Consider the following 132,477-nt stretch of genomic DNA (forward strand, 5'->3'; position numbering starts at 1 on the left):
CTTAAGGCTACAGACTTGACTGCCAGCTTCAGAAGGTTTTGCCATTAGAGGTGAAACATAACCAACAAGAGACTGAAAAAAATATATATATGGTTTTCTTCCTCTTCTTATTTTGGGTTTGTCTGTTGTTTTCTTTTCCCAAGCCATCACGGTTTCTCCTTCCCTTCTTTTGTTTTGTGGCAGTGGCTTCTGCAGTACCAGTCACTGCCTGGCAGGAACTGGGCCCTGGGGTCTGGCCAGGGAAGGACTCCCTCTTTGTTGTAGGCTGGTATAGTGCTGTGGGCACCACACTGCCACTGGGGATTGTAGATCCTGCCAGCATACAAATACTGCGGATGGACAAACCAAGCACACAGTATGGAGGGGTAAATCCCTGACCATGGAGGTGTGTGCAGGGAAGAGGAGGGGTGAAGGGGCTTTTTGAATACCACCAAATCAAACCCCTGCTTCAGCGCGGTTCCCAGGAATGGCAGAGATTATTCTGTGTGCCTGCGATACTTGATCCACCATCCGTCTCGCACTTCCAGGCAGCTCCCTCCCTGCAAGCACTCTTAAAGACTTGGATTTTAAAACAAGCACCAAGTATTCAAACTCACTCTTTCAAAATCTAGGGGAAGAGAGATAGCAAAAATGTGCTGACAATTTTCCCACATTTCCATGTGGGTTTTTTTTAGCTTACTGAAACTTTTTTCCTCCAGTTCTGAGAAGTTAAAAATACTTCTGTTCTTCAAAACAGAAAAAGATTCAGATTTTGAGAGAGAAAATTTGAGAAAATCTTATCAAAAAATTTAGCAAACTTACGGTCCTTTTTATCTCCACGGGTATTTTTAAAATTATCCTTGCCAGATATGTTCTGATGAAGGTGGACATGGTAAACCCCACTTCACAAGCAGGAAAACGGAGTCACATACAGACAAATCCAAGCATTGGGCTCCTGCCCCTCTGGGGCATCTTCTTTTTTATTGCTGAGTCCCATAATTAGCTACCCAGTGTGCTCTGATCTCTTTGTAAAGCTGGGGCTGTAAACGTGCTGTTAATAACCTAACTCTACTTCCACTCCTCTGCTGGCCCACACTCATCACCTTGCTAAAGGAGCCCCCCCCCCCTCCTCGGGTAGTTAGCTTAAAGACCCTTCACTTGCCCTGAAGCACCATGTAGGTGGTGCAGAGCTGTGAACACAGGAGTCACCAGAGACGACAGAGGAGCGTGTCCATCACTGTCACTGAGCAAAGCCCTTGGCTGCATCTGCCTGCTATCATGCTTTCCTCCTGAGCAGCTCAGTCTTGCTTCTCTCCTGAAACCCCATCTGTGAGCATCTCAGACTAAACCAGAAGCCCCAAAGAAGGTCTGGGTTTGACTCCTGTGAAAGCCCAGCAACTCCTTGGAGTTTGCTGGTCTCTTTGTGCTTTCTTATGCCCCAGGGCACCTGGTCATTGCCCATTAGCTCTGTGTGTGCCCACTGCCTTCCTGGCAGCTGCAGCTCAGAAGTCTTGTGGGGCATATGCCCACAGCAATGGTATAGTCTCTTGAATAACACTGCTGTGATTTTGCTCTCCATTCAGGTTTCAGCAACTGCATTGTCCTGGCAGATTGTCCATGGATCTCCATGGAGCTCATTGCCATGGCAGGGCCCATGTGGATAACTGTAAGGACAGTTTCCAGTGCTCACTTCAAGACATCATTGAAGAATCCACTTTCTTTTCGCTCAGGCAGAGCCTGTGCTCTCCTGGGACTGTCTCGTCAGCCAACAGCTCTTCCTTCTCATTGCTCAGGCCCAGGGTTACTTCAACCCTGGTCTCCACGGATCCCCCTCTCCCTTCCCAGAGCAGCAATGAGGTCTGAGGCGGCAGCAGGACTACAGTATGTTTCTCCAGCAGACAATGGGTCAGAGATGCTGAGGGGAGCGGCTTTTCGGGTGTAACTGTGCTGACTGTGTTGCCTTTCCCTCCTCTCTGAACCCAGCCCCGCTGATAGACATTAGTGGGTGGGAGGCTGGCTCACTCCAGAGCGCCTTTGACATAAAGGGAGTTTTCACCCCACCTCTCCATCAATCAAAACTTAAACTTATTTGTGCTTATACGCTACTTCTTAAGTAGAGAAAATAAAAACTGGGTTTAGGAGAGTGCAAATATTTAACAATAAAAAAACCACATTAATTTACCCTTTTTCATTTCTACAGAAGGAACCTTAATGGAGTCACATGACTCTTATTCTAAGTGATAAACCACAGGTCATAAACCACCACTTTATCACTCTGCACAAGCAGTATAAATAACAGCTATTACCCAACCTCACTCCATCTGATAAGCTCAGAGATTTTCTAATATACATTTCTGATTTTTTTAAATAATATTCATGATCATTTCCTCTTGAGCGTTATGAGTCTCTGGCTATGTGGCCCTTGAAACCAGGGCCTGCAAGCCCTTGTACCATCTCCCTGATTTATGGCCATGTTGGTTGGGACTGACGCCCTAATGAAATCTGTGACACTGCATTAATGGGGCTGTTTGTTACCACCGGAGTTCAGCGGCTGGCTGTAGTCTCAGAGCTGTGCTCAGGAAGGCACACGCAGAGTCTATAAAACCCACCCAGTGGGCAGCAAACCTACCCTGTGTGCACACACTGTAGCATCACCCCACGCAGAAGCTGCCTGGCGAGGTCTGTGAAACCCATCGAGGATGTAGATAGTGGGTCATGGCTCTACACCGCACGCCGCAGCTGCACGAACACAAGGAGTACACGACAAACCCAGGGTCTTCCCCGGGACCACAGCTCCACACACAGACACACATCTCTCAAGCGTGTAATTAATACCCATCCCCCTGTGTGCAGTCATTCAGTTGCACAAGCCACAGCAAATGTGCACCATCAGATTACCCACTAACAAGCACGTGCGTACGGAGTGTAACCAACACACATCCCTTCTACGTGCGGGAGCTCTGCAGCCTCAACGTGGTGTGCGGGCAAACAAAGATCGCCCCACACCTTTCCACCGTCCTGCCCAGGGCTGGTTTCCCTCTGGCTCCAGACCAAAGCCACAGGACAGCGTGCAAAACCTGCCTGTGGTGCGTGTGTGCTTCTGCAGCAACATTTTCCGGTGTGATCTACTCCTGTCGGCTGAGACATCTAAGTCAAATAGCCACCCAGTTCTCATCAAAACTAATGGCAGTTTGGAGGACGATTCATGTCCTCAGCTCAGAAAAACTGAGCCAGCATGTACACAGCAAAGATCTCATGTATCCAGCACACAATAAAACATATCTGCAAGACAGTTATTTTAATACCAATATGCCCTGTATAGAGACACATTATTGTGAACTCAATCTTGAAGCTACCATGCTAAGTAGAGAGAACTCCAGCTTTCTGTAAGCAGGGTGGGTTGGTATCTCTCCTTGGGCTAAGTAATCACCCAGAATATTTTAACATACATACATGCTTGAGTATCTGGACCTATTATAGGCTGGTTGAAGCTGTTAGTCCCCTTTTTTGCAATCAGCCACCATCAGCACGCACTTACTCTTGAGTTTTATTTGTTCCTGTTCGTCTTTGTTTCATTTTTCCTTTTTTAAAACAGTTTAGGAAACAAATGCAAAAATTCGTGTTCGTGCAATGCAGGCTCCTATGCAACAGGAAATAAAAACGCCAAAAGTGAATATTTAGCCTTAATTCTGCCCTGGGGTGAAACTCTGTCAGCTGCTATAACCATATATTACCTATCAAATAATGCAACACAGTAGACACTTTCTTCCACCTTAGGTACATACAGGGAAGAATCTTTACTCCTGTGTGCTTCATTTTACAACTTTTAATGCAGGCTGGTTATTCATTGAACTAAAAGCCTCCTTCAGAAACATTTTGGTGTGAAAAGTGGCAATACTAAGGAATATTTTGTTGCGCCTATGAAATTCAGTGCCCTTTTTTCAGGATTGCTTTCGTAGTATTTTCAATAGTCAAAATGGCTTACCAAGAAATCAGGGATTTGACCAATTCACATCTGCTGGAAGTATTAAATAATTACAAATAATAAAGCATTGAGCTTAAAAACGACAATTTAAAATCAGTAGTATTGATATGGCTGAGTTTCATTTATCCTGGAAAGGAAACAGCTTTGACAAGACCATATTTTTTAATAAAATGAGTGTGGTATTTTTCTATCAGGTCTCTTTAATTCTAGACTCATAAAAATGTGGTATATCTTTATTGATAGACTTTAGCTGGCGAATTCTCTTCTCTACAGCATATATATGTTAATGATTTTCTTAGCACTGACATACAATATGTTTAACCAGACGATTTTTCCTTTCACTCAGAGTTACTTCTCTGAGCAGTAATTTAGTGGGCAGTTCTCAAATGACAACTCTGAGAAATACACACACCACGTCTTGTTAAGAATGTATTTTAATGATGGCTTGCTTGACCATGTTTCTTTTTTGTAGAATTGTAAATAATTCCTACTCTTCTTGTGATCTGTAGCTGGAGGGACACAAGACTGGAGGAGACCAACTATGCAATCAAGTCCAGTGCATTTGCAATCATTTTGCAGCAGGTGTTCGGTCTGAAAGAAACCACAATATCCCTCCCTGTGCCACAAACCACAGAAGATTTCCCCAAATCCTGAATCAAGCCTACTTGTGCTCAAAAGACACACAAAAACACCCTTGAAAAAAGTAATAACGCATCACAGGAAAAGAGCAGAAGATACCTGGAGCCAGAGCATCACCCACTGCTGGGAGCTGCATGGGCAAGGGAGTGTGGTAAGTGAATAGTCACAGCTGATCTCAGCGCATTGCAAATGTAACTCTAGTCAGGCAGTAGATGTGCTCTCTTTAATGATATTACTGAACAGATTACATAAATGAGTGAGAATTTATGTACAGAATTTGCATGTGTTTGCAACTGATCTGAAACTTATAAATACGTTTCTGTATTTACACGCACAAGTAAATTAATATTGATTTCTAACCAGCAAGCACCACCAAAATGGCATTCAAGTGCATGTTTCCAGGTGCAAAGTATTTAGCTGGAGAGCAAAGCAAGTGAATTTGCAATGAGAACAGTGAAACTGTGGATGCAGTTCTGGAAAGAATGATTTGCATTGTTTGTGTTGCAGCAGTGCTAGCAGGTTGCAGACACCGTGGGGCTTTCCTGTGCAAGGCACTCCACGATCGTATTGTAAAAGAGCTTCCCCCCAGCATGTGCTAGTGAGACAAGTGCCTCAGCACAACAGCACAGGTCTAATTCCCAAGTGGGTGCTCATTCCCTGCCCAAAGAGCTTTATTATATTGGGTGCACAGCTCAACTAAATGGGTAAGCCATTAAAGATTTACAAGCCATTGACACTAGCTAGCTCAGGGTACATTGTGGCTACTGCAAGTACCAAGCCTGCTCCTGCATTGCTTCATTTTCAAACCCCTGCACTTCATTACCTCCCTGGATAGCTGCCATCTGCACACACTCAGCACCCCTGCTCCCCAGCTTCTCACTCCCCAAGCCTTAACATATCACGCATTCCCAAGAGAGCACCCTCTCCCTGACTACCCACATTCCTGAGCCTGTATCCACTCCTTCCCTCACCTTCCTACGTACCTTCTTACCTTTCCCAGAGCCGGGCTGCTACCCAGGGCACAGACACTGAGGTCCCAAGGCGCCATCCCTCACTGTCCTGCTGCGTCCCCAGTCCGGGAGTAAGCGTTTTGGGACAGGGCTGGAGAGGGCAGGGGGAAGAGGAGCTGTTGGGGCTGTGTGAGTCAAGTCTAAACCCCTCTCCTCTTCACCAGAGAAGGCAATTACTTTACCAAAGCTTTGGTTTTTAACCAAGGTTTTACAATCGCATCTCTCCGTATTTGGTCGTCGTGTCCGTCCCCCCCCCCCCCCCCCCCGAAACTCCTCCTGATGTTTGGATGTTTGGTGCATTTTTCTTGGGTATGCTTTGTTGGTTTTGGGTTGTTTTGTTGTTATTGTTGCTTGCAGCCACTGGGGAGTTCCCCTTTCTCTGGTTAATGGCCCATTAACTAGCTCTCTCCATGCAGGGGTAGGGCCTGGGAATTGCTGAGTTCTGGAAAATCCTTACCATCAAGGAACCTTTTGCCAGCAACAAAATCCTCTTTTCAGAGGGGGCTCTGTGAAGTGGGGCGGCGAGGGGGGACAGCCCCTGGGCGGGAGGGATGGGGACAGAGCCCCCAGGAGCTTGGGGCACAGGCGTCGTTGCTGTTTCTTGAAAAAAGGCGCTGGCTGTGGGGAAGAGGGGGGAGAGGAGACAGGAGCCGGATTGTTAGAGGATTCAATGAGCTGTGCCCAATGTATTCGAAAGGTGCTTAAGACAGCCAAAGCTCCTCACCAAACACACACGCTGCGAAAGAGCACAGCACGCACCCAACCCGCTGCAGAGAGGCAGCCAGCTCCCCCTACCCCACACACGAGCAGCATCCCTTCGGCCCGTGCCCCATGCCAGCGCGGCATGGCCAAGGTGGCAATGCTCCCACCCAGGCGCACCCGGACCTCTGACCACTGCAAAGCATCCCTGGCACGTGCAGATGTGCCTCCCGCACAGGCACCCCACGCCAGGGACAAAGAGGTGGCTAGCTCAGACCCTTCCCCTTCCTCCTATCTCCTCCTTCCCAGCTGCACCTTTCCAGGTAGAAAATGATTCGCAGCTTTACGTTGTCTCATTCAAGCAAAGCCCATGGCCAGGCCAGAGAGGAGATGCAGGGTTTTCCATAGACCTAAAAAAGGGAAGACAAAGCAAGTCTTGGGATCAGCAGGACTAGTGAAACTTGGTTTCTGATGGCTTTGTGTCATGATTCCTTTGCCCTCCTTCCGTCACCACTGCAATAACCGCAGTGGACAACCTCTCCTCCAGTGCCTCCCATTGCCGCAGAGAAACCTTCAGTTTATGAGCTGTCGCTGGCTCCAAGCCATGTGCTGTTTGGCCATTAGGCATGGAGGTGTTGGCTGGCCAGCAGAGAAGACAAGCAGAGTAGTCCGTTGTTGGCACTAATGTGAACCTCTCTTCTTTAACCCATCATTAATTTTGACATGTTTTGCAGGTGCAGAATAGTTTGGTGGGGTCTGTCCTTGTGTCAAGTACGATTGACATTGACAGGTAGGTTAAACATTGTGGTGAGGAAGGGGACAAATGACAGACAGTGCAATTGCCTCAGCTGGGTTACCTGAACCTAAACTTACAAAAAGGTGACGGTTTCAGTTTCATTGGTGTCAAAATGTATCCTCATCTGCATCTGCAGAACCCAGACTCAGGCTCATGACCATAAGCAATCAGCTTGCCACAGTTTAGTCAGGTAGCTCCCATCAGCAAAGCTGATCACTTTTCTTGGGGGTCTTGTGGCCCAGCTCCACTGCAAAGATGAATTGTCTTCACCCATGAGGGCTGGGCCCCTCTGGGCCTTCTGAAATACCATGGGGCAATCAAAAATGAACCCACACCCAGAGTCACTCACTGTGGCTCAGTACACAGGCCTACCAGGTGATGCCACACAGGCTATGTGGAAAACAGCAGTGTCAGCGTACCTCCTGCCAGTTTCCACGCTCAGCCAACCCATCCCAAACGCTGCAAACACATGGAGCCACGGTCACCATTTCTGGTACCATATAGATACCTACCTGTAGCACCTCCCAGCGTAGGAAATATTTACTCTCTCAACACTGCTGTGATAGTCTGGTACTACGCCCTGTGGACCAAGATTAGAAAAAGGAGAGGGACCAGGGCTGAGATAGGTCCTAAGGCCATGTGTAAGAAGTCTGTATCAAAAAAGAGGCATGAAGCCTAAACCTGGATCTCCATATCTTCTGAAGCAATCCTTAGACTGCCTGCACACACCAGAGTACACGCATGTGACACACTGCGGTTGTGCTGGCTCTGGGCGCTGAGAGGTACATAGCTGTGCCCATCTGGAGCACAGAAAAGCCAGGTGCCTGCTGCTGCTTTTACAAGGGATGGTGATATCAAAACTGCAGCCCTTCTTCAGCTGGAACTGGCTACCACTTACAGCCATAGACACACACACCCAGCACCCCCCTAAGGTAGTTCCCATACAGCACAAGGGGTACATGGTGCTGCACAGAAGGCACCCTACAGCAGGACCTGGCGCTACCCACACATGCAAGTTAGACCCACACGTGGGTGTCTGCACAGAGCATGCTGCAGCCGTGTGCAGCTGGTGCAGCATGCCCGTGCCAAGTGAGAGCCACAGCAGAGGTGTCCAGAACTTGATGCCACACGGGCAGTGACCCCGTGGCAACACTTACCACCACTTGCTGCTCCGGGGTCACCTACCCCTGTGGCCATAGTCCCAGCATGGCCAGCCACCTTGCTAAGGGACATTTTGGGCCTGTGTGGTATTCTCTCACCTACAGATTACCACAGCTGATAAAAGCGACAGTTTCTTACCTTCCATTTTTTGTACCTCTTAAAGTTCATCACAAATGAAGCAATCATGATTACCCCCATTTTAAAGGCAGGGAAACTGTGGCACTGTGTGATGGATGACCCAGTGTCTCCCAACCAACTGGTGGCAGGGACCACAGAGACACCCAAGTTCCCTAAATTTCAATCCAGTGTGCAGGGACTGGATTATCATGTGGACAGTATTCACAGTGTGATGCCCACACTGGTTTCGGTGGCGGCTTGTAAGAACAGCTTTAGACCCGGGGTGGTCTAGGACTTGAGGGTGGCAGGGTGGGAAGGAGACATTCCCTGACAAGCTTTTGCCTCAGAGAAAGACCTGAAAAAAAGTTCAGCTCAAGGTCCTGGTGAAAAGGATGGCTGCAGGGCCACCCGCACCGCTCTCTAGTGGCTCCCAAGCAGTGAATTCATCCGACTGAAGTTCTGGGGAAAGTGAAAAAAGAATACATACGTGGAGACAGAAACTAGCCCCACCGACCACTCACAGTGTTTGACATTAAAAAGTGCTGACAGCGGAGAGGGAGGAAAGGAATGGACGAAGGGCCACTTTCATCTCATGACAGTCTCCTGCCAGCCCGAGCCACTGCGTCTCCCTCTCGCCCCCCCTCCTGGCCCCTTGCTTTCCTAGGCATTTTATTAAATAGGGTCACAGCCTGCATTAGAGTCCCTCCCACGGCCCTGGCAAAATGAAAACACTTGCCCATCCCCATGACCCCCACTCTCCCAGATCTCTGGCTCCTTTGCCATTTCCCCTCGCTCCAGAACTGAGATTTTCACCCCACTGCAACCTTGAAGTTTCATAGCCAAACATCAAGGCAAAGGGCTCCAGGGAGGGGGAAGGTCGCCCCCATTTTTTTCCTTTTGCATTAATTATCTCATTTAGTTGAAAGAAAAGTCCAAAAATGGAGCTTTCCCTTGGCAATTTATGATGCTGGAGCAGTAATTTATGGCTCGATACAACTTTATTTTGCTCCTTCTTTACACACACACAGAGATACACACATACATACATACACTTAAGGAGACACTAACCTGAATTTATCACACTAAGTACCTGCCTGCTAAAAGTAAAGGACTGAACATAATTTACAGGGCAGGATGGGGAGGGGTTCATATGTGGGGGGAAACATTTAGAAGAGTTAATGTTTGAAAGTTGGTCTTTGAAGGCAGGAGGCTCCTCTAGATAGAAAGAGAAAACCTAACTAATTAAAACTGATGTATCAGTTTCAGAAGAAGAATGTGCTGGTAATGAAACTGTGCATGGGCAAAGACAACAGGCGGACAGGCTAGCCGCGACAGCTTAGACACTCTCCAGGGAGAAGGTCCTGATTTCAGCATCAGACCAACAGGGTCTGAGATCTAATTCACCCGGGCAGTAGCCAAAACCTCCTGTCAAAGTGGCTGGTCTGATGCAGGACACACAACTTGGGTGCAGAAGCAGATATGGGTCACCAGTAGGGTTTGAATCATGGCCATGGTATGCCAACAATGTGACCCGCTGCCGCTCTGGTTGGAGGAGGAGGGAGGGGATCTTGTGCTGCAGATGTGCCGCTAGTTGTTTCAGTAGCAACCAAGCACTGTGGATGGCCAAAGGAGAGGACTTGCCTGTCCCAAAATGGCAACCAACACAGCAGGCAACAAAAGGGAAAGAACAGAGGGCACAGAGAGAAGTAAGTGACTGGTCCAAGGCCACCCTGCAAGCCAGCTGCAGAGCCACAGTTATGGCCAGCATTCACGCCTCTGCCAGCCAGCGCCAGGAGCCTCCTTTTGTCATGCTGGGGAAGGGTTGTGAGAGAAAACCCAAATCTTGACCTGGCAGGGAATCCCACACATTATCCCACTCCACCAGTGAGACCATCAGCAGAAATAGTTCATCCCAGGCCTGCCATGAGACAAGCAGCTGTGCAAGGCATGGGCAAGCCAGTGGCTTTGCATGGCATGGCTGGGGCACTGGCATTAAGGCTTTCGTTGGGCATCACAAGTCATGTGAAAGAGGGTTTGGGGCACACCTGCCTTGATGATGCCTGCATATGTGAATTGATGGGTGCCCACCTATGAATGAAGGCTCACCTTTCCCATATGCTGCTTTGGCTGAGACCTCCCATGTTGCCACACTTGCATCTTTCAAGGCTGTACCACCTCCAGGGAAAATGAGAAGGGGAGACCAAATGGGACCATCCCGGCTTCATCTCTGCATTTTCCAGTGTACCTTCCTGAAATGTCCTCTTCCCACCTAGGGATATATGTGGGGGCTCTCCTAGTGCCTTCCCCAGCCAGCCCTCTTCTCCAAACCTCTGTGACTGATGTGCAGGGGAGAGGTCCCTCCACACACTGTATCCAGGAAGATGACGGCAGTGAGCAATTAAGTATGCTGAGATGAGAAACATGTGCAAAGCATCTCAACTGCTAGTTGCTTTTCTTCTGCGCACACGAACTTCCCTAACTTCACAAGGCATCTCTATCTTCCAGCTAGGAATCTGAGCCATAGGACTCATCCAGTGACTTGGACGTAGGTCACATAGCAAGAAAATGCCATTAAATCTGTCAGCTGAGTGCCAGGTGAGCCCCGTGCAGCCAGAAAATTCTTCCATTCCAGGGGACCTGCACTTGATTTGGTTGGGCACCGACTTTAACCCCTATTCCACTGCCTTTGTACAGGACCACATACATGGTTTCCTCTGTATCACAGAATTCTATTGCCCTTACAACCCCCAAATCCTTAACACTATTAGGACGGGAGGTAGGTATGAATATGGAGGAAGGAGGCAAGAAATGACCTTTTGTTAAAAAAAAAAAAGGAATCATAAAAGTGATTTGAGAAATGCTCATTACCCAAATGCAGATTCTTTCCAAGATGTGCCTTGCTGAAAACTGTGGTCAAGATGCGAGTGTCTGTTTGAAGCGATGGGGCTCTGCATTGGGCAGAAGTACACCAGACAATAGCCCCTGCTTGTCAATCCACCCAGCAAATTTCTAGAGCCAACCAACAAAAGCCCCAGAAGGTGATTTGTATGTAAACACAGAACACCTGCTTCCTTTGGTAGGGAAGGTGTTCTTTTTCTTACTGCTTTCCCTGTAGACATCAGCTTGTTCACAAATCTTACAGCAACCCACAGCCATGGCATTAAACAGGTGAGGAGAATAAGGTTTTTTTCCTTATTGATTTAGGGACGGTTTCATTTGTAAGCGAAAGGGCAGCTGTCAATAGACTGCATGATCTAAGGCACCAATCCAGAGAAATTTTAAGCACGTGAGCGCTTGGGAGCAAGCATGGAATTCAGCGCTGTTGAATCAGGGCCAGCAGCCTAAACTGGGCTTTATTTCATGTTGCATCATAACTCTATTGTGCAAATGAGAGGGAAGTATTATTACATGGGAGGATGGAAGGGGAAGAAGAAAACATGTCTGTTTCTTGTCCAATACTGTTAGCAATATATTTATAAAAACAAAACAAGACTAATCTTCACTCCTCTGTGGTTCTCAGGGAGCCCTGTCTACATTGTCTGTTTTGTTTAGGTGGCGCACGCTTCATGACAGAGATTATCTGTATTTTGTGTCTTGTAAAGCACTGGGCACTTTTATGTAATAGTAATAATCTATAAAATACACACACACAAAAAAAGGATCAGAGCAAGCAAGTGGTGTTGCAGAATTGTTTCTGCCTGAAAAGAGCAGCAAAAATCTGGTTAAAAATGGCTATGTTTACTTTGATAATAAAATGTGTGTGTGTGTGTGTGAGTGATTGTGCATGCACATGCAGAGATATATATATATATGTGCATACAGTAGGGAAAGAGAGTCAAGGAGGGAATAAGTCCATCAGATCTATAAGTATGTGGCACCTCAGCATCATGCAAAGTACCCTGGGTGCAATCAAAGCCTTCTGATGCTCCGAGTGACTCAGTGGAAGTGTGCAGGATATTAAGAGTGACAAGCCATCAGGACTGCAATATCGGACCAGTAGGGAAGGAAAACTGAAGCGGGGTGTCAGCTCGAATTGTCGTTATCCCCGTTCAGGAAACTGCATCAGGCAGGGCAATGCAAAGTAGTGGCAGGAAGAAAGGAGGTCGGGACATCTGGGGACTAATCCCCCATCCCCCAGGGACGCTGCACCCATTCAGGACTTGGAAGCGACCGACCTCTGCATCACTCCCGGTCCTGCTTTTGTCATCTTGAACATGGGGGTGACCATTTGCCCCTGCTCCCGGGCTGCTCGGAGCAGAGGAGCGAGGGGCACATGTAGCCCCCTGCCCGGGGAAGGGTGTTGGGCAGCGGGAGGAACTGTGCGGTGTGGTGGGAGCGTGCGGCACTGGGCAACGCCAGGGGTGGAGGGGAGAAAGGGAGGGTAGGGAGGGGAAGGCCTATAATCCCCTTGGTAAATCCATGCCTGAACTATAAAAGGATAATCCATGTGCAACCCTGGCCCCACTTATAGGATTTAGCTCTTAGTGTGGAATACTAATATTTGGCTGTTTGTTTACCCCTGTGAACTAATTTGGCAGATTCTTATGATTCTCACAGGGAGAATTTATTTCGATTTTGATATTACTCAAAGCCTTGGGTCCTGGAGTCATAGGATTATATGCAAAGCTCTGAGCAGACTTTTTTAATCCTTTTTCTTAAGAAATAACTGTTTGTTGTGGATGCAGCAAAAAGCTTAAAAGCTGGCCTGCTGTTCCACAACACAATGGCATCAGAAAAGAAGCCACTTGCTAATTCCCTTTTTTTTTTTAACATGGTGATTTTTAAGCCAGTTTTGCAACTGTGAAAGGTGAATGGGGATCAAGCCCATGATTTTTGAAGAGTCGGCACAGTCAAGCCAGGCTCTGCTTGTAGATTCACACCGGCTTGGTGAGCTTCAGTGTCCGGTTGCCTGCTCCTAACCCAATGGCATTGCCTTGGGAGAGCAGTATCACAGGCAGAAATGAGATCATTCCAGCTAAAATAATATGCAGAGTTCAGGGAAAAAGGAGGCACAGGAAGAAAAAGGGCACGTGTTAGGATGCAGAGAATGGCTCGAAAATGTGACACATGCACCCCCTTAAAACAGAAAGCCAGTACAAGAATCCCAACTATGTTATTTTTATAATCTTGCTGGATTGAGGGCTTGCTCTTTGATTTTTGAACAGTTAAAGTTGTTAATACTAAGGAAGAGGTGTCCTTTCTTTAAATGCAAAAAGCAGCTTTTGTTGCAAAGTGTAAAGAAATAGAAGTAAAATGACAGTTCTCTCTAAATGTATTTGTGGTTGTTCCTCTCCCAGTGTCCTGAAAGAAATTAAAGATTGCAAACGTAATCACAACTAGGAGCAGGGCAAGTCGGGATATTTGCTGAAGATTTTACTTTCATTTTAGGAAAATATTTAATTTTAATTCTGTGCCCAAGATAATTTCTTCTGAGATGATTTAAGCACATGCCTAAAGTGGAATAACTGTAGAAGGGCTTCACCAAATCAGGGCCTTGAGGAGAAAGCTGGCAGTAAAATAACAAAATTTATCATGATAAAAAAAATTGTCTCCCTTAGTAAAAATGGAGGCAATGCCTAAAAAAACCAAACCTTCATAAATCAGGCAAACGAGACAGGCAGATGAGAATCATATTGGACAGTGGAAATGAGGCAAAAATAATTTAAATTATTCACACATTTTGAAACTTTACAGGACTGAGAAGAGAGGGTGAAATCTTGGTGAATAAATCAGGGACACAAACAAAATTTGTGCCTAGCAGTTTAAGCTGGAAACACTAGGTACAGATCCTAGGAGTCCAACAGCAGAAAGTTTTTAGAGGATGTGTGTGCATCATTGGTACCTGCTTTATTTTCCTCCTTTTCAGATCCTGCTGTGACTGGCTCTCTTGCACGACTTCAGCTTCTCAGGCTGCCTCATTCCCAGAGCCGACCAGAGAACAAACTCCCATCGGGGCCCATTTGCTTGCTGCCTCAGCCGGGCTCTGCGATGGAGTGCAGAGAGGGGATGCTCGGGCACTCCACAACATGTCCTGTAATTCCCACCAATACGCTGAAAATCTACATGTGCTTAAATACACAGATCTGTTGTCGTTTTTACCCCTCACTCAAATGCTGACAGCCGGTTCCGTCCCTGGTAATCGCTGTTAATAATTAATCTGAAATGATACAGAGATTGGGAAAACATCTTTTAGACGAGTGATATTTTCCCAAATTTGTTCCAAAGACAATGGGAAGGGAAACAATGTATTCATACAGACAAAGGGGAGGGAGGGTTTGGCTGTCTGATTTTCCAGGGGTTTGGACTTATTTCTGTTTCCTCCTCTTTCCGTCTCAGCTTGTTTTCTGGTGACAGGATTGAAGAGCCCCAAACATTACCCAAAACAGGGGGAAAACATACTTCACCAAGGATTTGAAGAGAGCCATTTGTTTAGTTTATTAAAAAGATCAAGAGGTGACTTACTTCCCGCATATAAATTTCTTCCTAGGGAAGAAATACCAGGTACTAAAAAACTCTTTAATCTGCCAGAGAAAGCCGTAACAAGAGCCAGTGGATAAATGCTGAAGCCAGACAAGTCCCAATTAAAAATAAAATACCGGACCTTTTTTATTTTGTTTTACTTCATCTGAGGAAATCAGAGTGATTAACCATTAGAGCAGCCTGTTACGGGAAGCGCTGGAGTCTCTCTCCCTTTCTCAACATCTTCAGCTCAAGACTTGTATTCTTTCAGGAAGAAAGTTATTGTGTTCAATAGAGGGATAACAGGGGGACAATCTCCGGCCCGTGTTACACAGGCAATCCAATAAAATAATTGGAAAATATTTTGTGAGCTTAAACTGAATGAACAACTTTGCATCCCTCAGCTTATTTTAAACAGGGCTTATTTTTAAACAATCAGGAAAGTGAGAATAAAAACCCTTGACAACTGAACAATTATTACAGGAGAAAAAAAGGTGAAAATTTTGTAGCAGCAAGGAGGGTTCGGTAGCAAAAACAATGCCAGGATCCAGGACAGAGTGAGGCAGCAGGCTCGCTGCAGGTCGGGGCCGGCAGGGCTCTCCCCCAGCGCCGCAAGCCTTTGGGGAAGGAGCTGCTCAGGCTCCATGGAGAATCCTGCCTTGCTGATTTCCAGCTGAGCAGCTTTCCACACTCAACGGCCGTCCCTGCTGCTTTCATGCAGGGATGTACTCTAGCTCAGAAGAGAGTGGTTCTGTTTAGATAGCCCCCAATCCTAGCTTTACCTCATCCCTTCCAGCAGAGTCACTGTAATTAAGATTTGTTAAGGTTTGGAAGAAATCTCATTAATCAGATAAGATCTGAACTTTATTTTCTTTTTAAAGACCCAATTTGATCTCTCTTGCTTGTGGTAATTGCTCTCCTCTTCTGACATGGAAATTCATTTTCCAGGCACATAAAACACAATAGATTTCCATTGTCAACAGCCGCAACCCCAGGAGAGTTTAAAATATTCCTCCAAAGGCTAAAAAGAGTGTTGGGAGCAAATCCAGACACAGGCAGGGAGAGGGACCACGAGACAGGGTGCTGTCAGAGAGAGGTGGTGTGGGAGAAAGGGGTTTGTACGGTCCCAAAAAGGAGCAGGGGTGCACCAGGGGAAGGAGGGCAGCAGGACCCCCACCGTGACCCTCAGTACATAGGGTTGAGCTGGCAGGTCCTACCAAGGGACCCTGCACAGAGAGGAGAAAAGTTGTTGCCACTCCTGGTCCCTGACCTAGGGAGGGGGGGGAAGTGTCCTTCTCCTGAGTTTATCAGAAACCAGTACTTCAAAGAGCGATCAGAAAAGCTCCTGGATGGCTGACATTTCACATGAGGCAGCACCAGGATAAATGACACAGTATGAAATACACTCCACCACATCAAATCCTATCCATCAGCAGGATTCCTGGTTTCTAAATGTCAGGTGTGGAACGGGAACTCCTTGGGAACATCTGAATTAGAGGGCGGGTCCCTTCCCCACTGCCTGCTCCTCAGCTCCGCTCAGCCCCCAGCATGCTTCGGTGGGCTCTGCCTCCCCATCCGACCCACCAGCATGGCACCACGCCGAGCCCAGGCAGTCAAGCGCAGGTGCCAGGCCGGGAGATGTGCACAGATAAGGCATGCAGTCCCGGGACAGGACTGGGTGTAGATGTAGCACCTCTCACCCCAAGGACTGCAGTCCCCAGGAGGGACAGGACAGGAGCACGCGGCATCCCCCTGCCTATCCTTCAGCCTCGGCCCATCAGGTCAGCCCAATGAGTGGGCACCAAGCCAGGTGCTGGGCTCACCGTCTTCCCCCTGCCCAGGCCCTGTGCCCTGCCACCCCACTGGCACACAGGTCCCCCCAGCCCGTACCCTGCTCCTTAAACCACCCCATCCCTAATTTTGACCTCAACCAGGAGAGCCTGAGCCCCAGTTGCACCAAGAGGCCAGTGGCTACAAGCAGCCTCCGCTGTCCTGAACTGTCACAGGGAGAATAAAGCTGAGCTGCAGTTTTCCAACACTTCCAGGGGACCACACGATCCTGCGGCGGCGGCAGCTTTCGTCACAGCTCAGCCTGGCCACCTTCCGGAGATGCTGAAACTTCAGGGGAGCAGACAGAGATGGAAACTGCTACTGGGTGCTTTGTGGCCTTGCTGGCCAGCAAGGCTGGCTGTGGGTGACCAGGGTGGCCAAAGCAGTGAGAGTCGCCCGCACCGCCAGCCACAGGGAGGCAGAGACCAGGCACGGCTGGTGCATGCAGAGGTGCTAATAGAGACCTAGGGTGAACTTCCTGGCCCTGCCTGCCTCTCTCCCTCTCTTTGCAGAGAGAATCTGCAAACATATTAATCTCATCTCACACACAAACCCTCCGTCCTGATCCCAGAATCCATATATTAGGAGATTTACATAAATTACCAGCTATCAATAGGGCACATGAGGTGCAGGGGCTGAAAGCCAGCACCCTTGCCAAGAAAACAGTACAAGAGGATTGGAAAGGAAAGGAAGGGAGGGGGCTGCAGAGACGGGCTGGGAGCACAGTGCTGGTGAGCAGAGGTCTGGGATGGTGGTGGCTGGCTGTGCTGTCTGGGTCTTTGAGTCGCTCGCCGCAGCCGCCATACCCTGCTTTGTGGAAGCAAAGGCCGCCTCCTCTGCACACTGTGCTGTGGCACCTTCCCTCCACATCTGTCCCATGAAGGAAGGCCAAGCAGCCCTCCCTGCCCTCCGCTGCTCGCCTCAGTTGGTGCTGGGGAGCACCTGCTGGGCCCAAGCCCATGGCCTGGATGTGGTGGTAGGTACATAACTAGCAGGGAAAAGGGGATGGATTCTTCACAGCACTGCCTTGCTTTATTTGGGGCTTTGTATTTGCAGTCTGGGTCAGAGTTCGTCTTAGCCTCTGGCATCCCCAAGCCTCAGGAGCTCTGGGGAATCAGAGCTGTGTGGCTCCACCGGGGAGTTCAACAGATCCTTGACTCCCTCTCATTTCTCCCCAAGGGGCTTTGCCTCTGCTGGGAGAGGAGAAAGGCACAAGCTAGGCCACCAAGCGCACCGCCTGGCCAGAGGCACGATGCTCTCCATCTTAGGTGCACTGAAAAGGGCATTCAAGCTTCTCTGAGCCATGAGAAACACAGGCGATGCTTGGTGAGGGTTGTGAGAGCCATGCACAGAGCCCTGGCATGCAGATGCAGAGAAAACTACCAAAAGAGACCCCCTTCCAATGTGTTTCCCTGGACAGCCCTGCTCTGCGAGGGGGCTGATGGCCAAGCATAAGGCAGACCCAGAAGTGCTTCAACATGTGCCAGGGCAAGGGCACGCCAGTGTGATGCTAGTCTGCCAGCTCCACCCCCTTGGGATCAGGGCCTGGGGCACAGCCCGATTCCTACCCCCCTGAGTCTCAGACGTGCGAAATAGACCCTGAACAAGCCCGGGGTGAGCCCTGGTCCCAAGCCGGGACGGAGATGGGTCCTTCCCGAGGGAGGCAGTGTGCCTGACCTCTCCGGCAACATCTTCTGAGCCTCCCAGGCAGCAGCCCTGGAACCGCCCCCAGCCTGTGAAAAGCCCCGAGTCGGTGTCCCTTTTGTCACCAGCCCGGGGCCACCTCGGCGACGAGCCCGCTTCTCCCGCAGTGTTTTGCTGCCCTCGTGGGTCCAGCGCGCACATTGCAGCCCCCCGCACCGGCCCCCGCAGCACCCTCGCCCGCACCCTTCCTTGCGGAGAGCCGAGGCACAGGTCGTTCCTTCTCCTGCCAGGAGGAAGGGCAAGGGGAAAAAGGCAGGCAGCTCGCCGGTTTGGGTCTGGACCAGGGGAAGAGGGGCCGGGAGCGCTCAGAGGGGCCTCAGGGAAGACATCGGGCAGGTTCCAGCCCCAGCCCTGCTGGTGGTGGGAAAGAGGGTGAAGAACAAGAACCCCCTGCACTAGAGAGAGTGCTCACAGGGCTAGAGCATCACCTCCGCTTTGGAAGGGGCATCACAGGTCATCTGTCCTTCCTTCTTTCCTCCCGACAGGCAGACATCACAGCTGAGCCCAATGTGTCCACGGGCTGCTGGGGCTGTTCAATGGACAGCTGAGTGCAGTTACATCCTGAAAGCTTCTTCCAAGCTCGAAGTACACCCCAGTTTTATTTCTAGTGCTGGGAAAGATAGAAAAACAGCCAGTGGTGCAAAGTAACAAAGCAATGTGAGCCATAGAAAACAGACCTGGACTTGATTTACCTGCTAGAGAAGCAGATTAAACAGGGGAGAACTTGTCTTTTGTTTTACGGTAGTGGGGGGAAAAAAAACACTTGGGGAAATGTGAGTAGCCAAAGTTAGCTCTCACACACACACAATCTTCTCCCAGCAGTGTGACTAGAGTACACACAGACCTCAGCAGGATTGTGTTGGTATGGGACAACATATGTGGCACAATGAAAATATGACTTGCATTGTACACTTGTGATTGTACAGCACCTAGCATGGCAGTCAGCATTCATCCCGCAATGCCAATATTCAGGTGTAGGTACCTGTTCTCATGTACATCCCCAGCACCTGTATGTATGGTCTAGAATAGGCAAGCCCAATCCAGGTCTAGCATCTGTGTTACAAAGCTGAGGCTGAAACTGTATTCAGGTTCACGCCTGGTGCCTCTGACAGACACATCAGGACTCTGTGCCAGGAGAGAGGATTTTCATGGGAAAGCTGCTTCTGTGAGACCTCAGTTCAGAATTAGGTTTTTGACCCTCCTGATAGCTCAGCTTGAAACCCCTGCGGTGGCTTGGGCACCTCTGCAGGCCGAGAGCATTCCCCCTCCAGGGCTCCCAGCAGCCCCCGCCGCCCGTGGGCAGCCCCGTCCCCCGTGGGCAGCCCCGCGGAGCTCCGCACGGACCGCGGGCTCCACGCTGTGGCCAGACCGCAGCAGCACACGGCAGCCCCGGGACGGGGACTGCCAGCCCCCTCCCTCCCCCGGCGGGTCACCCGCGGCTGTGCCTACACGAACACCGCCCCTATGTCACTGCCACACACCCCGATAGCTGCAGGTGCCGAGCCCTTCTCTTGCCGTCTTTCTTACAAGGGAGGGTGGTGCTTTTGTCTGTCTGTGCCTTCCTCGTAGGAGGGTTTTTTCATTGCTCTCCCCCTCTGCTCACCTCAGACACCTCCACCTTCATCAACACTGGTGTCCCCAAACCTGATCACAGCCCAGACGCTTCAGAACTCAGCCCCTTTGGGTCTGAGCACCATCTTTTGGACCCACGGGGTGGCTCCCCATTTGCTCGCTCACTCACTCTCCGATTATTCGGCTGCCTTTAAGCACTTGAAGAGCAATGCCACGTCCTGAGCTGTCAGATCCTGGGGCTTTCATATCCCACCACATCCACCACCTTTCATTGCAACCCTCATACAGGGCCGTACCATGGGAATTCGCCCACCCAGCCCTGCTCTCTTTCTGTCCTAGTGTGTGTGGGCACTTGCAGACACATCCAGCATCAGGTAGATATGTTTGTCCCAGTGCCTGGAAACTGCTGGGCAGTGATTGTCTGGTTGTGCCCAGGGTGCAAGACCAGTATTTGATAGTGACTTACCAGGGCAATATCTAATAAACCAGCAACAACAGTCCAGCCTCTTGGATGCAGGAGGCAATATCAGCATCAGCAGGTGCTAGCAGCAGCTCTGCCCTGCTCAGGAAGGAGCGAGAGGGTCTGACAGCTGTACAGCAACTGCCAGAGGTGACAGCAATACCTTGGCTGGCTGCACCAGGGCACACAGCTCATCACAACTGCTCCTGAGGAGCACAGTGACCCTTGCAATGCTGGAGACCCACTTTGGGAAAGGCAGGTCATCATTGCAGCACCAGAGGCTGCAGGCAGGGATAAAGGCAGCAGCCAGCCTGATGGCAAATCCTCCCGCGTGGCAGGCCAATCTGAGCAGCAAGGTCTGGCTGCTGTTCAGCAAGGGCATCTGCAGGCCAAATAAATCCAAAAATCAGCACAGCAGGTAGAGTGGCACCCAGAGGTCAAAGGCAACTTGAGTATTGGGGGCCGGGGGAGTGTGCCCATTTTCCACACAGGTTCCTGATGCTGACAGAGAAAGAGAAGAACCTACAGTAAACCCAAACAAATTCCAGTCAAAAGTGAGATCCGGTGATGGGTTTTATATGAAGTAATGGGGGTCTTTCACCTCTGGAGCAAATTCCTCAGAGCAGTGGTAGATTTTCTGTCCCAGTGCCTTCAAACCCTGACAGGAGGCCTTTTGGGAAGGAGGGATTTAGACAAAAGAAACCAGGAGAATTCCCTCAGTTACCCACAAGCTTACACCGAGTGACTGAACAGCTGCTTCTTGACTTAAAATCTCTCCCTGGCTGTGCTTGAGCTGTACAGCTCTTTCAGGTGTGACAGACAGACCTGCCTCCAGTACCATAGCCTCCATGTGGGTGGGGACAATGGGACAGCGACTCAGGTGGCTTCATAATCTGTCACAGGAACAGCCAGCACATGCACTCTATCAACCCTACCATTTCTAGTTTGCCTATCTGAGCGTCAAACCACCTGCTACAGCAAGCAAGAGGAGTGTTTTGCTGTTCTCAACCTGCGTAAAGAGCACCACCAGTTGCCTGTCTCAGAAGAGCACTTGAGCCGCAGGAGCAGTGGAGGTGACCATACTTAATCAAAGAGAGCAGTCTTCTGGTTCACCAGCTATCTACAAAGTCTCTCACACAATTGCTCACGGACTTTCTCCCCTCCTCTGCTCATAAGCCAGAAGGAAGACCCACGTGACATCCTCTGGAGGACCTTCACCAGGGTGACAGCAACTGTACTGTAACCCCTGGGCACAGCAGCAGCTGCCAGTGCAGGTAGGACCTATTTGCACTTCAGGCTCAGGGGCAGATACCAGTTGTCCACAGGGAACCATAAAGTCTCCCCTCTATTAGTCCTCCTCAGAAGTACCTCACCCTTGTGAGCTCAGCAAAGGCTCTCCCAATTAAGCCCACATATTCCCAGCAACTCCCTGAAGAAACTGATATACATAAACTCACGAGTGTAGGGCCCTGCTTCAGACTGTTGTTCGTTCACTCATGCTGAAGGGCAATGCCATGACTGACAACTCATGTAGAAGCCCCCTATGATGCCAGACACACCAGACCTCTAGCTAGACCAATGCATGCCTCAGGCAAACACACCGTAATAAACAGCTCTAAGAAAATTCAGCCATCACACATTTACTTCCATTTGCACTTGAATCCCCTCAACCCCGGACGGCAACTCTGCTCCCCTCACCCAGAGGCTTCCTGCCTACCAGTGATCTGACTCCAGCTCTAAGGCAGGATGGATGAAGTTACCTCTGACATATTTGAAATCCAGGGAACTTGAAGCAGACATAGATCACAGTGGAGAGCCTTGAGTGATCCCTAGGTCCCGAGGATGAATTTTCATGTAGCACCATGCATGCAAGGCTCACAAGAGGACTTATGTGATGGACAAAGAGGGCAGATATTAGCTGGGACTGATGATACCAATGTACCCAGAAAGAGAAAGCCTTATTGTTCTACAGTCCTGCACTTCCCTGTGGAAACTGGGCATTACATCTCCATCCAAATCCCAGCAGACATGATCCTCTCTCTCAGCTGGCAGGAGGTAAGAGCTGGTGTTCTCAGCAGAGAGCTGAGGTAGGTAGGTAAAGACTCTGTTGCTCTGGGCATCATGCATAGATGATCTAGGACACCTCTGACTCCAGATCTATGTGCAGACTGGTGAGATCAAGCAGGCAAAGGGCAGGGATTATTAACCCTTTTTTATGTGAGGAAGGGAGGCTCAAACCCCCTGGGTTTAGTGCTGCAGCAACATGGAAATACCCAGAGAAAAGATGAAGCTGGCAACAAGTTACAGTCCACAAGTAGCAAAGCAGAGATTGGAACAGGCAGGGAGCTAGTTCAAGCAAATGCAGAACCCTTTAGAAGGGGCAAGGTTTGAGAAGAACTTCACATTTGAATTTGACCACAGCAGAATATTTTGTGGGTTTTCTGGGCAGTCCTTTGAGGGCTGGCTTCATGTAAAGTTTATAAAGACAGGGGAATTCTGTAGGTAAATATATCTGTACTCAATAGAGGTAGGCATGCCTCATCAACTTGATTTGCCAGTAGGACAATGACTTCCCTATGGTACTCATGTATCAGCAAGAGCAAGAATGCTTATAGATGTAAACACCGTGAGTGCCTAAACCAGCAGGTGACACAAGGCAAGAAATATAATTTCTTTCTAATATAGCACATTTAAGAAGATAAGATTAAAAGCAGAAATTTCTTAAATGGATAAAAACATGTAATGAAAATAAACATTATTTAATAGCGATTCATTAAAAGCCGTTATTCTCACCAGTTCTATCCAGAGTTGAATACACAAGCGTGGCAGGTACGTTGTCTTACCGAAGTCCAGCCTTAGGCAGTTTGCCAGATGAAGCCAAAGACATCTGTACAGGCCTGCCTGTAATCTCACTGAAGTTACACTTTGCTAATGATCCAGGCACTTGGGTCTCAGTTTCCAGGATCAGATCCAAGAAAAGGCATGTGCTCATGGTTGTGTATGAACTAGCATGAAAATGAAAGGTCCTATGCAGAGAGATGAAGAGAACGTACTGCTCACATCAGCTTAGGGCCCCACTATGTTTCTTACATCGCTGGAAAGCAGTCACAGCCCAGAAACACTGATTTTGTTTATTTTTATTTCATTTGGGCAGTTCTTACTGTCACTGGTTAGTTTGGGAAGACTTCTCCCCAGACATGATTGGAATCAGGCAGGCTTTGCTGGACCAAGCTGCCAATATCCTTGGGTTTTCCCATTTGGTGCCCTCTTCCTTCCTTCTTCAGAAGCTGTTCCCTTACCAACTGCTCAGCAAGTTTGGCCACCAGATCCAGGACCTCAGGGCAGTCAGTAGAGCCACCAAAGCTATATTCCTCCTAGTACTGAAGCTGCTTTCCTGTGTCCCTTGGGAAAGGCACACTGGTGACACTGGCAAGGTGCATTTCTCCTCCCACTCAAAGGTAACCTTCTTCATGTCAGAAAAAGGGAAGTCAGCATAAGGTGAGAGAAGAAAAACACCTTTCTGGTACTTCCATCACTCAGCAAAAACTTTCACTTTCATACGCTGGCCTGACACACCTTTGTCCCCTGTAAGCAGCGGGATCAATGCAACAGGTTTGGAGATGGACAACTAGTTCAGGCAGTGAAGTCCCATGGTATTAGATGTGAAAGATCCAAGTGCAGTTCCAGTAGATGACAGAGCTCCTTGGCAGGGTGCAAAACAGTTGCCCCCAGGAAGGATTTGGACTGCTGTGGGCTCTGCAATAGCTGGGAAGGTGCTATCCTGGGCAGTGTAAGCAGATGGAGCCTGGAGGCACAGGAGGTGAGCAGGACCCAGTTCTCCATTTCTGGGAGGCCAAGCCAGCCGTTAACCTGCAGTGCTTCCACGGCTCCCAACCTGAGCCAGGCCTGATCCACCTAGCCCATCAGTTCTGCCTCATTGACCGCACGCAACCTCTTCCAAATGCTGCTGTAAACAGCAGGCTCTTGGAGGAGGCTGGAAGGTGGCACTGGTAAGGTTCACAGGCCACCTCCTGGCTCTCTCCTCTCCAAGCACAGCCACCTTGCCATGTGAGAGAGACCTTTGGCAGCTGTCTTGTGCTGGGAGACAGGGCTTGTTGAGCTTGGCTGAGTAATCCCAGCCGCTCCCATCACTGCAGCTGCATGCATCCTCGTTCTCCCAACCCAAGGATCGCTGCCTCACTGAATCACCCCATTAAATTGCTAATATCTTATTGTTCTTTAAGATTTCGAAACTTGCTGCGAAACGTTTATAGATAATTTTTTTTTTGCCTGCAGTCACTGTGCCTAATGCCCAGTCATTGAGTGCCATATGTGTTTATATGCACTGCAATTTTCCACTTGATTACATTTTACCACAAACCCTTTCATCCACTCCGCAAAGACAGCAGCAACACATCCATAACGTTCAGAGCAGCCCAGACAGAGCCCAGACACAAATGTCTCCGCTGGCCTCTGCTGGTCACCTCAAAATGTGAGATTCCTAAATCCAACCGACCCAACCTCCAATCCTGAAGTCCTCAAGGGCACAAGCACCTCTGTCACCTAAAGGAACACACAAAGTTAGCTCTATGCTCCAGCTTTCCCATTAAGCACCGGGTGCTGCTCATAAGTCTGGAACAGCTGCACAATGTGGAGATGCTTGACAATAACCAAGGATATTGCAGATTTTCCAGGAGACAGGGGATGACCCAGGCCACTACAAGGGTGCTTAGCACCTAAACCTGAAGCTGTGGAAGTCCATAGGGACAGCAACAGCCCAGCATGCAGCACAGACTAGTTCTGAAATGAGATCCTGCACCCCTGAAAGCAGGAGTGAGTTCTTGTTCAGCCTCCAACTAACTGGGCATAGTCCAGCTTGTCCATAGTGGGCATCACAGCTCCTGATTGCAACACCTGCCCATTTGCAACTTGTCACCTTATCACAGCACATGGCACCCCGGCCAGAAGGTCAGCCCCTGCCTGAGGACACAGGTCCCCTTAGCTCCAGCTGGCTCAGGGCCACAACAGTGCTCAGGCAACCATGCCACAGCCTTCCAGGACAGGACGGATGCATCTACACAGCAACACTGACATCCCCATGCAAGCTCAGCACAGCACTGAGCAGAGGATACAGGCTCAGCTGCAGCGGTAAGACCTCTGCAGTAGTGAGCCAAGCCTCAACACAATGCTGATGTGGCAACACTGCTTTGGTTCTGCAGTCAAACAGCTCTGCCCTTGCCCTGCTATATCCCACCCTCTCCACTGCATGGTATGGACACTCATTGTGGGGAATTGACAAGCATCTGCCATGTGATGATCAAAAACTCTCAATCCATTACCATCTACCCAAGCCTGCTTTACTGACCAGCTCTCTGACAGACATGGTGCAAGTTCAGTGAGGAAGCTCTTCATAACCCTGGAGACCAAAGAAAGTAGCTTACAAAATCCTGCCACAAAGGCTTCTACATCAAAAAATACTTCCCTTATGTTCTGGGTTATCTGGGCCCTATAATTGTTTTATGGGGTGGGATGAAATATAGCACATCAGGTGATGAGATCTCTTGGACAAACCCATAGGATCATAGAACAATCTAGGTTGGAAGAGGCCTCAGGAGATCATCTAGTTCTGCTTAAAGCAGGTACAATTAGATCAGGTTGCTCAGGGCCTTGGCCAGTCAAGTTAATATTTCTAAGGATGGAGGCACCACAACTTCTCTGGGCAAGGAAAGGTGAATTCAACAGAAGAAAGTAATAGCAAGAATACTGCTGCACACTCTCAGGCTCCTCTTTCCATGGTTTGGCCTCGTAAAAAGAGAAGAAAAGACAGACAGCATTGTGTTCTGGTTGCTGCTCATGGCTTAGGAGGGCAAAGGCATGAATTTTGTCACTGCAGTGCTACATGATTCAAAGCCTTGAGTGCACACTACAGGCAGGAACCCTTAAAGACCTAGATCTCACTAGGGCTGTTGATGATTTGAAACAGGTTTTCTAGGATAGCCAGCATTAACTGCATCGGTTGGACTTAATTTCTGAAGATCCCATACATTCTCTCTGAAAACTCCCAGGCCTGAGAGAAACTGTTTAAGACCTCTGCCATGTTCCCTTCTTATGTTATATTCAAGAAATAAATGTTACTACCTATTACTGGATATAAACTGACCAGTGACAGGCCACTTTCCGCTGCTAATGAACATTTCCTTTCCTTGACCAAACACAAGGGAGCGAACATAACTACCCCACACTGGAGAAGAAGCACTGAAGCCGTTAGTGGTCACTAGCCTGGAAGCCCAAAGCCAGTGTTCCTCACCCTGGACACATGAGCACAAGCATGCAGAAAGCAAGCCAGACCAGTGAGCCTAGCTGCCAAGAAGGGCCACCAGTGTTCTGCCAGGCATTTACAGCCTCTCATTCAACAACACTGCTTAGCACCACCAGCACAAAATCAATATTTCCTTGAGAGAAACGCTAGTTCAGAGAAACTCTGCAGCGACCTTGGCACAGGTCACTCCCAAGACATGGGGCAGCATGTCTATCAGAGGGAGCAAACACTGCCTTTTCATCTGCTGGGAAGTGCCTGTTAACTCCTCTTTAGTTTAAGTCTTCCTACCTTCCAGAGATCTGATGCAGTCAGCCCACAAGGGGCAAAGACGCTTATTCCAGATGAGTTCATTGCCCTCCCTTTGGACTTAGGCTGTATCAGCTTTTAGGTTTGTACCTGAAGGGTAACATTTTCACAAGGAGAAAACAAACAACAGGAAGGTGTAGGAGTGAGGTGGTGGGTTTTCCTTAGCATCTTCACTGAAGCCATCCAGCCTGCTGCTAAAACTGACTCTCGTGCCTTTCACATAGGGCAAGAACCCAAGCTCATGTGAATAGCAAGCAGTGATGTTTCATAAGAGGGTGTGAGCTACCAGAGTCAATTGGGAGCTATCAACTGCCTGGCTACTCCTCCCAGAGGCACAGCTGCATTGAGCTAGGGCGTTTGGCCTTGTGTTGCTGCCTTGCCCCATCTCAAGAGGTGGCGACTTCAAAGCACAGACACCTCATTCCATCTGCCCTGCTCTTTGGCCTACTTGAAGATTTGGGGCAGTCTTACTCTAGGACCTTTCAGCCAGGATGAGCCTATTCAATGTCTTGTAGGCTCAACTCAGGGCTTATTTACTAGGAACACAAGATTAGAGAGGATCCCTTGGGTCACTATATGCGTAAGCCTCCTGCCTTACGATACCTGACCACCTTATGCAAGATCTTTACACCACATTCCATCTTCTAGTACATCATCTTCAACTTCTTTCTCTCCTTCCCTACCTCCTCCACTTCCGTAAACATTAGTTACAATCCATTGCTCTGCACAAAGGGTCCCTAGACATCCCCAGAGGCCCTCGGCAGAATGGTTATTCCTGGGCCTCTCCTTCCCCCTGTGGAGGATATTTGCTTTCATGCTAAAAGGAAAAAGAATAACTCTAGAATTACAGCATTCCTTGGTTCCATGCTGAGGGGACAGAGGGTGCTGTAATGCTTGATTAGAGCAGATAAAAAAAATCCTTTGGCGAATAATCATGCACCCTGATCCACCCCATTTTCATTCTAGTTAGGTGGCAGAGCATTTGCAATAGCATATACTGTGGCCCAAGAGCTCCCCTGGCTGCAGGTGAATGGAAAGCATCCTTATGACAACATGACTAGTCCAGGTGAATCATGACAGAGACTCAGAAGCAACTTCCTTCCTGCATAAGGCAAAGGGGAGTTTCTCAGGAAGGCTTCCACATCCATCTGCAAAATCATCCCCATTCTTTTTCCCTTGATGATCCCAGCCTGCTCTTCTTTCTTCTCCGACAGCTTTTCCCTCCAGCCACTCAGTTGGAGGCTGTTATTTTTCTGAGCAGCCTGATTTCTTCCCAACTGCCTTTGCACTGAAACCAAGATTTGAAGGGGAGCCTGGGGAGAGGGAGGGAGCAAAGTATGACACATTCAAGCTATAGTGAAATGACATATTCATCATAGATAATGGGGGCCCACATGACACCCCAACTGGATGCTGCCCCACTGCCCATTTCCCAGCTGGCTCTGCTGGAGTTTCCCCCCCTGCTCCCTTCCCTGCATTTCTGGTGGTGTCACTCCAAGCGAAGTGGCTGATCTGATTGGCGAGAGAACACGAGGGGTGTCAGAGAAGGTGCTCACAGACATTTCTTGGCCGCCTCAAGGAAATAAAGGCCATCGCCAAGCCTGTCAAAATGATTAATCGCTTACAGGGAATGAGGGGGAGGAGGGAGAGGGAGGGAAAAGGACGGGGAGGAAGGAGGAAAGAAAGACAGATGGGATGGGGAGAGCTATAAACAAACAGCAAAAGCAGGAGACGCAGGATTGCCTCTGCGCTGGGGAGGAGGTGGAAGCAAGGGGCCTCAGGCTGTGCTTGGAGTGAACCGGTGGTAGATGAATGGATCCATCAGAGCCCCAAACTCCACTTGGAGATTCCCATCCCTGCTCACACCCCAGGTTTGCACCACCCCCAAACACAGGCTCAAAGAGCACCAAGGTCTGCCCTGCCAGACTGGTGTCGGACCTGACAGCCCAAGTAACATGGCTCTGCGACTCCCCAGCTCTACCAATCTCTGCAGTTCATGTGATCTAACAGACCAAAAGCTTATTACCTCAAATGCCAAGCAAGGCCCTACCACCCCACACCCTCCAGCTCCACAGCCTGTAGTGGCTGGCATTTGACATAAATACCCATCAGCACCAGTAATTCTTTGCTGCCAGAAGCATTCTACCCCAGCGAAACACAGCTGGATAGGAACAGCTTCTGAGACTGTCAGAGGTCCTGGCAGAGGAACTTGGAGCAGAATCAGTCCATCGCCAGTGGTATTAGGCTCTCCCAAAGAAACTACCCCCTTGGATGCTGTTATAACCCTATGTGCCCACTCTGTGGGCAAGGGTACTGTCCTTTTATAGAAGCAAATGATTTGACCTCACCCCTTTAGCTGCTTTCAGCTCAGCCAGAGCCCTCACACAGCTCACTGCATGAGGCCAGCAGTGCGTAAGCAGCTCAGGGAGCACCAGGGCATGCAGCAGATCTCATAACACAGATTACCTACGCACAGAATAGCATACACTCTCCTCCCTTCCTGGCTTCCCAAGGGGTTTCAGGTCACATCCAAAGGTCCTCCCTGTAAAGGCACTTGGTGGCGAATCCTGACTATTCAGGAAAAAACCACAACTGAAACTCTGAGATGAAAGTCGCACCTGTGGCTCCTGCCATCCAGCACAGTAACATTTCCTACAGCAAGGGCAATACCCTGCCCTGTCAAAGTCTGGACTTCCTCAGGGCTTACTGCAAGTTTGTGAAGTGAATTCTGACAGCAACCCCACAACATCACAAGCTGCCTTACCGTCCACAGAAAGCATGAGGTGCACTCCTCCAAATGTAAACACGTTTAAAATGTTGCTGTGAATAAGCAGCAGCCCTCCCCCCACGTGTTTAAGAGGGGATAAAAGTCACTACCTGACACATCTCCCCACCCTGAGCAATGTGACCAATGATTCTCCTGAATTCTCTCATGATGAGCACTGGATGAAAAGCCCTGTTAGATCCTGTCCTGAGATCCACTGTTTTCTCTTTCATTTTGAGTTCCTGTGGTGAATAACACTAGCCATGGGAAGAGGCTGAAAATACAAGCTGCTATCATTTGTCTGAGCTCAGAGCCAGCTGGGAACAAGGCAACATGGCTTCAGCTATCCGCTTTGGAGGTATCCACTTTGATTTCCAGTCACAGAAAGAATAATCACCCTGACGGAGACCTCTGCCTCAAGTGAATGACCCAGCCTTGCAAAGACAGGAATTGTCACTGAAATCAACGTATCCAGTAAGCTTAAGTTTTGAGATGAACCCACCAGCATTATACACCCCACAAATGGTCTGTCATTCCCCCCCCAAGTTATGGCTGTTGATCTAATCATAGGCAGTGCCTCTTCATGTAAATTATACCAAAACATTAACCTGACAAGACTTTGAATGACAGCTGTAGGAAAACCAGGTAACATCTCATGTGTACTGACAATTTGATCAAAACCCACAAAATGCAAACAAATGCGTACACTGGATTGTGCATGGCTGGATGATGAGCTAAGCCAGCAAACGACAGACATAGAGAAGTAACAACTGCCTTCTTTTCTTTACCTGTCATGCAGGCCATCAGGTTCCCCCTTGCTCTTGTAGGAAATGACATTATCGGGAAAAGAGCCTGGAACTGCTTTCACATTGCTCATCCTAATCTTTCTGCATGCCAGTCAATGCCCATGCCTGCTCTCCTCTGCACCAGAAACTGCAAGGCTGCATGCAAGGTGTGGGGAAAGGAGACCGCAAAAATTTTAAGTTGTTTCCATGGTTTTTGCTGGCAGTTTGCGGCCAGGCACTGAGAAGGAAGCGCAAGGTGTTGATGGGGCAATGAGAGGGTTCAAAGATGTGCTCCCTCCCTTACTAAGCAGGTTGCTGAGAATCACTGAACAGCACGGGAAGGATTTCACCTAGCTGCCTTCCTCCACAAGCTTTCCAACCCAGCCAAGACCCTTGCTGCTGCTCCATACCTAGGCGGCGGGGGCTCTGTAGAGCAACAGTAGCACTCAGAGTTATGTACCTCATGGACTTCACTGTGGCTCTAGTGGCTGCCTCCATTGTTTGTGGGATATTCTCCCCCCCTTCCCTCCTTCTAACAAAGATTCTGATTAATGATCGCTCATTCCTAATTGTCAAATTTCTTTTCCTTCATCCTGTGTCTAATCACCAGTGACAGAAGCCATTACGCAAATGAGAGCAGACGACTTCCCACAACTGTTCTCGTTGGTAAAAGCCTTGTAATTTAAAGCTCTGATTTGTAGAGGAAAGCTGCGTTTCCCCAAGGCGTCCAGGCATCTGTTCCACTTACACTCCAAGAGCCTCGACTTCCGCTCCCTCCCCCCACAATTAGTCCTCTGCTCGCAACAAATATTTGACTTTGCAAGGCAGTAATTAGAACTTACTTTGCATGTGTTTGTCACAGTAACAGCATCTCTTTCCCTTTCCTTCTAGGCAGTGCCAATGCAGAGAAGTGCCCAGGGAAGATGATGACTTCAGGACTTTCCAGGACATTGATGGGAGAGGCGCTGTCTCCAAAACAGGAACAGAAGATGAAGACCATAAACCAGAATGCAAGGAAGCTTCTCACACACACGTGGCAGAAGGGAGGCTTAGAGAAAAGGGCTTTGAAAAAACACATGTGCAAAGGCAGTATCCCATTGCAGTTGCTGCTCTGCTTCCAGGGCTGCGACAGCAGCATGGGTTGACCATGCATCAACAGAGGCCTGCCAAAAGACAGCCAAGACCCTGAGTGCACCATCCCCATTCTAGGACTTCAAAGAGCAGTTGGCTGTGTTCAAGGTCAACTTGTTCACTGTTAAGAACTGCTGCAAAGAAAAGAAGCAGCAGTCTCAGCCCAGGCCTGCCCCTCTTTCCCTCAAGAGCTGCTTTGATGCTGAGGGTCTCCCCCTTCACCCCCACCTATGTTAGATTGCCCCTGCACTGCAGCTATGTCTCATACCCCCTCAACCCTGGCCCTGATCCTGACCCACTGGCTTCAGCTTGGACCTGCTTTATCACTGCAAATTTCCTGGGTGATCACTCAGCTGAGCCTGACTCTGATCACTAAGTATCTGTCTCATGCTCTTCTCTTTCCATGGGAAAGATCCTGCAGCCATGATCCACAAGCAGCAAGAGAAAGATCACTTCTCCTTAGAAAAATCCCACTTTTCAAGGAACAGGGAACTGGGGGATACAAAAGAGAAGAAAGGTATTATATGACCTAAGGTAATAAAAGCAAACAAGAAAAAGCCTAAAAGTGAAAAATCTTGGGAGTCTGATCGGGTTTTCAAATGACACAGTTCTCATCCCTCAGTTTCCTCTGCTTCTCTGCACAACCTGAGACATTTCCGAGTTTTGTGGTGCCAGCCGTGCACGTTACTCAAGAGGCATGTGCACAACAGAAAGCCTACAGGATCAGATGTAACAGACCACTAAGTTCAGTGGAACAGAAGCAAGTATGTGTTCAGTGATGATGATCCCACCAGGTACAGCAGGGAAGGGTGAACACCCATGGTCAGAGAAGACTTTATCCACTTGTCTTTCCTACTCCCTCCACATTTACCCTGTCCCCTAAGGGCATGAGGAGAGAATGCCAATTGTGGTACCCCAGGCTCACACCGCTGTCCTTCTTCCCCTCACCAGCCCCAACATCCCTAATCTCTATTCAACGCTTCCCCATTTCACTACACATTAGAAATTTCTTCAGATTTAGCCAACATTTCACTGATGGTTAGATGCCAAGATTGCTGTAGAGTTAATATTACCATAAAATAACCTGTGTCTTTATTAGGTAGAGAGGACTCCACCACCAAGGCTGCTAACATACAGCACAGATACACAGAGGGAGCCTCCCCCCAAAATCTCCTTGACCAATGTATGAACTGGATAAAGGACCAGATGGAGGACAAGATATCCCGAAGGATAAGCAACCGATAGAACTCATTAGACCTGACAGTGTAGTTTGCTCCAACATCCTGTCAGTGACCAGAGCATGGTGACACCATTCAGGTCAGCAGGGAGGGGAATTTCTTCCCTCCCCACCAACACTTGCTGTTGACCGGATTCAAGGATACCATCTTATTCCCAGCCTTCCTTTCAGGCTTATGGAAGTAGGATGGGGAAAGTTGTGAAGACACACAGTAATGCAGTTGGTATTGCTGTTTTGAAGGCAGTTCTGGAGACCAGCAGCTTTCACCAGTGAAGAACACAAGTGGAGTTACTAGAAAGACTTAAAGGTAGCTTTATATGCACATCTCCTTATACAGCTCTCCTACACAGCAGCTCACAAAACAAAAGCCACACAGTTCTGTTGTTCAACATTGGTTGTATTTAAGAACTACACTTCAGAAGGTACCGTGTGTTTGTCACACCCCACCCCCTGCACACACACCCCTAGCAGAGAACACACACAGCTTCCCAATACCATGGCAAGGGGCATTGAAAGCACAAGGTGAAAAGGGAAGGGGGGGGAGTCAGTCCATCAGTGCATTGTAAATGAGCTTTCACGAAGTCAAGTGCAGCAAAACCTGTTCAGACACTTTAAAAGTTAGACCTTTGGCAAATAAAGAAAAAAAAGGATCCTAAACTTCTCTAAGTACCATTCTCTCTCCACATGGGATATGAACTCACACCCTGAGCTTCAGGAGTTGATGGTGTCTAACAAGTAGTACTGGATACTACCATGTACTGAATAAATAGCACAGAGATGGGATTACATTTGAGCATCTTTCAACCAAGGGCACGTGCCCAGGATTCCTGGGAAGGCCTTGCTTTTGGCCAGAGTCAGCAGCTTAGCCTTCTTCCCCACCTGCCCAAATGCTGAGCATTGATAAGTATCCAGCTGAGTGACCTTCGTCTGGATCTAACCACAGCTCTGGAGAGTCTGCAACAAGTAATGTGGCAGTCAGACTACTCAGTGACACAAACGTATTTCTTAAACAAGGACCCTGCAGCTGCCAATTACACTTCATTTGTTCTGACCTGTAAAGCAGCCAGAAACCTAGCCCCTGGGACCTCCTGTTTGAGAAGCCTTTCACCTTTGTGCAAGACCAGCTCACTGCAAGTGGTGCAGGAGCTGTCCCAGCAAAAGATGGGACCCAAGGCCAAAGATGGAGTGCTTCTTGAGCAGCATGTTCTCAACACTTTTGTCAGAATCCCATGTCAGAACAAGCCCCAAAGAACAACAGGGAAAACACTGGAAGTCTCAACAGAACAAATTCCCCACTATTCTCTGGGATGAGATATACGGGCTATGAACAGCTTCTCACACCTCTAGCTCTTGGGGCCCATTACAACCGCATCAAATATACAAGACCTTTGCACCACACCCCAAACCAGGGACAGCAGTGCAGCACACCTCAGGGAATAAAAAGCCAGCCTCCATATAAGCCTAAGGCTTTTGCATGGAAGAGGAGGAAGAAAGCAAAATGATTTTTCAGGGTGATTGCTGAGGACTCTTAAATAGAGGCTTGTATGCTTCCTGTGCCCTGGTCTTGTCACTTCCCAGCCTGCCATGTCAAGTCCCAGAATACAAGGATCAATATAAACTTAACCACATTTAAACAGAAAGCCCTGACCTCTTTCACATGACTGTACAAAGAAGGGAACCACACACTGGCATGGATTTAACTGATGGACAGGAGCCACACAACATCACACAAACATGCGCACCTGTGCGCAGCCACACATACTTGAGTTCTTGCAGTTTCAGTAAAAAGGGCACTTTCTTTCCCGTGTTAGTCCGAGGAGCCAGCAGCCCTGGTGGGGAGAAGAGAGCCTCTGTACCCATCTGACACTGCGTTTTGACAGTCTAGCTCAGCACCCCTGGGGAATTTTATTTAAAAATGTGGCTTAATCATTCAAGACTTGGAGAGTGCCCTGGCATTTACGCATCTCCCTTCATAACGCTACATCCCCTTTTAATCCCACTGCAGCTTCAGAAGAGCAGGAGAGAAGCCTTCACTCACCAGAGAAAGCTGTCACAAAGGAGGTTTATCTACACTCCTACAACACAGATGTTATTTGGAGAGCACAGGATTTGGCGCTCACACACTAGATGAATTCACTCTGATCTCTACCCTGTACTAAGTCCAAAGCATGTATGTCTTAAGTTGAAGAAATTGAATCATTTGTCCAGTTGCTTATCACACACAGGCCATCTCACATAGTTGTTTGTTATACAAAAAGGTGCCAGAGTTGAGCATGGACAGGTCCCCTAACAACAGAGGACCATGAGACCTACCATTTCCCATCTTATATCCACCGCAGGCACCAACACATAAACCCAGCCAGGAGGCCCAAACCCCATGAGGCTGAGGAAACAAGATCACTCCTGGTTCTCCTCCAAGCTCTTCTTCAAATGCCTGAAAATCCTGAAGCGACACATCCAAGTGCCAGAAGCCATGCTCCTTGTTGTGGCAAACAGGGCAGAGGGAGAAAAAACAAGTTAGTGAACATGAATCCAGCTTCCAATAAGTGCAGACTCTTTCTTGGGAGGTTCAGTTAGATGAGAGTGGAGGATGAATGGGGTACTAACGGTTTTGCAGTTCCAGTAGCCCCCTTTATTGTAGTGGGGCAGGGATGGGCCAGGAAACCCATCAGTCTCTTAAGTGCTGCGTGCAATACTAGCGCTCAGTATCTTCCATTGCTTGTGAACAAAGCAGCTCCAACATCAGTCACCCAGGCAGCCAGGCATTAGTCATACCGTCCCTTAATCATCATATTCAACAAGGGACCCACCTGTTCAAAGCAGAAACAGATTGTTAGCTGGGACAGTTACAGAGAAATGGCAGCTGCAGAGCCTGCTCCCGCCGCATCACAACACTTTATAAGCTGAGCAGCCCGGGGCAGAGGATCTCAGCACACAAACTGAGCCTAAGGTAGACCGAATCAGTTTCAAAGTATTTTCTAGATAAACCACTGGGGCATCCTTGACCACATCCTCAAATACCCTACCAAAATTGCAAGGTTCTCTGCCAACACCCAACTTCAGTTGTCACCAAAACATTGCATCCATAGTATTTTTTGAACTTTTTCACCCTAGATTTGTGATTTCTCAGGAGCTGCCATTAAAAGGAGCTAATAGTCATCAGGGGTTGCTTTTTGCAGGGCAGAGAAGGAACATTCTCATTGAATCCTCAGAACTCATTGAATCCTCTCTGGTCCTTAGGGTCACTTGGAAGGAAGGCTAGGACTGACAATTTTGCTAAGGTTTTGTTTTCAGTCAAGACCACTCCCCATTTCTCAGCATTGCCTGATCACTGAGGGAAGTTCAGCATGCTATGGCAGTAAAATAATCTCAGGGGAGAGGCATGAGTGCGCTAAAGAGGAGTTCTTGCACAGTGGTAAGGGTTACAGACCATGAAAACATTTTTATTCACATCCAGTATTTCCAATTTCAGATCAGCAAGAGATCTTCAAAAGCATACTCTTAGTACTTCAATCTGTTTTTTGAAATACCAGTTGGTTAAAACTGCAAAGAATTCAGAGATGACCAAGACCTGCGTTAAGGGGAAAGTGCATGACTTACTAGAAGAGATTTCTCTTATTTAAGAGATTTGGATTCAACAGGTAAAACAGTTTCATTTTTTTGGCAAATACTTGGTATCATTGCTGCACTGAAGGCTACAGGGAGTTTGGGAGCAACACCTTCCTGGCAGTGCCCAAAACCAAAGTACACCTTCCCCCACATACAAGAACAATTACTCCATTGTTTGTAGTGGTCCTCTCCAGAATTATAATTTAAAGAGCTTGCCTTTTTGTAGCCAAAGGACCTTCTGAAGACTGCGGGAAGAACCATTCACAGCAACAGAGCAACCCTGCTTTCCTCTACCCTCACTGTGACACCTGCAGAGCCAAATAGTTGGCATCTCGAGTTTTGCATTAAGCCACAATGATTTCAACAGCAGTGACTATATGATTCTTTTTTGTACCTCTTGTGGATTTCCTAAGGCTTCTCCCAACATCTTCTCAATGTTCCTCATTATCGCCACTTTCTGATGAGCCTTTAATGGATATTCAATTCTCTTTGGGGTTGGGGCACCCTGAAATATCAAAAATAGCTCATTGCATGCTTCCTGAATTGGCAGATTATTCCACCTTCTCCCAGCCACCCAGTTCTTCACACACCACTCTAAAGGGAGAAAGTAGCTTTCAGCTTTAAAGCAAAGGATTTGGTGCAATGAAGTTCTCATATTGACATGTGCCAAAACATCTCTACTTGAAAAAATCCTCTGGGATAGACCTATCCAAGCTGTACAGGAAGGTGCTTGTACTCACCTTGTACCAGAAGTTCACAGTGATGGTAATACCCCCATTCAGGAGAGACTCAATGTGGTGCCACCTGCATGGAAACCACACAAAAAAGAAAATAAACTATTGCTGTAGCTTACAGTGAAATACTTTGGATGGATGAGTTCAGACAGCACTAGACAAGCCTTGACCTATACCTCCATCATCAAGACCTCAGAACTTCAGGAAAACTCCCCTTATTTAAATACAGATCTCACACACTTTAGTGGAGTACTTGCACAATAACGCAGCATCAGGGAGAATTACCACTCCCATCCAACAGACAGGAAGTAGAAGCAGACTGGCCCAAGATATCACAGAAGATATCATACTTGCTGGAGAAGTCAAAACAAAAGTCTTTTAAGAGCCAACCCAACACTTCAAGCAGAACGCCTTTTAAATCACTGTTTGCTGGTCACTGTGCAGTCCCACCATCCTTCTTACCAGTACATAGGTATGTATAGCACATCCCCCGGACCCACCACCGTCTCATAGCCAACCACGCTCTGGAAGTTTGGAAACTTCTCATAGTCAGGATTGTCAAAGTCCACCTAACAGAAGAAAACATTAAGAAAATCAGAAGAGCTTCCTGCAATGAAAGTCCTCATTACTGGCTCCCAGTATCAAATCATCCTGATCTTCCTTATATGGCTTCTGCATTCCCATTGTGAGGTCCTGCAGTACCCCCAAAGTACCACCAACTTAGACAGGAGTCCTGCAATTTATCTCTAAGCAAATCTGTGTTTGACCAAGTGACCAATGAAACAGAACAGAGAAGGCAGCAACTGCAGCCCAGTTGTGCTATCAGTAAGGGGATGTTTATAGCCCTAGCACTTGCAAGTCAGGACCAGACACAAACAAAAACATCACTAGTCCTTCCATCTATTCTTAACGTATTCACCAGTTAACAGATCTGAACACAGGTTTTGCAAAAGCTCAGCAAGTGGTATGCAGCTTTCCTTCCAGTGTAGCTTCCTCCCACCTAGCATCTTCACAAATGCCCCTTTTTGGCACAGGGCAGAGAACAGATCTGCTACTCTCACCTGGCTCTGCCTGTCACATGGATGGTGCACAGGATAAGGGTAGAGGCATTCAAACTGATCAGGAGGGAACAGGATACACCTCTTGTAACCCTTAATCTGAGCGAAGAAGTTCTGCTGCTCATCATAATGAGCTGGTGTCACATTCCCTACACAGAGAGAAAAAGATGATAAACAAGACACTCTCAGTACAGGTATGAAAGATGGAAGCAAGTTGTATTCCTTGCTAAAGACAGTAAATACACTCTCACATATTTAGAAAACTAAACAAGGAAAATGACCACAGGAACATTACAAACTGATCACTATTATCAGTCTGCCTTTATTGAGCAGTTGCTACTCCACTTAATTTCCATTCTAAATCCATATTCAGCAACTTATGCTCTACAGGATTAGGATTTCCAGCTTGTTTCACAGCAGATGGTGAGTGTTGACAGGAAGCTTTTTCATAAAGCACTCTCTTTAGATGACAAGTTGTGGAATGGACTTTCAAAAATTATTAGTCTAGAGAAAAGGAGTTTAACAGTCTGATTTTGAAAAAACTCCTAGTAGTTTTGCAAGAGAACAAGTAAACAAATCCCTTTGTCATTGGGTGTCCCAATAGCACCTCCTCAGTCTGATTAACAGTTCTGAAGCTTGACTATTGCCACTAGGTCTTAAATTTAATCAAATCTTTAAATACAGCAGGACATTTTTTACCCCTCACAACTATATTTTTCAGGGTGTTTGCCAATTCAGATATTACTCTTTCAGCTTGTTCTTTATATGTATTTTCACTAAAGAGAATTAAGATAACAGTTAAGCCCGTAACTTCATCAAATAGATCATACAATCACATGCTCCTGTAAAGATGCTCCTTGAACACTGGTTCAAGACAATTCCTTGGTTCTTGTGCATAACCTGTTGATAATAGGATTTTAGTGATCATATTATGACCTGTAGGGAAGTGTTGGTGCAGTGCTTTTATGTGAAGTTCTCTTCTCTCAGCTAGTAAAACACGTGGCAAAGACAAACTACTGTAAGTTGAGCATGACTTGTTGCAAAGGAGAAAAAACATCTGCTGTCAGAACTGAACAGCTATGAATTGCCAAGTAATTATAATTGGACAATTATAATTGGATGTGATGGCCACATTGATTATAGGCCATCCCACTTCACAAAACTGTGTACGTTCCTTGCCCAGTTATTGAGATTAGTTTCTACTAGAATGCTCTCCGTGTCAACAGCGTAGTAGTACCTCTGTCTTCTAAGGTGCCTGCCTATGAGTCAGTCTCCACATGGATTTGGAATTCCACTCTATCCAGATATTTTTAGGATTTATCCATCTTCAAGTTCTCCAATGCCCTCCAACCTCCCCAAGAAGAAATTCAGCTCCTAACTGAAAGAGAATTCCTCCCCACAGTGTACCAGCTCAAATAAGAACAAATGCTTCACAGAATAATCAACATTTCCTCCTGGGTAGACATTGGACATGCTAAGAAAAGCCCAGAACACAAGCTTCGCTCAACTTGCAAACCCTTTTGCATTTTAAATTTGAAGACTCTGAGCATTTTAAATCTACAGCATCTGAAGCATTCAAACAATAAATAGGTCTCAGAATATGATTAGCAATTACTGAAAACACAGCCCTACCAGCACCACACAGAGCCTTTCCATGAGCAGATTACATCCAGGCATTCACAGTATGTCCCTGGGGAGATACAAGCTATTCCTTTGGTTGTTTCCTCTCTATAACCCAAGTTAAGTTGTGACAACAGGCCCCCCCCCCAACCCAAAGCTTTAAACTGCCTGCTCTGAGGGAACACTTAGAAACTAGTGGAAAATCCATTTGAAAGACCTTCTGGAACTGAAATACAGAACTGCTGACCAAATCTTTTCCCCTTCTCCTCCAATCAGAGGAAATTGCTTACCTTCCATGCCAATAAGAAGCAAGTTAGAAGTCAATTGACCCCAGCCACGTTTCCCTTGCTGCTTGTTAATCCAGTTCCAGTTGAAGCCAAGGAAATCCACCACAATCTTCCTTCCAACTGTGTCATTCAGGGTTTGCTGCAGATATAGCCTGCATATTCCCACAGACAAGCAGAAATCAAGTATTCAGCTTTGTCATGAACATAAAGACATATCTCTGCATCCCTTCAGAAAGATTTCAAAACAAAGATACATAACTCCTAAACATTCTGCTCTGTCACCATACACCATAAATAACCATGGAAGGAAACAGTTTCAAAAAGTCCCCAAACTTTGCTGAAAGACTTCCTGGTACAGAAAGGAACAGAACTCACTTCTGCTTGAACAATCACAAGGGAAAAAGTGAATTTTAGAGCAAGAACAACCCCCTCACAGTGCAGGAGGAGGAAACTCTAAACAGACTGGCCACTATCAAATATCAAATGCATTCATGAATAATCCCCAGATAGATGGCACCACTCTAACTTAACTGCGATAGTAATTACCTCGTCTAGTAAAAGTGCATGAGGGCAAAAAAGGGCTCAGAAAACCCAGCATGTTTCAGTATCAAGTTACTTTAGAGCCACACTTACATTTAGACATAGAGGATCAGAGGAATCAAACATCTGTATTAACAACTGCAGTATTACAGACTACTGTCTACAATGCTAGAATAAAAATGCATTTTTAAGCTCAAGGACTGCCTTCACTCTGGGAAAAAGCACACCCAAAGCTGAGAAAGAAGAGAAAGGCACAGACAACAAGTGGACACAGACACAGAGTTGCTTCCAATTAAGACACAATTAAGCATCTGTAAGTCCTTTCAGAGGGCTGGTGACTGATAAAATTAACTAAGGGTTTAAGAACAGTTGCTAACAGTTATATTCCATATAAACGTAAAGCTCCTCTCGGTAACTTACAGCTGTTAGTGGTGTAGGCCATCGCTACCAACAAATATACAGCACATATGCAATCTTTTTTCATCTTTCTGAAAGAAGGTTAGCACCAGCTGCCTCGGTATTCTGTAAAAAAGGCTGAGTGCCATAGCCTGCACCTTTTCATAACTAAGCTCCTCTACCAATACCATAGTCCACCAAAAGAAAGTGGAGCTTAAGGCTTTCTCTATCCAAACACTGCCTCGGACAGAGAAGAAAATAAATAAATAAATCTCTGCAGACAATGTGAACAGTTTGATTAACTAATGGTATGACTTTTTTAATCAGGTAACAAGGCTGCTGTCAACTAGCAGCCCTGCAGGAAAAGCAGGGCTGTAAAAAAAGTGAAAAGTTTGAGAGGTTTTAGTCATCAACACTCATTGATGAGAAACTTACCCCCTACTTAGCCCTGCAGAAATGGAAAAACCTCCACAGATCACTTACCTCTCAGCACTCCCTTTTTGTTGTATTTCTTTGAGTCTATCCACAAACTCAGCAAACTTCATCTCTTCCCTGCTCGACTTGGGTTTGAAGTTCTTAAAATTGGCCATCTTTTTCTCATCGTAGTACAAAAACTTGTGTGTGCTGGCACTATACACTGAGAAGTCCCCATTGCCAATGTTTTCCTGGAGGTAGTCCAGGTCCCATTTCAGAGCAGGATAAACCAGATTCGTATCTGTCAGCACCACAGGCTCCTAGAGGAAAACAGGAACTTTATTGATTCAAGGACCTCTTGAACTTGAGAACGATCACATTCATTATTGCAACCACACAACCTCTTTTTGAAAATGGGGAATTGGAAAAGGCATTTAGAGTAATCAGGTGCCTTAGTCTAGAGAGAAAAACAAGCAAAACATGATAGGAAGTTTCAAGGAAGCGGTGGCCTGCTCCTGCAGCAAACTCCTGGTAGCAATGGGACAGATTCCACTATCTACTTAGCTAATCTCTAACATGTGAGGTTAGACAAACACTAGCCGGGAACAGTTTTAGGCCAACTTGGTCCTACCACGTAGCAAGGAGACGCAGTAGATTCTGTCTGGTCACCTCCAGCCTCAGCTATGAAGGGGTAAAGGCTGACAGAAAGATACCTCTGAATCCAGAAACAAGAGACAGCACTCATCTCTTTTCTCAGAGGATCACAGATAACCTTCAGCCATCAAAAAACTGACATCACCCCATCTCTTCTACACCAAAAAAAGAACCACTACAAAAGGAAGACAAAGGACACTGCCTATCCCCTCACCTATAAGTAGTAAGCAACCTAAACAAGAACGACAGCTGCTGTGTTTCCAAGCTGTGCATACACAACTTCCCTTCTTGCAGGCTTTCTTTAAAGGAAAAGAAACAGCTAGCAATCTTACCAAAACGAGATTGAGCTCGTCCAGAACCAACACAAGAGCCGTTATTGCAAGGCAACCTTCATGTCTGTGGTCACTCTCACTTAGAAAATAACGAACACGTGCCCATGGTTTTACACATTTTTACACATTTACAAACATTTCCACGATTTCCATCCGGACAACAAAGCACTTAAAGCAAACGTTTCCTGCAAATTTCACAACTCAACGCTGGGGCACCGAAAAGAAACGTCCACTACGACTAAGGGGATCGGGAGAGGGGCAACAACCAAGTCCGCGCAGGGAGGGGGCTCGGCGGACGCCCCGCGGCAGGCAGCGCGGCAGCCCGGAGGGACAGAGCCGGGATGGGGAGACGAGCGCACCCGGGACGGCACCAGCACCCGGCAGAGCCCCGCGCTCTGCCAGCCGCTCTGCGGGCCCTGCTCCGCCCGGCCTGACGAGCAGGGCTGGCAACCCCCGCGCCGCGAAGCGCAAGCCTCCCGGCCCCGCCGCAGCCGCCGGGCCGGGCCGGGCCGCCGCCGCCCACCGCACCTCGTTCTCGATGAGCTCCTCGGCGCGGGGGTCGCTGTGGCTGAGCCGCGGGATGGGCCGCGTCTCGAAGGAGTAATGACGGAACTGGGAGTCGCTCCAGCCGGGCCCTGCCGCTGCCGCCACCGCCGGGCCCTCCCGGCAGCCCGCCGCCGCCGCCGAGGAGGAGGCCGCCGCCATCGCCGCCTCCACCGGAGAACCCGGAACTAGAAAGCCGGAAGCGGAAGTTGCCCGCCCATGGCAACACCGGAAGCGAAGGGGAAGGCGGGAGGCAGAGGGGGCACCATGGAGAGGGCAGTAGGGTGCGGCCGCGGCGAGCAGCGCCCCCGCGCGGGGGGAGGTTGCGGGCGGCCTCTGCGGCTCTCTGCCTCTTGGCCCCTTCCGAGCTTGTCGGACACCCGTGGGGGCCGGGAGCACCCGCGGGAAAAAACCCACGACAGAGAAGGGAAAGGATCGTCTGTGAAGCCTTCTGCGGGCCTTCGTGGCCCCCGGTGCTCGGCGCCGTGCCACCCTGCGTGCCTTCAGCTGCCGGCCCCTTCCCCTCAAGGCCGCCAGAGCTGCCAGGCCGGGAGTGCGGCTCAAAATGGGGAACTGCTCTGCTGCCGGGTGGGTCCACAATGGCAGCAGCGAACTGCCCGCTGTCCTCGGGCCGTCTGCGGGAGACCTACAGCGGTGTTTGTGCCTGAAAGCTAGGGGTTTAATTAACGCCTGCAACAAGAAGAAATACCTAGCACTGCTCGGCGTAACTAGCACCCGCCTTTTGATCACGAACGGACATTGCATGACTACATCGTTGTAGCAAGATTGTATGAATTGCGTGCCTAGGGCCGGAGCTACTGATTTTTTTTCTTAGTGTATCTTTATCGCGTGAGACAAAGCCTACAATTTGCTTTTAAACTGGAAGCAGCAAGAACGATGATTGCCCTTTCCCCAAGAATGTGTGCCACGTTAGGCATCAGCTCTCAAGAAATTTTCAGTCTCTGGCATTCAGTGGTTTTCATCTTAAAGCAGGTAGATTTGCTGTTTTGGCTGCGTAGAACTTTGCCTTCTTGAGAATAAAGAATGCAATCTATTTTCCTCTGTCCTTCCAAAATTTATTAATATGCTTAGTTTCTAGGAAAATGAATGCCCCCTTGCCCTTTAAATCTACAGCACTGCTCCTGTACAGGTTAAGAAAAATCTTTACAACATATTTGCAAACATACTTGTGTGTTTAGGAAGCTTGAGCCACATCTGTGGGAGACTCAAGCATAAGCCAGAAAGTAAATACCCAGTGGTGAAGAGCCGATGTAAGGAGCAGCCGACCACGATCTGAGCCTGCAGTGAGGTCTGAGCCCAGATCAACAGCGCAGCCGGGAACCGAAGGTCCCTGCTTCCAGCACGACGTTGCTGTCCCCAAACCGCCACGCGCTGCAGAGCAGGCACAGGGACCGAACGCTGCTCCATGGAAAACACCAGGAGCCTCTGCACCGGAGGGTTGGGCTCTGAGTTAGTAACTTTATTGAATAACTAATTGACATACTAACTTTACTGCATACTCGGTTGTAAGGGAGTTGGCTGAATTGAGATACCGTCCATAAAACGACATGACGAGGCCTTTCTTTGGGAAAAGTGAAAGGATCCTATCCTAGCCTGCAACAATGCCCCCACCTCAGGCATGCCATATCTCAGATGTATTTTTGTGGTTCATCGCCATCTTCATTCACTTAGTAGGTTTACAATTAATGTTGTTATTAGAAGGAATGACTTTAATGACAAATTGTCCATGATAGTTTTTGATCTGCAAAGGCTTATAATGTAGATCGTTATAGAGACATTACGCATTATGGCTGATGTGAATAACTGAAGGAAAATGAGTTCGACTACCACAGAGTTTACATAATGAAGTAAACTGCAAAATCCTTTAATGCTCATATCGATTTTATCTACAATAATATATCGCTTACGTTTGAAGAACAGCATCGCTAAATTAACATGCCATTTCAGCTGTTCGCGTTTCCCTGGCTCCACGCAGATAAGGCGATTACGTTCGGGTATTAACTTTAATACAAAGAAGGCGATTTGCATAACACCGCCAGCCAGGGCATCGATCCCATTGAGCGCTGAGGGGGCTGCCCCGCAGGAGGCGGCCCCGCCTCTGGAAGGGAATACCTGCCGCAAGCTCCCATCGCCCCGCTTCGGACCGTGACAGCCAGAGTGAAACATCGCACCTACGCCCTTTCCGTCCATTAGCTCTTGTGTCAGTACTGCACTAACGGCAGCTGATTAATTAACGCCCCGGACGGGGGGGGCGGGTTGTACCCGGCAGCGCAGGCGGAGGCTGGGCTCGCCCCGTCCCCGCCCCTTCCCTAGCCCCGCCTCCCTCCGCGCTAGCCCCGCCCCTGCCCGAGGTCTTCTGTCCCTACCGGCCGCCGTCGACCGCGCTTGCGCGGCGGAGGCGATGGCAGCGGCCGGGCTCCGCGGTGTCCTCTGGCAGCGGGCGGCCGCCCGGCTGTGGGCGGCGCGGGCCGCCGCGGCGGCGCCCCCAGGGGCGCGGGCAGGTGAGCGAGCGGGGAGGCGGAAGCGGGGGGGGGGGGGCGGGCCCTCGGGGCGGCGGAAGCGGGGGGGGCCCTCGGGGCGGCGTGACCTCCCCGGCCTGGCTGCGGCTGCCGGCGGGGCCCGCGCCCACCCTGCCTCGTCGCTCTCCCGCCAGCCTCAGAGATGTCCAAGGACCTGATGCCCGGGCCGTACCCCCGCACACCGGAGGAGCGGGCAGCCGCCGCGAAGAAGTACAACATGCGGGTGGAGGACTACGAGCCCTACCCCGACGACGGCTTCGGGTGAGTGGGGGGGGGGCGTCCCGTGCCCCTGCGGCCGGGGAGCAGGCCAAGGCCAGCGCCTCCCGGCTTTGGGGCGAGGTGCTGCGGGCTGGTAGTCCCTGCTGTATGCCTGCGGGCGCTGTGCTGTGAGCTTAGTGCTTTGAAGGCACACATCAGTGTTTTAAAACAGGAAGAAATGGAATGAGTTGGAGGCCCATGTGAATAAAATGCTGTACGAGAGACTTCATATGCTGTTGTAATGTAAGGCTCAGAGGGATGAACTGAAAGCCATCTCTGGAATAAAGATTTCAGGAGGTGTCTTAAGTGTTAGGGAATACTTTGACATGTGCAAAATGCAAGACAGCTAGAGTTCTGTATTTCAGTTAAGCTTGCATTTTCTTCCCACTACTATAGTGTTCCTCAAAGTGGCCTTTTTGGGCTACTTGTTACAATGCCTGATATCAAGGTGGTGATTGTTGTACTAGTTGCATGCATGCATTTAAAACATCTATATGCATAGGAGCTATAAAAATAAGGTAAGGTTTAAGTTTTCCATTTCCATAGGCCTACCCTATATGTCCTGTACAAAATTTATCTAAATTAACACAGACATCTTGTATATTTGCTTTTTTGTCTTTCTCACAGGTATGGTGACTATCCCAAGCTCCCTAATAAGTCTTTCCATGAGAGAGACCCCTGGTACCAGTGGGACCAGCCAGACATGAGGCATAACTGGGGAGAGCCGGTAGGAATGCTAGTAGCGCTTTTCAAGCTGCTAATCAGTGCTACTGTTATTAAATACTGACATGCATGTCTTGTTAGTGCTTTCTGTTTAATTTTTTGTGTGATTGCATCCCCAAGTGCAGGTGTGTGTTGCCTATGCAAGCAGGACAGTCAGCTGAAGAGAAACATAGGCTATGGCCATCAGGGTAAATATTTTGAAAGTTCTGAGGAACGTTAACATCTTATTACATATGAGGAGGGAGACTTTACAAACTTAAGTTTCTCTGTAGGAATAGGAAAGTGTCATCCGTTTTCTTTGCCTGATCTGACTCAGTATGAGAGCTTAGTTCAGAATCATTTAGCAAAGAAGCCATTGTTTGAGTAAAGTCCTCTTAGTACAACGGAAGTAGCTATTGCTGCTTTATTACTCCCAAGGTTGTTTTGGGGTAGAATACAAATAAGGAGGTTTTCTCTGAAGAAAGCTTGCAAGATATCCTTAAGAGAAATGGATGAATAGAGCACTTATGTTAACTTTCAAACTTTCAAAATCTGAGTTCCTCAAACTCCTTGTCAGGAGTAACTTTTCAGTTAGTGCATGGTCTTTCTGTGAATGACTGCAATCTAACTGTGATTACTGAACTTGGTAATTGACTTGAGCTCTCCTTACTAAAAGTAGAGATTATGTAAGCATAGGTATGTAATATATCATAGTATAAACATGCCAGAGCATCACAGCTCTAGAGTACTACAGTAAAGTGCATGTAGAAGCACGTGAAAAAACCCCACAGTGATTCTGTGTTGCTATTGTGCTTGGTACAGGAAGGCTTGTATAGGTACCTTTGCAGATGGGTTGGCAGTGGGGACCAAGCAGAATATACTGGTGCATCCCAGGTGTCAGGAGATGCCTCTGTTTAGGCAACTGAATTCTGCTCAGTCTGGCTCTCGGGGTTTGATAGCCAATGGCTCTGTGTGCAAAGAGGAAGGCTGGGGAGCTAGAGGCAGTACTTGAGCTGCAAATTATTGAGTTCTCTGCTTTCATTAATGTGAAAGGAGACTATAGGCAGAACGTGCTTGGGACTTCCCTATGTATATTTTAAGGCAGAAGCTTAAATGCCCTTCTGCTTCAATCAGGAAGGGCATTAGCTTGCTACCAGCCCTGCTCTTGTGGTAACAGTGGCAGGTGCTCTACCGGTTTTGAGGAACCAGCTTCCAAGTGGCAGGTAGTTGTTGCTTTGTTTGAAATAACACTGCTCCTTCTGTTTGGGTATGACCGAACTTCCATAAATGAGGGTACTGATTTGTACCATGCCTTTTCAACAGTGCTGGGGAGCAAATCTAAGGTGGAGTGATTATGTACATAAATAAAAGCTGCTGCTATCCTATAATTAAGCATATTGCCTGGTATAAGCATAGGATGGCATTTGGACTCCTGAGTCTTACTGTAAGTGACAACTTGCTGTGACTGTAGGTAAATCACTTAATCTCCTCTGTGGCTTTATCTCCACTTGCGAAGCGAAGATGAAATGGCTTATGGCAGTTTTGTGAGTGTTGTAAAGCACTTCTTCCCTTGATAAAAGCAGCTTGAGCACTTTTGGTAAATGTGCAGCCATTTTCTTTTGTTCTTTAGATGCACTGGGACTTTGACATGTATATTCGGAACCGTGTTGATACATCCCCCACTCCAGTTCCCTGGCACACCATGCGCAAACACTTCCTTATCTTTTTGAGTACTATGCTGATCATGTTTGGTCTTGGAGAGATCTTTCCAGCTTACAGGCCTGTGGTGAGTGGCATACTTGGGTAAAGGGAGGAAAACTAGCTGTGTTTCTTGTCACTGCTGATGCCCCTAAGAGTGGTTTGACTGAAGCTGAGTGATGAAGGTGAATGCAAAACCCTGCTGCTGCCAGGGGATGGGCCAAGGGATGTTCTGCAGCCTCATCCAGCCCGAGTTGTTCTGTTGACTGGCTTGGCTCAGTTCACAGGTTCTGTTTCATAGTGAGCAGTTCCTGTTTACAGGGAACTAGTTTTAAGCTATGCTTCTTACAGTATCCCTTCTTTGGTTTAGGTATTCTCCTTCCCTGTGTGCATCTGCTTGAGGAAGATGCTTTATCTCTTCTCTTGCCCTGTGTTTTTTAGTTATATCTCATGATCTGGATCATTTGGAATGTACTTCAGAAAAATATATCTGACTATACGAAGAGCTTTTGCAATATATCATCCTCATGCTGTGAGATGAACTGTTGGTTAAGATCAAATGCAAGACCACCTTGATGTTTCTTGCTAAAGGACATGGGTTTATACAAAGAACTCTGTCTCTGAACATACTTCCCTTGTACTCTACTATTCCTGCTGAAGCACTTAAGAAATAGACATTTGTTGTAAATGACAAGCCTTGATTTGGGGGGGTGGGATGGGATAAGACGTTTTCCCCTTACCCCTTAATTTGCTTGGTGAATTTGCCACTCTTTATCTCTCTGTGTAGGGACCGAAGCAATATCCCTTCAATGACCTGTACCTGGAGAGAGGAGGAGACCCCAATAAAGAGCCACCAGTGGTGACACACTATGAAATCTGAAAGTTGAAGTGCTCTGTTTCTCCTGTGTCAGCTCTGCTGGGGATGGCATCTTCTCTAGCGTTCACTGTGGCATATAACACTTGTTCTTTGATGTTCAACCACTAACTCCAGTGAAATATATCAATGATACTTACTGTGCTAGTTGTCTTCTGTTGGTTTGAGAAGGCTGAACGATGGCCAATGAAATTGAATTACCTTTGCCTTTTTTCTAAATGGGCTAGTATCTGCGGGGCAAAGTTCTGAGTGCAGTCCTAGGACTGCTGCTACTTTATGTACCTTGTGCACAAACATTCCTTAGCTAAGCCTGTTTATGCAGATATTGCTTGTTACCAAGTGGCTTACTGCAAGTGCCACTTGGAGTTGAACTAGTCTCATCATTTAATGTGAAATGACGGGCAGAACCAGACTGGCAAGTGCCAGTGCTTGGGAGTCTCATACCTTGTGAATAACTGTCTGTCCTCACTGGAATTTGGCTTTGATCTCTTCCTGGTCTAGATGCCCTCTTAAGTGAAGCTTGCACAACCAGTAGGGAGCACTAGTGAGGCACGGAGCCTTGCAGTGTATAGCTTGAAGCTGACAGAAGAGCTGTGGACAGCAGTGGTACAAAAAGGCCAATGAGCAAGTCCAATTCTGGCCAGACCTGTTCTGCTGTGCATGGGCTGTGGTCCAAAAGCATAGATGCCCACGTTGCTCCTGTGTGGCCTGAGCTTATCCACCAAGGTTGGAGTTATGCCTGACCCACAAAGTCTGCCTGTCTTGCTGCAAACCACGGGTGTATGACCTCCTATGGCTTCATCAACTGTTTTCTTGGGAAAGTTATACATACAATTTTATTAAGCTCCTAGATTTATCTGGCTCCACTCTTCCTTTAACATAAGTTTTGGGGTTTTTTTTTTTCCCCCCTTGTTACTGGAAGAGACAGTACCTTCAGTATTGATTTACAGTGGAAGTTTTTTCAACTCCCCTGTGCTACGTCTTAGACCATGCTGTTTGGCTGCAGGAGTGGGTGATCACAGAAGCCTAAGGGCTTGGGCTGTTCCGGGTGCTTCCTATAAACTGGATGCTGTGCTCTGCTCTCAATGCCCTGTCATGACTCATAGTTTTGTGCCTTAAGCAGGTGTTTGAACACAGTGATTCATGATTTTTCAATCTATAAAGATTTTTAACCCCAGATCTAAAGGACACTTAGTTTGATCTCTGTGTAGGGGTTTCTATAAGGGTGTTATGTTCAAGGGAATTACATGATTGAATGCTAGCACATATGAATATTTACATGTAAATAAACCTAACCTCTTTGGAGGTGCTGAACGATCACCATTCCTCCTGGTTTTTGTAAGCTGTCACTTTCTCTTCTAGGTACAGAAGTGCTTGCTTTTAAATTATGGACAATGATGTTTTACCCCAGAAGGGTTTCTAAAGTATTTTTTGAGCTGTGGGGACCTAGAAACTGAATTCTGTTACAAAGTATTATGCAGGGGAAAATACTCGTTAGGAGTACTTCAGTAAGAATTGCCATCCACTGCAGTTATGTGACAGCACTATATACAATGTTGTGAGAGTTGTAAGAGTCTTCAAGTAAAATTAAAACAATCATAGCAGTAATAGGAACCTTATTTTAGTGTATGTAAAATAATGCAGCAGTTGCACAGAGGCAGGTTGCAGCCCAGCCAGCTTACTGTACTGCATACCACAGGGCTGCCCTGCCCCAGCATGGTTCGGTGCCTCCTCCTTTGGGGAGTTTCACACCCAGTCTGTATCTAACCAGTAACTTGACAGTGTTATGCATCATTGGGAAGGCATAATAGGTTGGGCAGAGAACATGGCTCAGAAATCCTTAAAAATGGGGCTCGTAGTGTAGGCAAATTTTCTCAAAACAGGAGAAAGGTGACGGAAGAAGGTCTGGGCCCTTCTGTGTTTGTTGTTTTTTTTTTTCCTGGCAGCTAAAATGCTTTCAGGAATATATTTTCCTAAGCCATGTGCCTTTCCCTCTGCGTCCCCTCTCAGGAAGGCTTGAATCTGTAGCTGAGGCAAAGCTCTTCCGAGAGAGGTGACTTCAGAGGCAGCAGACCCCAGCTCCAGCTACGGTGTTCCTTGCCCTCCAGCATGAACCATTTCGGGCTAGTGGATGCAGCATATTCAAGTATCTTAGGAACTGTGCCCAACAGCCTTCTGGCTTGGGAGCCCCGCGCTCAGCCCGGGCTGCTGCTGAGGCCCCCGGTCGCGGACGCCCCGAACCTGGGCAGGAGAGACTAAAAGCAGCCTCTCCGCGCCCCCCTCCCCTGTTCGGGACACACCCGCGGGCCGGTAGTGCCCAGACCCCGCAAGGGGACGGGCTCCCGCACCCTCGCCGGCGGTGACGGCTCCCGCCCTGCGCGGCGGCCCCGGGACCGTCGGCGGTACGGCAGCTGTGAGGGCTCCCGCCGGCGCCTGCGCAGGCGGGGCGGGCGCCGCGGGGGCGGGGTCACGGGCGGCGCTTCGCGGGCGGGGGCTTTTCGGCTCCCGGCGGCCACCGTCGCGAGGGCTCGGCTGCGGGAGCCGTTCGGGCTTGGGTCGGCGGCGCGGCAGGGACGGCCAGCGAGCCGGTAAGGGCCGCCGCCGGCCTCCCCCTCCCTCCTCCTCCGCCGCCTCCGAGCCGCTCGGCCTGGCGCGGGCGGCTGCTCCTGGCCCGGCCCCCGCGCCCCTCAGGCTCCGCCACCGGCGGCAGGGGCCCGGGAGCCGCCCCGGGCCGGCCCAGCTCCGCCTGCGGCGCCGCTGCCCTGCCGCGCCCCGGGGCCGGACCCCTTGACCCCGGCGCCCTCCCCCAGCCCCGGCCTGCTTTTCTGCCCTGCCCGTCCCGGTGTCGCTGTGCCGCTGTCCCCAGGTCCCGTGGCTCCGTCCCGACCCTTCTGCCCCGGGAGCCCCGGAGTTTGCTTCCCCTCTGCCGGCGGGCCGGCTTCTGGGCAGCGGCAGGCGGGGAGCGCCTGGGGGGGTGGCTAGGCTGTTTGACCCGGGCCGCGGAGGGGCCTTTGGCGCAGCCGAGAGCCTGTTCTGTGACACCCGGTGTCCGAGGCCAATGCTTTCTTCCCAGATCTTCCCTCTTTTTGACTATCACACGGTGTAACGCCGTTGTGTGGAGCAAGCTGGCTAGGTACGTGTGTACACAATGCCGTCTGCACAGTGCTGTGGCACTTAGCAATAGCTTTTGAAAGTACTTGGAGCACAGGAAGTTTCTTTATGTACCATGGGAGCTGTCATGGAGGAATGTGCTGAGCCCTGCCCTGCAACAACCCCGCCTTGCAAACACCAACGATTAGCTGAGATTAGTGTCTCTGTGCCTTCTGCCTTCTGTAATCGGGGTTTATAATAAGAATTTATGAGAACAGCCTGGCTATAGGATATTGGGCAGCTGTGAAGGGAGAGCGTCAGAGCAATGCAAAGGGAAGGGGCAGTACAAAGATTTCAAATCGATGCTGGGACGTAGAGACTGTAGGACGGTTTACGTCTTAACCCTTGTGTCATGGCTGTGAGGCCTTTTTCAATTCTTAGGGTGGCTGCTTGTCACCTGGGTGACCTTGGACAAGTCTTTTCTGTTCTGCCCAAGTTTCACCTTTAGCTAAGGGGGATCAGGCTATCAGCTCCTTTGTGTGCTGTGCTGGAAGTCCGGTATCAGCAGGAACTGTTCAAAGAGGAATGGTTGGGTGTCCAGTAGTGGGAGGAGGATTGGGGAAATTGGTAGGAGGGGATTTCTGATTGACAGTATTTGGGTGGTACAAGAGAGAGAAGAAGGCCTTACTAGAGTGATACCTGGGATGATTATCATGGCAGCTTTGAGGGTCAATTAGCTGATACAACCACCACAGTCTTTTAGGATATATTCTAAGCCACAAGTATTTCAAGTTAGTGTAGGTGAGGAATTTTTGCCTCTGTCAGCATTGCCTGCATGATCTGTCATGGTTTAAGAGCATGTGCTTTTACTTTTCGCTGTTTAGGTGTGTGCTCTCCGTTTACCAGTGGTGGGGAGTGCTCTGACCTGCCTGGTTTTGCTTTGCAGACAGTGTTACTTTTTAAGGACACTGTGCAGGAAACCATGGCAGGGGGAGGCAGTGGGGAAATGCTGCTTCTGTCCTGTGGCTCCCTTTGGGGCTGAGGTTTGTTAATACATTAGCTCTGTAATCGGATGTCTGTAGAAGGAGGAGGAATTGTCATGATTAATTAATTAGAGGTCCTCAGAAAAGCATGAGCTTTCTCAGGAGTCTTAGATGCTATTTTGGGAGATGACACCAGGTGGCAATGGCTCCCTAAAAATTCTCCTATGGAAGAATCCGATGCTTGTGAATTTTTCTCAGGCAGCCACAAGAGGTTGCTAAAGAAGGGCTTTTTCCTGCTTTAGGAACGTTGAGTCCTGTCCTGGATACGGACATGCACAGTGTATAGAACGATCACTTCTCTAAGACTAAGACTCAAATCTGGCTTTTTTTTCTGTTCCGAACTCAGAGCCCACTGATTTAAGGAGGAGGTGCTGCTGCATCCCTGCAGAACCTCAGCTGTAATGGAGCCGAACTGGTAGGAGGTGCTTAAGACATGGTGTGATACTGTGATCTTGGCTTCTTATGCATCTCCTGTGGGCCTTCTCAAGTCTGTTGGCACTACTGCTGCCTTGCCTTGAGGACCAGGGACACAGTGTACCTGTTCAATACCTACAGTTGTTCTGTTGATATTGAGCCACTCTCAATGGTGCCTTGTTTGCTTTCCTATGTCTGGGTGAGTTATCACAGGCAAGACACTTTACCTTCACGTTCTCTCCTGACTTAAATTTGTGAAAAGAGAACAGTAACATTGACTTCCTTTATGCAAAATGCTCTACTGACAAGAAAAGCTGACAATTGATCAATACTGTTCTGCACATTTTTTGTGGCTTGTCTTTGTTTGTGTGTTGAATGGAAATTGTGCTGGCCATGCAGTCAGTCCAGCACAGAGGGTAAGGAGTGGGAGCTTGTACCATTCACCTGGCTAAGTTTGTGATGGTTGTGCTCTTCATTGCTTCCTTACCAGTTAATTTACTAGAGAGAAGAAGTCTCTTGGCCATTGTCTAATAATGTTCACAGGGGAGTTACCCTCTCAAAAACCAAGAAGCAGTGAGGCCTGTATGTACAGCCAGCTCCTACAATTGATGGATTGTAACTGGAGGAGGAAGAGACAAGAAAGGGACTGCTAAGGAACATACCAGCTGTCCTGCTCCCCCACATCAGTGGAGTCAAGTGGTGCTTTGTGCAGTAGGCTGTTGCCAGCAGGCTCACCTGACTCCTCCTGGGGATGTTTTCATTGAAGAGAGGAGACCCAGACAGTGTTCCTGCGCTAGTATGGGAGACAGATGAGTAGGCACTGGAACTTCTTGGCAGAGAGAATGTGATGGAGCCCTAACAAGTACTCTGCAAAGTGTGTGCTGGAAGATAGGAAAGTGAGCTTTAGAGGTCTGTTACAGTGATGAGGAGATGACCTTTCCACCTCTGTTCCTGGGCTGCATGAGGAGATAGTTGCACTTGTCTTATCATACAAGAGTTCTGTTCAGATTGCACTGGGCCTCAGCTAAGTTGGGATAAGGTTAATGTGAGAATAGCAATAGGCACTTCGAGCTTTGGGAGATACTACTGCAGACTAATGCTAAAAAGCATTAATTAAATTCTAATCAAACAGCATGTCCTGATAGTGCATGGGAGAGAGAGAGGATGTCCTTAGCTTCAGCCTGGCTGTGGAGAAGAAACCCTTAAAGGTGTGTGGAGTTATTAGCCAGGAGGTCCAAGCCCAATAAGTAATACTGACCAGATTTCCCTTTGTGTGGGCCTCAGGAGGCCATAGCTTCATATAAACCACAAGATGACAGAAGGCTTTTTCAAAACTGGTTTGGTGTTTTTGGATGGTTTGGCCAGACAGTGGGCTGGCCACAGCAAGCTACCTTTAAGAACTTGGTTACAAATAAACACCCGTACTCTGGCCTGAGTAAGGCCAAACTCTGAAGCACTTAGACTTGTAGCCCTGCATCTGGAGAGGGCAATGGATGCAAACTGTGGTTTAACTGTCAGCCCAGCTAACGCAAACAGTGTCAAGTAACCAGGAGAGGTTAATCACAGCGAGCTGGCAAGATGCACAGTGTTTTGCTGTGCTGCCTGCTGACAGTTTACTTTATTCAGCATGATATCATCTGAGTGCATAGTTAGCAGCTCTGTTTAGCTAGCATTAAAAGACTGCACTGCAACCAAGCTTGAAAGGTTTAGGAACCACTTATGAGAGTGACCCCGCTAGCCTGTGAATGATATATCCACACATCATTTGTGTTACTGACATGCCTAGAAGGCCTGGGCGTAGTCTGGGATGGAGAGGTGCTGGGTGCTTTCTCCTCAGCAAGAACGGGATCCTACATGGAACAATAATTTGTATTTATATTCAGTTTTGCAACCTCCTGGCTGCCTGCTGTTGTTTGACTTGCAATTATCCCACTACATTAATGCCCAGCTAATCTCTCTCCAGTGACGTGGGGAAGTTGTGTTCCCATTTTACAGGTGTCAGTTGATCTATCCAGAGTAAATAAAAAGAATTGTTGTCAGAGCTGAGACTGAAACCCAGCAGTTACTTCTGGATCGCTTCTTCTCACCTTCTACCATTTACAAACTCAAGCAGGAAGTCAAATGATTTTTTTCCTTTCGCTTCTCAGAGGACAAGAACAAAGTACATTAACTGAATTGGCACATGATAGCATTGCACTTTGTTTTCTGTTGCCACGTCACTTTTCTGCTTGGAATTTAGCCTGCCCTGAGATTCATTCTGCTCCCTTTTTGCCTATGTATATACTGGCATCAGCTTGTTCAGAGACAGCAACTAGTGCTTTGCAAATACATTTGTTTAAATTAATATCTGCAGCTGATTTAAACCAGCCTGGGCTGAAGACTTGAGTATGTTGCTTAATTTAGATCCCCTTCCTTTTACTGAAAGTCTCCTGTAATTAGGGTTTATGAAAAAGAGAGCTATATATGAAAGAAAATCTGGGATCAGACAGCTGGGATTGTTTGGATTTTTTTCATGAATTCTAAAATACCCTAATTCATTCCTGTGAAACTGTATTCACTAGCTTAGGAAGTAACAAGTAACTTCTCTCTATTGTGAGCAATTTGTTCATGTGGTACCTTTGTAAGTGGGATATTTTGTTACTGGTGTGATTATTTTTGTGTTGACTTTATCTGGCTATTCTAACCACTGTGTGAAATTTCTTCTAGAGCCTAGAAAATGAAGGTAAAGGAAATTGAGCGAACAGCTGTCCAGGTGTGGAGTCCAGCAAACCACCACCCCATTTATCTAGCAACAGGTAAAGTTCTTCACAGTTTGTGAAGATGAAAGTATGATTCACAGAGAGATTTTATGTAGAGTTGTATTGGCTTTAACTTTCAACAATTCCCACTTTAGTAATCCCTGGAAAACTTACAAGCAACATACCAAAAACATTGCAGCCTTAATTTTTTTTTAAGTGACCTGTAGAGGTCTATTTGTATGCCCAGCTTTGACACCTTAAAGGCCAGTGATTTTTTCAAAGGGTGAATATATGGCTTTTTTGATCTAACTTCTAATTAAGTCTGTATGAACTCCAACACATGCTTGCTATAAAAATTAAAACAAAATAAGGTTACTTACTTGGCATGTCTGTGGAAAAAAAAATTCATTCTAATTGTGTTCATTTAAGCTTACTGTTACTTTGTTGGTCTTCAGACACTGTCACATGGTTTGACAATCAAATAATAGAAATCCCTTCTTTCTAAAGTTGCATGTTTCAGTTATCATTCGATTTTCAATATTTCTGCAAAACCTTAAATTTGCATTTTGTTGATATTATTCATTATTCACTATTGTTATAATAATTTTATTTCCTGAAGCACAAAGTCAGCCTGTTCACTGAGTTGGCGGTGCGTGAGTTTAGTGTCTGTGTGGAACCAACAGCTTGGGTTGTCTGCCCAACATGAGAACTAGTCAGCTCTGTCTCTTGCCTGGGTTGTGCAGTGCTGCTGTATTGTTTTGATTTTTTTTTTTTTCAGGGGTGACTGTCAAAAGAAAGTGACAAAAGTTCAGCTGTTGCCTTAAAAGCAACATTACCATTTTTGGGGTAGATAGTCTATTTCTCTAATAAGGACAGATTTTTGGTTGGACCAAAGGTCTTGGCTTCAGTCTGCTTTAGACCACAAACTGCATAGTTTCATAATTTGTACTGCTTTTTAATAGTCTCTTGGGCACTTTCCATGCCATAGGCTGTTACAAAGCACCTCTGTGGTAATTGGGTGACCCTTTGCCTGGCAGTGTCCCATTAGGCAATATTAAATCTACTTTTAGCTTTTATTCTGTAAGCTAGGGAGAAGGAAGGAAGCCACCACTGTGTGACTGCTAGCTGTCCGTGGGTTGTTGGGGAGTGTTTAGTTGGCTAAGGCTGAAGAACTTTTGCTGTAGACGAGGTTTAGAAGGCTTGATCAAGACATATGGTTGTGGTTGAGGAGCAGTATACAAAAGTATTTGGGATCATATGTGTAGCGGGGTTTCATGATGCGACTGCATTTGTCATTTAGGTAAGGACTTCATATCGGAAGCTGTGGCTGCTTGGAAGAGTGTATATGAATTATATTTATCTCAAGAGAGAAAGGTATTTGTGCAGCACTGACCCTGACGCCCAGAATTTCTTGAAGAAGTTCTAATTTATTTCAAAGTCTTTGTCATAATTGTTGGTTCCTCTTTCTGAGGTATTCAAACATGTCATCTCCTTCAACGGCCACAACCAAGGTTGTGTTGACTATCAAGAATAGGTTTCCAGTGCATTGCTCTTTTTGTATCTTGTGCTCTTGAAAAAAGAGCCCACTTGTTTTGTCCTTGTACTTCTGCTAGGAACATCTGCCCAACAACTGGATGCATCCTTCAGTACAAATGCCACCTTGGAAATATTCGAGGTTGACTTCAGGGATCCCTCCCTGGATATGAAGCAGAAAGGAACGCTTCCTGCCTCAAACAGGTACTAGATGCTCATACTGACGTATCAATCAGTGGAGCTGGAAAGGGCTTTTCTGGTACAAGAAAGGAGAGGAGGAGATCATATTTTTGGGGTATAAAGTGATCTTTTGGGTCAGTTGACCTCCGTCTTCAAGAACTGAATATTTTTGTTGACACAAATCATGTTGGGTGTAAAAGTACAGCAGTTGGACCATTGTAGAAGGCTGAAAGGACTTATATGGTAGTCAGTCAGAGTTATTCTGTATCATGTGAATTTGCTGGGGCTAATGATTTGCAATAAAGAGACTAGAGGAAGAGTGAAACTTGTCTTCCAGCTTTTTAAGACAAGGTGATTTTCTTAGGCTCATCAGTGTGGGTGACATTTGCATCCAGTGTAAAACACAGCCTTGATTTGTAACTAGCAGCTTTTACAGTGGGTAAACATATTTTTCAGATCATAGCTCTGGAAAAGAAGGCGTATAGTCCTGTAATCTAATCTTCTATATAGCATAGGTTAGACAAGTTCACCCACCAAATCCCATATGAGGTCCTGAATGTTTTAAGGTAAAAAAACAACAAAAAAAAAAGAGACAGACTAGCTCTTCCTTCTTAAGTTCCCTTTAAAAGTCTTTGGAAGGAAGCTCATTTCTTTTTTTCCATGTAAGAGCCACAGTCATCTTCAAAGGGAGATGGCTATTTAAGGTGCAGACTGACGGTTATGTTTGATAAGTTGGAAGATGGGTGTAGTTTTTGGTAATGCAGATGGTGTCTCGACTTCCACCAAATATTGAGGCCTATGCAAGCTTTATTTTCGTCTTTTTTAGGTTTCATAAGCTGATCTGGGGTAACTTTGGAAATGGGTCCCCAGAGTCCTCCGGAGTGATTATTGGTGGAGGGGATAATGGTGTACTGACAATGTACAGTGTTCACCGCATCTTGGCTTCAAAGAGCGAGCCTGTAATTGGGCAGACAGAGAAGCATTCAGGTCCTGTTCGAGCTCTTGACTTCAACCCTTTCCAGGTATGCAACATTAAGATACTTACAACCAAATGAAAATTAACCTCCATATTAAAAAAATATGTTTTCCCCTTGTGTATAGAGATTTATAAACTGAAGGAACAGTCTTTAACCTGAAAGAGGCGTGGTAGTTGTGACACAAGGCTTTTTGGGACTCAGATTTGGGTTCTGTTCACAGCTTTGCCAATGAATTCCCTTGTGACTTTGATCAAGTCTCTTACTTCTCTGTAAAAACATGTCTTGTAATACTGTTACATCTTAGACCATTACCCATTTGAAATCAGAACTTTTTTTATTTGTTCAGTTGGTGTTTAATTCAGTGGGGCTCTGATCACACTTGAAGGGACTGCAACATAAGCGAGTAGTGAACAGAACACAAGTTCTTGTGGTAGCACAAAGGCAAATTGAAAGTTGTCTGCAGACCCTTGTGGGAAGCCTGCATCTTGTCAGAAGAAATGTCCCTGGTGCCAGGATGCAGGGCAAAGGCTCAGCTGGCCAGAGACAGCAGCTTCCAGGCCTGTGGCAGAGTTTCATGATGAGTAACACCAGCACATGTAGCTTGCTAGACAAATTTTAAACAGGTCTGTACCATGGCACAGCTGAAGGCACGGAGGCCAGAAATGTGCCTGGTTTATAATCCAGTTAGTACCTTTCTGCTTACCAGTGGCTGTGAAATACAGCTCTCACCTGACTTTGGAAGCTTTTGGTTTTTTGTTTACATTTATTTTTAAGAAATCTGTCCTCTTTCCCTGTGAATCTCAGCTGAGCTTTTCTTTTTTTCTACAGAGTAACCTCTTGGCTTCTGGAGCCAACGATTCTGAAATTTTCATCTGGGACTTGAATAACTTCAGTGTGCCTATGACTCCAGGGGCTAAATCACAGGTAAACAAGTTTTTTGTCTGGGCAATATCCCTGCAGTTTTATATCTCAGTAGGCAAGGCAAAAAGATGTGAGTGCGTGGAGTCATCCTGGTCTAGTCAGTCTGTGAAGGGGAAGTGACCTTGACGTCTGTCAGGAGAAAGGTGAATCAGAACTGACTGATCAGCTTCATTCTGGGGAGGTGGAAAGGGTGTTATAAGGGTGGGGAGGTAGGCTGGCAAGCTCTGGAAGGATGCACTTTGCATGGATGGGTAAGCTCTTTGTGGATTTGAATCAAGTAACTGACCAGTTTATCTTGTGATCCAGCTGGTGCATGTGTGATGGATTAAGAAGGCTTATTGGACGTTCTCTGAGGAATGAATTTACTTCAGGCTTCAGCTGAAGCTTTTCATATCTCATGAAAGTAATATACCTAGCAGAGCCAGTGAGCCATTTAATGCATCTTGGCTATTACTCACAGATAATGTTTCTGGAGTTTGAAGAGGAAGAAGCTTCTGATCTTCTGATGCTGATTATGTTATTCAAGGCAATGAACTCTTGAAAGTAAAAAAATCGTAGTAAGTTTGCCTAAAAGCAGGCCAGGTTTTTCCTGCAATAGGCAAGGACACAAACAGGAGACTTATCTCCTGCATTGCAGTAGATACAGTAACGGCAATTAGCCTTGAATGCTTCATCATTTTCAATCTTGCTGCACCCCTGAAATGTTGCACAAGGTCATCTTGCCATTTAAGTTCATCCCAGGAGTCAGGGTAGAAGCATCTATGTTCCCTCAGCTGCAGTTCTCTCTGGACTGATTTATGACACATTTGGCCAATGCAGAATCCAGTACCTGCTCCCAAAATGCAAAGGTGCTTTTCCAGGTGACCTTCCCCGTAGAACTTGACTGTCCACTGTACATTCTGAGTAAAGGACTTTCCATGCTCCCTAGTCTTTCTGGTCAGTGCTGCTATTTCCAGTTAGTTGATCAGTGATTGAAGAGAGGAATCTATATATCCTCAAATCCCTTAGTTAAGTTAGTGACAGAATCCTGTGATTAGTGTTCCCTTAACATAGGAATAATGGATGTGTGGCCTTTCCTGTCTTGGCAGCCTCATGAAGATGTCAGTGTGGTGTCCTGGAATCGGCAGGTGCAGCATATCCTGTCCTCCACTCACCCCAGCGGCAAGGCTGTGGTTTGGGACCTCAGGAAGAATGAGCCTATCATCAAAGTCAGTGACCACAGCAACAGAGTGAGTGGAGGAAACCCTGTGATTCTGACTAGCTTACAACATGCCACATGTGACTGCAAAGCAGTGGCACAGGCTCTTGGGATCAAGTGTTTTTACTGTGGGAGCTGTTGGGGCTGGTTCTCTTGGAACTGTAGCATCAAAGCACTTATCTCTTTTTTTCCCTAATGAAATGGAGAAACAAGACCCCTATCTGTTCTTAAAATTAGGGCACCCTTGCATTCAATTTCTATGTTCACAGCTCATTTATGAGAAGTCTCCTGTGTTTTACTCCCAGCTGTCTTCCTAGACCAGCTTTGAACTAGTCCTTCAACTTCTGTATGGTTAGTGTGTTTTTTGCTGTGTGGAGAAGTGTCCGGGTTTCAGCTGGGATAGAGTTAATTTTCCTCTGCCTAAGTTAAGGCTTTTTCAGTTTCCTGTGCTCTGCCAGCAAGCAGGTGTACAAGAAGCTGGGAAGGAGCACAGCCAGGACAGATGACCTGAACTAGCCAAAGGGATATTCCATATCACAGAACGTCATGCTCAGTATATAAACTGGTGGGGGGTTGGCCAGGACGGGTGGATCGCTGCTTGGGCATTGGTCAGTGGGTGGTGAGCAATTGTATTGGGCATCACCTGTTTTTTTTATTTTATTATATTCCTTTTCATTACAATTATTATAATAATATTTTTCATTATTATTGTTAGTATTACATTGTATTTTACTTTAGTTATTAAATCATTCTTATCTCAACCCACGAGTTTGTTTTTTTTTTTCCAATTCTCTTCCCCATCCCACTGGGGCGGGGGGAGTGAGCGAGCAGCTGCATGGTGCCTAGTTGGTGGCTGGGCTTAAACCATGACAAGAAGGTAGAAATACTTGCTTCCCACAGCAAGACATTGCTAGACTTGCTTTATGTCAAGCATTCTAGGCAAGTTAAGTGCAGAATGATGTGGCTCTGGGCCATTTTTGCTATTGCCAACTTGCTTTGCTGAATTTTCAGCCTATGTTATTTTTGTCCCTAGATGCATTGCTCAGGAATGGCCTGGCATCCAGAAGTTGCAACCCAGCTAGTCCTTTCCTCTGAGGATGACCGCTTGCCAGTGATACAAATATGGGACTTACGTTTTGCTACCTCTCCTTTGAGCCAGCTGGAAGGGCACACGAGGTGAGGGCCTGCTTGTTCTGTTGTCTTTTCAAGGATCTCCATCTTTAAAAGGCAGACATCTGGGAGACTGGACTTAGGACAACTATGATTTTTTGCTAGGCCTGCTTTGTTTCACAGATGAATCTGGTTGAGGGTAGAGATGAGAACTAGCATTTCTGAGCTTAAGCAGCATTTCTGCTGCTTTCTTGGTGAAAGGGTGGGAGAGTGGACTGGGTATGAAATATGACTGATTTCTTTCTGATCTATTTTAGGGGAGTTCTCTCCATCTCCTGGTGCCAGGCTGACCCTGAACTGCTGTTGAGTAGCGCCAAAGACAACCGGATCTTGTGCTGGAACCCAAGTATGGGGGAGGTACATAACCACAGCTATAAGTACACATGGTCTGCTTTATACAGAGTTGTGTGCTATGCTATGTATGTGTCCCTTTTCTGTATCCTTGTCGAGTGTCAATGTAATCTCCTCCAGTATGTATTCTGCATTCTTCTGTCTGGAGTGAATGAGACTGAAAACAACAGAGACAGGCAGAGATTTTCTCTGATATATCTGTGTCCAGAGATCATAGAGGGAAGAAAGCTTTAACTAAAACTTAGTTTCAGCTAATTATGATTACTCTTGCTATGTTCACACATGTAGTGTTCTCTGTGTCCATTTGTTTCTTCTTCTTCCTTCTCCTAGGGTAGTAAGTTTTTGGGGGGGGAAACTTGAAGGAGAATGAGGAGCATTTGTTAGGGTCATTGAGAGGGGAACAATGTAATTAATATGTGTGTAAACTTTATTCATAGTACAGTGGTTTCACATGTGTGTGCTTATTTAGTCATGTATCTCAAAATTACCATCTTTGAAATATTTTGGTATCACCGGAATTAAAATAGGACTGTGTAAAAAAAATTTTCTGCACACCTACTCATTCAGTGCTGAATTTCTGGATAAAACTGAATTTTGAACTTTGAACAGAATTCAAGCAGTTGATCTTGATGATAGCATGGGGAAAGTACTCTAACAATACTGAAGAAAGTCCAGCTGGGAGCCCCAGGCTGGATTCATTTAATGGGACAGTTTCACTTAGCTGACCACCTTTGCCTTGGAGGCATGGAAAAAATATTCCATTTCCATAAAATGCATGAAATGCTGCTGTTGTGGTTTCATGGGATTTAATGCTTACTCTGTACAGATGTCTAGTGGTTAGAAGAGAATCAGACTCTGAAAGGTTCCTGAAGTCTAATTTTTACTAAAGTCTTTTCACTGTGTTTTAGCAGAAAAATTAAAAAAAAAACCAAACAATTTTAGTGCAGCTGGCTCATCTTTATGCATGCTACTGTAGATTTGCAGAGTCCAAATTCAACTTAGGCATTTATGCACAAACTATTGTTAGGGGGCTGTTCTTGACTTGGTACCAATGAACAGAAAATTTTCAGGTGATACAAAAATTGGGAAGGTTTTCAATAGTACGGACAGTACAGTTTACAGAATGGCTGATCTGGTGAGTTTGGGGAAGAGTTGGTTTCTTTGTTTTGGGGGGATATTTGGGAAGGGGGTTTGTCTTTTTTGTTTTGTTTTGTTTTAATTTAGCAATCCAGATTTTGATATAAGCAAATGTAAAGTTTTGTACCTGGGAACGGAAAACAGATAATGTTCTGACAGAGAAGGAAGCTGTGATTCTCTGTGCTTTGTGCCTGTGAGGCATAAAGGAAATCTCTTAATTTTACAGACTGGAGGTTCAAAGTCAAGGTTGTGTTAGTGAGTTGCTCAACATCAGGCAGGAAGTCTGTGACTGGGCCATGAATTGAACTTTGGATTTTTGAGTGCTGGACCAGAAACTTGTTGGCTGCAAAATCCTTCATAGTTCATCTGCATCTGTTACAGCCCTCTTTTGTTGTTCTACTTTTTTCTGTAGACTTTTATTTTCCTTGTAAAATTTATTATTCTAGACTATTCTTTCTGCTTACATGTTCTTGCTCATGACACATTTTTGCCTTTTGGCTTCTGGTTTTCTTGCGTTGTTTTCTGATGTGTCTCCCTTGGTTAACAGCAGGTGTGACAGTATTGACTTGTTGCATTTGCATTTTGTTCTACAGTAGGAATCCTATGGTACAGCAGCTTTCTGTCGCTTTCTGCCATTTGGGCTCAATGTGCTATAACTTGGTTGCAACGTGTCTTTCAAGAAGCAAAAATAAGACACTTGTATACAGTGGTGATATGTAAATAAAGTGTGACACACTTGCTGTGGGCAAGTAATTTGGGGAAAGCAGGGGACTATTTGTGTTGTGCTTCTGCCTTCTCTCTTTCTGTGATAGGTGGTTTACGAGTTGCCCATTCGGAGTCAATGGTGCTTTGACGTCCAGTGGTGTCCTAGGAATCCTTCAGTCTTCTCCGCTGCCACTTTCGATGGGTGGATCAACATTTATTCTGTTATGGGTGGGAACTTAGAAGCTCAGCAGAGGACACAGGCTGACAAGGTAAAGTCCTGTGAGCACGTTACAGCTTGACAAAAAGGCAATTACTCATCTGGCTTCTGAGAGCGTTAGAAGCACGTGTGTGTAACAGTATGATTTTTAAGTGATGCAGTCTGTCCCACCCGCCGGGACATAAAGCTGTATGGTGTGGGAACCAGAAGCTACCTGTGTGGGGACTTAATATCCACCAAGTACCAAAGGAACTACATTGCCCTTTGACAAAGGTGTCTCTGAATTTCTTGTAAAATTCATTAAAGTGTGTAAAGAGAGCCAAGATCAAGTATAGTTTTGATGTTATGTATATTTTATGGTTATTGCTGCTAGACTAAAAATAAAGCAGCACACCTGTTGGAGCAACAAGCTTGTCTTGTCATTAGGTTAAAATTAAATATATTGATACTAATTAATACAACATGGTCATTATTAGTTCAGCAGAGAATTCTAAAAACTAGCTTATAAGCCACTATTAGCAATTTTCCTCCAGTTAATTGACTATAACTTGGAGCATGTTAATATTTTGATACTGAAACCCATTACTTAGCCAATGAATAGATGGGCAAACTCTGAACAGATTAAATGTTAGTACTGTCTAAAATTTTACTTTTAATCTGGTGTCTAGTCTTTTAATTCCCTCCCTCTCTCCCAGCCAACAAATGCCTTACAATACAGGTTTTAAGAGAATACGTATGAGCTGGCTTAAGTGTTATTTATATAGTCATTTACAGCTGACTGAGCTCAGTTTCATAGGATTTGCAAGAGAAAGAAAATACTTTATCAAGCAACAGCTGTAGGAGATTAAGGATTTATTTAACCCATGGAGAATTTTCTTTTTGTGCATTCTTCATGTGCATGCGCCACACTTCCACTCTTCAAAACTGGAGAACAGTAGGGTAGAATAACTCCTAGATAAATAGAATAACAAATAAGAACAAAAATAGGAGGAGATAATGACAATTATGGAGGTGGAGAGTTCATGAACAAGGGGCCTCCTTCCTCTGGATCCCAAGGTATCAGGACAGAACTCTGTAAAAGACCTGGTGGTTGATGTTACTGGTACCCTGGTAGCATGTATCTATTTTTTGAAGATTTAGAGTGATTGATTTATTAGGTATAAGCTGTTCCTCCAGGAAATGGTCTGTCTTTGGAATTGGTTTCCCCTCAAGAAAGACTTGAAAGACAAAACGTGTAGGTCTTGCCTGTGATTCTTTGTTTGGCAACCTTAGCTTGATGAGCCTTGTGTTGCTTCTGTTCAGGTATGCCCTTCAGCTGTAGTATTTTAGAGCTGTGTCCTATGGTCCAGTCAAACCTGAACAGGGTTATCTTTAACAAACAAGATATCTAACAACAAATCTATGCCAACAGTGTTAAAAATTAAGAATGCTTGTGAACAGCATTGTACGTATGCTCACTGACTTCCTAAATGTCAGAAATCCAGATGAGAGGCTACTTTTGACACTCTCTTGTCTAGGCAAGAAAGTCTGGAGAGATTATTTCACCATTCTCATCTAAGCTATAAATGCTTGAGACAGTCCATAAAACTACCCCATTTGAAAGACCCCTGAAACAGAAAGGGAGTCAGCATTCCTTTGTGAGCAAAACAAGAAATAAGCTGGACAACTTTTGACCATATGTTGTCACTATCTTGCATAAAACTAGTAATTTTGTAACTCCTGTGTTTATGAGCTGGGTGCTAGGCGAGGCAGTGTATGTTAGGCAATTTGCATCTTGCTAAGGAAACATTACTTGAAAATCTCTCAAGGTGAAGCTTTCTTGAGAAATAATTTCTGGAACTGTTTGGAAATACCGCTTCTCTCACATAGAGGCTTGGTGGTATTCCAGGGAGAGGTGCTGTAATAGCCTTTTTCTTCACCAGCGAGGAAAGTAACTAATTACTAAGCAATTGTTTTTTGTGGTTACTCTGTACAGAGACGAATTGAATTATATCTTACTCCTTTCTCCATCTGATTTTAGATCTCTTCATCCTTCAACAACCTGGATCCCTTTGGCACAGGACAGATCCTTCCTCCTCTGCAGGTGCCAGAGCAAGTGGCTCAGACCACCCTGATTCCACCATTAAAAAAGCCACCCAAGTGGATTCGCAGACCTGTGGGGGTTTCATTTGCAGTAAGTGAATGGAGCATCGTTAGCTTAAAATGCAACAGGTGTGTCATCTTGGGACACAATCCTTTTCTTTAGCTAGAGAAACCTTTTACCTTCCCACTGCTAGTTGTTTTGATGCCTGTTTAAGGTGCAATATGGTGTCCCATGGAGGAAAGCTCTTTTGCTCAACATTCAGATATATTTCCAACAAGAAAGAGTCCTGCAGCAGAGAATGGGAGGTTGTAAGTAAGAGTTAACAAAGCTAAGGAAGACTCATAAAAGCTGTCCTTGTAGGCTGTGACATGCATTCCCATTTTCCTCTGTCTTTCTCCTTCCTATCCAGGTATTTAATTTTCTTCACCTCTTTGCTACTAAATCAAAAGGCTGAATTGTTCTTTTAGCCTGTGGCTTGACTTGTTCTCTGTCTGTCTAGTGCCTGCCATTCACATGATAGTTTCTGTCATTGCAGCCTGCCTCTCCATGTCAGAAAAGAACAAACAGTTCCAAATGGTACTTTTTCCTCTGTGCCTCTCTGGCATTTGCAATTGGTTAGGCCTGATAGCACATACAGAAGTGCCATGGTTATCAGTCTTCAGCTGAAGGGCTTGTAATGTGAACTCCCTCAATGTCCCTACCATCCATACACATTAAACTGTTTGGGTTCCTTGTGATCACAGCTGGAGCTTGAGTCCACCGTGCCGAATGAAGAGCTGAGTTGCTTTTACCTTCATTTATAAGAATGCTTACTGTGACTCCCTCTGTCTTTCTCAGTTTGGAGGAAAACTTATTTCCTTTGGTCTTGCCAAAGCTCCTGGACAGCAAATGCAGCAGACATACCCACACCAAGTATTCATCAGTCAAGTCACTACTGAAACTGAATTCCTGCTCCGATCTAGAGAACTGCAGATGGCCTTGCAGTCAGGGAACCTCCTTGATTACTGCCAGGGCAAGATCCAGACAGCCAAGTTGACATTCGATGAGAACCTTTGGAACTTCTTGAAGGTAGGATGGCTGTGGTGAAACAGAGAGGTCAGTTCTTTTACAGTCCTGGAGTGGAATGTGTTCATTATGGTCCTCTCTAGCCATTTATATTCCTGTTCTTTAAGATATAAAATGGAACTGAATGGGCTAGTTAGTTACTTGTCTAAAGAAAAGTTTTTGCAGCTGAGGTCTTAGAGGTTGCCTTATTTTTCAGTAGGAATGGTCTTTTAAGTGGAGTTGTTTGGGCTTCCTGTCAAGGTGCTAGACAGGATTTTCTCATCTCAACCCACTGCCAAGCTGTATCTGCCTGCTACCTGTGGCACTCTACTGTTACTATTTCTCAAGGCAAAGTCCAAATGGGCAATGAGATTCCCCAGTAATAAGGCAGAGGTGTGGTGGTATCAGGACTGACTGTAGCCCCACACATGATGATGGTTTCATTGACAATTTGGTAATATGAAAGAGTTTGGTAACGAGGAGTGGCCGCCCTTCTGCAGGGGCAGGGCTTAGCCTTGGTAGTGTTTTACAGACACTCGTAGGCAGACTGTGTGTGGTATGGGTTGTTGTCTAGGTGGTGACAGTAGTCTTCATTGCAAGGGTCATTGCAACAATGTCTTCAGCTGCATTGGATGAGATTTATCAAACTGTCATTCTAGTAAATTTTTATAATCCAGCTGGCCCATGGTCCTGTGAGACCACTCCAGCACATACAAGATCTATTACTATTGATTGTCTTAAACTACAAACCAAGCTTCTGTACAAAAGACTGTTCTGCATGACCATTTCTGCATCTGCAAGAACAGTTTCTACTGACTGTTTACAAGTATCTTATCCATGCACAGTTTGGTCATTTCTGTAGTAGGAACAGCCTGGGACTTACTGAGACAGACAGATTCTCCTTGCAGAATGTTAATCACGCATTAAAGCATACAAATAGTGCCTCTCAATTAGGCTGCATGCAGCCTGTGGGAATCTGTGGGACTGTCTGAAATCCCCACCCAGGGAGCTTCTGTAACAATTAGTTAACTAATTTTTATGAAGCCAGCTAGGAGTTCAGGCAACCACCTTGTCTCAGTTTCATCCGGACTCAAATCAGTCCATTGTCTCTATGCAGAGATTAGCTTGGCAATTCCTAGACCATCCAGGGAATTAATAACCAAGTACACTAAGTATGCATACAGTCATAGCCCTGATACACAATTGTAACTATGTGACAAACTTGAATTTCACCCTTTTATCATGATAATAACTTAAATTCCATAGATTTTTCCCACAGTAGTCATTAGGTAGACTTGTCATAGTTGTGTTCTTTATCTATAAACTGAGCTCTACACTTTGCTGCTGCCAGAAGCAGCCAACTGTTGGCAGTGTGTAGATGTCTAGGATTTTACATATTTTCTTGTCTTTTTCAATATCCTTTGGGACTCAGGTGAACCTGGAGCAGGAGTCCAGGACTAAACTCCTCAAGCTGCTGGGCTACAGTAAAGAGGATCTGCAAAAAAAGGTAAGGGGTGTTTCCAATAGAGAGAAACCTTTACAGGACTAAAGCTGCTGCAGGAGAGTTATAGGGTCCCTACTGGGAATGAGTGAGTGATCTCATAGCACACAAAAGACCAAACTGTATGAAATTTCAGCTGAGAGGCACCTCAAGTATCCCCCATTAAAAAGCAAATGTGTGCACTTTTAAGGGTATAACTGTAGCTGTACTGGATCAAACCAAAGGCATCTTGAGCACAGTTACCTTGCTTCCAGTTGTTGGTGCTCTGGGAAATGTATAGCAACAGTGCAGTTGAGAGCTGCTTCTAGCATCCAGCTTTCTGCATCTCAGGGGATTCCTCAGCCAGGAAGAAGGTGACAGATGAAGACAGTCTGGCATAGCACTGATGGAGCTGCAGGGGAGGAAACTTTTGCAGCAGCATGGACAATGCTCTGTAAAGGATAAATAACCTCTGATAGGCAGCCAGCCAGGAATAGGGAGAGGTGGAACTTTTCAAACAGGTGAAAGAGCTGGGGGAATTGTGTCTGGGGCATGCCAGTCACTTGGTGGCTTTGCTGCCCAGGTGTTTAACTTTGATAGGGGCTTCACTGTGAATGTCTTACTTTTCTAGATCACCTCATGTTTGAGTAATGGGATCTCAGATAAACAGCCCCTTCCTGAGGCAGATGAGACAAATGCTGCACAGCCAGATCAGGTATGTCCTGTACCTCTTGCCAGTCTGGGAGAGCAGTGGAAGGCAGAATGAACAGGAAGGTTTAATTCCAACTACAAGTTGTTGGGCTCAATGCAGGCATCGCAGAGGGCAGTTCACAGTCCTGTCAGACCCTCACAGGGTCAGACCAAATGATCATAGCAGTCCCTTCTGGCTTTAAAACAAATCAGCGAATGATGAAGATGGACTCCTGGCTATTAACACTGCAAGAAGGCTTGCTTCACCAGTGCTGATTTCTTCAGTGATAGAATTAGCCTCACCCCAGCTTAACTTTATGCTACTGTTCTGGATTTCCTCTGTGAAGCTTCTGCTGTGGTATTTCTTTTGCATTTCTTCCCTTTTCACCTCTACCCTTCAAAATGTATTCTCACATGATTTTGGGATGTCCATCTTCGGATGCCTTCCAAGGCCTGGTTCACCATGCACTGTAAATTTTGCTCCTCTAAGGTATCTAAAACTGCTATCTTCAGATTAGTAATCTTCACAAACCTTAAATGCTTGCTGAGATATTCTAGGGGTAGCAACTGTGTCCTGCATTTCAATACAGCACCAAGCATGGCTGTGATCTTACCTGTTAGTTACAGATATCACTTGTTGTCCCTATTCCATCCAAAATTCAGTTTGTTCAAGGGCTGGCAGTTGAGTTGGTGAGTGCTGGCCAGCGATACTGTTGGCATTGCATGTCTTATACTGTCAAACTCCTAAGCTTTGTCAATAGCAGCACTGCTCTTATTGCTGCCCCAGTGAAACTGTGCAGCTTGATAGAGCAGTGACAGGAGGCATGATGGGTTTCCAAGTTGAAATCAGATTTATATGAGCATGCTCAACTAAATGGAGAGCAGCCCCATCCCACTCAGTAATCCGTTAAACTGTTTTGGGCAGGATCTGTGTGCGCAATGAATTAACCTCTTGCACTCTTTGCACAGCTTTTGATAAATTCCAGTGATGATGTAGCTGCTGTTTCCTCCTCTTCAGCCTTTTTCGACAACCTCATCCCACAGAATATGAGCACATTGGAGATTCCTGTCACAGAAGGTAGGTTACATGAAATGTGTTTCTGCCCCCTTAGGAAAAAGGGAGAGGAGGAAAAAACCAGAAAATTACCAGGAAGAATCTGGTCCACTCCAGCAGATGGGTACTTTTAAAACACATGGCCCCTTCCAGTGTCATGCAACATCTCTCAGCATTGTGCAGGAAATACTCTTTGCAGATAAGAGACCCATTAAAAGTATAGAAGAATCTTTTAGATGATGGAAGACTTACTGTCAAGCCAGTGTGTTTTTTTTAAACCTAATTTGGGTTTGCAACTCTTCTTTTAGCTGGGCTTCCCTACTTTATTGGTTTTTACTGCCTGCTCTTTAAAATGAGCATCATTAATGCATCTGGACGATGTCCCTGTGGGTTAACTCTGCTTCTCATCTCTGTAGATACGGATGGACTCATCAGCCAAGCCCTTTTGTTGGGGAATTTTGAGGGTGCAGTGGAGCTGTGCATGCGGGCAGAGCGCTTTGCTGATGCCATCATCTTAGCTATAGCTGGTGGGGAGAACCTCCTAAAGGAGACCCAGAAGCGCTACTTTGCCAAGCGTAAGACAAAACTCTCCCTGGTAAGTGATAGTTTTGTGTACCTACTGAGCAGGGGAAGGTGTGCGATATCTTGGCAGATGTTTGTCTGAATATATGTGGAAATGCTTTGGCAGGAAGTAGAATGTCAGCAGAATCTGTGCATCTCCTTTTGGCTAGACATTTACTCTAATCTCTTGGTAGTTTTATGACAACTTCATGTTGCCCACCTAGAATGTCTGTGTTCTCTGTTCCTTTTTTTTTTAATGTAATGGTTTCTGCCTCAGCTCCCCATGCTTGTAACTCGTGGAGCATACCGCCCCTTTACAGCTTGGCTAGGAAGGTCCTAGCTTATTAATTGACAAATGAGGAAGTGTAATGGGGGTTGGGATATCCTAATACTATATTCCCAGTCATTGATACTACCTGCTCTGAAACAGGATATGTATTAGATCTTTGCTCTTGCCTAGTGTGGCTGTTTTCATATTCTCTTAAGTGCTTTGTTGGACTTTTTTACTTTCTTTAGAGGCATTGGGTTCCAACTACTGTTAACATTGGGATGCTGGGATTGGTGGACCTTAATATACAGTAAGGTAGTTGCTGCATAGTGGGAAGTGTGCCTGAAAGTGAGCTATCCCTGTGGGTGCACTTGCTAAAGCAGTCAGCTTATCTTTGTCTTCAGTGACTGGCAGGCCTTCTGCTTCCCTTACAGCTGCTTTCCTCCATTGTGCAACAGAACTGGCAAGATATTGTTTGCACTTGTGATCTACAGAGCTGGAAGGAGGCACTGGCCATCTTGTTAACATACTCAAAGCATGAGGACTATACCCAGCTCTGTGGTACGCAGCATACTATGTTTTGATGTGATTTCCCTTAGGGGAGGGCAACTCTGGACTGCTTTCAGAAAGAAGTAGATACTGTTGAGGAAGGAAAGCACTCCCTACTCATTACAGCTAGCTGGAACTTATTAAGTAAGTGTGGACTGTTGAGTTAGGAGAATGATATATGCACGCTGTAGCTGTGAGTCATAGTATAAAGTTATATATGCTGATATTTCCTGTCACCTCTACCAATAGCATGGAAAAAACAGGATAGGCACTAGACTGAGACACTAAGAGGGTGATACTTACTATTAGTGACTATTTTTGGGGGGGAGAAAGGGATTTCCTTGACAGTAAAAGGTCAGGTGGCTTCACTCCATCTGAAAGAGGTTTACCATTCCACCATATTCCCCTCCCTTTTAAGCTGAGAAACAAGGGTTAATAAATGTTTGATGGCTTCAGTAGTTTCCTCAGCCCTGTTAATAGTCCAACATGCTCAGCAACTGGTTGTTCTGAGAGTCAGAGTTCAGGGACAGTCTAGTGACTGAATCTGATGAAGTTACTCGTGTTGCTTAGCTGGGAACTAGATCCTGGCTGATAGGAACAGCTAAGTGCTGTTGGAGAAATGCCAGCACTTTATACAAGTAAGATGATACAACTTGAAATGCAAGAAAACATGACATCTTTTACAGAACAAATTCTAGGTGTGGAACGTGGCAGTGGTGAGATAGCTCCAGCTCACCTTTATATCCTAGCATTTGCTAAACATTGACAACTACCAGATTACTAGCTGTCCCTGGTACTGGACACTACTGTTACCTGGGGATTCCCACACCTCTTTGGAAAAAAAAAAAAAAAAAAGCATTGGCTTTTTCACTGAATTCATCTGTCATTTTTAAGGGTTTTTCTTTCTTTTATATGTCTGGGCAGACATATGAAAATTGGCAGATTATAAAAAAATTACTTCTTTTTTCAACCAAGTTGGCTTTGGGATTCCTTAATGATGTCAATTTCTCTGTGTTATCCAAGAATTAGGTGTAGATCCAAAGCTGTCAACACTTTTTCATGACAAACCACAGTAGGATTGCTAAGAGATGAGCATTGGGGTTAATGAGCTCTTCAAAAAGAGTGTGTGTTAAATGTTGGCTGTATTTTTTCCTCTCTAGATATGCTGGGTGCCCGCCTAGAGTCAGAGGGAGATGCAGCCCTGTCCAATGATGCCTGCCTCTGCTATATCTCATCAGGCAATGTGGAGAGGTTGGTGGAATGCTGGGTAAAAAACCATGAGACTTCATCACCCCTTGCCCTCCAGGTACAGGTGCTATAATGTTGGTTTGACTCCTCTTTAGGCCAGTCTGGTAGCCCTGATCTGTCTGCATTATGCCATCAAACGGAGTATCTGGCTTCCAGCACACAATGGAGACGTGTTCGTAGTCACCAAGGTATCTCCTTCTAGCCTGGATTATGGGCTTACATCTAAAGGAGATGCACTCTTAAACATTAAGGGTTTGTGTGTTTAGAGAGTACTGATTACTTTGCACATAAATCCAGCCATGGACAAGAGTTATGGCCTACCCACCTGTCTTTGTATACTGACATCATGTCTGAGCTTCCTTTTAGTCAGAGAAGTTTAGACTGTACCTGTTTTCTTACTGGTAGTTGCCTGGGAGTACATTTGCTGCTGTGCTTCTTACGTCTAACTGTAATGCTCCAGTTATCTGGCTGTACCTTCGGAACAGCCTCTAGCAAAATAAAATAGTCTAGACTCTATTATTCCCACTGCAAGTAGAATGATGATGTATGGGAAGTCACAGCTTGTAGATGAATCAGGGCTTCTAAGTCAGTGTTGTTACCTACCTGTTACTCTTAAACCAGTCCTGGCTAAGTCACTAACCCCTATTGTGTCCATCAGTCGCCAGAATGAACTAGACAAGTCTTCCACTCGGATATGTGCAGATAATGCCCTCTGCTACAGAGTTCCCTGGTTTTGCAACCCCACTAGTGAATAACAGCAACAAAAAGGCATCTTCAGCATTCCTGGTTATGTTTGAAACTGGCCTCCTCCCAGTTATCAGCCAACTATGCATATATCATTCCACAGATATAAACATTACTTTGATTTCTAGGAGTTGAAGGAGCTTTGAATAATTAAAAACCTTCTGGTCTGTTTGTCAGCAGTAGTAGTTTTTGCTAGTGAATTTCTCCTGGTATGGTTTTAATTCTTCTTCTTCCAAGCTGATAGCTTGTAACTCCTAGAGTCACAGTAGTAACTTCCTAGTAAAAAGATCATAGTTGATTGGAATGTCCTTGTGGCTTCTGATTTTCTGTTTTCCCTTACCATAAAAGTAGCAGTGTCAGGGTTTGCTTCCTGGTTCCTGTTTTTCTCCACAAAGTGCACCTGAGGAAATGGTAATCAGTGGTAGTATCTGGTGCAGAGTGGAGTAACTTCTGTTCACATTGGACCCAATGTCGGTTGAAAGTGGGGAAAGCCATCTGGTATTGTCTCAGCATGAGATGGACCGGTAAAGCAAGTCAGATTCTGAGTGGTTTATTTCTTCCCTCCCCCTGACTTATTCAGGATCTCATAGAGAAGGTGATGGTGCTGAGCAGGTCCATTGAGATGCTCCGAGGCACGGCAGGACAAGGGCCAGGCCCTGTCTTGGCAGAACGAATCACCCAATATGCCAGTCTCCTGGCATCACAAGGATGCTTGGCAGCCGCAATGAATTACCTTCCCAGCAGCTCTAAAGAGGTGAGAAACAAGTTGTTGTGGGAAAGAGTAGTATATGGGGAAAAATGGTACTTTATACAAGAGAGAGCTTAGGTTTTGACATGCATCAGGACTTAAGGTTTCACCTTAATTATGGTGGCTTGAGAGTAGAGGTGTGGTTTTTGGTTGTTTGGTTTTGGTTTTTTTTTTTTTTCTAGGACACAGCTTTTGTCTTTATTTGCTTTTTCTTTGTAGTGCCTTTGATTCAGGAAAAAGGAAGGGAGCTATAGAACTGTAAAATGATTCCTGGAGAACAATGCTGGGAAGCAGCTCTCCAGGGAAGCTGCATGTATTCCTGAAACTAGCTGGTAGAGAAAGGGAATGAGGAGGTCACCTTGTAGTTTGAAACAAATCTGTCTAGTGCCCAAATGTGAGTAGGGGTTGGGGAGGGAAAAGTTGAAAGATTGGAGGAAGAATCGGTGAGACTTCATCTGCCTGGGAATATGGCAGGTGATGTCCCAGATTGTTGCTTACAGTTGGTTTTGGTTTGTTTTCCTGGTGACTGTTGGGGAAATGGTTAATTTTACACGTTGATGCTCAGTGCTGTGGGTCAGGGTCTGCTTTGAATGCCTCCCCAGCACCTTCCATCTGAAGGTCTCAAAGCACTTCTCCTAAAGCATAGTTTGTTTCAGCTCCTGATCGAACAGCTCCGAGACCGGCTTTTCCATGCTCAAGGAGAGAATGTGGGTGATAAGCAGCCACCCCCTTTTCCCTACACTCGAGTCAATGTAGGTGTCATTAAACACACATCTCCAGCAGCCAAGGGTGGTTCTGCCCCTGAAGGAGCAGTCCACAAAACAGGTCCCAGACATCTGGAGAAGGTAGGCTTTAAACTCGGGTGTTCATGGCTTGGGGAGAGGGAGGAAGGCTTGCTGGGTTAGGGCATATGAAGTAATATGAGATGACACAGATGGCAGGCATTGAGGAACTCATCAGTGATGTCTTTCACTGGAGTAAACACAAGCTCTGTGATAATCCAAAAGTAGGCTGTCTGGCATCTTTTCACAAAGCCCTGTCCCACATGCAGTCACTGGAGGAGACTGTTACAAGTGTAGTGATCCACTGAGTTCTCACATACTGAGGGAAAAGGGGGCTGTGGTTCACTCTCCTATGCCCATCTCACCCTCATATCTCAGTAAAATTAGTGTAGTATGGCTTAATCTCAGTTCTTGCACAAGAAAACTGTTCAGGAAGTTTTGCTTGCAGCCTCTATTACTTCATTATTGTTCCTTCATTATTTTCTCTGGTTGTGCTTCGAGGAAGTCACTGTATGGGAACTGGCTCCTGAGGACTAATCCTTGAGAGCCAGAGAATACTCTGAAGAGTGTGGTGCCCAGCTTGTTGAGCAAGTTATGTGGTGGGAAAGGCCTTCGATCCAACCCACCCAGGGCACTGACAGCAGCATCATCTTCTCTTGCCTGAAAAGTGACAGGGATAGAAAGTGCATCTGCTTGTGTGTGTATGCACATGACTGTGTTGGCTATTTGCAAGTTCTTTGTTTTTTAATTGCAGCCCAACTACCAGTCATCATTTGCCCCTTCAGCACCTTCTCAGACTTCAGTGCCTTCCCTCTTCACACCTCAGCCAGTGCCAGCGATGTCTATGACACCTCACCACGTTGCCCCTCCCCAGGCCAGCACAGGTCCACAAACAAGTGTCTATTCCAGAGGGCCACCATACCCACAGTACAACTTGGGCTTGGTTCCAGCAACAGCTTCGGGGCCAGGTAAGCATTGTCTAGTCATGTTCGTTCTCCAGGTTTTCTTAGACTAAAGTCTTCAACGTGAATGGCTGCTCTACCTTCTTCCTCGCAGGCCTATTGTACTTGCAAAGAACAAGTCAGCTGTCTGAGAGGCCTCTCAGTGCTTCTGACACATCTAGTTCTAGCATCTGTTGCTGCACGTCCACTGATGTTAAGCATATATAGGGGTGGAGAAGCCACAGCTAACTTTGTGGCAGAGTTTGACTGATGTAGCCTGGGTTATGGGGGATATGCCTGGCATGGCTATTCTAGGGTATGGCTTGGAGAAGGGCAGACTTACTAGCATGAAGGAGAGCATCAGGTGTAGTTTGCACATGAAACAAGTGATGCTGATACACTTTCTTTCTCATTTGTAGCTGTGTCACAGTCTCAGCCATTCGGACCAGTGGGAGTCAGACCTGTTGGTCCTGCTCCCTTCCCCAGCCAGCCTTCTCTGCCAGGACAGTCCATGCCCATGACATCTCCTGGTGTTCCACCACCCGGACCCACCCTGTTCACTCCAGCCTCAGTCCCATCATCTCAGCTTCCTGCAGCTTGTCCTCTCCCTGTGGCAAGCCAGTCTCCTCTAGGTTTCTCTTCAGCACCTTTCAACTGCCCCATGAACATGGGTTACCCTCAGGGAGGTCCTGGAGCTCCATCTACTAAGCCTCTCCCAGCAGCCAGCGTTCCTCCTCCTCCCACAGGTAAGTACTGCTTGTGTGACTTGTGTGTCCGGGATGCTCCTGGATGGGCTCTTCAGTACATAATGGACATGCACCTTCTGAGGTCTGGTCTGTCACCATAAAGGCTGGATGTGGTGCTGAGGCTAACCTTACAGGCACATTGTGCTGAGTCTTACTGTGGTGGTAAAACACAGCAATGACAACAGCTTCATTCAGCCTGTTCAGCTGCTCTGTCCCCCAGGTTGACGTTACAAGATGCTGTCTCTTCAGGTCCCCAGTGTATCCTGAGCGGCCATCCGCTGCAGAGGCATCTGCTCTGACTGAAAGGATGGTGGTTCCTGGGGAATGCCTGGTGGAAGGCTTGCTGACCTCACCCCTGCTTATGTAACTTACACAAGAAGTGCATTTGAAATGCTGGGAGAGCAGGGTGCTGCTTCTCTGTCCATGGGATACCCCTTGCTTAGCTTCAGGATAAAATTCCTCTGCTGTGCTCTAGTTCTTCCCATTTTTTTCCTGTTGCCATAAAGTGCTTGCCTGGGAATCACTTCTGGATTCCCCTGTGCAGTGCTCCAGACCCGGAGCCTTTCCCCTTTGGTTCTGTAGTTTGAATCCAGCCCAGCCTGCAAGTACTGTGAAGTCCTTGCTAGCATGATGAATAAAAAGAGAGTGTTGTTGGACCTAGTTCCCAGTGGATGGGCATTCCCTCTTTCTACTTCCCACAACATCACTACATCTGGTGCTTGTTAATTCTTTGTTTGCTGTCTCAGGGACAGGTTTAGCCAGGCTGTGGAGATCCCTAACAACAAGGCTGACAATCCTTACATTTTTGAGCAGATGCTTCTCTAAGCCATGCATAGTCTGAGAGTGAAGGAACTGAGGCTTTGAGGTTTGCCTCCACCTGGAATCCTTTGTTGAGCTATGTTTAACCAAGGATAGCAAATCCCACTGTGTGAAGCCTGTGGGGACTGCACACAAAGGCTCTTAGCTAAGGCTGGATGAATTCCTTCTGAAAAGGTATCAGGGATAGTAGTCCAGGGACGTTACTCACTGAGTAAAAGCTGTTGGTGATGATGACTCTACCACCCTGCCTTGATTTTCAGGTTTCTTCCCTTGGCTAGATCCCCACATGGATCATGCAGGTAGTATCCAGAGAAGCCTCCAGACCTGTGGGGGAGGCGATGTTGCTGCTTCTAGTGAAAAGTGGGGTGTGTGTGCACGTTTTACTGTGTGCGCATGTGTGCATGCTCATTGCTATTTGTTGTTTCCTTGCACTCCTGGGGAGCTATACAGCTGGGATAGTGGACATTACTTGTCCTGAGAACTAGTAAGTGACAGCTGGGTATGTTGGAAGTGAAATGAAAGCACTGTGCTCCTACTGATGAGTTAGGGTACAGAAAGCAGGGGCTCCAGCTTCTTCCTTCTCTACTTTCCTCCAGTCCTGGAGGAATTAGAGCATTCTCAGTCTCTGTGTCCCTTCAGGCAGCTGCTGGGCCAGCAGGACAGGGAAGCAGCCCCTTTTCCTTTCTTGGTTCTCTAGGCAAGGAACAAGCCAGTGGTTGTAACTCATCTCTTGTTTTCTCCCTGTTACACTCCTAGCCTTATGCATGGCTTTACTTGTGCTTGTGCTTGCTCCAGGTCGTTTGAAAGAGGTGGGTCCCAGCATGAGCAGTGGTGACGTAGAGCTTCCCAAGCAAAATTTGGGGGCTCTGTTCCAAGGGGAACTGGAAAGCCCTTTCGGCTTTAGTTACAGTGCAAGGTTTGGCTTTGAATCTCAGTCCATCTGCTGGGGAGAATTTGGACCGGAGAGGTTTTCTGACTGATGCTTTGTACTGATTTCTCTACTTGGGATTCATTGATGATGGAAAGTAGGTATCTTGAGTCTACGTTGTCAGTGGGGTAAGCCTCAATATCTTTAGTGGACTGTCTCTGCACAGTGACTGCTGCTTGCACCAAAGACCATCTGCCAAGCACAGAAGATTATCTAGGGAGACACAGCTTTATTTAGGAAATCCGAGTACTCGGTAGCCACTTACACCACCAAGCAAGCCTTGCTGTATGGAGTGGGAGTCTAGAAAGGGAGTTGTCCTTTCAGCAGAGAAACAAAAGACCCCAATGTTTCCCTGTTAAAGGAAAGATGATTCCATGGCAAGGATTTCAAGGACTTCCTCAGGCTGAAGATGCCCTGTGGGAATTCACTGCTGGGAAGTTCCCTTCTCCTGGCGGCATTTACCCCCAGTTTTAATGGCAGCATATGGCACCCAGATCAGCAGTGCAAACTGGCTTCCTTGAGAGTGCTTTCTTGCCTGCTATTATTGTTCTGGTTTTGATGGGTACTTTTCTTTAGCCTGGAAAGGGACTGTAAGATCACTCAACCTGACTGGCCAAACTTGCTTGCTTTGGAAATTCCTGAACATAGAATCATAGAATCATTTCGGTTGGAAAAGACCTTCGAGATCATCGAGTCCAACCATTAACCGTGCCCCCTAAACCATGCCCTGGAGTACCCTGTCCACTCGCTTTTTGAATACCTCCAGGGATGGTGACTCAACCACTTCCCTGGGCAGCCCATTCCAATGTTTGACAACCCTCTCAGTAAAAAAATTTTTCCTAATATCTAACCTAAATCTCCCTTGCCTCAACTTGAGGCCATTTCCTCTTGTCCTATCTCCAGCCACCTGACAGAAGAGACCAGCACCCACCTCACTACAACCCCCTTTCAGGTAGTTGTAGAGAGCGATAAGGTCTCCCCTCAGCCTCCTCTTTTCTAGACTGAACAGCCCCAGATCCCTCAGCCGCTCCTCATAAGGCTTGTGCTCAAGGCCCCTCACCAACTTGATTGCTCTCCTCTGGACACGCTCAAGCAGCTCAATGTCTTTCCTGTAGTGAGGGGCCCAAAACTGAACACAGGACTCGAGGTGCGGCCTCACCAGTGCCGAGTACAGGGGAACAACCACCTCCCTGTTCCTGCTGGCCACACTGTTCCTGATACAGGCCAGGATGCTGTTGGCCTTCTTGGCCACCTGGGCACACTGCTGGCTCATATTCAGCCGGCTGTCAACCAGCACCCCCAGGTCTTTCTCTGCCGGGCAGCTTTCCAGCCACTCTTCCCCAAGCTTGTAGCGCTGCATGGGGTTGCCGTGACCGAAGTGCAGGACCCGGCACTTGGCCGTGTTAAACTTCATACAATTGGCCTCAGCCCATCGATCCAGCCTGTCCAGATCTCTCTGTAGAGCCTCCCTACCCTCAAGCAGATCGACCCTGCCTCCCAACTTGGTGTCGTCTGCAAACTTGCTGAGGGTGCACTCAATCCCCTCATCCAAATCATCAATAAAGTTATTAAACAACACCGAGCCCTGGGGAACACCACTTGTGACCCGCCGCCAACTGGATTTCACCCCATTCACCACAACCCTCTGGGCTCGGCCATCCAGCCAGTTTTTCACCCAGTGAATAGTGCACTTATCCAGGCCACGAGACGCCAGCTTCTCAAGGAGTATGCCATGAGAGACAGTGTCAAAGGCCTTGCTGAAGTCTAGGAAAATAACATCGACAGCCTTTCCCTCATCCACTAGGCGGGTCACCTGGTCATAGAAGGAGATCAGGTTGGTCAAGCAGGACCTGCCTTTCGTAAACCCATGCTGACTGGGCCTGATCCCCCTCTTATCCTGGAGTTGCCATGTGAGTGCTTTCAAGACAAACTGTTCCATAATCTTCCCCGGTACTGAGGTCAGGCTGACAGGCCTGTAGTTCCCCGGATCCTCCCTCCGACCCTTCTTATAAATGGGAGTCACATTGGCAAGCCTCCAGTCCTCTGGGACCTCCCCTGTTGACCAGGAACGCTGATAGATGATAGAGAGTGGATCTGAACAGCTCATGAACACATTCTCAGTAGCGCAGTGAAGAGACATCTCCACTTGTAGAAATCCCACGCCCCTGGGGAGCCTCAGTGACAGGGTGAAGGACAGCAACATGTTGGCTGATCTCCTTTCTGGCTGGGATTATCCCTGACTCTAGCCTGTGGCAGTCTTGTTTTTTCTAAGACAGGTATTGCTGGATACTGCTGCCATGGGGCACTCCTTTCAGGGTTGGTGAGAAATCCTCTTTTACAAGTAGCATAGGCAAGATAGTCAGAGTTTCATTCCAGCAAAATGCAGCAGGTTCCTGTTGTCTCATGTCTTATGATTAAGTGCCTGGCTTAAAGACTATAATTTAAATAGCTGTTTCCTGTGAGGATTCAAAGTGCCACGGGGTTGGAATAGTGCCAGGGACTGCTAGGCCACAGGCTCGGTGGGGGCCAGCAGAGTTCTAGGGCACAGAATCCCCAAGCTAGAAATAAGTGCCAACTTAATTAAACTACTGATCCAAACTCATCAGAGAGCGAGTCTTGAAATGATGGGAAAAGGGAGGGCAAAAAGAGGCTGCCAGAATTTTAATAATAAAGGTAATTAAAATAATGAAGCACCTTTTGCCTCTTTTCCCTGTGATTTTTAAAGCTCAGTTCAGGATCAGTGGCTCATTAAGTGTGGCACTGAGCTCCAGCAATTCTGATATTGCTCCTTAGAATTATGCCACTTTCTCACAGATTATTCCTGTCTCATGGGCTTGAGGTTGTTAATACTGGGGTGACAAAAGAAGCACCGGGGTTTTGTCTAGAGATGCAAGTACCCTTACAGGACAGCAGCAGAAAAGGTAGTTGTTATTTGACCTTCGCAGAATGAAGTGTGGTCACAAGTCTTTTAATGTTATGTTGTCTGATGGATTTTTAATTACCTGGAGTGAGGTTAGAGGCTAGGTACCACAGAAGCGTCTGCTGAGACACCCCTCTGCTCCCAAGGTGTTTACTGGTTAAGTCTCTTCCCTTCTAGTTGGGAAGCCAGCAAATTTTGCTAAGCTTTGGTTCTGAACATGATTTTGGAAGGGGAAAATTTCAACCTACCCCTGACTTTTCCCCACATTATCACAGCAACCTGCATTGCTGCGTACTGCCACCGTGAGGCACTCTTGCGAGTGTTGGTGAGAAGCCCTCTCTTACCCATAACATAGCCCTCGCTGTCGTACCACAGTGCTAGATTCTCTGTTTGGGGAACCCCAGGAACTCCCTGAACCCTGATATGCACACACACGCAGGTCCCGAACAAGGTTCAGGCCTGACGCTGAGGCTGACTTCTGCAGCCTATGCAGAATGCAGAAAGCTTCAGGTAGTTGCAAAAAAGCTTTCTGTGTGGGAGTGGGTGTGTGCCAGTAGATTCAATCTGATCAGACATCATCACCTCATGAAGCCTGTGCACATACTCTATTGCTAAGAATGTAATTAAGAGAAAGGGAAGCAAGAGCAGTTCTTGGGTCCGTGAGCTGGGCCTGAAATTCCTCAGCTGAAATGGTCTGCAGGTGCAATGATGGGGGAATTGGAGCCATGGGCCCTTTTGCTGAGGGAAGTTCCAAACCATGCAAGCAACCACGAATTGTTGCTGTGGCCACCTTCTCAAGTCTGACATTTGTGTCTTGTTCTCTTTCCTGGCAGCTCAGGAATCTTGGACTGATGCCTCTGCTGTAAGAGGAGGCCTTCAAAAAAAAAAGGTAAGCTTTCAGCTGCAATATGTGTTGGTTGTCTTTTAGCCAGGGAGCTCTGTGCAATAGATACATTCCTATAAATGCTCCCTGTCATACTCAGCAGGTCTCATTCCATGCTGGTCTGTCTACTTCTACATTACATGCATACCTAGGAGTGGAGTCTAAGTCATCTTGACCCTTTGCCATCCAAACTCACATGCCGTTGTCCAGCGTGGCTGTTTTGTAACACGGTTATCTTCTGTGATGCTGCATCCTCTGTCAGTACTTCCCAGGCTGACTACAGTCACTTGGTGCTAGAAATATGGATTTAAGCTAGTCCCCTTGCCCGCATGCTTTTTTTGATAGTGGCTGGGGAGATCACGCTCACTTTACACCTGACAGTTGGGGGCAGCATTTCCCCTCAGCACAGTGAGACGACAGTGATTTTCCCTCAGGTGCTGATACCAACTGATAAGGCACTTCTGCTAAAAGAAGTTGGGATAGGTGTAGCTGTGAGCTGCTTGCCACGTTGGCCCTGCTGCTCTCTGCCTTGTAGTGATTGCACTGGAGGACCTGTGAGCTGAGCTCTTTTGCAACAAATGCTCTTGGTACCCCGTTTCTGTCACTGCTGCCTGCTGGCAGGTGTGACAAGAAGCTTCTTTGGCACTATTCCCACCCCCCACTCCTCTTTAGCTTGGAACAGACTTCTCACCCTTTTTCTGGCAGCATAGCTGGGAACCTGCTTCAGGCTGTGCTCACTACAACAGGATTAGCCTCTTGTTAAAGCCATCTCCTTTTGATCTAGCCCTGTCGGAGCGAATCTATCCTGACTCTCTGGCTTAGCAGGGGCACGATGAAGTGTTTGCAGGAGGATTCTCCCCCCATGTCTTGGGATTTTCCCCAACACTTGCTCAGTTGGACACTTTACTGCTGCTAATCTCTACATTCAGGACTCGTGCCGTCGCAGAGCCAAGGCAGCTTTCTGAGGACCAGTGCTTTCAGGGGCAACAGATCTGTTTGATTGAACAATTCTAGAGGAGTTTTCTTGCTGTAGCTTTGACTGTTCATCTAGGATGCAAGAGGAAGGGCCCCACGCTCTGAGTCAGGGGGCTGAAAGAACGGGGATGTGTTACACATCATCTTGAGAACTGGGCTCTGTGCAAGTTAGAAAGGAAGTTGGATTTGACTGCAGAGAGTATAACCAACCTTTTTTCCTTGTACTTGGTTTTCTTGATTTTTAATTTTTTTTTCCTTTTCTTTCTTTTTGCTGACAGTTGCCTGAGAAATTTACTCCTCCAGCCCCCATCACAGCTCCAGTAATGAGCCTGCCCGCTGAGCCCCAAGGGATCCATCCTCAGCTGTCCAGGTTGCAAGAATCTGGCCAGTCACCCCCCGGAGCACCCAAGGAAGGCAGCCTGCAGGTACCCAGGAAAAGTGGGGTGTTCCCCAGCCACCAGCTCCTTGTCAAGTAGAAGAACAACTTGGCTTTTGACATTCTTATTACTTGGCAGCTGCAGGGCTTATGTTGCTCCCTAGCCCTTATAAGACATCCCTGCCTGAGTGTTAGAGGAATTGCCAGGGTGGAAAATGACACCAGGGTACGGCTGGGAGAGAGGGAGGGAGGCCAGGCAGGCTGTCAGCCTGCTGGGAGTTGGGAATCCACAGAGGCCTGAAGCAATACCACAATCTGAAGATGATAATCTAACTCTGTGCTTCCAGGTATTCTCTGGGTTTGCGAAGGGATGAAATTCTTTCTGTTCATAGTTACAGGAGGGGAATCTACCTACTCCAGCCTTTCATGCTCCTGTTGCATTCATTCAGCTGTTTCTCTCTCTGTCAGTATCACCAGCTACCTGTGGAGAGGGTTGAGAGGAAGGAGGTGCCCCCTGAGCACCAGGCTCTGAAGGTCACATTTGAAGGGTTGGTGCAACGCTGCTCTGCTGTCGCCACTGATCCAGTAAGTCCTCCCTTCTCTGATATTTGGCTTTTTTGCCCTCGTGTTTGACTGGTGCTTCCTTCTTTTGGTTGGGAAAAGAGAAGAAGAGTCTTGTCCCTATAACCAAGTTAATCTCCATCTGCCTCCTTCCTTTAGGCTGTAGGCTTGTCCATCTCTTGGGAACTGAGATGCATTCTCTAGCATTTATCCACTGGTTTTCATTGCCTCTCTGGAGCAATGGTTCTGTCCTTCTGGCTCTTCTCTCTGAGGAAAGTAGAAGAAATGGCGCAGCTAATTCAGCTTCCTTTTTCACTGGCTTGATCTGTAGATAGTTCCTGCAGAGCTAGTATTACCAGCTATCCTCAGAGTTTAGAGGGAAAGGCTGAGATACCCTGGCTGGAAGAGAAAGCCAGGCAATCTTTGTGTCCGAGTCACTGTAATTTCTCCACCCTGGTTCCTGGAAGGCTGTTGGCATACACGTCACATTGCATGAATGTATCAGGCCAGACTGTCTGGAAGCAGAAAAGCAGTCTTTGCAGCATCGTGTTAAGTTGCTAAGTCTCCCCAGAGCTTGGGGGAACCATGAAGCCTTCCAGAATACCTCTGCTTAGTGGGTGTTGGGATGAGCACTGACTCCAAGCTGCTTTGTGTGTAGCAGCAGCTTTGGCACATTTGCTCTGTGCTTTCTGAGAGTGCAGTGTAGCAATTTCTGGGAGATAACCTAAAGGTTCCCTCTACGGACAGAAAGACCTGTTGGTTTGGGCTTAAGCACTTGGCTTATATGGAGGTTGAATAGCTGGGTTGGTACAGCAGTGCAATGCACCTGAGCTCCTAAGGCTGCCAGGCCTGTCCCAGTGTTGCCCAGAGCCAGGCATTTCTATCCATGGTATAATTTACCTGTGAGTGGATTATCCAAGGTGGGGTTAATGGGGTTAGTCCCACCAGAGCTTCAGTACTCAGGCCCTTTCCTTAGTGGTTACCTAGAGTGGGAAGGACATTCCCTCTTCCTCAAGGAGACCAGGAAGAAGCTGTTGCTTAGGTCAGCCAGGGTGACACTGTCTGAACGCCCCATGGGTCAACTAGTGCATGTTTCTCAAGCTTTGGAAGTAGTCGCTCTGTCCTGTGGTCTGCAAGCAATGGCAGAAGGGACGAATGCCTAGGCTGGGAGATGGGAAAAGGGGCAAATTCAGCTTGCTGTCTTGGGGAGAGAATGCGTGCATGTATATGTGCACAGTGAGGGCATGGCTGGCATGTATCACAGTCTGTGGCTGGCCGAGGCTGAGATGCAGCTGAATTGTAAGGTGCTGTGGGAATAACAGAAGAGGGAAGGGACTGAGCGAGAACAACTTGGTTCTGGGAGAAGTGGCTTTGAAGCTTTGGCAGAGCTGGCAGTACCTGTTTCGCTTCAGAAAACCCGAAGGAAGCTGGAGGATGCATTGCAGCGGCTGGAGTGTTTGTATGAGAAGCTCCGCGAGCAGGCGGTAAGTAGATGCCACCATTCCCTGGTGTCCACCCGGGTTCCTGATCCTACCTTTGCACTGGGTTGTGGGCCTTGGTGTCTGTCCTGGTGTTACCAGCATATATCCTCTTGAGAAAGCTAGGGGAGTGCCAAACCTTACCACGCACCTTGAATCCAGCCAGCCTTATCTCTTCTTCCTTAATCGTGGCCAAGACATAGTGTAAGGAAAAGCTGGGGAGGTATCTGCAGGGTGCTTTTACCCCCAGAAAGTATACTGGCATATAGAGACGTTCCAGATGGGAAGGGGCAACTGGGGGTAGTTTTAAAGTGTGAACCTAGCATAACCTCTGGCTTAGAAAACTCTGAAGCTACTGATGCCAGTTGCTGAAGGGATAGCTATCAAGGGAAGAATCCTTTTAATGTACACCCTTTCCCTGTGTGTCTATATGAGGCCTGAATAGAGACAGGATTCTGTGCTAGATGGACCTTTGACCTCCTCACATACATCAGATGCTCAATTAATGCTGAAATATCATTACTTAGGACCTGCATTCACTGTAACCCAGCCTGGGTATTAGATTAATGTTTGTTGTAGGCTGGGAAACCAAGGGAGAAAGCAGGCTATCCTTCCTGCCAGTGCTTGACTGCATAGGTGCTGTTTGGTGAGGATGAGGTAGGGAACAGGAGGGAAGGGTGTGGAGGAAGGGGGGCCTGTGTTACAGGGCTGAGCATGCTGACTCATTTCTGCTCCCTCCCCACAGCTGTCTCCAGCCATCCTCATGGGTCTTCATGAAATTGCCCGCTGCATTGAGGCTAGGAACTACCAACAGGGTCTCCTGGTTCACACCCAAGTGGTGAGCAGCAGCAGTTTCAGTGAGGTGTCTGGTTTCATGCCCATCCTGAAAGTTCTCATGACCATTGCTGGCAAGCTGAATGTGTAAAATGTGGAGCAGCTGGAACAGAGCACACTGAGAGCTGATGGACTCCCTCACCTGTTGATGTGCTGCAGGTTGTGGACTCTCCTTCCGACTCTGGAGAAATAAATCTGTGCCAGTGCCTGGAAATGTGCTGGGCCAGCACGCCTGGCCCCATCCACTCTCCAGACAGCCCACTGGTGCCTGGGACTCCTGGAGACTGTTCTTTCTCTCTCTTCTTTCTTACTAGTCTGAGGCTGCTTCCCAGCCCAGGGATGTCAATTTCAGGCTGTCCAGGTTGCACAGAGATCCTCCCTCTTCCCTGTATCCCCAGCACAAAGGGGAAACTCCTTCCTTCCCAGGCTAACTTTGCTGCTTTTTTTTTTTTGCAGTGTAAACTGCCTGAGTGATAGCTGGGCCCCCTTGGGACCTAAGCTGGGGTGTCCCTGCTGTATTGGGCTGCAGTGAGGATCTCTCCTCTGGTTCTTCCTTTCTTTTCACTCTCATCCTTGACTCACCCTCTCACCCCTCTGTACCCATATCCTGCTACAACTAGGGCTAGCTACCAGCCTGCTCTGGGCTAGCTTTGTTTCTCTATCTCTTCGCCCAGCCCTCTCTTTTCATAGTTGAGTCTCCTTTTTACCCTCTATCCCCCCTCCTTTATATCTTTTCCCCCATAAGCTGCAGGCTTGAGCCCTTTATGTTTCAGGCCCAGGGCTGATTCCCCTTTCCAACTCCTGGGACTCTCCCATTCAGGAATGCTAGCAGGTTGCACTGCTCTGTGTGCTCTTCCCCAGAGCTGGTCGCATCCTGGTTTTGGGCTAAAAGCCACCTTCTCTGGCTTCTGACCTTTTTCCACTTCCTTTGTGTTAGCAGTTGGCCTTTTGCCCACTGGTGTTACCTAAAGGCTTCCTACATTGGGCTTTTCAGACAGTTTAAGAGCAGCAGGGATTGTTCAGGTCCCATAAAGAATCCTCTTGAACTACTCCGACCAGCCCAGACTTGAGCAGGGGGAGACAGCTGATTGCTCCAAGTGTGGTGCATGCATTCTGCCTACAGTAACAGATATGTGCAAAGGTGATTCTCAAAGGCCCCTTGGCACTATGGTGGTAGGAATATGCTGGAGGAGGTGATGCTGTCAGGTCTCGAGGATATGGCTGTGCTGAAGCTTTTCATCACTGTGGCATTTCCTCTGCGGTAAAATAGATGAATGAAGCGTATCTGTCCTGGGGAAGAAGTCTGGCAAGACAGATGAGATTTTAGGGCATATATCTCCCTCTGTGTCTGTGTGTGTGTGTCTGTGTGTGTGTGTGTGTCTGTGTGTCTGTGTGTGTCTGTGTCTGTGTGTGTCCCCCACTCTCTTCCTCCCTCCTTGCCTTCCTCTCTCACCCTTTTTCATGCTAACCAGGCAGCGTAATCATTGGGCCCTAGCTGGGAGCAAGGCTTCTTCCCAACATTTGGCTGCAGCCAGCCCCTGCTTCTTCTGCTTGCTGCTTGAGTGATGGTGCCATTGTGGGCCTGTGGTTCAGTGACTTACACAGTGACTTGCTCTACCATGAGACTTAGGAGGGAGGAGAACCAGAGAAGGGAGGCAGAGGACATGTCTCATTCTCTCCTTTCCAGGTCAAAGTGCCTCCTTGTTGCTGCTGTGTTGTTTCTATTGCTGCAGTTTGATGCACTGACTGATTACAGAACAGTGAAATAAAAGCTGTGTTTTGTGATGCTGCTACCTTTTTTTCAAAGGCTTGTCACCTCTGGCTACAGGGGACTTCCCTCAGTCTGCAGGGCCACCTACTGAGAGCTGAGTTCTCAGCTTTGGTGAGGGGAGCAATTCAGAACGATGTGGGGAAAACCAGATTCTAGGCTCTGCTGGTGTGGGCACCAACTGTCCTGGTGTGGTGAGACCTTAGGCCTTACCTACTCCCTAAGGCTGCAGGGTCAGAGAACTGATCTTCTTCAGACCACCCGCCTCAGTTGTGACTGTTTAGTCAGTAAGTAAACAGAGAGCCTTTGATGAGATCCTCTCCTGTTGGAAATCATTGTTACACCACTGAAGCCATGCCACTTAAACTAGGATGAGGATCTGACCTGTGTGGAAATCAGATTTACAGCATTGAATTGTCAGTTCTTACCATTAGTTAGTAACTTCTGAATCTGTTGGCTGACTTCGTTTAAGCCCTTAAGGAGGTAAGAAGGCTGAAGTGAAACATCGGTACTGAAATAAAGTTGGGGGGGAATCAAACTAGCTTCTGCAAAAAGACTGATGTAATCTCAAAAAAATTTTGTTTTCTTTTTGCTGTCAGCTGGCTAGCTAGTATATATGTACAGGCCAGCCAGTCAGCACACGAGACTGAAATGTGCAAGACTGTATTACCTGCCTTGTGGTTGGAGGACTTGGGGGGAAGTAAAGGTTGAGAAAGATTGTTTGGATGGGGAAGTTTTGAAGGGCCATTGCTGGGAAGGTACCAGGGTTTATGAGAGCTCTAGGGTGTTATGGACACAGCACACACATTCAGGGAAAACCGGCCTTTGTTAGTTCTGCTGCTGGCAGAAGCAAACACCAAGTGTAAGGGAGCCTTGCAGAGCTTCTGCAGCCTGGTCTGGGAGCAGTTAGCAACTGGCTTGGCCTCCCAGCTGTCCCCCATCAGGAAGATGCAAGCTGATTTTCAAAGGCAGCACTTGTGTTATGACCCCTTTTGATGCTGCACAAGTGAGCAGGTAGCCCTGGAGGCGTACATTTGCTTAACGAGTATATAAGGAGAGTCCTAGCTTTCTGAGATCATTTAACAAGCCTGGTATTTCTTAGATTCTGCCGGTTACAGTAAGTACCCTGTGCAGTCCAGCCCCTCTCTTTCTTTAACTCAGGCCACTTGTACCACTGAGAAATAAGCACGGATTTTTCCATGTATTTCTTAGATGCATTTGACTTTAGTTCCCTCCAGCATGCACAGCTCCCGCTACCTATGGACTCATGCAGAGACTGGCTATTTATCCTGCCTTTGCTGCGAGTCCTTCCTGCTTGTCCCTTTGTCCCACTGTTGCTCAGTTTTGCTTCAGGTTTATCCCAGCAAGCACTGTCCCTAAAACTCTTGTTAGGGAAACGAGGCAGGGGGAAGCGAGGTGACCCACTCGAGGGTCTTTGAGAGGCTTGTGGTGGAAGGCCTGTCGCTGGGGCCCTGGTGCGGTATATGTCCTCACAATCCCCACTGGAAAGTGCTCCTCCATTTATAGCACTATCCCTGCTGGCTAGTAACAGCTTCTGGTCTATGGACAGTGGCTCCTCCGCGGTGCCTCCTCCCATGTGGGCACATGCTACCACAGCATCCCTGCGCCTCTTGACAGAGAAAACATTTTCTGTTGGGCAAGAAGGCCTTTGGGTTGACAAAGAATTGGGGGGGCAGTAGGAAAGGATCTCTGGGCACAGAGAACAGATCTCTAATCCTGTTGCAGATAACATCATGTCTGCAGGCTAGGCTTGTGTGTGTTTGGGGGAGCTGGAGGGGCAGAGATTGTTAGGCAGTATTTGTTTGTAAAGCCACTTGCTCTGCAGATAATGCTTGCACTAACTTCTATTGAGGGAGCAGTGTGAGTCCCCACAAAGTCCTTTCCCAAAGTGTCTTTGAAGCCAAGAACCCATTGAAAGGAAGAAAGGCCAAGAGAGGGGATTAGTTTGTTCAGCAGCTGTGAATTTCAGTGGGAGGCTGATGAACTCCAAAGTCTTTGTTGAGATTTTTTTTGTAAGGAGCCCTGCTGGAGGGAGAGACCCACACGGGGGCCACGGCCTTAGACAAGAAGGAATCCGAAGCGGCAGGGAGCTGTAAACGGGCCATAAGGACTTTTCCCAAACACTTTTCGGAAAAGGTGTTGTGAAGAGAGCGGAGGGGGATTAGCATGTGAAATGACACTTTCCATTGACTCCACAGAGGGGAGGGGAAAAGGGCTGGCTGGCTGATTTATTAGCATTTTGTTCCCTTCTCTATTCTGCTCCCCCAGCAGCCCCCCTCCCCTTGCTCCCCTCCTCCCTGAGCCCTCTAAAGAGGTTTGGATTGGAAAAGGGAGCGGGGGGCTGCCTGTTTGTGTGTCATCTGGGCGAAGGTGACCACCTGGGAAGCTGAATGTAAATATTTCTCCTCTGAGGAATGCGCCTTCATTAAACCGAAATGAATACATGGAAGCATCCAATCCTGCCGCACAATGGCAGCAGGGCCTTTGCCACTAAGGGCTCCTTGCACCGGGGCGGGGGGACCCCTCCGGGCCCGACCCGCTGCTGAGGTCAGCACATTTTGCAGCTGCGGTGCCGCCATTTTCTCCCAGAGAAAGAAGCGTGCGGCGGTGGGGCTCACGCTTGTAATGCTCCCCGCATGTCACTGTGCCCAGCGGGCACATCCTGGGCTCTGCCACGGCCTTCATGGGACAACTGCGTGGGGCAATAATGTCAGCAGGGAGGGACTGGGTAGCACAGCCTGCCATGCGCTGAGGAAGGGGAGGAAATGGGGAAACAGCTTCCACATCTTCTCCTTTTCTTGCATTTCCAGCTGGCCATGGAATGGTGGGGGGACAGAGGGACAAGGGGGTAGAAGCTGTCCTCTCTGCTTTGCAGTGGTCCTCAAGCCAGCCTGTGCTGGAGCTTTCCCTGCTGGGTGAGAGGCTCTCGCCACCTCTTTGCTTTCCTGCCCAAGGATGCATTCCCACCACAGGAAGATTGAGGAACTGCTGACAGAGGTGCAAGGGAGACCGTGGGCAGGGTCACTGTATTAATAAGAACCTTTGCGCAAACAGCTGGTGGTTTGTGTGTGAAGTGGAAGTGTTTCGGATTTCCCTGAGAATAGGTCAAGATTGTTTCTTGCAATTTCTGATGGGCCAGATTCCTGCTTGACATGAATGCTCTTGCTCTGGTGAGACCCCAGCTTGCCCTAGGTCCACATTCCCACCCCCAACGAAGTAGTCCTAGGGTTGAGGGGCTATTTGAAAACTAAGAGACACATACAAGCTGCTGAGTGTCTTTAATGTATCATCTCTGAAGTGGGCAACTGGGCCCCTGTCTGCCCCCCTGCCATCCCCTTTCTTCCTGGCAGCTGCACTGCAGTTGGATGCATCCTTAAGCAAGCCCAAGGAGAGAGCAGGCCCTTTCCCCTCCTGGTAGGGGGCAAGGTTGTGCTGCGTGGAAGGAACTGGTCAGCTCTTCTTATGCTTGACAGATGGGTGAGTGGCTGGGTTTTAGTCTCCAGAACTGTAACTACATATATCCACACACACAATTGGATGAAAGAAAATACCCAACTACTCAGACACAACAGCATTTTGCAAGCACTTGGCTACTGATTTATTGCATTGGCTATTGGTTTACAAGTATTGGCTACAAGACTGGTCTAATGACCAGTAACACAGCTCTACTGGCTTCTCGTGTGGCTAAAGGACACTTCAAACAGCAAAGCAGACGATAACCTCACAGCCTGGGGGACATCACTGTGATGGTGCAGTGAGCTTCCCCAGGTCCTGCAGCTGACAGCTTCTTCCTTCCCTACCCCAACCGTGGCAAAGGAACAGAGATGCATCAACCAAATCTTCCTGCTGCTTGCTTAGCCTATAGAATATATACAATAAGCGGTAGAGGAAAAACTGTTATGTATACATCACAGTAACTGTGCAATAAATTAAACTTCAAAGTGCTTCACTTTCCTATTTACAACACCATTAAATAGTAACTGACTTTATTTTCTCAGACTAGGAGGAAGTAGTTAGTTAGTTAGCTGACAGGGGAAGAGTGCTTGGCAAGTACACCAGGAGGTGGGGAATGGGCTCAGCTGGCAGCTCCTCTCTGGGAGAGATTTGGGAGGAAAGAGGGACTGGAGAAGTGTGAGGGCATCTTTATGGCATCAGTCAAGGGCTTTGGCAGGGAAGCTGGGGTGAAAAGGGAGACCAGACCCGGAGGCTTAGAAGATACGGAGAAAGCATGAAAAAAGCAAGTGATGGGACTCCTCTTTTGGACAGCTGTTTAATGGGCAGGCCAAGCAGCAGTTTTAGTGTTGCTGCTGCCATCCCGAATGCAAAGTAAAGCACTGGAGAGTTTAGCAAAGCTGTCAAAGGATGGGAAGTGACACTGTGGGCCTTCTGGAGGCTGGCTTGCTGCGGGAAGGAGTTGCACACCTTTTCTATTCCCTTACAGAGTAGGGCTTAATAAAAAGCAATAACAAGTTTATTTTAGTGCCTCTATTTTTTTAGGGTACTAGAAGCGTCTTCTGTTTTAGGGATTACCACTCTGAGTTGCCCAACTCTGGTGGTGGTGCCATCTCCTTGTGCTTTCCTAAGTGCTGATCTCACTTACTAAAAACCCCAGAGCAGGTGCTTGTTTGGGGAATAGACAAACTCAAAAGAGCAGGAGCCACCAAGACCACCTGTGTTTTCAGCAATAAAACCATAGTCACTGGATAGAGTGACTCTGAGTTGAGGGGACCAAATCTCACCTTGTTTTGTCAACACTTGAGGGTCTTCCCAGAGGTCATCACCCACTGCATTAATGGGAAATGCCCTGTACGGCCAAGGTCTAGGGGCTCATGCAAGCTCTTTTGCCTTGCCCCAGCCCCAGTGAGGCAGCATTGGGATCGAGACAAAACTAAGCCAAAGGGAAATGTTGCCAGGGGCTGATGGGGAGGGCAGGGGAGCAGAGGGGCAGAAAGGGCCATGGAGGAGCAGAAGCAAGTTAGAGCTTTCTCTTGAGCTTGCGGCTGGCCCCACCACCCCCACTCCGCTCCCGCTTCTCCTTGCGGACGCAGAAGTACTTGGTGACCCTTTTGCGGCACTGCTCGCACCGCACGGCGCAGCACCAGTGGAACTTGCAGTTGCAGCTGGACACCATCTCTGCTCGCCTCTCCTCCACTGCCAGCCCACAGTCCCCGCACAGCCGCCGGCAGCTCCGCTTCTCCCATTTGCTGAGCGCCTTGCCCCTCTTCAGGCACTCCCTGCCCTCCGTGCCCAGCAGCCCCAGCGTCTTGTTCTCCAGGCAGTAGTCAGGAGAGTCTTCTAAATGGACTAGCTCCTTCTTGGAGATGGAGCTGAAGGTCTCGGCGATGGCACCCCGGCTGGCAGCGCTGTTCCCTGCCCCCTGCAGCAAGTCCACCTTCAGGGCTTTGTGATACCTCTCCTTGAGGTAAGTGCCCACCTCCCGAAACTCAGGCAGCTGCAGCCAGCAGGTCTGGGTGGTGCAGCTCCCCGACACGCCATGGCATTTACAAGTCCGCTTCATGGTCCCTTTCACAGCCTACAGGGTGAGGAGAAAGGGGATTCAGGAAAAAGCCCAGAGGGGTCATTTCTGTGCTGCAGTGCATGGAGAAACATGGCTCCAGGCCTGTAGAGGGGTTTGCCATCGACCCTCCCTGTGCAGTAGTCCTGCCCGGGGGTTGTTGGCTTAAAGCTCGCAGATTTGCTTCTCCGCAGTACTCCCCTACTTGAACCGGGAGACAGAGGACAGCAGGAAGCCATTAACAGTGTGATCACGGAAGGTTTGCTACCTTAGAACACACACCACCCATCACATCAGTACTGCTGCCATCCCCTTCTCCTCGGCACGGTAGTTGTTTTTTCTGGACACGTGCTTTTAGCCACAGCAGGTTGTGACTCTCCACAGTGAATGGCCAGAGCCAATCTGGTATGCACTGTCAGGTCTGGAGGGAGAGAAGGGCTTACCTTTCTACCCGCCTCATTGTTATGCAGGTTCATAGCAGCTCTGGCATCTTGTCCAGTCTCCAGGGCATCCACAAACTGCTTGGAAATGGCTTCCCCAAAGCCCACGTTATCACTGCAGCCTCCCCACAGCCAGCCTTGCCCCCCTAGGAAAGGAGACGAGATGTGTGCTGTCAGGGAACCAGCCCCTCACCTGCCTGGCTTATGGCTCTGGGGACAAGAAAGGGTCTCAGAAGTGATGGGAGGGAATGGAGGCTGTGGGGCAAGTCCAGCCTTTCACCTCGCGATACTCCCCGATTCCCTCCCCTTGGGCTCATGCCATTTCTACTGAGGCCTGGATAGTGACTCATTCAGGCAGCGAAGGGGTATGTCCTGTGGGACAAGCCCAGGGATTTCCAGGCTTTCTGTAGAGCAGGATTCAGAAGCTGTTAATTATCATGCATTAGCAGCCATATAGATAAAGCTTTGGGTCTTTACTCACCTTCCCTCAAACCTTGACTTGAACTGGTTCAGTCTAACTCGCAGGGGCAGCATCTTGCTAACATGGATTAGCGAACTGGTGGAGGTATCCTGGTCAGAGGGAACAGATTCCCCTCCTCTGGGAAACAACCCAAGCCCAGCACACATGTATTGAGGAGGCCCTCTTTTTGGTACACACAGAATCCTGGGATGATGTTGAGCATCTCAGAAGGGTCTGATTTTCCAGTTATCATAAAGAGACAAAGGAGTCAGCACAGAACCGGGAGAATGCACAGCAAGACATGGAGGGTACTTTTCCTAACTGCGTGGGAGCTCGAAAACTTAGCTTGGCTGACTGGAAACATGCCATGCAGTTTGCTTCTTTTCCTCCTAGAGAAAAATGCCAAATTCATTTTGAAGTTTTGAAGTCTGGAACATTCTGACCCTAACGTGCCTTGGCAGTACATCTTGGGAGTTGTGGTTTAATGGCCTTGTGCCTCTCTTGAAAGGCCCAGCTTCTGCCTGGACTTGCTCAGAGGATCACGGTCCCCTCTTCCAGGGAAAGGCTGGGGTGTCTCATGGGAGGTGGGTAATTGCAGAGGATGAAGAAGTCCATATCAAGAGCTGGGACCGAAGGCAGAATGGCAACCTTTCACCAACTTGGATTCAGCGCAATGGCATTTAGAATTGAATCCCACTGTTTTGGACAAGCCCAAACTTTTCCTTTGCCTTCCGAGGTTTTAAGTTCACAATGGAAAATTTTCATGAAAAACAGATATGTTTGGGGGAAAAGAAGTGTAGCATGAGTAACTCAGTTTCCCAGAGAAGATAATATTGGGCGTGTCATTGCCCAAAGGTCTAGCTCTGCTAGAGATGGGCTATCCCATGCCTCCGACACCTAAGAAGCAGTGGCTGTTTTAAAAACTATTAGCCAATAAAGCAGATTACTAAATATTGGACACTCCAGAGGAGTTTGTCATAAACTAACACGTACCGACTGCCCAGTGCAGCTGGGCGGGGAATGGCTTTTAAAAGATTTTGATAATTTGAAATTTGGCCTCTTTCCATTCAAAACAAAAGACCAAAATGTCAATGTTTTCTGTAAAAGCCGAGCAGAGAACTGGAGTGGTGCAGCCTTGGGTTCCACACCCGGGGGTGCTTAGTGGCTGCGGGCCTGAGTACTGCTGCGTCAGGAACAGGGTGAAGGCTGTGTGCTGCCACAGCGGTTCTCCTGGTTGTGCTCTCATGCGCCTGCCATGCTGACAAATGCTGGAGAGGTTTATGAATGCCACCCTACTTTCCTTCCTGGTAATTCTGCTCTGGGGCCACCCTGGTCCTGGAGACCCTGGAAGCCCCGAGGTGCCTGATCAGTGCTGCTCTAACCAGACCTGCCGTTTAGATGTTCGGCATCAGATTCTCTCGTCTGCCGGTATGATACAGTCATTCCCTCCAGCAGCTTAAACAGAGTGGTTCTTGATTTGAAACAGGGAAACTGCAACCCCCTTCTACTTTCCTACTCATTGAGAAAGTAATGGAAAACACCAAGGGCTCAGCCTCAGCTGGTGTAAATTGGAAGTGGCCCCATTATCTTCCATAGAGCTACTTTGGTTTGAGCCAGGCAAAGCTCTGCTCTGGGCATTATTTCCAGGTGCAGGGACCAGGAGGAGGAGTTGTTTCTGCAGGCTGGAGAGGAGAGGAGAGGAGAGGAGAGGAGAGGAGAGGAGAGGAGAGGAGAGGAGAGGAGAGGAGAGGAGAGGAGAGGAGAGGAGAGGAGAGGAGAGGAGAGGAGGAGCTGTCTCCTGCCACCTGGGACATGAGAGAGGGATGGCAGCTCGTCTCTCCTTACCCAGCTGTCCATTGCGGGAGTCATCACAGCCACAGTTGTCAAAATCTCCCAGGCTGCAGTTCCGGGTCAGCGTGTACATGACACCCGCAGAGCTGATGGCATGGACAAAAGCGGTTTCTCGGTTTGCTGTCAAGTGGGAATACAAGGAGAGCAGATGTGATAAAGATTTCATGGCGAGACCAGTGTTAGAAACAACTCCTGCCATGCAGGAGACTGCATAAGAAGAGATTTGCAATGGGCAGGGCTTTGTGGGGTGGAGACGAGGCCCAACATGTCAGATTAGGTTAGTTTTGGCTTGCACGAAGGCAGAAGCTCCCAAATTCGATCCAGACTGACTCATGCCATTTCCAAGGGTGTGGATGAGTTTAGCACTTGGCTGTCCTTGTGGGAGCTCAGCAGTGGGGATGCAGCACAGACAGCCAAATGTCCCCCATGTCATGCTAATAGACCCCAGAGGGGAAGGGGCTCTCTCCAAGTATTAAAGAGCTCCTTCCTCATAGCCACCTCGAGCCTTACCTTCTGCTGGACACTGTCCAGGGCTCAGAGCAGGGACCATACCTACCCACCAGGACCAGTGTGGTGATCATCAGTGGACTTCACTGAGCCTTTGGCTTTCATTTAATACCAGCAAGGTATCTGAGCAGATAACCTTGATGGGAATGCTTCAGGGACTCGCTCCCAGTCCCAGAGTGTTACTTTGTCCTGCAATTGCCTCCTCAAGGCGCCACTTTGAAACCTCTGTCCACCTCTGCCTGGGACCCTGGTCCCTCATCTGCTGCCAGTCCTACCAGAGGCCTGAGGCTCTTCTCCATACCCAGGTCCTGCCTGTACAGGGCAGGTATGAGCTCAGCCCAATGCCATACATGGGTCTAGAGGACCAGGTATGCACCGAAACATTTCCTGGTACCTGCAAATGGGCAAGGAATGGGATACAGTGACAATGACCACAGCTCCATGCCCTGCAGTGGCACAGGTCATGGATGCTGGATTTCTGCCCAAGGTGACCCTGACATCTGGAAGCTGTGGGAAGACTTTTCTCCTGCCTCTTGGCCAGAGCACAGCCACTGATAAGCTCTTTCCTGCTTCCTTTGGCCATATCCCTCTGCTTGCCACCCCACCACCCCGTGCTGGTTCTCAGCCTCCCTGGGACACCCTGGCAAGAGACACCACATAGGCATGGCATGTCCAGCAGCCCACACCACAGGTTGTGGCAGTGCATCCTTGCAGGGAGCCAGTTGTGTGAGAGTTGGTGGGACGCTCCCGTCCTGCGCAAGCTGGGGCTCGGCAGGTCTGGAGGCGATCCTGGCATTGCGAGGCTGGCTTGTCTTGAAGCTGGATCCCAGCGTGTGTCTGGGAGCTGATGGGTGAAGGGGCCTCCTGGAACGATCCCTCCGGGGCATTCCTCAGAGAGGCACATCCCAGGTGGGGGTGGGGAAGAAAAGGAGGCACCTGGGAAGAGAAGAGGGGCCCATGGGCTCTAACCTGTAGCGAGGGGGTCCCAGTAGTGGTATCCAATGCTTTCCTTACCGCTGCGCAGCCCGCCGTGGCTGGAGAGCTGCAGTGCCCTCTCGGGGCAGTTCCAGCGGTCCCAGGCGAACTGGAACTTGCACTCCTCGATGCCGCTCTGTGCCCCGGCCGCCACGCTGCTGGAGTAGATGAGATAGGCCTAGGAGCAGAGGAACAGGTCAGGAAGGGGGGACGGTGTGTGCCCCACTTCAGCCCCCTCAGCATTAACTTGCAAAACGGAGGCAGGACGCATTGGCCGGCATACAGGGACAGCCCCATGGGTGACAGACTGGGAATGTCCCCAGGCTACTCCTAGGGTCCAGGGGAGTCACTCAGCAGCTCTAGTTTCCATCGCAGGCAGCGCAAAGCTGGTGTAGCCCCAGCGGCTTCCCACACAGCAGAGGGGCTGATGCAGGTGTAGCTTTCCTGCCCTGCACTGCATATTGTGGGTCCTGCTGCTTTGGGTCTAGATGGATGGAGATGCACAGTGCAAAACACCAGGAAGAACATGGCCCCAGGCTCCCCAGGAGGCTGGCATTCAACTGAAAATAACTTGCATGCCATCTTACAGAGACAAGATGTACAGAACTGAGGTCTCTCAGGCTTGGCTCCCCTGGGGAGTGGAGCTCACCACCAGCAGCAGCAGCAAATGCATTTTCTGCTGTGCTGGGTCAGAGCCTGGGCCTCCTGGGGGCGAAGGCTGAGCTGTTGGCTGTTAGCCACATTAAGAGATGTGCCAGCCAGCCCCTGCAATGGGGAACCCCTTATCTCTCCAGTGCAAGAGGAGGCAGAGCCTTCTCCTCAGAGACTGGGGAGCTCCAGGCCAGCAGGTGCCTCAGCCTGCCTCCTCCTTCACTGCAGCCCCAAGGGGACAGCCAGTGCTTTGGGGCAAGGTCACTCCACCTTAGCATTAAGAGCTGTAGAAAGAGCTAGATGGGCTTGGAGGCATTCCTGGGAAACAGGCAGAACAAAAATCAGGTGAATTTTACAACTGGTCCTGGCTAGGAAAAAAAGCCTCTGAAAGAGGGGTGCAAGGAGGCAGGGGGGGTCAAAAATACTGAAGACGGTCCTGGCAATTCCATTTGTGTTCCTTGGGGAAGTATGATTTGCAGGACCTACAGAAAGTACCTTTCCAGCTCAATGAATGTGGCTCCTGATGCTAACCTGATCATCAGGAAGCAATAGATGACAGGTGAGAACCTCAGCTGGTGCCAATAGACAAATCTCCAAAATCTGGCCCCAGCCAGCTTAAAAGGACCTCAGGCCAACTTTCCTCAGAGCTGATATAGATTAAGGAGCTGTGGCTTACAGCAGGTATTTCTGGCTTCCCCTCTGCCTTGTTGCTGGAAACCTGGGAGTGAGGGGAGCTCTGGCTGAGGCTGGATGGAGAGGAGTGGGAAGGAGGAGCCCCTCCCTCCCTGGGTTTAGTGGAATCAGGGACAGAGATCAAAGGGATTTCTCTTACCTTGGGGCCTGTCATCAGGAAATTATTCACTGACCTGGAAGACAGAGACAGTGTCAGCAGGGAGGGGATGATGGCAGAGGGGCCTGGGGAATGCCTGGCATCCCAGGACTCTTCTCTCAGCACCTGCAGCCTGCCTGTCTCCTGGCTGCAGGCACCTTTGGTCTCTCCCCTGTCTCCCTTCACTGCTCCCTGCGAGCTGGGATCGTGCCTTCTCCTTCCCCATTCCCCCCAGCAAAGCTGTACTGGGCTGCAATCCCCTTGCTGCTGCCTCCTTTTGCTTTCCTCTGCACAGCTGCCCTTCATACCAATCCCCCCCCCCCTTTTTTTTTTTTAGTGCTTTCCTGTTCCCCCAGCCTTGCTTTTTACCCTACCAAACTGCTCTTTGGCTTAACTCAGGGTAGCATTGCCCCCAGCCTCGGGAGCTGGACCATGTGCCAGCACCGCTCTCCCTGTGGGACCATGCTGAGGTAAAGAGGAGGTCACACCACTGCTCCTTCATGGTGTGTGTCCCAGCAGCATCCCCCCCCCCCGATCATGGTTGCTTGTTTTGCTGTGGTGCCAGCTCTGGCTACCCATGCTCTACTCTTGGCCATGTTATGGTGATGGCTGAGTACAAACATGCTTGTCCTTCCCATTCTGCTGGGCACTGCACAATGGGGGAGCGGGGGTATGCATAGGGGTGGTCCTAGCCAAAATTAAACTTTCTGGTGTTCCCACTGAAGGGATCATCTCTAAGGGCCACAAGGCAGCGTGGCTGGTCTCCATCACTCTCTCCAGGGGCTTGCAAAGCAGAGCTGATGCTGGCCAGTCTGAGTCTCCTCGAGCATGAAAGAATGTTTCAGTGCAAATGGTCCGTCAGCATTAGGACTCCATGCAGTGCAGTGACCACGATTAAGAATCTGGAGGATGGCTGGGTGAATCCAGCTTAGCTGTGTCATAGCAGAAAGAAGTGAGGCTTTAAAAAGGCCTAAGAGCCAACCCCAAATATCCCTAGCCAGAAATGAAGCAAGAAAAGGGAGGTTTCTCCTACAAATGCCTCATTCCATTCTTTCCAGGTTTGCAAAATAACCCTCATCACTACTTCTCGTGAGTCTCTGGAGTGTCCGCATTCTGTCCCTTCAATGGAGCGGCATGCTCTGCTCTGCAGTTGGGCTACCTGGCATGCAGTGATGCTTGCTGCTTTTCTAGCGCCTCTCTGTTCCCTGAAAATCCCAGTAGCTGGGTGGACCATGGCTGGATGCAGGGGAGAAAGGTGCAGGTTAGGGTATGGGTTTTTTTCCCCTGTGTGTTTTCAAGTGATGCTGTCTGGAGCCAGAGGTATCCCTGCTAAGGGAGAGAAAGGCACTGTCCCATTGTGCTACAAATCCAGCACAGAGAGTGCAGGGCCATCCCAGAGTGGGCTTGGGCGCAGGCAGAAGCAGGCACTGCTGTCCCAAGTTGGGGGACAAAGTGTAGCCATGCTGTAGCCCTGCCATGGACATGAGGGCAGCCACGGTGGTGGGACTGGTGCCCAGACATCAGACACATGAGAGATTTAGAGTGGATGTTTCCCTGCCCTGGAAAACTGCTCCTGTGGTCAGCAAGCCCGTTTCACCTCCACTAGAACTGCCCTCATGGAGATCCTCTCCAAGGTACACCACAAAAAGGAGGTCGTTATTTTAGCTTGGTCAAAATCGCAAGAAACCTGATCTTTGCTGTTACTTACAGTTTAGAAAGAGTTGAGAGAACTAGTTTGCAAAGTTTCACTCTGGCAAGTCTAACTTTTTTTTTTTTTTTTTTTTTGTGTGGAAATGTGTCTATATTGACAAAACTTGCTTTGGGAAAGATTCCCCTGGGTCAGAATGGGAGGGAGAGGGCTGTGCCAGGGCACTGTGAGAGCAAGAGATCCTTTCCCTTTGTTCCAGGCCTGGGATTCAGACCCGGCTACACTCCAGCCCCCATGGGTACTTTAGCACGAAGTCGATGGCTGTTTTGCAGAGGAATTTTCCTTTGGGAGCTGCTTCTGCATTGTACAGCTAATTAAATATTTCCTGGGACTTGGAGAGATGGCATCTGTAGCCGGGTGATTAGAGCATCGGGTGACCTGAATCACACAGGGCCATGAACCTAGGGCTATTCAGACTGTGTAAGCTCCATGGGTCCCCATCCTAATGCAACTGGGTAGCAGCATGAACAAGTCATTTTTCCATCTGGTTTCCCTCCTGTCCTTTGCCTTGACCTTAGGCGCTTTGCTATGGGGACCACACTCAGGATGGTGTCAGTGTGAATCTGAGCCCCTGGCAGCAGCTGTGAGAAAACTCTGGTAAAATGCCCCCGTGTACGCAAGATCTAGACAATTGCAAGTCCTCTCTTCTCTTGCTTTTGTGGCCAAAACAAGAGATACATTGCTTCCCACCTGGGTAGGAAAAGCCAAATTCACAGTGTGCAAGAAGGATTTGCTTCAAACCCTTGCTGGCCTCAACCTGGATTAGGAACATCCGAGCAGTTGCACGGGTGGCTTTAGGAGGAGGACAGTAATCCACAAGTTCAGGGTTTACAGCAAACCAGCCTGTTAGCAGGTGTCAATTGACATAACTGCATTGAAGCAGAGGATCTGTTCCTCCCGGGATAAACCTCAAGGTTCACAAAAAGGCCAAGTTCAGGATATGCCAATTCACCATCTGCAGCTGAGCAAATGGTACAGTAGCAATTTCCCAGCAGGATATTCTAAACATTTTTATTAAGTCGGAGAGACAGAAGGCATTTTCCCTGAGCTCTCTGATCAACAGGCAGACACGCTGCTGGGTGAGTTTGTAGGACTTAGACAAGTAAAGGATTCATTTAGACTGGTACACTTGACCCCCTGCATTTAACTCTTGCAGCTGCAAGTGGATTCAGGAGAGGGGAGATGGGACTGTCGTATGGCTGGAGGCTAGCTGAAATTTTTCTTATTTATGCTGAGAGAGAAGGAAAGATAATAATGGAGACAAAATCTGTGCACTTTGTCTTTGCTCATATGATCTAGCTAAGAAAAATGCATCTCTATTCTGGATATAGTCTCCAGCAAGGGCAGAGAGTAATTAAGCCACTTGTTCCACGGATGTAGTGCAATATTGACAATGCCACTAGAGTAATCTCTGTGCTGCAAATAGGAATCGCTGCAAATAGGAATCACTGCAAAAATGAATCTCCATTTTTGTCTCTGTAGTGTGATTTTTATTTTTTAATTTCTTTATTTCTACTAATTTTCCGTACCACTTTAAAGGAAAGCAGAATATAATCCTAAGCTAACTAGCTAGCTGCATCCACAATGGGTGTAAACCAGCCCAATTCCCATGACTTCGGTGTCACCACACTGATTTAAAACTTTGTGAAATCACACATATGAAAGGAAATGCTTGAAATTATTTCTTTTCTGCAAGAAAGGATCCAGGGTTTCTAGCTAACTAAACCTCTTTCCCTCCACCTTCAAACTCCAGGACGGCATTACATGGACTGAAGCAGAACAGAGACAGACCTCAGCAGGTAGAGAGAGGAGTCCCACCGACTTCTTCAGCCTCCTCCCCAGTCCATGCAGGGCCCTGGGCAGGGCATGCTGCTTCCCTCACTGCAACTCTATGCATGCAGGTGAAAAGCAAATCTAGAGCAAGTGATTTTCATTGTGTCTGATATTAGGAAATTATCTCAAAGCTAATGAGTATCTATAGCAGGAATTGTCTATCATAGTTTTATTGAACCGGAAAGCAAATAACCCTGCCAAGCAGCTGTCCCATTATATTTTACATATATCAAATACTAATAAGCCTCTGATAACTTCTGTTCAGTTACAAATTTAACCAATAACAGCACCCCGCTCCTCAGTTTAATATGCCCCAAGAGCCTTATCAAATCTCCCATTAAAGTATTTGTTTGATACCTTATCACCTACTCATGCTACTGTGCTGCTGGTTCAGCTCTTTAGAAAATTATAAAGCTGTATTTAGATCTTTACCATCATTATTGTAAATACAGAAAATACATACAATTTCATTTTGGATCTGAGTTTCATTCTCAAGTACAAACTCCCCCAAGTTATTAGAAAACCAGTGACACTGGAAACTAAAGGCGATCCCAAAGCTGAAGTGTAAAAAAACATTTAGAAACAAGCTGCTGCATTAGAGATTGTCACATTTTTCCCACAGGATAGGAGACCAGGAGGCAACTCATTATCATTTGGAGCTTTACTTTTTTTTTCCCCCTTCATTTCTCTCTCTTTTGTTATATTTATTTGTTTTCTAGTTCCTAAATGCAACCCTGATATTTTGCTCATCTAGAAACACGCTGACCGTTCAACCTAGCTGACATGGCAGCATCTAATCCACACTCAGAGAAGAGAAGTGGCCACATATATATATATATATATATATATATATATAAAAAAATAATTGTTGATCTATATTGCCAACCCCCTCGCCATTCTCATGATTAAATCACAGGAAAAAAGAATCTTGTTGCATTTTAAGCTGTTGGATCAGATAAAGAAGACCAGCAAAAACTGCAAGCAGGGTTATTGTATGATTCCCACAAACCTTGCTTTTTTCTCCTCAAGAGTTAAGGGACAGGTTCTGTAATACGATTGTTTTGAATAAAGTTTGCAGTTTTTCTTTCTCTCAGGAAACCATGACCTATGAAAAACAGGCAGAGAGAAGCAGGACTATCTATAAACTTTTCTCTTAGAGAAAAACTTCCGAAAGGCAGACAGGGAATTTAGATACCCAAATTCCATTGAAAATGCCTGGGATTTCTGTATTTAACTCTACTTTGTGGTCTGAAATTTCTTCCCTTTGAACTGTTTCTTTAAAATGTTGGGGGTTTGTTTATCTTTTAATGTATTCTAAATCTGTTTAGATTGAGGAAAGCAAGAAACATATACAGGAAGATCAGAAAAATAAAAATAAAAGCAGCATGAATTCTTGCCTAGCCTCTCTGCATGACAGACATATTCCCCTTGTTCCAGAAGGGAGATTTATCTTGAGTTTGCTACTGTGTAATATTTAGACACATACAAATTGTTGCACATTCTTTTAATGAAGGGAGTAGATAATCTCTGAAAGAACAAAAATTTCACTCCCAGCCTAACAGGAATGAGTTCCCATTTAGTCTTGAGTTTCTCTTTCTGTAATTTTGGTTTCTCCATCCATGGTAATAACCCTAGAGATCTGCTATGGGGGAGGCAGGGGATTTTAGTAATTGAACGGGAAAAGACTTTCCTTGCTGTTAGAGATGAAACCCACCGAGCAGGTTCCCCAGGGCATCACAGAAATGGAGAATAAAGCTTGGGTACTCGGTAAAAGTCACATAGGAAAAAATACCTACAAAGCCAGGTCATGTGAGTCCATCTCCATTCGGGCATGGGATAGATATACTCGGCAAGGAATGATATGAGATTTGATGCAAGTGTAATCTCTTTCTGTTAACCCTTACAAAACATTTCTGGAAATAAATGTAAAACCACCCTTATGACAGAGCAAGAGGCCCACAGGAGACAACCACAGGTTTCTGCACGGGGGAATTGGTCTGATGGGACCCAGGTGGTTGGGAACCAAGCTGTAGCAATGTCCGTACCAAAAGCTTCTCCCCAGGAAATCCTAATACACAAATTTCAGATGTGTAATCCTGACCCTGTGCCTGCCAAGGAGCCTGGGTCTCAGGCTGCTCATCTGGAGTGACGCTCCTGTGGATCTAAGTCACCCCTGCTGGCTCTGAGCTCTTAATCAGGGACTGTCCTCTTCGGAGATTGCGGGAGAAACCCCACTTGATTTGATTAAGACAAGGGACAAGCTGACTGTGAGCCTTTGGAAAAACAGAAATCCCTGGCTCTCCCACTGGGTTATCTTCCCAGTTGGAAGTGAGGGGCTAGATCCTCCGCATCCGCTCTCCTCTATTTTACCCCACCTCAGGATTTGGCCCATATAGTTATTGTTGGGAGGTGCAGGGGAAAAAGGGGACTTTCTTAGATCTAACCTCTCTGCCAATGAGTGTGTTGGGACTTAGTTAAATATCTGGTCCCATTAAAGACCAGAACTGAGCTAAGTGGGAAAGAGGGGACATTTAGGAAGGTGAAGAGGAATTTCCTTAGGGTGTCCGGGAAGAGCACCTGCCTGTGACACAGACTGAGGTGCTCTTGATACTCACCAGGCACAGCAGGATTGGAAGAAGGGAGTGAGGAAGAAGATGCCCAGATAAGGGTCCATGGGAAATATAAAATCCAAATAAAGAGGGAAAAAGGAGATCCTAAAAAAAATCTTGGGTACCACCACCGCCAGAGAAAAGAAAAAAAAAAAGAAAAAAAGAAACACAGCAAAATTAGGGAAGGGATGGAGTTATTTTCCACCCGGCGGTCCTGGTGTGATGAAGAGGCGTATGCCCCCTGAATCCCAACTTCTGCAAAGGGTAACCAATCCTAAAGTAAGAGCTAAAGGGGGTTGGTGAAATGGAGCCGCAGAACTTCCTAAGAAGAGATTATCTACTTAATTAAAGATTTTTTTTTCCCTAAGTCCTTCAGCCAATCAGGACTCAAGTGCCAGAGAGAGATTGAACTGATGAAAAGAACACCCCAGGTTCCTCGAAGACAAATGCACCACGAAAGGGATAAGAGGGAGGGAAAAGGGGAAAACAAAAAAAAAAAGAAAGAAAATGAGAGAGAGAGAGAGGGATAAAGAAAGAGACAGCAAATCCCTTAAAGTAATCACCAGATTCAATCTCCAGCAGCACTGCCCTGCCTCTCCATCCCCCGCAAAGGCAACTGGAAGGGCTGCTTTCGGCATGCCCTTGCCTCCTCCTGCCTTGGAGACGTCGCTGGGGCCCGGGTGCGCTGGGTGCTCTGGGATGGGGGGGCTTGGGTTCAGGCCACCCGTGCCTGCTGCTTGGAGGCCAGGCAGTGTGCTTCAGGGAGAAGGCTGGGAAACAGATGTGTGACCATCGTCTCTGCCTCAGTCTCCCCCAGAATTTTAAGGGGAATAGAGGCCAATTCCTACTTCCATCTGCTCCTCCTTCACCACGGTGACCTGCTCTTTCTGCCCACCTCCTGTTTGCAACATGCCACTTTCACCCCCGGAGAAAGGCCTCTGACTAAACCTTCCCGTTCCCCCTTAATTTTTTGCTTTTGGGGTTTCCTACGAAGTCCACGGAAAGGGGTCTTTGTTTTGGGAGGGTCAGCGGTCTCTCAGTGAGGGCTTATCCCAGGCCAAGAGCTGCTGGAGCTACTTAGAAGTGCATCCAGCCTGTGTTTCCTGGCCATGTGGGACATCCTAGTTACTGTTACACCGCCCACCACAGCCACTCTGACCGGTCCTAGCTCAATAAGACCAGCTGCACCACCCTGCTCCAGAGCTGTAGGAGCATCTTCTCCACACTGCACAGCTGATTTTTGTGCTGTGGACATTATTCAGCTAAAACATGGGCTGAGACCAGTCAAACTCATTTCACCTGGGGTGCAGCTGCCAGGCAGAAGGGCTGGACCAGGGCAGGATTTGAAGGGGAGCGAGACCCCATGGCTGAGCCATCAGGCAGGGCTGGCTGGAGGCTGAGCTTTGCTCGGGGCCACCTCAGGCGGATGAAAGTCCCACCCAGGTCATGCAGTCTCAGGGAGGGAAACCTGCCCGGCAAAGATTTGCTCTCAGCCGGACTTTGGCCATCCCATTACAAGATAGGCTGTGCCCAAGCAGGGCACCACTGGCAAAATGCTACCTTTGCCCGGAGTGCTGCTCACCCAGCCAGTGGTGCCCCTCACCCTGGGGGGTGGCTAGGTAGTTTGCAAGCACCTAGGCGAGGAGAAAATGCAGCCGACAGCAATTGATCTCAGGGCCAGCTGAGACTCCCAGCTGCATCCTATTACAGCAAGGCTGACGGTATTTGCACTAATTAAAGCCCCAGCTCCTGGAGCCATGAGCATTTTAAAAACTAAGGTGTTACATACACCGAGAAAAAAGCTTGAAAATATATCTAGTAGAAGATAAAACCCCAGAAACTGAAAGGTGAGGGAAATAAGACTTTTTTAAATTTTTTTTATTATTATTATATTGAAATAGAATTTCAATGCTGTGATATTTAGCACAGTTTAATGGTTTTGGTGGTCTAATTCAAGTATTGGGGGTGGCTGTGCTCTCCCTGCCAGAAGAGGCTGTCCTGGACCCAGTGTAAGGAGCAGCTGCAGAGGCTGATGCTGCCCTGGGGGAGCTGAGGGGCTGCCAAGAGGCTGCCCACCCTGTGGGGTCTCAGCCCCACTGGGTCAGCACTGATGGGATGCAGGGGATGCTGCCACCCTGCACTTGGCCTTTATTTCTGATGGCAGGAAGAAGAAGAATTTCCAGTTGTTTCTTGTAAGTCTCCAGATGTCTGTTTCAGGACTCTTGAACCAGAGTTTTCTCATTCCTTGGGTCCGGCAGCAACAGCATTTTGAAATCATGCAACCCTTCAGACATGTTTTGACCAACTGGAAAGGAAGGACACCATTGGGTTCACTGGGGTGAGCTATTTTTGTTTACTCCAAGACAAATTAAAGGGATTGCAAAAATGAGGAAAAAAATAATTGTAGGTGGATACAAAGTAAGGAGGAGGACTTTATTTTTTTTATTAGCTGTTACAAGAGGCAGCTAGGCCTTCCTCCAAGCTCACAGAAGCACCAGCAGCACCTGGGTGCTTCAGAGCCAGCAGCCTTCCCAGTCAACTTCTAATTTCAATTAAATGCAATAGTCACTTCCCTGGAAACAAGCATGTTTTTCAAACCAAAGAGGCTGGAGGCAAAGCCTGAAACAAAACTGTCCCAAATGTGTTTCAAAGCACACATTAATTATTAATTAAACACACAAAGCACACAGCTCTCAAAGGCTGTTTAATAGACTCTATGAAGTATTCTCTAAAGAAATGGGATACAAAATTGTTTTATAATGTTCCTCAAATTTTGTTATTGTTACCAACAAAAGCTCTGTAAATTTTCTAAAATGGGCCCAGAGAGCATTAAAATACATTTTACAGCCAGAATGACTGGTGTATTATCCCATCTGACCTGTTGGCCAATATGGATCGCTATTGACCCTTGCATTGAGTGCTGTTATATGTGTTTGACTATTTGCTCATCTCCCGGAATGGCAGACAGGGTCTGAGGACAACAGGAGATAGAGAACCTACCACTATCTGTGGTAATTTGTTCCAATTTGTTAAAAAAACAAACCAAAACATTAATGTAAGATGTCTAGGTTTAATTTCCAGAGTACAGAGAAGATCTGACGTGTCCTTAAAGAGCTTATGCAAGTAATCACAGGGTGAAAAACAAAGCCTCTAATGCTCTTGCTGCCTTCCACCCTGGTACCAATGCAACTAATGGATATGAAAAATGAGGTTAAGAAGCGGGGGTAAAAATTCCAAGTCTGGCTCACAGATATCTCAAAAGTTTCTTGGTGTCAAAGCAAAGTGCTCAAAGGACAGATTTTTAAAAACAAAATGGCCATTAAAAAGATCAAGAAGGAATCTGAAGTCTCTTATTTAAAAATATATGCAAAAGGTATGAGATCAAAACAAAAAGAAATTAATCTTGTCTAGGGAGCACAGAGAATTCAGCCCTGAAAGAGCTCAAAAAGTCTCAGGAAGGTCCAGCTGTGCAGTGCAGTAAGCAGATTTCAACTGACTTGACTGCAGCTTTGCCTTTTGCACCAGCTAAATACGGCTTCAATAGTGTCTAATGCCTGTCAAAACATCCCCTAGCACCCCAAGAATGCGTAAGTGTTGCTTGCAATCCTGTACGGAACATGCTCTGTGCTATTCTGCTCCTACAGCCAAGTGGTTCCAGAAACAAAGCCAGGCAAAGGCTGGGGAAATTTAATAGCTTTTATTAGATCGACTGATACACAATGGAAGAAGCAAGCATCTTTTTTTGAGCATTTTGGCTCTGAAAAGGCAGGAAAGGTGCTGGTGTGCCCAGAAGCCTGTCTGGTTTGTTTGGGTTTTTTTGCTGTATCAATCTGAGATTGTGCCATTAAAGACGGTATTGACACACCAGGACATGCAAATGGCTGCATGACCTCTTTGCTGTAAGCTTGACTTTGTAACCTTTATGTTCCCTAATGCCACTCTCTGCATGGGTGACACATGCTGAGCGGCCTCCCATAAGGTCTGCTTGCGCTTTACCAGTATTGAATGTATCCTCACATATGCAGGTTCTCCTTAAGGTTCATGCAGGGACAGCTCAGGGGATCCTTGCCTACTGCAGTGACTGGACATATCCATCACACATCTCATAGGAAGTGACTTCTGCCAAACTGTGGGGAAAGGCAGGCGGGTCAGATGTTTAGGCTGTTCTTCAGTTGCTGGAGAAAAGCTTAAGGTGTGCACAAGAAACCAAGAAAATTATTTCACATCAGAAGGGGCAGAAATGTTGCAATGGCTATACAGGGTCGGTTCAAGGCATGGACACCCACAAAGTATTTTCCACCTGCAGCTCTCAAAGTGCCTTAGTGAAACAGCTCCCCCACTTTTCCCATTTTCAGGATGCAAAACTGAGGCCCAGAACCAGGCAGCAGTTTGGGGATAGATCCAGCCTCCATCTGACTAGTCTGACTTTCAAGGCAGCCAGTTTCAAGGGAAAGGCAAAGGTCTCTAGGGAAATATCCTCTTGAGCCATGGTGTGTAGAATATGGCTGTGCCTGGAGCAAGTGAGCTTAGAGGACTTCAGAAGCTCTGGTTCATCCTTAGCCTGGGCTTCAATGATTCATTTTTCACATATTCTCAGTTACAGTACTAAAGCATATTCCTTCTCAATGGTCTTGACTTGCCATGGCAGTGACTTGCACAGGCTCACGCTGTGTTAGCCAAAAAAGTATTTCTCTTGAGAGTCCAGAAAGCAAGTATGGGTCCAGGGCATCTTTTTCCAGCATCCACTGACCAGGTGGCTGAGGGCTGTGAGAAGGAAAGGAACAGAAGTGCTGAGAGGTGGGGTGTCTGGGGATGAAAATCAAAGGAAAGTGAGGAGGTGATGTGCCCTTAAAGCAGGATCAGCTTGGAGAAAAAGGACTGTGAGGGTGGGAGTGAAATTATGTATAGCACTCCGGTAAGGTGTAATTAGGACAGGCAGGACTGAGCGAGTCAAAGTGCATTCCTGGCTGGCTGGCAGGAGGTGAGATAACCCTGGAGGTGAGAGGGACCATACTGAGCTCCCAGGTCTAGCAACATACCCTGGCCGCTTGCCAGCCACACCTCACTCCTGTCCCTGTGCACCTCAGAGGAAAGCTAGACTCCCATGCGGAGTGGCAGCTACAGTGCTCCCCAGCATGGCTCTTTGGGGACCAGGAGCCCAGGCCACATGCCACTGCTCATCCTGGACACGGTCACCATCCTTCAGAGAGCCTCGCTCGGGCCACCACAGACAAGCTCAGTGTCACAGGGAGTAAATGTCACAAGCATCAATGCAGGCGGCTCTCTGCAAAAGGAGCCTCTCTTCAGCACCCACGAGGGCTCAGCCTCTCAAGTGGGAAATGTGCTTCGCCCCTGCACATGAAGATTTGGAGCATGGCAAAAGAAAAAAAAAAAAAGGCAGAGATACCCTTCTGTACTGGCCAGAAGGATTAGTAGCTGGAGGGGGAAAGGGCTATGGGTTTGAGAGGTGTGTAGAGCTCAGTGGACCAGAGGGTGAGGTGGGTAAAGCAGGAAGATGGCTCAGCAGCACGGTGTAAATAATTGCTGGCTTGGAGCTTTGGCAGACCTGAGGAACCCAGCAAAAATCTACATGGGAGCTGCTTAAATGGGTCTACTGTTGCACCAGAGACATAAATTTTGTTTCCCTTTCAGGCTCCCTGTGCTCCCCTCAATATTGTTATTATCATCAGGAATATTTGGAAATAAACCCATATTTCAAACTGAACAAAATCGACCCCTCTTATTAAGAAAACCACCCGGTGACATGCTTTGATCTTTTTTAGCTGAAACCGTCCATGAGCTCTGTGGGAGCTGTAAGTAGCTCCAACTGACTTACAACTGGATATCCTTCACCCAAGCAGTTTTGCTCGGCTCTAGCGCAGAGAGACTGACTGGTTTGGAGAGTGCCTTTTGTAACACAGACAGGAGGAGGTTTAGCTGAGGGTTTTACGCAATCCTGTGATGTTTTTCATCTCTAATTTGCTACGCGGCCTAATGGCCGTGCAGCGGCATACGTAGCGCTGTGAATTACCTTGTAATTTGTCCCTCGGGTGAGCCAGCTCGCCGTTCCGCAGCCGGCAGATGGTGCTCCCGGCTCAGCCTGCAGCCGGGCTGGGGCTCAGCACTGCTGCTCCTGCTGCTGAAGAGCACCCGTGGATCACAGGGGCGCAGGGAAATGCTCCTGTGCTGGCCATTGCCACGTCCAGCGCAGACAACAGGCTCTGCAGGGGAATCGGGCTTAAAAAAAATCTCTTCTCCTCCTCCCTCCTTCTCCACACCATGCACCTTGAGGCCTCAGCACGGGCTAAGACCAGAGGTGATCGTGAACGGTTCAGTGTCCGCAGCAGTGGTGCAGAGCCGCTGGCGGCTGTGCCCGCAGGTGGAGGGCCAGCAGCGCCCTGACGTGAGCTCTCTGCCACAGCATACCGCGGTGCAGCCGCCACTCGTGTGCTGCGGCACGCTTCCCTGTGGGCCAGCCGCCGTGGCAGCCGACGAGTCTTCTACTGACACCTGGCCTTAGCTTGGGAAGGATCAGGTGCTCATCAACCCTCAGCAGGGAGATGGATGTAAAGCCATCAGTGGTATGCACAGAAGATCTGGATCCACACATTTTCACTGGTGTGCCCCCTAACAGGTCCTAGGACAAATCCCGAGGTCAGGGACCTGCAAATCTGGCTCAGCTCTTTGCCCTAAAACAGTGGTAAAAACTGTGCTGGCGTAAGTCCAGTGAAGTCCTTCCTCTTTGCCTACGGATGACTAACATGACTAACCCTCCACATTTACCCAGAATGAGTCAGGCCTGCAAAATCATGAGACTGGCTTGAAAGTAATACACAGTGGGAGCTATTTGTGTCCAAGCCTTTAAGGTACTCTTGGGGCTTGTTTCCTCTGGAATCAGCATGGCTGGGAACATGCCGTTCCCGCGCATGAAAAGCAAGCTGAGAGTCTTGGGCTGCAGGCAATCAGGCTTTCTGATGAACACCGAATGTCAAAAGGCTTGCCATAAATCACAGGAGGTAGCAAGGCTGAGAATCGTTTCCCAATAAAATGCAGGGCTCAGGATTTGGCTCTAGCGTTCCCCAGTGTCATCTGCACTGACTGGGACCATCTCTTCTGCCAAAATAGTCAGTCAGGCCCAATAAATGATGAGGAGGAGGAGCTTGGAGGCTAAATCAGACAGCTAAGATGAAGAAACAGCTCCAAGATGGTCAGGATAAACTGGCATCACAAAATCTATCACCAATCCTTTGCAAATGCCATTGCCAACAGAGCCAGAATCCAGCTTCCTGTCAAACTCTTAAGCATGAGGCTCTTTTATTGATGGTTGTGGGAAAAATGTTGCAGACACACTATTGTTGGACAACCCTGACCTCTTAAGTGTCCCAAGAAACAGGCGGCTGCGTAAATAATAAAGCAGCACTTTTGTTGGCCTGTTGGGGACAAGCCCCTTGGCTTTCATACTGTCAGCCTGGACAAGGTTTCACCACTGATGAGGGCCACCACAAAGAGGTGTTTATTGAAGCATAACATTCTCCGAAGGAGGTGTTTCTTCTCCTGTCTAAAGGGACCAGGCATTTTGGTTACAGGCTAAGAGCATGGTCTGTGGCCTGATCAAGATTTTCCACTGAGCCCTAAAAAACAGAGACCTAGAGAGTGAAGGAAAGAGAAATGTGGCTAGAAATAATAACCCTTTTCTGAGTGCCACTGTTGGAGCACAGCTAGGAAAGAGGGCTTCGTGCTGGTCAGGTGCTGCTGAGGGGAGTCAATGCATGACGGCAAACTTTGTTCTGGCTGGTTACGTTCATTTGTCACAACTGATAGCAGTCAAGCTTGTTTTGTACGAATGTTTTACAAAGTTATTCTTATCTGACCTCCATCACTGCAGCAACCCAGGACACGGTCTAGTGCAACCTCTCAGTACACTTATGAAGTGTCAACCATTGACTAGAGGCTGGTAACTGAGGCATGGCACAGACAATGATTTGCTGGGACTCAGGCAGCAAGATGGTGTATCGTATGATACATCTGAGCTGAAAACAGACCAGAGCATAGCCTGCTACTAGGGAGAGGAAGAGGGGGCTGAGGGTACTCCTACAACATGTCAGTGCTGAGAAGGGGGGTACCCTACCAAAGAAGATGCAACAACATCCTGGCTTCTGGCCAGAGGTTGCTGGGGGCTGGGACCCCAGTACACTGGGATGGCACCGCCTCAGGAGCAAAAGAGGATCCTGTATAAAGTCAGCTCTTCCCAAACATCAGAGTTTATATGGGGACCTGCATCTGGTCTCAGAATGAAAATCAACAGCGACGTTTACACTGGTTTTACATTAACACATGCAAAGTAGGAATGAGCCCTGTGTTTAGAGGACAAAGCATTCATTGCCACACCAAGAGAGAAGAAGGCAAAATACCCCAACTGTCACCACATTAGAAGAAACTAATGTTCATATTAATCCATCACTGGGCGGTATTTTCTGGAATGATGTACTTTAGGTAGTTTTGTCCTTACGCGTTGCCACTGTGAAAGATGTGCTAACTCCCAGACTTTCTGCTCTCAGATTTCATTGCAGTACCTGTTTGGAGCCAGACTCCCACCCTTCCCGTCCTCAGTTTCCAGAAATATGGCAACGTGATTCAGACCTCATGCCATTATGGTGAGCAAAGAGGAATATGTAACGCACAGTGGTAATGAAGGCACCAACTTTGGACACATTTTCCCCTGCAGTTCCCTCTCCCACTCAGGGATGGCAATGCTGCCTCAGCTCTTACTTCAGCTAATAATGCACGCTGTGCACTCAGTGAAGGACTTTTTTTGTTAGCACCACAGGGTGTGCTGATAGATGATTGCACATGACAGGAGTCATTCTTACAGCCATGGTCTGCCTGCTGTTGCTACGTCCAAAGCCTTACATGCAGCTGCTGGAACAGTCCTCACCAGCCCATGGTTTGTAATCAGAGAAAGAACAAAATGTCCTCAGGAATGAAGTGTGGCTTGTTTCTGGGAGGCTTTTTATTATGAGTATTTACAGACTGTATCTGTCATTGGTAGGTGCTGATGCTAAGAGGAGATAGCAGATCCCGCTTCTAATTCCAGCTGAGCCTGTGACCATGGATAAATTATTCCTCTTTCACATGTCTCAGTCTCCCTCCTCATTCAAGTGTCTACTTAGATGGTAAGTAAGCTTTTGGAGACAGTGGGTGTCTCCCGGCGTGGGTTTGTACAGCACCCAGCACAATGGAGACCTTGATCTTGATGGCAGCCTTCACTCATTATCTTAACAGAAGCATCAAAGTCTTTATGTGAATTAATTTACCTGAACATTCCTTTGGCCATATTGACTCCAGATCACATGTGCGATAAGAAGTGACAGAGGAAAGTGTGTGTATATAAAACCACTTTCCGGGTTTGGAGTGACGGAAGGTGTAACATCTGGGTTGTGAGCGGAAGTGGTGCCTGATGTGTATGCCATCTCCACTGCCTGCTAGAAGCTTTCTTCTGTGTGGGGAAAAAGAAGTCAACTCCTGGTCTTGGATCCCAAAGTGCGATTTTGTAGCAATTGTGGTGGTTCTCTGCAGAGAGCAACTTCCTAGAGAGCAGGGCTAATAGCACACTGGCACCGGAGAATGAACTGGTACCTTTGTTGCAAAGGGATGTTCTTGACCAGTCTGAAGAGGGAGCAAAAACCGAAGGTTTGAGGAGGCTGGACCTTCCAGTCCCTTTTCCATTTTTAATGACCCACTAGAAACACCATGGGAGGTAGGAGGTATCAGTTCATAAGGGAAACTCCCTTTTGACTAAAAGAAGCCTGGCAAAGGACATTTTAAACAAGAGGTTTTGTCCTTTTCCCATAAATAATGTGAGGACCACTATTACTGCTCCACCTGTCATTGAGAGAGCGAACTTCCTGTCTTGCATGGCAGAAGAGCAGAACCCGCTGTGCACTTCACCTCCAATGGTATGTCTTCCAGCTTTGTTGGGCTGCAAGGAGCAGATCTGTGTGCAGTCTCTACCAGAGAGAGCCTATTTCATTGGCTTACTACTCTCTTGATCGAGACATCAGTCAGTCGTCCAAAAGACCCGGTGTTGTTTTTCCACTGTGCTTCCTCAGGCCAGCCTTGTGTCTTCTGTGTCTCCTCTGCCCCAGCTTGGTAGACCCACATCAACACTGTGCAGGATCTTTCTGGCAACACTAGGCATCCTGAAGCAGCAATGAACCTCTGTTCCCCATCTGCCAGCCCGTTTCTAATCCAAGCCTTGCTATTTTTATCCAGTTAGGATTTCTTCACTCCCTTAATAAATATATAATGTGGCACTCTATCAAATGTCTGGCCAAAGGCAGAGCAGTTTGCAATCATTTCTGGCCATACCAGCCCAGAAGACAACTGACTAATCAAATGGCATCTTGTTTGCAAAGTTGACTCCAATAGCAAAGTCTCCTCACAGAGGAAGAATCTAGATATCAGGACACTGTCAGCATTTCCAGGGTCTCTCCCCCTTCCCTCCTAAAGCAACTGCATTAATGACGTAGCAGAGGAGAATTCAGCAGCGTCCTGTCATGTCCACCATCTTCCCCGTGCACCAAAGGAGCAAGCACCCTTCACAAGGAAGGACCTCCAGTAAAATCACTCAGTCCTCTGAGATTTCTGCCCTCAGTGTTCCAACAAACAGGAACAGTGCCCACTACCACGATCTCTCATGACCTCAGCCCCAGCGCGTCCTACATGTGATACCCCTCATGGAGAGCTGAGTGACTCTTCTGGTTTGGACCACCAGCAGACACTGTTGGGGCTTCCTCTGAGCTGAGTCAAAGCACGCACATTCAAAATGTGCTAAGCCCTATAATAAGAAGAAGGTGGCCCCAAATACATTGTTTGTAGCATCAGCTAAATGGTAATTTGGAGCTGTTCTCCCTCCCCCTTTGCTGGGTTATCTTGAGAGGACAAAAGCCAGAATTCCCAAGGAACTAGCGACAACTAGCAAGTTTCCAAGAGCAGAACTCAGAAAAATCTAAGGAAAAAACCCCCAGTCATAAACCCCTCTCTAATCCTGATTTCCAGAAAAAAACAGAGCCCCTGCCCTCTGAAATCTGGGTGCTTCACAGTATCTTTAGCAGGACTTCCAAAATCACCTTCCGCATATGTAAACCTTGGGCTGGACGTCCTCTATGCAAGGCTAAGATGGTGGATCATTCTCTTATGCTCACTCAAGTATGTTAATAAATTTCTTTCAGGCATAGTTAGGGGCTCAGCCTGTGCCTTTTGAAAGGCTTGTACTGAACGTAGCACGAGCTTATAACTTCTCTGCTGAGGAAAGGTGGACTGACCCCTTATGGGGGGCCAGGCTGAGCCCCAGCTGTGCTTGCTCCCCCTTCCAGGTGGGGGGATTGGTGGGGGATAGGGGGCAGCTGAGCAGTGGGCTTTTCGATAAAAGGAGCCTGCTGGGACAGGAGCTTTGGGGGTGTTGCTGTGTGCTAGGGAAATGATGGGCTGCAGCAAAACTCTGGTGCAGGTTTAGAGATTAAGCCTCAGAAGCTTTGCTTGTGGTTTAGGCAGTTGTTTAAGGCTAGTAAAGTAGCTGCTGGAGAAAAGGGGAAGCAGATGTATTTTTAAGCCACCTATTACAACTGGTACTTTGTAGGGGAAGGGGAGCAAAGCAATGCATGGTCTGCTCTCAGGAAAGAAAGCATACTTTGTTGAGTAGGGAGGTATCTTTTGCAATTCTCCTGTTTCCATCTCTTTTCTGGGATTAGGTATGCTCTGGGTAGTGTGAATGAGAAGCTTTTAGGGTCTGATACTGGGAACGTGAAGCACTCCTGAGGCTCCAGAGCCTGTGTTTCTGACAGTTTGAGTCCCCTGCCTTTGAGGAAAGCAGTGCCTTTGTCCCTGGCCTTACATGCAATGAAGGCTTGTCTCTCTTGTCTCTCTTCTGATGATGATGTGGCAGTCTGACCTCCTGTGTGGCATTTCTCTGCTTGTTGCTGGGATATCATTAGGGTCTAGAAGCTTATGAATTAGTTCTGGGGATGTAGCTGCTGTTTTAAGTGCCTTTGTGCCCTCTTCCAGAGGCCTAGGAGAGCTTTGTTTCTCAGGTCTCTGAAAAACTTAGTCAATCTGTAGGCTCTTCCCTGTGCTGGAGCAGGTCTGCTGCGGGGTCTCTTTGGCCAAGTCAGGAGTATTTCTCAGCTGATGACCTTGCAGATCCTGGGGTGGAGGGGCAGAGCTCAGGAAATGTCATCTGAGAAGCTAGAGGCTGAGGCCACCCTTTGATGAGGTCTGTCCCTGAGCTGCTATCTTGGTTGGGTGATTTCAGCCTTAGCGGGTGTCTGTGTGTTGGTAGTGCCTGATCAGGTCATTTCACCCAAGTAACCCCTTGCTCCTCCCATGTCAGAGAGTGCGGGGTGTGCATCAATCAGCTGGTTTCCTCATTGCCTGGCATCAGTCTTATCACCCATGAAGTTTACTGTTCTTGGGTTTCTGTGGTCAGCCAAAGATTCAGCAACTCTCTGGTGCTTGCAGACAAGCAGAAAATCTGGTGCTTTTGTTACTGTGACCGTGTCCCTGTGGTGGTTGGCAGGATGTCCTGTCTGAGGGAAAATTACAGATGTTTGATCTTCAAACAGTGTGTGTAGGGAATCTTACTAGATCTGAACAGCTATCGTATCTCCTCTGACACCTGAAAAGCAGATGTCCTAGCTGAAAGGCTTCCAGTGGCTATATCCTCTGCTGTTTCATCACTGAGCAAATAAACCAGTTGCAAACCTTTACATGACTTAATAATGTCAAATTTTTAAAAGCACTTTGACCTGAAATTGATTTTTTTTTTTTCCTCCATCTGCAAAATGATCTTGGGCAAGAATGCAGAATCAAATAGGGCGTGTGATGGTTCAAAACCAACTGATTTGCCAAGCCTCTGTGCATCTAGGACAGGCCCAATTACTCTTTTAATAGGTGCAGCAGGATCACATCAACTGCAGCAGGGGTGTGTTGCATAAGGCTCAGTGAGGTGGGGATTAGTCCTTCTTGTGAAGAAGGAACAAGAGGGCATGGCTGAGGTTGCTCAGCCAGTCAGTGGCAGAGTGGCAATGAGCATCCAAACTTCTTGAGCCCAGCCCAGTTCACGTTTCATGCATCAGGTGAAAAATCCCCCATTTTTATCCTCATGAGACTGATGGAGGGGAAGGGGAGTTGGGAATTTCTACCCTGTTGGTGGAGGAGCTGGTATGTTCGTCTTGTTACATATAGGCCCAGGCTGGAGACAGTTCTCTGAGGGGAGGGAGTGGATGTCACTGGGGCTTAACTTGTGTAGGTGTACTGCTTAATTAGTTCATACAGGTTCCCTCACCCACTCCATCTGCACTATAATTAATTTAACTCCTAAAGTGATGGGATTTAGTCTTAAGGTTCTTGCTGGCTCCTCTCTGGCAAGTCTGGTGATAACAGCTTAGGAGAAATCTCACTTGATAGCCTATGGCTTTCTAAATGCCACCCTGCAAGACAGAGGTGGCATCTGCTTGGGTTGCTGGCAGCAGTGGTTTGGAAGCTTTAGAGGGCACTGGAGCCGTGCCATCAGCTACCCTGCTTGCTGATGCACAGGAGGTGACGCACAGGTAGAGGGAAAGGCATGTTGCTTTCTGAAGTAGGAAGGCGTCTGCTGGAAGTGTGGGGATTTGAAAATGTTTTGGCACTGGTGGAGAGGATTGGAAAGGAGTCCCTTTAGCTTTACAGCTGCTGGCATCCCGCAGGCTTTCCTTGAAGTCTGAGGTAGAGGTGGAAGTGTCAAAGCTAAGCAAAGTTTTCAGGACTGTCTCAGCAGGATTGACATCACCCGTGTTTCACACAGATGAAAGAGAGAAGAGGGGAAAAAAGGAAAGCAAGCTTTGAGAACACTGAGTGAGTAAAAATTCATGACTAATACCATTAAAGCAGAGCTGAGCCGGTCACTTTGCCTCTGTTCTTCAATCACACCCAATCTGGCTTCTTTTACTTGGGCATGAAACAAATCCAATGGCTGTAGGCAATGCGTGGGCTCAGGAGGTCCCACAGGCTGGGGGACCTTCTTTTGCCCTTGGAGTAAGGTGCTGGGCACAAAAGCGAAGTGCTTTCGTTGTCTGCCCGAGCAGGCAGATGGCAGTGGGAAGTCAGCTGCTGATTGCAAATGTTTGCTGACCGCAGCTCGCCAGGGGTGCCAGCTCCGGCTGCCCGAACCCAGAAAGCTCTCAAAGCCAGGACTTCATCAGTGATAACAATGGCAAGGGAGGAAAAAAAACACTGGAAAAACTCCACTCCATGTCTTAATAAATCATGATGTTGCTGATACCAGTGTGCTGGGATTGAAGGGGTTACTGGAGATAACAGGAAATACGCTCACCAAGCAGAAAGTTTTGCTTGAATGGCATTTCAGCTAGGCGTGTGTGAGCACCACGCTCCTGCGCTCGCAGAGGTCATGTGTGCGTGTGAAATTCCAGTGATCAAGGCTGGAACGCCGCCAGAAAATCTGGAAGGAAGTTTCACCTGTCAAAGCCTTTGTTTCTTTAGTTTAATAATTTCCATCATGTTTTGGACAGATGGTTTTGAAAATGTAACCCAGCGTCAAGAGACTGCATTTGATTCTCAGCTTTGCCATGAATGCTTTGGGCTGCCTCTTGCGAGGCAGTTCTGTGCCTGCATGTATACATGGGGGTTTTGCCTCTTGGGTTACAAACTCTCTCTAGGGTAGGAGCTGCAAGACCCCGTGATCTGGCTCAAGCCTTTCAACACTTATCTGGAAGGAGTGCTTCACAGAGGATGAGGCTGTCGGTAGTTATTAAAAATAAAGGTCCAGGTATAATCTGACTGTTCTTCTACAGGTCTCTAAGCATCTGCTGCTGGCTGTGGTTAGTCAGAGGATACTTTTGGTCTGACTCAATAAAGCCAGTTTTGTTGCAATAGTTATTCAAACAGCCCCGCGTTCTTTTTATAGATGGAGAAATCTGCCTGTTCCTTAAGTGGAGGCGCTAGACTTGACAGCACTGGAGAGATGGGAATGCAGGTCACCTGAAGGCAGATTGAGGGGAAGGCTTACAAGATAAAACGTTGTGGGTCTCTTTTTTTTGCGGCAGTGTGACTTGCAACACTTGTTGTTTTTCTGCATCAGGAGTGCTGAGTCTGCATAGTTTCTCTGGACATCAGTGGCAGCCACAAGGCATCGCCTATGGAGATGCTTTAGAAAAATAGCAGACTCAAGCGACAACCCATGTCTGTAGAGTGACTAAGTGACAGAGTTGGGTCTGCCAGTACATGCATTGAAGCATGCAAAGAAGACAATGTGTGGGAGATGGAGCAGACAGCAGTTAGCTGGCTCTTACGTGGGACCTTCTCCCTTTGAACAGATCTTGCCCTTACAAACGTGCGCGTGGTTCCTGTCCAGTACCTCCACAGGGCTGGATTTGACTGTATTTCCTATAGCATGTTTCAGGAGGAGGAACATATTCCCCACAGCCACCAATTCTCTCTGGCGAGCAGTGGCAAGGATTTCAACAAACCATTTCATGGCTAGTGGCTTGTTTGGTCAAAGCAGCTGTCCTGTGCTAACACTGTCTGTCCTAGCTGGGTCTGAAGGTCCCACCATGAAGAGGTATGAGTGCCACACTGTCTTTAGCATGTTTCTCCCAAACAGGTGGTGTAAATTCCTTTGTCCTTAAATAGAGGATAGCGTTAGGGGAAAACACAGATTACAAATGCTATTTCTTAAAATGTCTTTTATTCATTAGCTGCTGTTGTTAAGAGAACCAAGGTGTTATTAGTAATAGCAGGTAACTATTCACATAACACACCACTCATTCACGTTCACTTATTAGCTGGAGCAACCGTTGGGAGGCCAACCCTAATGTGCACACTCAGAAGCAGAAGGTCATCCTGACGCACCACTGGCTTCTAGGTAGGTCTGCAGAAATTCCTTCAGAGGGCTCTTTGTTTCACCACCTGTATACATAACTCTGTATTCTTCATCTGCATATAGCAGCCACTGCCCTCCTGGGTGCGATCCAAGTTATACAACCTGTTGTAGATGCTAATGTGTGCTGGCAGCCTTGTGCAGCATTAGACTCTAGTGGTCTAAGTTTATCAGTTCTTGCAAATTCATCAGGATTACTTGTCTCCAAAGGTTATCAGTCCTTGGGAAACTTTCACAGAGTATCTTCTTAGCATATTTTTCTTGTCTTTGGCCTGTGATGTTTTCTGGTAACTATTTCTCCATCCGAATCTATGGAAACGTACAGAACTTAAAACACACAAACTTGTACAAAGGGGGCTTTTATGATACCAGGAGCTAGTGCCTTACTGGGGTGGTGGAAGGTATATGTCCTTGGCAGAGTACGTGATGTTGGGGCATGAGGTGGGCTCCAATTCATAGGGAATAAGCTGGATGGATCAGTCCTTGGGCACACTGACACCATCATCCTTACATGGATGGAGTCGACATTTATCTACTCCAACTGGTCTGAGAGCCTATATGTGACACAAAGAAAGGCTCCCTGCTACACCTTTCCTTTGTGTTTTGCAGACTGTTTGGGGTCCCCCCCTCCTTTCCTGTTCCTTGGATCTCTCCCTCCATGGAGATGTAATTCCCTTCCCATTTTAAAGCGTGTGCTTGGGCTTGTGACCAACTGTATGACCAATCTTCCTGTCTCCCCTTTTGACCAAAACTATTCAGCTGTACGCTTTAGAGATACATAAACACATAACAAGATCAGGTAGACCAATGCTGGTTCCTGATTTTTAATAGTATCTGTGGCATTTGTCCCGTCTCAGCATTTGTGTCTCAGGACACTCCTTCTAACACTTTATGGAATTGAATCTGGACATGCAGAGGTTTTTCCTGGTGGTCCTGCTGTCTCATACATGGAGCAATGACCTCCTCCAGTAGCTGTGTTGTAATGCCCAGCCTGACTGCCGGGGAAGAACAGAGTTCCTTGCAGACTCTGGAAGGGTTAAGAGGAGCACTGTAACTGTGTGGTGCCCAGCAGCTAGCAAATTATGTCTGTGCCGTATACTGGAACATAGCAGTGTGGGATGGCCCAAGCTTTCAAGCTAGGAGAGAGCTCTTTGGGATCTTAGCCATATGGCATGCTGCGCTGGTTACTTGTGAATAGGTTCGCTTGGGGCTTTCCTATACATGTGGTTAATGAAATAGTCTGCTCCTTCAGCAGGCCCCAATTAGTGTGGCTCCTTTGTGAGCAGCACTGGCTCAGTCTGGCAGCTTCACCAATGGTCTTGGTTGGCTTTCCCTGGTTTCGCCCAGACGAGTCTTGGTCTCCTGCTGCTGAAAGAGGAAACACCTTTGCTGGCTGCACAGCAAGGGTCTCCAAAGAAGCCTGGGCTGTAGTTGGTGTGTACCTGGCGAGCCTGAAATTAACACCACCCAGCAAGCCTGGAGAAAGGATTGTTTATCATCTTGGGTGTCCACAGTGGAGGAAAGTGGTGAGTGCTCTGAAACTCTTCCTAATTCCAGCCCTGTCTTTTCCCCCCCATGGAGTCTGACCCTCCAAAGAGGCTCCTGCCCTGAGCGGCCAAAGTGGCTGGGAATAAGGGTTGGGTAAAGGGACACTGTAATAGAGAAGTCTGTGGGCTCCTGATCACCATTACGTGGGCCCTTCCCTACTGCAGGATCCCTCAGGTCTTGTTCCCCATCTTACCAGGAGGGCTGGCTTTCAGTGCAGGTGGAGCAGCCAGCAGGGAGAGAGGACCCCGTCGGTCTGATCTGCCAGCAGCCTGATGCTCTGACCCATGTCACGGTCAGCTGCAGGGGAACAAGGAGGCACAGGGGGGAATCTGACTAGTGTGACCAAGAAAACAGGAGGAGTCAGCTTTCTAGAAGGAACCAGAATGGGGAAACACTCTGAATGAATAGCTTCATTCACCACATAGCATGCTGGGGAAAATTGGGAGTGTTGTGCTGCTGTGCTTGACAGCTAGCTGTGTAGCTATTACGCGTGACAGTGGAGGTGAGGTCGGCAGGTGTGTAGGCTAGCATATGTTGCACGTCTTTACATTGCCGGCATTTTCTGTTAGGTTTCAAAAGCGTTCAGAAGTCCCACACAGAATTATAAATTTAAAACAGGTGGTGGTTTGTGGGTCGTATGATAAAAAGTATAAACCAGCAGGAAAGCGTGAAAAGCCCATGCTGACGTGTCAGTAAAGAAGAGTCACTAGCTGTGGACTTGAGTGCTAAGTGAAGTGCTACAGGTTGTCTCACAAAGCCAAGTTTCTTACCCAGCTTATTACAGAGCTGTCGTTTGGGAAATCCGAGGCATGTGCAGCCCTTATTGACAGACCGTGCTGTGCATGGACTTTGCTGGGGGTTTGCAGTGCCAAGTGCCTTCTCTTGTTTTTGCTTATGTCACTGTGATAGATACCCTGCCAGCCATGGCAACTGTGCCATTTGTTACCTGTCATGCCCTTAACTGGAATTAGCTCTCACCCCCATTTCCCCGCTGGCTCAGTCAAACAGCTCTTCAGCAGCCAGGTTATTTCTCAGCCTCTGCTGCCTGTTTCTCGGAGATGGTACTCTCGTAATCGCTATCTTGCAGTAAGAACATTTTTGTATCGGTGTCCCCATCTCCCCCAACAGGAAGACCCGCCTAACCCTGTCCTCTCAGCCATGGAAAAGCTATTGCCAAATACAGGAGGAAGGAGGCACTTTTTCAGTAGTTATAAATCTGGGCTTTTACCGGGAGGTGCTCTACCTATGCCAGCTGATCTACAGCGTCTCAATATTTTTCACTGAGGATGGGGGGAATTATCTTTAAGGGGGTGGATTATCTTTAAGCTAACTCACTTTCTAAGTGAGCACTGCTCTCTCTTACTGCTGCACTGGGGCCTCCTCATGACCAGGAATGGATTCTTTTCTCCCCAGTAGCCTTTTACAGAAGGGAAGCGAGTGCATTTAATAGGCTAATGGGCTCTGAAGTGGGGTTTGCATGGAAGATGCGATGCCCGATCCCAGCCTGACGTTATAAATATTTACTATTTGATGTGCCTTGAGCAGTCCTATGCACTTAAGCATGGCAGTGAACAGCAAGCACATTTATAAGTATGTGTGTGGTACTACCCTTTGTGCTATGGCTGATGCCATGAGGCAAGGAAAGCTATCTGCCCTACCTCCTAGAGACCAGAGAAGGTCAGAGGCCGTTGCTACTGACACCATACGCTACGCCCAGGCAAACATTTGGGTCAGAAATATCTGTATGTGCTGGCCATGCAGAAGGGATGTGTATCTTTATTGTGCAACTAAAGGGCAAAGAGACTGTCTTCAGCATTTGGTGAGCTTAGAGTTCGCCTGTGCCCCAGGTCAGCGACTGTGCTGCTGGGTGGCAGAGCAGGGCTGGGCAGGAGACAGAGAAGAGTTTCTCCAGCCAGCCAGAAATCTGTTACAGCACAATACTATACTGGGGCTGAACAAAAGTAACTCAGTGGGTCAGGGAAAATTCAGCTGAGCTTGTTACTGACAAAGATGTGTCGGGCAATTAGTGATCCTTGCAGTATGTCCTGTACCTGCTTGGGTAGAAGAAGGAGCTGACAGTAAACATGCTGCTAAGGAATGAAATGTGTCCAGTTCCCATGGCAGAAACATTTATTATCAGTCTGTGCTGTTCTGTTAGCTCAAGACATCCAGATGAGGATGCAGGCATAGAACAAACCACATATTAGGAGAGCTGTACCTCAACCCATCAATCATTCAAAAGCATTAAGTATTTAAACGTGCAGTTAGAACCGATTTGAGTCTCTTGAGAGAAAAACCTGTGCATGCACCTCCTGGGAGAGGGTGCTTTAGTTTCAGTGCTTCAGTGTCTCTCATTGCACAGGAGTTGGGTTCTGGCAAGGGTTTCTACAGCAGCAAAGGACGGGATACTATTCTGCTCTGCTTTTCCTCAGAGGCTGAGGGATGGCCCGAGGTCCTGCCTTGTGAACCTCACAGAAACAGGAATGGCTGAACTCTAAACGGAGCAGATAAGACAGAAGGTTTCTACCGCGGCCATCTGGATTATAACATCCCTAACCACACTCTGGCTTCCCTGTGCTAGATGTGGAACGTGAAGTCTCTCCTCCATAGAGCACTGCAGAAAATCTGGGAAGAAGGAAAGCAGCATCTGTGCCAGTTCCTGGAGGATTAGGAGACCTGCCCGGTATCATGTAAGCAGCCGATAGCAGAGTGGGAACCAAACAAATGCATTAGTAGTGACTCAGACTCCAGGCTGGCCCAGCCCAAGGGGTATAAAACTACATCACGCTTTTGACCAGCTAAATTCCACTGAGGGGACCTCTTGCCAGCAGAAAACGTGGTCATCATAATTGAAACACTGCCTGAAACCAGAAACATCATCTTAGAGGAGAAAAAAATGTTTTGGCCATTTTGAAATGTTCTGGTTTGGGTATTTTCAAAATGAAATGCTTCTGGCTTTTGCTTGGAAAAGACTTTTCAGCTGTATTTGTGTGCAAAGGTGCTGATTATGTATATTACGATGGAAGGAGTCAAATGAAAAAGAAAGGAAAGAAAACTCTGTTGAGGCTGAAAGAGAGAACTGCCTCACGAACAATCAACCAGACAAGACAGCTGGGAGATCACAGTTTTTTGTCTGTCTTCAGATAAATTTGAAAAGACTGGGAAGTTTTTCCTTCAATTTTTTACCTTTCTGAATCCAAATGAAAGCTAGTAGTGATACAGATAATTTCTATGAAACAAAAATTTCCATTTTTGATGCTCCTCTAATACAACCCCTTATGCTCTGCCTGCACATGACTCAGCTTAATTGGAATTGGAGAGACTAGAGACAAAGAAAAATCTCATAAACACAGAAAATAAATCCCACACGGATATTAAAACAAAGCTGGTGCATTGTTAGTAGTGGTTCTAAAGAGCCTTGATATTTCCTGAAAACTCCCATGTGTCTGCAATGTCTTCCACAACATCAATCCCAGGAAGTTATGTGGTCATTAATCCAAAGAACATACTCCTTCATTTACGAGTCTGAGATGGGCTCGTTAGTCAGGAGTGGCAAACTGAGTTATGAGCTTCATCCCCAAAGATTCAATATTTATTGTGTGCCATCAGACATCTTGATAATTTGATGGCCGGACTTCAGAAGCTTGGAGTATTAAAAACAAGGCCTGGGGGAAGTGAACTGGAAGATCTGGAAGGAATGACACGGAGGCATAGGAGCGCTGCCTCCAAAGCTGGGTGGGATCCTGGGGCTGTGATTCCAGCCCTCTCTGTCTCCATGCTGCAGCAGGGGCCGTCATAAGAGTGGAATTTAGAGCAGGGTAACTACTGGAAACTATTCCTCATCCCGCTGTACCTGCCTGACAGTGGTGTGACCATTCATACCAATGGTCCGTCCTGCCCCACGTCATGCTCTCCACCAGTGGCAACCGGAGAGGCTGTTTAGGGAGAGCCCGCAAGCCGGGGGACTGTTGGAGGTCTGCTCCATTCAGACCTTTGTCCACAAATGTTTTGTGTTTGTGTGTGTTAGAGGGCACATCTCTGCTTTTACCATCTGGTTGTGGACCTTGTTTACTGTGAGTCTCTCTAAACCCTTTGTGAACCTGTTGATGCTGTCTGCTGCCACGACATCCTACGGCAACAATTTCCAGAAGTTTATCACCTCCTGTGTAAAAAACCAAAAGTACTCTTATCTGTGAAGCGCATCTAAAATTTTCCAGTTTCAAGTTTCCAGTAATTCTTGGGACATTTTGAACCTCCTTAGCTCCGAACAAGGAAGCTGAGTCACAGACCAAAGCCACCAAGATGCCTCAGATTACAATGTTTCTCGCTCTGAGCACTCAGGGCCTGTGCTTTTGTGGGTCGCTGCTGGAGAGTTGATGGCTCTCCTCATTAAAATCCAGGTGTGGAACTCATTGCACCAAACTCATCATCTAAAAGGCGGGCATCCAACAACTAGCCCAGGTATCCGTATATAGAAGTTACAGATGCACCACCAGCAGATGATTCACCCGTTTCTAAAACAGGTATCTCGGATTGTTGCTGTGAGTCACTGTGGGAACCGCCTCCCTGTCTCTCTTCACTCCAGAGGGTGCTTATTTAACCAGAGTGGATTTCATACAGAGGTTTAAAATTGCTGAAGTTCGTTGAAACCTGCCCCCACCATCTTTGCCCTGTGAAAAGAGACACCTGAACTCTAAGTCATCTTGGAAGAATTTTGGCTGAAGGGGGATAGTGCACGAGGGTGAGTGCAGGGTAGCCTGATGCTCTGTCACCTGCCTGAGGTTGGAAACCACCCCGACCTCAGTCACAGCTGTAGTTTTTCAGGGCTTCTAAATTAATTATCTTGGTTTTCTAACGAGGCACTTCCCAGTGGTCACCCAAGAACAATGTACCTAAGCATAGTTTCTTTGGGATTTGGGGTCAGGCCAAATCTATTTTAGGTGATAAAATGGCAGTTATATGCGTATTTGGATCAGCAGTATTTAATTAGGCAGCTAAAAAAGGCGAGGAAGAAGAGCAATATTATGATTGCATAAGTCTCCTCCTGTTCCTGAATGTTAAAAATCACCCAGACTTGGGCGATTAGCTTAGAAACCGTTAATTTTATATATCTGTGTAAAAGTGACAGAATGTGAAACCTCTCTGTAGATGAAGGGACAAGTATTTACGATCATGTTGTCAAAATGACAATTTCGCTTTGTCAGCTTATGAAGTGACTGAAGGTCACCAGCATTTTCAAAAGGGATAGGCATTTCTTCTGTTTGAGTGTTAAAGACCAGGGTTTTGTAAAAAGCTATTTTAGGAGAACTGAAAAAAACCTAACCCAAGCGGATGTGTTTGTTACAAAGCCAAACTGGCACGGAACAGCTGTCGTCACTACGGTCTCCATTATGAAATACTGTTTGTTCTGCAAAGTGCTGTATCTTTCCATGCAGTTTAAAAAGAGATAGAAGACATAGTTTTACAGGTTGCTTTTTTAGTTAAGAATTCCAAGTAAGCGAGGATTTGGTTGTTTTCATGTAATGCCAACTTTCAATATACAGTCACCAAATGAGCAGGTGACACCACCACCAGTATTTATGTGTATGAAAGCTGTATTTTTTTAAGCTTCTCTCCCAAATCTAAGTATCCTGCTTTATGATTGATACTTGTGCGTTCATGTACGTATGTGTATTGGAGCGCGACCGCGTGTGTCCACACGCATACCGGATTACCATTTCTCGTCCCCTGGAGTTCTTATACTGTCTTTTCAAAGCTAAAACCAGAGCTCATTTCCACGCGAAAGCCGAGGTGCTCGCACTTCCCATGACTCCAGCCTCTGATGCTTCATGAGAAAGCACTAACGCGGGCAGCAGCCGCGGGCGATCGTGCCGAACTGGAAGGGGTGATGCTCACGAGGGGCAGCAGGCGAGCAGGCAAAGGGCTGCTCCGTCGGAAAGGAAGGGTATCTGCTGCTTTCCTGGCGCCCTGCTCCGTCTCTCTCCGGCAGCCCCCGAGAGGCAGGCGAAGCGGCCGCTGGCAGCGCTGCCCGCAGGCGCCGCTGGGTGGGTGGGTGAAACCCCTCCGACCGCCGCGGGGCTCAGCGGGCCGGCACGGGGACGCTGGGGAGGCAGGGAGGCCACTTCAGGCCGGGCTTTCCCGGGCGGGGGCGGGGGCGTCACGGCGAGCCGCGGCCCTGCCGAGCGAGGCCGGGCGGGCGCCCCCGCGCCCCCCCCACCCCCGCCCCGCCGCCGGAGGTGCGGCGCAGGCGCCGGGCGCGGATTGGGCCGGGCCGGATCAGACAAGGGCGGCGCGGCGGCGATTGGCCCTGCCTGGGTCGGGAGCTGTAGGCTGTTGTAAACGCAGGGCCGACGCGATCCCGGAGCCCGTGGGATGACCGGCAGTAACCCTCAGGGAAGCTCAGCCTACTTTTTTTTTTTTTTTTTTCCCCTTTCCTTTTTGTGCACTGTCAGCCGGTTGCGGCTCTGCCGTGGCGGGCGGCCCAGCCAATGGCCCGGGGGGGTGTGCGTGGCAGGTCCGTGCTCGCCCTCGGCGGCCGAGCCAGGGGCATCGCAAGACGCGGGCTTCTCGGGCCAAAGCCGCTTTTGTGCCGGCGGCTCTTTCGAGCCCGAGCAGATGGGGCTCAGCTCCCTTATGTAAGCCGGCACCGCGGGAGGTGGGAGTTTGCGGCGGGTCGGCCGTCGCTAGCGTGGGGTGCAGCCTGTGGGCGCCCCGCTCTCCCGGGGTGCGTGCCGGCACCCACGGTGCTGCTGCTGGCCGTGGCGGCCACGTGCCGGAGCGCTGCCCACCGGGGCAGGGTGGCTGCCGGGCTCCCCAGGAGAAGAGGTGCCTCTGGGGCAGGGCCGAGGCTATTCGGCTGGGCGTTAAGCAAACGCCGCCCACTCCATCCATATGGCACGCAGGGCTGCTGTGGTGCCATCTCCTCCACCTGCTCCCCTGGGACTTCGTTCACTTCCCCGCCCCCCCCCGGCCCTGCTCCCCAGGAGGTCCCCACAGCCGGTGCTGGTCCCTTTCTTGGAGGGTAAGCAGCAGCTGCGGGTTTCTCGCTGTGGTGGGAGCCCGTGGCTCGGTGCAGAGCTGGCACCCGGCCCTGCTGCTGGGACCGCTGCCCTCCCTAGGGCAGCCGCCCTGGTCCTGCTCCCAGGGTCCGGGGCTGGGTACACTGGGCTCCTCACAGCTGCGGTCACTACATCCCAGCTCTGGGGAGGGGGTCGCAGCTGGAACCTGGTCCTCCCCCCAAAGACCATACTGGCACCTCGTGCGCGTTGCGCCCAGAGCGAGAAGATGCAGCAAAGCCTCCACCTTGGCTGCTGGCAGCCACCAGCGCCAGCCCGCAGCCCTCCCTGCACTCCCTCGGCCGGGTCTGAACAAGCAGGCACTTGTTTGCCTGTCCTCTCGCACCCAGCAGAGCTGGCTGGCGCGTTAACCCTTCGCTTCCCTCTCCTTCCCTGGCGGGTGGGAGATCTTTCGAGAAGCAAAGTCAGGGTGCATTGGAATTGCAGCCCAAATTCATGGATCACATAGGAAACCAGGAATACTAATCATGCGTGAAACACTTCCAGGCAACGAGCTCAAAATGCTGTGCTGGCGCCGCTGAAGGGCTTCATAGTATAGGAAAACATATTTTGGGCAGGGGATTTAATAACAGCCTTTAACAAAGAGGGAGAGGCCAAGATGTGAGTTCCACTCTCAGGAAATCCAGACTAGAGGGATCATTAACTTTATTTTTAGGCTTGGCTGAATAATCAGGAGGTTTGAAGATTTGCCTTGCCCGTTTCACTTGTTTTAGGAGGGGCTGTGCTGGGATCAAAAGCGCGCCAGATCATCAGAAGCAGGACCTCTCTGTCACTTCCAGGGACGTACCTCTGTGACCAGCTGATAAGCCGGAGCATTTAATGTGCTTTTTTCCACAGCTTGGGGCAGCCACACATCCCATTGCCCGGGCTGGTCACACACCTCCAGGCGGGAGAATGCTGCTGCTGGGAAAGCGCAGACCTTATTATTTCCGAATAACCCTCTTCTCCCTCCCGCTCTCTCTCCCGCGCTTTCCCCCCACGCTCCGGTTTGCAGCACGCCGGCTCCGGCCCTTCCACCCGAAGGGCTTTCCGGCGGCAGCGGCCGCAGCTGGGAACCGCAGCGTGGGCCAGTTTTGCCGAGGAATTCAGCACGCCGGCTGCAAGGGCCGGCAAACACGGGCTGCCTCGGGGGGTCCGCGGGTGGCGAAGCTGCTGCG

General features: G+C 47.9%; 4 protein-coding genes across 11 annotated transcripts; 2 read left to right on the top strand and 2 right to left on the bottom strand.

The window, feature by feature from the left end:
• Window positions 1-33,329: 33,329 nt before the first annotated feature.
• On the bottom strand, window positions 33,330-43,338 carry HIF1AN (hypoxia inducible factor 1 subunit alpha inhibitor). Of its 2 annotated transcripts, none has more exons than XM_052799516.1 (8): window positions 43,126-43,337; window positions 41,681-41,931; window positions 40,265-40,413; window positions 38,358-38,503; window positions 37,759-37,865; window positions 37,303-37,366; window positions 36,957-37,067; window positions 33,330-35,763 (listed from the first exon to the last, which is right to left on the bottom strand). In XM_052799516.1, exons 1-8 carry the CDS (start codon window positions 43,300-43,302, stop codon window positions 35,719-35,721), a joined length of 1,050 nt encoding a protein of 349 aa, XP_052655476.1. In that variant the 5' UTR covers window positions 43,303-43,337; the 3' UTR covers window positions 33,330-35,718. The 2 variants fall into 2 exon arrangements, with proteins under 2 accessions (XP_052655476.1, XP_052655477.1); XM_052799517.1 differs by lacking the exon at window positions 33,330-35,763 and adding an exon at window positions 36,370-36,870 and having other exon boundaries at window positions 43,126-43,338.
• A 2,177-nt stretch (window positions 43,339-45,515) lies between these two features.
• On the top strand, window positions 45,516-49,352 carry NDUFB8 (NADH:ubiquinone oxidoreductase subunit B8). Its single transcript, XM_052799749.1, has 5 exons — window positions 45,516-45,662; window positions 45,815-45,941; window positions 46,566-46,665; window positions 48,271-48,426; window positions 49,126-49,352. The coding sequence occupies exons 1-5, from the start codon at window positions 45,563-45,565 to the stop codon at window positions 49,216-49,218; spliced, it is 576 nt and encodes a 191-aa protein (XP_052655709.1). The 5' UTR covers window positions 45,516-45,562; the 3' UTR covers window positions 49,219-49,352.
• Window positions 49,353-51,688: 2,336 nt separating this feature from the next.
• Window positions 51,689-87,878, top strand: SEC31B (SEC31 homolog B, COPII coat complex component). 7 transcript variants are annotated; one of them, XR_008236842.1, is made up of 27 exons: window positions 51,689-51,800; window positions 56,466-56,554; window positions 58,111-58,234; window positions 59,037-59,232; window positions 60,016-60,111; window positions 61,197-61,337; window positions 62,340-62,482; window positions 62,734-62,833; window positions 64,777-64,938; window positions 66,907-67,059; window positions 67,807-68,037; window positions 69,446-69,520; window positions 70,125-70,208; window positions 71,153-71,261; window positions 71,654-71,832; window positions 72,501-72,627; window positions 73,776-73,921; window positions 75,188-75,361; window positions 76,012-76,200; window positions 76,892-77,105; window positions 77,498-77,824; window positions 78,904-78,942; window positions 83,325-83,380; window positions 84,628-84,774; window positions 85,118-85,310; window positions 86,699-86,770; window positions 87,510-87,675. XR_008236842.1 is itself a non-coding variant. In XM_052798534.1 (27 exons), the coding sequence occupies exons 2-27, from the start codon at window positions 56,476-56,478 to the stop codon at window positions 87,687-87,689; spliced, it is 3,651 nt and encodes a 1,216-aa protein (XP_052654494.1). In that variant the 5' UTR covers window positions 51,689-51,800; window positions 56,466-56,475; the 3' UTR covers window positions 87,690-87,878. The 7 variants fall into 7 exon arrangements, 6 of the variants coding, with proteins under 6 accessions (XP_052654494.1, XP_052654495.1, XP_052654496.1 ...); XM_052798534.1 differs by having other exon boundaries at window positions 85,203-85,310; window positions 87,510-87,878; XM_052798531.1 differs by having other exon boundaries at window positions 51,692-51,800; window positions 56,468-56,554; window positions 85,194-85,310; window positions 87,510-87,878.
• A 5,814-nt stretch (window positions 87,879-93,692) lies between these two features.
• On the bottom strand, window positions 93,693-107,308 carry WNT8B (Wnt family member 8B). Its single transcript, XM_052798538.1, has 6 exons — window positions 106,772-107,308; window positions 100,619-100,652; window positions 99,175-99,313; window positions 97,648-97,773; window positions 95,346-95,488; window positions 93,693-94,920 (listed from the first exon to the last, which is right to left on the bottom strand). The coding sequence occupies exons 1-6, from the start codon at window positions 106,828-106,830 to the stop codon at window positions 94,363-94,365; spliced, it is 1,059 nt and encodes a 352-aa protein (XP_052654498.1). The 5' UTR covers window positions 106,831-107,308; the 3' UTR covers window positions 93,693-94,362.
• Window positions 107,309-132,477: the final 25,169 nt, after the last annotated feature.

The sequence above is a fragment of the Harpia harpyja genome, chromosome 10 (assembly GCF_026419915.1).
Source record: "Harpia harpyja isolate bHarHar1 chromosome 10, bHarHar1 primary haplotype, whole genome shotgun sequence".
Taxonomy (NCBI): domain Eukaryota; kingdom Metazoa; phylum Chordata; class Aves; order Accipitriformes; family Accipitridae; genus Harpia; species Harpia harpyja.

Bases quoted from the DNA above. Each gene is read 5' to 3' on its own strand.
- HIF1AN (XM_052799516.1), bottom strand. From the start codon at position 43,302: ATGGCGGCGGCCTCCTCCTCGGCGGCGGCGGCGGGCTGCCGGGAGGGC. The intron at 38,504-40,264 runs GTAAGCAATTTC...CTCTCTGTGTAG, and splicing joins GCTTCTTATTGGCATGGAAG to GGAATGTGACACCAGCTCAT. The intron at 37,367-37,758 runs GTAAGAAGGATG...GTTTCCATGCAG, and splicing joins CTATACATACCTATGTACTG to GTGGCACCACATTGAGTCTC.
- NDUFB8 (XM_052799749.1), top strand. From the start codon at position 45,563: ATGGCAGCGGCCGGGCTCCGCGGTGTCCTCTGGCAGCGGGCGGCCGCC. The intron at 45,942-46,565 runs GTGAGTGGGGGG...TCTTTCTCACAG, and splicing joins TACCCCGACGACGGCTTCGG to GTATGGTGACTATCCCAAGC. The intron at 46,666-48,270 runs GTAGGAATGCTA...TTTGTTCTTTAG, and splicing joins GGCATAACTGGGGAGAGCCG to ATGCACTGGGACTTTGACAT.
- SEC31B (XM_052798531.1), top strand. From the start codon at position 56,476: ATGAAGGTAAAGGAAATTGAGCGAACAGCTGTCCAGGTGTGGAGTCCA. The intron at 60,112-61,196 runs GTAAACAAGTTT...CTGTCTTGGCAG, and splicing joins CTCCAGGGGCTAAATCACAG to CCTCATGAAGATGTCAGTGT. The intron at 76,201-76,891 runs GTAGGCTTTAAA...TTTTAATTGCAG, and splicing joins GTCCCAGACATCTGGAGAAG to CCCAACTACCAGTCATCATT.
- WNT8B (XM_052798538.1), bottom strand. From the start codon at position 106,830: ATGGACCCTTATCTGGGCATCTTCTTCCTCACTCCCTTCTTCCAATCC. The intron at 99,314-100,618 runs GTAAGAGAAATC...CTCTGCTCCTAG, and splicing joins TCCTGATGACAGGCCCCAAG to GCCTATCTCATCTACTCCAG. The intron at 95,489-97,647 runs GTAAGGAGAGAC...CTCCTTTCCTAG, and splicing joins CTCCCGCAATGGACAGCTGG to GGGGGCAAGGCTGGCTGTGG.